General features: G+C 41.6%; 3 protein-coding genes and 2 pseudogenes across 8 annotated transcripts; 2 read left to right on the top strand and 3 right to left on the bottom strand.

Moving 5' to 3' along the window:
- Window positions 1-28545: 28545 nt before the first annotated feature.
- Rassf6 (Ras association domain family member 6) lies at window positions 28546-69019 on the top strand. Of its 6 annotated transcripts, none has more exons than XM_021226055.2 (11): window positions 28546-28666; window positions 36637-36735; window positions 52182-52260; window positions 54016-54158; window positions 59862-59959; window positions 60865-61046; window positions 62699-62800; window positions 63077-63128; window positions 64918-65036; window positions 65120-65217; window positions 65310-69019. In XM_021226055.2, the coding sequence occupies exons 2-11, from the start codon at window positions 36677-36679 to the stop codon at window positions 65383-65385; spliced, it is 1008 nt and encodes a 335-aa protein (XP_021081714.1). In that variant the 5' UTR covers window positions 28546-28666; window positions 36637-36676; the 3' UTR covers window positions 65386-69019. The 6 variants fall into 6 exon arrangements, with proteins under 6 accessions (XP_021081714.1, XP_021081713.1, XP_012967500.1 ...); XM_021226054.2 differs by having other exon boundaries at window positions 28546-28678; XM_013112046.3 differs by having other exon boundaries at window positions 28560-28807.
- LOC110340550 lies at window positions 42969-44013 on the top strand (annotated as a pseudogene).
- Window positions 69020-71185: 2166 nt separating the features above from the next.
- LOC101836689 (alpha-fetoprotein) lies at window positions 71186-112579 on the bottom strand. The gene is made up of 14 exons (XM_005068090.4): window positions 112495-112579; window positions 109962-110013; window positions 109690-109831; window positions 107458-107669; window positions 104239-104380; window positions 101414-101511; window positions 99974-100103; window positions 93177-93391; window positions 91507-91639; window positions 88990-89087; window positions 86347-86485; window positions 84514-84740; window positions 78401-78533; window positions 71186-71861 (listed from the first exon to the last, which is right to left on the bottom strand). Exons 1-14 carry the CDS (start codon window positions 112577-112579, stop codon window positions 71793-71795), a joined length of 1875 nt encoding a protein of 624 aa, XP_005068147.1. The 3' UTR covers window positions 71186-71792.
- LOC121141051 lies at window positions 99857-99989 on the bottom strand (annotated as a pseudogene).
- Window positions 112580-119803: 7224 nt separating the features above from the next.
- On the bottom strand, window positions 119804-139028 carry Afm (afamin). The gene is made up of 14 exons (XM_040746602.1): window positions 138941-139028; window positions 136749-136797; window positions 136410-136542; window positions 135419-135630; window positions 134404-134536; window positions 133513-133610; window positions 132816-132945; window positions 128556-128770; window positions 127249-127381; window positions 124766-124863; window positions 123873-124005; window positions 122061-122284; window positions 120980-121112; window positions 119804-119861 (listed from the first exon to the last, which is right to left on the bottom strand). Exons 1-14 carry the CDS (start codon window positions 139026-139028, stop codon window positions 119814-119816), a joined length of 1827 nt encoding a protein of 608 aa, XP_040602536.1. The 3' UTR covers window positions 119804-119813.
- Window positions 139029-144179: the final 5151 nt, after the last annotated feature.

Here is a 144179-nt window from a genome sequence, read left to right as displayed (position 1 = left end):
CCTTTCAGAAAAGATGACAGAAGCTCTCAAGACTGAGAACGACTGGAAGGACACCAGGCAACTGGTCTAGCCAGGTCTGTCTTCATGGCAGAGCTTCAGAGAGCTGCCCCTGTCAAGAGAGTGCAAAGTCAGACCACTCTTGGTTCAGCTGCGTGCATTCTGTCCACTGGCTCGCAGAGTCTCAGCTACATGTGAATACAGTAAACCCTACAGAAAATGTCTTTTGTGCAGTGACTGATGGTGACAGGTAAAGAGTCACAGGCTTCTACAATCCAGAAATCACATTCTAGAGTTCATTATCCACAGCCAATCTCAATTTCTATTCATTCCAAATATTCTTGAAATACCTTTTATTTTTGAGAAACTTCTAGAATTACATATTGTTTCATATTTTCCAAACTGAGATGAGCTGTCCATAATCAGCCCATGTAAGTCAGCCAAACAAGATCTAGTGGCTGACATCCACTCCCCATGCTGTGACGAGGGCATAGCCTCACTGAGGTCTTAGGCAGGATGGACTGACCCCTGCATGACTGATGTCACTATCCTAGAATATTGACCCTGGTTTGCAAACAACCTTAGGACAAAGAAAAGGCTGTGTGCTATGAGAACATGTGACTTCCTATGCCTACTTAGGATATGCCAGGGAATGAATCAATGAGCTGATACATAGTACCTTCACTGTGTGTGTATATATGGCACATATATATTTATGTGTGTGCATATATATGAAACATATATATGTATGTAGGTGTGTATATATACATATATACATATATATATATATTTGGTACAGAAATAAGAAAATTAAGACAAAGACAGGAACTTTACCATATTGTCAACTAACTTGGAGAAAAACTGTATGTTTGGACATTACTTTTAGCACAGCATTTACTGAACATAAAGTATGAACAAGAATCATATTAGCTTCTTAGAGTGCACACTAAGTCACAGTCATGAATGAAAGGCTGGTAACACAGCACCAACTGAAGCAACAAACATCCATGACATCTTAATTCAAGTGGAACAAATCTACTTTTCTCTCTGAGGGAAAATCTGTTCTGAAGGTAACTTAGAAGCTTGTTTATAAATAAACAGGGGCATTACTTTTCTTGGTTATTAAAAAGAACCTCTAGAAAGTTCTTAATGGTGAACAAAGCAAACAAAATCTCCATGACACAAGCTAAAGACATTCTCGTAAGTAATCAGTGTGCAGGCAAATGCTCCCAGTGCTCCACCATGGCCGTTATCACTGTCTAATTCAGAGACAATGTGAGCTGGGAATAATTAGGACACTGGTGTATTGCCATTCCAGTAGCCCACCATTTGCTATTCTTGGAGGATCCCGATTTGATTACGAATCCTCAGAGTAAAAGAATAGATTCTAAACCCTAGGAATAAATTAGGGCTGACCTTCATCCATATAACAATTCATTCCTACTGAGTGACTAGGGATGAACTACAAATCTTCCCCAGCCTGTTAGATAACATGGGTATTTACTGTGGTGTACCTGGGAAAGCTTTCTTCTCTGATAATAAAACAGTTTATGATAAAGATGTGTTCTGCTTACCATGAAGGCATGGTACTTGGAGTCAACTTACCATCTCAGAACCATGATAAATGACATTGTCTGGGCCAGCAAATGGTGGCAAAGGCCACTAAAACCGTTGGCTTGAGTCTGGGAGCCACACCTGGGAAGGAAAGAACCAGTTGTCAGAAGTTGTCTTCTGACCATACACATGGCACAGAAAGGCCTCTACATACATATATGCAGTAAATAAAAAATATCTGAGAAGGAAGGAGTTAAATGGCATTGTCAATGTGACAGGCTTAAACAAGGCTTGACAACATGATCAAGTGCCTGAGGAACTTTTGCAATCAACCATCTCAGGGTTTCCTGGTAAGTGAGACTATAACAAGTGATTGCTTATGCAAATAAGAAAACTACCTTGTCCAAAATTCGAAGAGAATAAAGAGCAGGGGCAGGAATTTCAACCCCAGGTGTATCAGATGATAAAGCCACTGACTGAGTCCTTTGTGCTAGGATTAAAGAATTTAAAAACTAAGATGGTAAAGAACGGATATTCCGCACACTGGCTACCTTCTTTGAAGGGTATCCTGGCACACCATGACAGCGATTATCTTAGCTGTGTATGCTGGTGAGTCCCACACGGCCCCAAGTTTGTTCAGAAAGTTCTGCTTCCATGCCCCAAGTCCAGTCACCAAACAGCAGCCAGGCACGTACTGAACAGTAGAGTTCAGCACAGTTGGGTTCAAGACACCTTAGGGATTCAACTCTAAATAGCAGAGATATTAAGAGTTCTTGCTATCTGAGTGAATATTGCTTATTTTTGTTGTATAAAATCATTGTCTTTAGGACTTTTCCAGGTCAGTATAAGGAAGATGACTCAGTGAGGAGAGAGCACTTGATGCACAGCACGAAGACCTGGGTTCGGATTCCCAGTGACCACACACACACACACATACACTTTTTATAAAAGTAAAATATATCTTTCCCTGTGAGTCACATTTCTGCTGGCAGGAGAGTAATACATTTCTTAGACAAGTCTAAACCTATAAATCAGAGATGGGAATGTGACCACGTGATAGAGTACTTCCTTGGCCAACATGAAGCCATTGGTTGAAATCTAGCATGGGGGCGGGGAACATCTGAAACTAGAGGGGCAACGTTCTCTAATCATGAATTAAGATGATTGTGGTTCAAGAAGGAATGCAGCTGTTGGATGGGGGAAGGGTCTTTTACCAAGGTTTGGTTTGCTGATTTCAGGTCTTGGGTTTAGGTGTTTTTACACAACTGGGTGGTGGTAGAGAAAGAAAGAAGGCCATTGATTATAGTCCAGCTGAAATCCTGGCTCACTCAACCAGAATCTTGGAGATTTAAAACTGGAAGTGCGAGGTGTCAGGCGCCAGCCCGGAGTGGCAGGGTGAAGACTGCAAGACTGGCGACAGCAGGTGACTTCTGCCCACTGAGGTTTGAGAAGTGTGATTGGGGCGACCGTTGTCTGCCGTGGCCGCACTTGAGATTCTCTGCAGAGCTTGACAACGCCCCAACATGCGGCTCCAACCCAGACATTCTGGCTATTTAGGTGCAGCCAGAGCACTGAGGTTCTTGCAAATCATTAGAGTTTTTGGCCAAGGCTGAGTACTGCAGGCTTAGTGGTTGGCACTTCCGGCTTATTTGTGTCCCTTCATTGCCCTGGGAAGCATGTGGAGTCCTGTAGAGACTTGAAGCCAGGAGGCTCTGTAATGAGAATTCTTTTTGACAGGTATGGGACACTTGATGGTATGATGAGAAAGGAGTGTTTTGCATCCTGTAATGGGCATTTCCTTACAAACGCATGTATAAAACACTTTTATATTGTGCCTTAGAATTTACTCTGTACTGAGCAAGACAATCATATCCATTATATATAAAAACCCCACAAACTCTATTAAGAGGGTGTTTTACTCCTCTTCACAGATTTGGAAATTGAGGCTATGAAACATTAAAGTCATCTTTCCAAGGTAGCAATCTGATGGGCAGACAGTATTGCCGGGATTTAAGGACAGATTTCTTGTCTTCAAAACCAAAATGTCTTCCCTTGCTCTAACTACTTTAATATAGAGATAAGTTATATTTCACATTTGCCTAGTTTATTGTTTCAGTAAATATGTGAGAGCAGTTCTCTCATTAGGTAGAGACACTGACTTGGTGAAGTCACCCATTAATTACTGACTTTACACATTAGAGTTTATTCAATTTTTCTTGAAAATATAGCCCTTGTGTGGCTGAATTTTAAGGCAAACAACCTGAGTCTCTTTATTTCCCAATTGTCCTGGCCACTTCTCACACTGAAATCATTTACAAAGTGGAATTCAATTAAAGTGAGAGGGATGTGTTCACGGCCCAAATAAAAATCTTCTGATTATTGCCTTCCGAGTGTGCAGTTCTCTAATTTCCTGAGCTAAAATAAATAACAAGAAATAATCAAAACATTACTCTTCTGTATGAACTTACTGGACCTAGCATGGTAATCCCTCCCAGGAAGAATTCCTAGTAACAAGCTGTGTGGTCCCGGCCTTCAACCCCTTGAGAATGGTTGGCATCTGTCTTTGCCTGTGGTGGGCTTCCTTTTGATCACTTACCACATGGTGTGCCACAGTGTATACTGCTGGTACTGTAGTGTGGTACTTCTGCAATTTCAGACTACCACACAGTGCCCAGGCCGCAGAGATGAGTGTGCCGAAAATGAATTCAGCTGCTAGTAAAAACCATGAGAAAGGATGAGAAAATCAGCCTCAGAATACAATGCCCAAGCAGCTAAAACACAGATGCCCAAGCAGCTAAAAGACATTCCTTGAAGGATCTGGTAGGTGGCAGTTTCACACACAAGTGTTTTGTCTCAAGACCAAGATCATTCATTGGACCCTCATGGTACCTCTACAAGGAAGGACCATTCTACTGATTTCTGCATTTGCTGCTTGTGTCATTGGACAGTTAGTAACTGGCGAACTGGACTCAGCCAAGTCTAGCTCAACACTGCCGCCTACAGGGTATGATGAAATATCACTGTTTACAGGGATACCATTCAAATGGAAAGTCCTACACAGACCTGACCAGAATCTTGGTTTCCCTCCACAAGACAACATTGATTTTCATTTAAGGAAATAGCTGTTCCTTGTAACCATGAAGTCAAAGGGTTCTGACATGTTCATGCTTTGGGAGGTCAGTCAGTCAGTACAGCCTTATACCTTTTCCAGTAATGTTCAACCTGAGTTCAGATATGCAAATACCATTGGGAATTATAAGAAAGAAGGTTTTCTACCCTGAAAATGTGCAAGGGAGTATGTGACACAAATTGCTGCAAGGGAGACATCTTGGTGACTTTGATGCCATAGCCAGAATAAGGATGAGGCCAGACGGAACCAAGGTCTTGACCAAATTTGCCTGATGTTGGGGCTTCCTTCGGTTTTCAGTTTTAAGTGCCCCCAAATCTACCTTATTATTTAGTTCCTATTGATATTTATGTAACCAAAGTCTCTTTCCAATTATGTCTGTTTCATTGTTCTTTAAATCATTTTAGCTGATGTATTTCTTTTTACATGCAAGTGGAGATTGTGGCGAGTTCATGAAGAGGAAGAGTTGGCTTTGCTCTAGGCCAGCAGAGTGTTCAGACAACTCTTCCACAGATCATCCAGATGTCATCATTTGAAATTCATCAGAAGCGGGTAGAATGAGTAAAGATGTTTATGCTGAGTCAATCACAGCTCCCTTCACCCATTTGCGCAATTGCATGAAATCCAATTTATGTCAAACTCAAGGAAAACAAGCTTCATTTCCTGCATATTTGGTGGAAACGCAGTCACGGGTAGCTACTGAGAACATAAAGTTATATTGAGAAATAAAACATGACCAAACTGATTGTTGTCACTTGGTAAGAAACCTTTCCCCCCCATGTAATTTTTCACAAGAATTCAGGAAATTAAGCAGGCATGGTGGTACATGCCTACGATAATCTGTACTCAGGAGGATCTGAATTTGACAGCAGTCTAGGTTGAATAGGAAACTGTGTCTTTGTAAAGATGAGATATAAAGTATAAAATGGTTCAGGAAATCGTGTGTAGTGTGACTTGGTCTTCACACTGGCTTCACTTACCAAGCAAGAGTGGCAGATGTTGGCTCCTGAAGTGGGACTGACACTTCCCCCAGAACCTATCGTAAGGACCCCTCTCCAAACCAAGCACATTTCCCTTTATGTCTGTTGATCTCTCTGCTAACTCCCAGATGCTGGGCTCAACTCTACTCAAGTCAGTAGGAAGCCTCCAAGTATCATATGCCCTTACATGGGCTAGAAAGATGATTCCATGGGTGAATACTGTGCCCCTCAAACGTGAGGGCTGGAGTGTGGGTGCATATCTTCATCACCAAAGTAAATGTAGGATCAGTGTGGCAAGATTCCTGTAATCCCAAGAGGCACAGACATGTGATTGCCCAGCTAGACAGACAAGCAAAATTTCTCTGCTCTGGGTTTAGAGAGAAACCCTGTCCCAGTAAATAAGATGGATAGGAAGACATCTGGTCAACCTCTGGCTTCTGCATGCTTGTGAACATACTACATGTGTGTTCACACACCTGCAAACATATGCTTTTAGTACATAACACACACAGATAAGCCCACAAGCCACATGTACATGTCCAAAAATTGCCCTTACAAGAAAATGTGGGCCAATAAGATGACTCAGAAGGTAAGGGTGGCTGCCACCAAGCCTTGACAACTTCTGTTGTAGCTCTGACACCCATGTGATGAAAAGAGAGAACTGGCCTTTGCAAGCTGTCCTTGAACCTCCCAGGGTACAGCATGACACATATGTACACCCCTAAACAAGCACACAAAAAAAATTTCAAAAAGAAAATACAAGTATATTCTAGAAAACTAGAAACTGAATATCATATCTTTCATAAAGTTTTATTATACCAGTTAACATGAGAACTAATTTAATTTATATATTTAAATATGCATATAGTTGTATATTACAATGTATTTAGGGAAGATGAAGGTTATCAAGTACTTATGAAAATTTTTGTTCCCCTGTTTACTGTCTAAAGCAAACTGGAAATTGAGAAAAGATAGTGTTTAATTTAGTAATGCTAACCTGGAAGGATAGATTTTGATAAGTCAAAGTAGAATTTTCCCTTGGTGTTTATTTAAGGAAAAAAAAGCTGTTTTGTTTTCTAGTTAATTTAGCTGTATTTAGTTGAGAGAAATAGTAGACAACTGGACAAGACTCTCTGGAAGGATCAGACCTGCGACTGGATACATTGTGCAGGAGTCATTGCAAAGGACACCACTGTGTGGTAAGGGGGGAGAGGTCCGTAAGAACGAGGACGAAGGACAAAAGGACTTGAGGGAAGCTTAGAGAGCAGGGTCGCTCTAGATGGGATGTTGTCAGGATGGTGTAGTTGTATTAATGGATCTCTTACATCTTATCTGAAAGGAAGATGGACGTTTGGGGGAAACTGTTTTCAGCGTAGAGGAAGAGCAACGCTCTACTCCATCAGGAGGAAGGCGGGCTCATCTTTGTACACCACATCTGAGCTCTGTGGGTTCAGGCACGTCTGTGGGTTCTTGCTTCATCATGATCCATCGTGGTTCCATCTGATAGGAGCATTTCACAAAACTGTTTCAGAGAAGAACAGGGCTGCCAGGCCAGCTCGTAGATGCCACAAGCAGCCATTTCTCTCAAAATCACTTCTCGACGTGTCTAAACTTGCAAAGCAAATTTATTCACCAGGCAAAGAAAAAGGCTCCAAAGCCTAAAAATGTATTTAGAGATAAATGAGTAGGTAGGGAATTGTTTTTACCAAATTAACAATAGTTTTCCACGTGAATGTTGACAAAGTTTCTCATTCATTCAAATTTAGATACATTTTTAGATGTTTCTCAACAGAGGCTTTCAAGGTAAGATAACCAATATTTTTCTGCTTTATAAAAAGTTTAAAATTATCACTTAGGCATAGTAGTAGATATCTGTGATCCCAGCACCCAGGAAGCAGAAGCTAAAAGGGTTCCTGTAAGTTCAAAGCCAGCCAGGGCTACATAAGGGGAATCTGTTTCAAAAAACAAACTATACATTTGCTAAAATTTTTCAAGTTCACAGACTGGATTAAAAATGCTCACATGCCGGGGTGCATGTTGCATGTATTCTGAATTACGCCACAGCAGATCTGCATGGCCCTTTCCAAATGCAGGCACAGACACTGGGCAGTACCTCACCACACACGTGAGAAATGGAGGTGACTCAAAGTCATCCTTGGTCACACAGGCAAAATGGGGAGCTTGAGGCCAGTCTGAGATGCATGAGACTCCCCTGTCTCGGAACAAGGCAAAGCATGAGGTTTGAATGAACCGTTGCTCAGGTGATAGCTCGCAGGCCTGGAATGAAGGCCAGAGGTTGGTACTGCTGAAGTAGCTGTGCATTGTGGGGGAACCTACTGCACTGCTGTCCACCCATGTCCTGTCCCTGCTGGGGTCTACCTCACGTTCATACCGGGAGTGGCTCTCCTGTGGGTCTAGGACTCCTTCTCCCCAGAGGAAACTTAGGACAGAGAATCAACAAGATTAAAGACCCACTACCACAGCAGCTCATGGAAGGACAATTAGTGTCTCTCTCCTTTGTTGGCCATTGTAGTCCCCTCTCTTCAGCTGGTGCCCCCAATTCCCTAAGAGGCTTTCAGATATTTTGGACAAGAAGCCTGCCCTAAAGCTTTGATGGTTGAGCCTTTCCAGGCCATAATTGCTGCACTTGTCTAATTACCCAAACCAGGCAAGAAAGAGCTGAGAGGCACCAAAATGCATTGTCTGAGTTGGGTCTTCTGGAATGGGATCCCAAATAACGTCATGTCCAGTCCAAAGACACACAGATCATGAGGGAACCTGCTCAGGATGGTGAGGCCTGCTCAGGAGTCACCAGCCTGATAGAGTGTTAGAAAAACCAACGGCCACTTAGCGTAATACCCAGGATGTGGTTCTGTCACCAGGTGCATAGGAGCCGTGACACACAGCACAGGCCTTCATGTAAGGCAGTGTCCACATCTGGATGAGCACACGAGCTAAGCAGACAAAGGGTGATGCAGATGTGGGCCTGCTTGAAGCCGGCCATAATGACGCATGTGGAAGCTGTGCTTTCTCTCCTTCCAACTCCGCACTCTTCAAAGTTGGAAACCGGTTCTCCAACAAAGAGGACATGGCACTGTCAGATGAAATAAGTTAAAAATCCATCGATTGATAAGCTATAGCTCCTAACAGTGCTTCAGTCTCCATCTGTCCGTGGCCCAGCCAGCAAGAACAAGTCACTATCATGGAAAAGTGACCCAGACCATCAGAAGAAAGATAAGGGGAAGCAGACACAGGGTGTATAGGAAGAATTTTGTTGGCACTGCCGAGTCAAGGCCTACACCATCGTAGAGTTTTATTTCCACCCTGTGAAGCACGTGTGTCCGAATGAAGCTCTGCCATGCCAGACGATCATTGCTCGTGTGACTTAGAGTGAGGTCATTGACATGTGTGGTCAATGTGTTAATCATGGAGATGAGTTCAGATTGTATTACAGCAGAAAGCAGAAGAGCCTCATGGAAAATTTATGAATGTATATAATTGCTCGATCCCCTGGAGAGAAATTTCTTCCTCAATGAGACTAGAAAGGAGCACCCTTGCCAATCGGTGGCTCCATGGTAAGTGCCATGGGCTGGATTGTCACCTAGCTGAATTTTTGAAAATAGCCATCCACCGGTCACATCTGGTTTCTTCAGGAGCCAGGCTGTGAAATATGAGTGCCACCATCCCTGTGTCCTCTAGATCTCTAAGACTTGTGCTGCTTTTCCCATGTCTATCCTTCAGGACACTGTGTGCTTCTGGGTCTTATTTGGGCCAAGGTAGGTGGCTGGTGAGGATGGTTTCTGTGTGTCTTTTGATTGTCCATACTAACACAGGAAGGATGGCTTGGGTGTGCCCACTGATCGCCCCCACTAACACGGCTGTTAAGTGATGCCGAGAATGTTATTTGTGACAGTTCTCAAGCACACATATCCCAGTTACATATTTGGAAACAGAGAAATGACTTGGAGGTGGGTCAGTTCAAGGGTTCACAAACCATGGGACCCCCTTGATTCAGTCACTTCCCACAAGGCCACTCAGTTGGGACTGGGTCATTATTAACCACATGGATGCCAAAGAACCCCAGAAAGAAAGCAGCACATTTAACAAATTAACAAAGCCATGTGATAAATTACAAGATGAAATAACCTTGTATGTGTGTTCTTAAAATAGTGTTACTTCTCATACACAACCATGGGAATTCAATCTCATCACTCAGCATTCCTACTTTCCTGACTCCCTACATTAAAGTCGGTGAAGCTGAATGTTAATTTACAAATGGCAAAATCCTAGTACTGTTTGACAGTTTTTGACCAATGTCCCTGCTGTCTAGTCACTAGAAATACAGAAAGTGCCATTCATCCCCAAGGTTCTCTCATGCTCTGATCCGTCAGTTCCTCCCACCATTCTCAGCTTCTGATAGGCATTTTCTGTATCCTATCACTACAGATTTTTGATTGTACAAATCCTTTATAATTGAAACCATATACCATCAATGATCCCCTTGCTGGCTTCCCCAGCACAGAATGACGTTTTGAAATTCACTCATGTTGACGCCTGAATGAGTCGTCTCCTAGTGCTCAGCGATGTTCCACCATGGCTTACTCAACTCTTCAGAAATGTCTGTGTGTTTGAATTGTTTCCATCTGGCCATGTGAATAAAGCTGCTATGAGCATTTCCCGCAGAGTGCGTAAACGAGTTTGCGTTTCCCTTTTCACGAGAAGAAGAAAAGTCAGCAGATTAGAATCTGAAATCCCCCTAGTTTGGGCCACCCCTTGGGCCCTTAAGGCCAAAGCACTATTATGTCTGAGCCCTCTGAAAAGGTCACAGATGGGTGACTAGGTGTGCAGTTTGTTCTGGAATGTTCTTATGTATCTATGAGATAGCATAGTCATTGCTAACTTCCTTTTCAGTGTCAACAGTGGCCTGTGTGGAGGGCGAACCATTGGGGATTTTATAACTGCATAAACGTTTGTAAGAGCTTCTTCTGGGTGTCTGTAGGTGGAGAAATCCAGAGCTCATGTGTTATTTCTGCTTCCCAGAACAAGCTCTCCTCTACCATCTTCTTCTCAGTCTTCCTTCCTGCGGTGGTCATGGGGCCCAGCCTTCTTGGTCCCTAAGTCTTGGGTGTCTTGCCAAGCCTGGACTCTCCATGTCTAGAAGTTCTTTGTGCCTAAAACTGCCTTGCTGCCACTCCAGGGCTGTCAGGGGAGGGACAAAGGAGCACAAGAAATAGGAGCCAAAGAAAGGGAAATATTCGGGGAACTAATTATCTCAATAAGTTACACCCTTAACTTCACATCTGGGAGACTACTTATCAGGGCTGTTCAGAACAGCCACCCCATGAAGACTAGAAGGAAGGGAGTGAGAGAGAGAAGAGGTTGACAAAGCAAACTTATTTTGGGAAGAAGGAATGGTGGATAGTTATGTGAATTCTCTGGTGAAGACACAATAAAAAGGATCCTCCAAACTTTCCTAAAATCTCTCCAAGACCAATAGGTTCAAATCAAACTTACCTGACTATACCTTTGACTTCTGACTGACTTATCCCAATTTCTTAAAATAGTAACGGTGTCTCTGATCATAAAGGAGCCATAGTGGCAAGATGTTGCCATCTCCGAGAATAGTGAGTTTTCTGTTTCTACTAAACGCTGTATGTCCTAAGATTCTTTGTAACATTTTACTTTTCTGTATTGTTCTTTATACCCCTGCATCTGCTACCCCAGTATTCTGCCTACAGGCTGAGGGATCCAGCCAATCACTACTCCTTCTTTATTTGTCCCAAAATGAAAGTGTACGTGAGACCTTTCTAGGGATCAGCCACACTGGTTTTCACAGTGGCTGTACCAGTTTGCACTCCTGCCAGCAATGGATGAGGTTTCCCATTTCCCTACATCCTCACCAGCATACACGATCGTTTACTGGTCTTGACCAATCTGACTGAGATAAGACGAAATTTCAAAGTAGTTTTAGTTTGTATTTCCCTGATCATTAAGGATGTTGACATTTCTTGGACATTTGTGCTTCACCTTTTGAGAACTCTCTGCTTAGTTCTGCACCCCATTTTTAGAGGGGTCATTTGTTTTCTTGGTGTTCCAGGCTTTGTCAGTTCTTTGTATATTCTAGTACTAATCCTCTACCAGACCCAAGGATCTTCTCCTGTTCTGTCAGCTGCTGTTTTGTTTGAATGATGGTATCCTTTGCTATATAGCAGCTTTTCAGCCTCATGAGGTCCTATTTGTTAATTGTTGGTCTTAGCACTACCAATGTCCTGTTCAGAAAGTCCTTTCCATGCCCATGAACTCAACCTATTTCCTATTTCCTGATACAAAACACTGGAGACCTTTTTTGCCTTCTGGTGTCTTCCATCTCTTTCTGCAATGTCTGACAGTTGTTGTTATAAAGCCTCTTACCACCAGCAATGTAAACATCACTATAACAGTATTAATTGTGTCATCACAACCTCACGTATGTCTCTTACCCCAGGACCTCAACTGTGCTATAGGACAATCCGCTGGACTGGGTTCCTTTCCCTTCCAATAGGGGACTGTTCTCAATCAGTCGAAGAAAATGCTTATGTAGGCTGCAAAAGCAAAGGACAAGGTTCCATGAGATGCTGAGAAGAGAAAGTAGCAAGGAGGGCCCAAGCAGGGATGCCTGAATCTCACGGTGAAGTGGGAGAAGAATGGACATTGCCAGTGGACAGGGCAGGGAAGGCCTGGAAAGGGGGATGGGGATCAGAACAGGAGGGGTCAGGTGGGGGTCAGGGGAGAGTACTGGGAGAGACAACTGGAGTCTGCGGCATCTCGTAATGAGCTAGAAACCTAGAGCAATGGAAACTCCCAGGAATCTATGAGGGTGACCGTAGCTGACACTCCTAGGAATGGGGGATACGGAGCCTGAACCTGCCATCTCCTGTAACCAGGCAAGACTTCCAGTAGAGGGACAGGGACAGCAACCGAGTCTCACACTCTTTGACCTACAATTTGTCCTGCCTGTAAGATGTGTTGGGGTAAAGGGGAAGCAGGAATTGTGGGAGTGGCCAACCAATGGCTGACCCAGCTGGAGACCCACACCCCGAGAGGGAGCTCACCATGAGGGCTGGGACCCAAAGGCAGGAAATTCCAAAGACCTAGGATAGAACCAAACACCACTGGCAAGAAGAAAGTCAGTGAAATGATTCCTAACGAGATCCCGCTTATACTCATAGATTGGTGCCTAACCCGACGCTAGGCAGAGCTCAGGGAATCCTGCTGAAGAAAGGGAAGGAGGATTCTAAGAGCCAGAGAGGTCAAGGACATCACAAGAAAACCCACAGAACCAACTAACCTGGGCTCTTGGGAGCTCACAGAGACTGAACCGGCAACCAGGGAGCCGGCATGCGTCTGACGTAGGCCTTCTGCGTATTTGTTACAGTTGTGTATAACGTGCTCTTCTTGTGAAACTCCTAACTGTGGTAGCAGGGCCTGTCTCTAACTCTGATGCCTGCTTTAGGGACCCTTTCCTTCTACTGGATTGTCTCATCCAGTTTTAATAGAAGAGGATGAGCCCAGTCTCCCTGCAACTTGATACGCCATGGCTGGCGGATATCCATGGAAGACTCACCCATATCTGAAGAAAAACAGTGGAGGAGTGGATGGGGGCGTAGAGGGGAGGTGGAGGGGAGGACTTGGGAAGAGGGGAAGGAAAAATTTGCTTGGGTTATAAAAACAAAAAAAGTAAATATCCCCACCCCAAAAAAGAAAACAAAGGAATCAATTTTGTCACTAGAGGGCGCTACAGACTAAACGCTAAAATGAGGCTGCCTTCAGCGGCCATGAAAACACTTGTATATTCCTACATAGGTTTTGCTGTGTTGACCAATGGATTGTATTGTGCTAGTTTGTATCATATGATATGAATTTATATGGTACATGGTTGGATTTCCTCAGAAAAATATCTGTAATTTACTATTCTGTTTTTAACTGGTGTCTATAATTTACAGACACCAATTAAATAATCAATAGATACCATAAGACATCAATAAAAGAAACAGCACATGCTCTGAGATGACAGGAACTGAAACTGAAGCAAACAAAGCCTAATTCACCTCAAGAGGACTCCTGGCTCATTTTCTGAGAGACAGCGTGTCAAGGGTAAAAGGTCATGGAGGTCAGTCCCTCTTGTCCTTAAGGCCTAGAATGTTGCTAGCACATTGTATAGTCACTCAGGAAAATACATGAAAGGATAAGACACGATTCTATTGCACACGTGCTTTTAGCTGGTTGAACAAGCAAATTCATCCAATGTCCCTAGTGTTAAACACCAGGAACAGACTACCCATAGCCAAACTACGTGTTTCTTAAGTGATCAAGACTTAAAATTCAGAACTCCTGTGGTGCAACGATAGGAACTGCACTTTCAACTTTTTAAATTTATTCACTTTTAGTTATGTGTAAATGTATGTGAGCCACCGTGCTGCAGCTTAGAATTGAACCTGAGTCCTGTGGGATCAGTCCCCATTCCAAAGTCTAATCCTAGATCAGTGGCATCACCTGGGACAGTGTCGGCAACACGAGCTCTCAGTTTCTGTGTCAGAAACCGAGACCCGAAGCCCAGGTGTCTCTGGTTTGGGACGTCACTGGCACACTATGCTCTCTGCGTTGGAGAGGCAGTCTTGTTGTGCGCAGGGCCCCAGGCCAGCCGAACCAGGAGAACTTGAAATTCCGGGCCCTAATATCCTCTGAGGGTTACTGGGTGTGCAGTCAGGGGAAAGGTAACCGTCTCTTTCTCAAATCAAACAGGATCTTTAGCAAAAAGTCCCTCTTGGGAAACCCAGAGGCCAGTAAACAGTCATTTAAATGCCTTCTTCACTGCTTAGACAAGGTTCTTTCATGCTAAGGAAAAAATTCTAAGGCTCTACAAGTTACACATTCAAACTCTCCTAGGGCAGAAGATGGACTATTTAATCTCCTAAATGAGTGGCCTTCAAGGGACAGGGCTGTGCATTGTGACAGTGAGAGCATAATGGATCATGCACGGGAGCAAGTGGGGGGAGGGGCAGGTACAGAAGCCACCTATTACAGGAAGGGTGGAGACTCTTCTGTCTATGCTGTGTGTTTTCCCCTTGTGGCTACTGGGGCCCTCCACTCCACCTGTACAGGAAAAACTATGAGTGGTCTCCACCTGTAAAACTCCACTCTGTTAGTAACCAAGAAGGACAGAATGTAGAATCTGTGTTTTTTCACTGCATGAAAATGAGCTGCGTTGTAAAACATTGAGTACATGCTAACTCCAAAGTCAGTTGGCAACTTTCTATGTAAGGCAAAGATAAACTTCAAATATCCAATAAAAGATTCTCTTTTTCAGTAGAATTCAAGCTTAGGTGTTTCGGTTTTTTGTTTGTTTGTTTTGTTTCATTTTGTTTTGTTTTGCTTTGTTTTAACATTTTAAAAAATTCATTCTTTGTGTCTTTCCCATCATGCATCTCAGTCCCATCCCTTGGTATCCATCCTCTGCCCTTGGAATTCCCCCCAAAAAATAAAAATAAAGAAATTTTAAGAGAAAAAAAGGAAAACGAATCTCGTCGTGGAAGCTGTAGTGTGACATGAGTCACACAGTAAACCCTTTATCCATGTATCTTTACAGGCCAGCATTACCATCCATGTGTCTTTATAGGCAAGCATTACCATCCATGTATCTTTACAGGCAAGCATTACCATCCATGTGTCTTTATAGGCAAGCATTACCATCCATGTGTCTTTACAGGCAAGCATTACCATCCATGTGTCTTTATAGGCAAGCATTACCACCCATGTATCTTTACAGGCAAGCATTACCAGGACTCTGGTCTCGCTAGAGGCCTCTTGTTTGTGCTACACTATGGATGCTGAGCTCTCACTGGAACTCCTGTTGGTTATCCTGCTGTTTCCCTGTGTCATGGAGATCCTACAGCTTTCAGTCTGTGTGTCAGGTCCCTTCTTGTGCTCCAGCAGATCATAGATGGGGTGGATGTTGAGACGGGCCAATTTATAGCCCTGGTTCTGGGCCTGGGTAGTTACTTGCAGGGTTGGTAGGCCCACGGGTGTTCCCCGGTCTTCACCACCAGGGGGAGCTCTCCAGCATTGCCCTGTCTCCTAGCAGCCATGAGAAAGGGGCAAGAACAGTTCTCCTGCTTTCAAGTCCTCAGGGTTGACTCTCCCACATCTACACCTTCAGGGCCAATTCTACTGTGTTGTCCAGGCTAGGTGCAGGGGACACTCCTGAGTGTTATAGCTGGTGACAGGGACAGCTCTCCCACTTTTATGACCTCAGACAGCAGGAAGCTGGGGAGGGGGCATGTCTCCCACACCCACACCCACCATGTGGCAGATGAGGGGAAGGGCAAAGTCTCCCATGCTCACACATGCTCACACATTCTCTGGGCAGTTCACACACACACACACACACACACACACACACACACACACACACACACACCATCAACAGGGTCAGCTCTACTGTGCTGCCCAGGAGAGGAACAGTGCCTGTTCTCCCAAGTGCTGCAGCTGGTGAGGGGGTGGGTCAGGTCCCCAGACTGCTGCAGGTGTCTGGAGGTGAGGGGAGGAGGCCATCTTTCCCTCACCCATGCTACCTCGGGGCAGACTAGAGGGGCACAAATCTCAAGCCCTCAGGACCAGCTCGCCCATGCTTCTGCGAGCAGGGTCAGCTCTACTGGGCTACCCAGATGAGGTGTAGGACCCTCTCTCCTGAGTGCTGTAGCCAGTGACAAACAGGACCGGTTTTCCCTAGTGTTGCAGCCAGAGAGGGGCAGACCCAACTCTGTACAGCCATAGCCTCTCAGCCTTAGGTGGTATCAGGAGTCTTGGATATAAGCAGACTGCATCTGGGCCATGAACCCAGACTTAGGTCCCAGCAGCACCCCAGACCCATAGGAAATAAGCCATTCTCTCTCTCTCCCTCTCCCACCCCCCCCAGTACCACACCATACATTTCCTCATCTTAATAGTGTCTGTCTGCCCAGTACCATAAGGTTCCAGGCAGGCCTGTTTTCTCCTTGAAGCCTGGGGCAGTCCTCCAGGGCCTGCATGTGGATCTCTTTGCCTTACTCAGTCTGTCATAGCTCTGGGTAGGAACATCTCAAGCTTAGGTTTGTACAAAAATAAGTATATGAAAGTATATAAAAATTTTATATTTCTAAAATGCAAAATACCAAATACACAGTCCCCCTTGATGGTTCTGTCAGAAAACAGCAATTTGAAATGATGAAAAACAGTTATAAAAGTAAATACCACACTGACACTGTTCCTGCCACACAATTTAAAATGCAACCCATAGCAAAATAAAAAAAAAAAAATACAAACACCACACTGACCCCATGGAACTTAAGAGGACTCCATGGACTTACCCAACCTCCCGACAAAGGCATCCCCTGTACGAGATGCATATGGGAGAAAAGTATCATTTAAATCAGTTTAATTCTTTTCAGTCACATAATCTCAAAAGTACTGGGAACATTTTTACTATATCTTTAAAATAACAGATATGCACTGCTTCATACAATGAGCAAAGTTCTATTTTGCAGAAAATGTTTATCATTCATACAGCAAAACAGAGGGAATTTATATGAAATAAAAAAATATTTTTCTTTAGAGAAATCTCAAATACTTCAAGAAAGCAAGTCTTGGGAAATGTGGTTTTCCATATCAGACTTGAAAGATGCTGCTCTTAAACAGAAACGAACACAAATCTTATTACTTGGTACCAGATTCTCTAAAATTAAATAACTGATAAATCACATAATGGTCTTACATAATACTTCAAACATTAACATTGGCTTTTATTAAGTGAAACTGTTCGATCCAATGAGTGGACCCCAAAATCTACAAGCACATGAACATTCACCTCAAAACAAAACAGAAAGATCAACCTTCTGTGTTGTATAAATGACAATGTTAAGATAGCTGGAAAAAAAAAGTCAAGTGGCGCTTCCCAGGGATGAAGGAAGGCAGGTATCATGGCCGTTTGAGTATCATGGCCTCTTGCGTGTAAAAATTATTCTAGATAACCTGGGCTTACTCTGTGCTGGCTAATATAATGTCAACTTATCACAGCTAGACTCATTTGGGAGAAGAGACTCTCAATTAAGAAAATACCTTCAAAACCCTGTAGCACATTTTCTTAATTAGTGATTGATGGGAAAGGGCCCAGCTCACTGTGGCAGTTCCACACATAGGCTGTGGCCCTGGGTTCTATAAGAAAGCAGGCTGAGCAAGCCATGAGGAACAAGGCAATAAGAAGCCCCCTCCATGGCCTCTGCACCAGCTTCTGTCTCAAGATTCCTGCTCTGTTTGAGGAATCCCTCAGTGATGAATTTGTGCTAAGGAACCTGCTTTTGGTCGTGGTGTTTCATCACTGCAATAGAAACCCTAAGACACTCTGAGAGTCAAAGTTCCACAGCGTCATCTGTACTCATTCAGTCCGCACACAGTCTTCAGTAGAGATTGCTATTGTCAGCATTATCCTGCTCCTCAGGTTGGGAATTGAAGACCCCAGGAAGTCAGGCTGGAGATGGAATTTCTGTTGAGGCCATGTGTGCTATGATCCCTGGGCCACTGGATGTTCCCTGGAGTCCATTTAAAAGGCACCAGACCAACAAGTCTATCTGGCTGTGTCACTCAATTCGAGTCCACTGATGCTGCTGATATTCCTGTACAGTAGCTTCCTTGTTGAGTCCTCTGCTTGCAGCAACGTGCCAGGAAGTGAGAACTTCTGCCTGCAGGATACAAATGAAAGATAGGAGGAAGGAATGCCCTGTTTCCAGACACCATGTCTCCAGAAGACTTGGAACATCCAGGTTCCTCATCATCTTCTCCACCTGTCCCACACACTTTTACTCCAATAACAAGCTTCCATGTAACCAAGAGCAACGGAAAACCCACCCCCTTCCCCACTAAACTACAGACCTGCTGCTGCTCAGTGGAGGCACTGGCAATCCTCGTTCTTGAAGAGGTAGTGTACTCAGAATATAAAGAGAATGTAGAGCTGACATCATACATTAAACTACATGATGTAGCAATTGCCTAATGCCAAGCGTAGTCACCATTTAACAAGCAGTCACTGCTGCTGGGTCTGGCTGGATCATGTCTCTTACTGACCCCAAGTATATTATGTTCTACACACAAGCAAATAGAGGCTTTTCCATTCTTCCTCTGCTGTCCTCACTCTAGCCACACAGGCTTGATCAAGTCTTTGACTTCTCTGTGCCTTCCTGTCACGATTGTTTGCATATTCTGCTCCATGCAATGATAGTGGTTCCCCTCCCAAGACACACACTATTGCACATTGACTGGAATCGTTTTCAAATAACATCTGTCTCCCAATTGACACTCTTGAGTTTCATAAGAGAAAGGGCTATAAATGTCTTTTGCTGACTCCTGTATCATGAGGAGCTAGTGCAATGCTAGGGACAAGAAATCAATAATTTAGATTCCTCATATTGGCAGAGCTAAGGGCCAAAGTCAATTCTATTAAGCCCAAAGCCTAATCTCTCTCTCTGCTGTGCCTTGTTGCCTCCAACAGCCATATTAATTTAGGAAAGGAAATCTTAAAACACTATAAAACAATACAAAAATATGAAGTATGGCAGGTGACAGCACCACTATAATCGAAAACACTGAGCTGGACGTCATTGCGAGATCCTTGGCATTTTGGACTTGTCGAGGGGCCAGCTCTCTCTGCATGTCGACCGAGACATGTGCGCCATTAGCTTTCACCACTCAATTCTTAACCCTCTCTCATGTATTACAGTTTTCCTCCTCAGTTCACATTTGAGAGAGGTGACAGAGAGAGAATTATCTTTTGGAAGGGTTATAGCATTTGAGTAACAATGGAAGAACAAACACATGTAGATCCTGAATTCTTTCTGAACCATGCTTTCTTTTCCTTGATCACGGTCTACTTTTATTTCTTGTTTAGTGGTTCCCCTCAAAAATAACTACTTAGCCAGCTATGGACGCATAGGTCTTAGAAACATACCTTTCCTGCTTTCCAGACCTTTGCCCTCTTCTCAGAGCCCAGTGAAATGGAGGAACAGCTGCAACTCTTCACTTCACTTACTTCTCTGTATACTGTGACCCACCTGCAGTCTTCACCAGCATCTTCCTTCTCTGCAGCGTTCCAATTTTAGTATATGTGCTGCCGAAGTGAGCACACATCTCCTTCTACAGACAAGGAAACAGAGGCTGTAAGAGACAAACTACTGTAGCCTGTCCTGATGAAATGGGCGTGGAATTCAAATGACATTGCATGTCCTATCTGTCTGTCTGTCTGTCTGTCTATCTATTTCTCTATCTAGTGTTCTTTCTGGAAAAAAAAGTATCTATAACTTCCGAACTTGAAAAGTTTGCCTCTCCAGCACAGGGATTGTTGAACTGTGTGACTACAGTAAGGACAGATGTCAAACTATTTACTTTACTCATTGCCAGCATGAAACCGACGACCACAAAGAACATTTGCTCATGGCGATTACAGCCATTAGTGTTTACCATGTTGGAAACTTAAAACTTGCAAATTTCTAAGATTTACATATAGTTTCAAAATTATTAAAATCAACACATGTTAATTTTATAGTTTATTTTATTTAAAATAGTCTATTTTCTAAAATATATACTGAAGAGAGTCCATTTACTTATGGATTACTAATCTCTTTAATGCCTAGATTAATGAAAATGATCTGAACTTTGCATCTCTGCCTTATATCCCTTATAATACTGAGATTGGAAACTTTACACACACATAGAGTTGAGAGGGGATGGTTTAACGGTTCCTTCTTTTTACAAGTTTTAGATAATTTGGAGACATTCGATTCTGATATTCTACCAAAATTCATTGGATGGTAGTTTCTTAGTGATCAATTACCATGTGGAATCTGAGACATTATCAGGAAACTTTATATTCTGTCACTAGTCTGACCTATAGATTTGTTTTAAACATTGAACAGATCTTTCATTCACATAAGGTCTTTTGACTTTATGTATTGATCAATTGAAAATGGAGGTTTACTGACTTAACTCTTTCAAATGTCTACATGCTTTTTACGTAATATAAAAATATATTTGCTAAAATTACCATTTATGTCATCAGGAGTAAAGAAGATAGGCTCTTTCAAATTCTATCTTTCATTTGAAGCCTCAATTTTTGTAGAACCTATAATCTCCGTTGTTTTCTCAGAGATCACAGGGTCACTTCTGAGGAAATCTCACCCTATTGGTCATCGTTTATGTGTTTGTGTTCTTTCATTTAAAAATACCCTTCCATGAAAACTGACTCGCACAGGTAGCATTTTGAACAATTACACAACTGCTTGTCTCGAGATAATCATTATATATTAGTACATAACATGTTTTATGCAATAAAAACAATACATTTAAAAAACAGTCTGGTCTGGGAATCTCAGTTGATAATTAGCTTGTCTCGCAAGTACGGAGCCCTGGGTTCCACCCCAGAACCATGGAACCCAGTGAAGTGGAAACCCATAGTGAAGTTCAGTGTTTTCCCCTGCCACATAGACAGTTCCAGGCCAGCCCAGCATACATGGCACACTGTCTCAAAACAGCAACAAAAAAAGCTAGGAAAAGATGTTCACTATCAGTAGTCTTCAAAGAAATGCAAATTAAAATCACCAGGAGGTCACTCACACTTGCTAGTATGACTACTTTAAAAAGACCCAGAGACAACAAATGCTGGCAATCTTATGAAGAAAATGCTAGTACACTGTTCATGGCTAGTACATTGTTGTAGATATTATAGAAACAGTATAGACATTCCTAAAGAAAACAGTAATAGAACTGCCATCGACCCAATAATCCATTGTGTGGGTGTATTGCCAAGTAAGATGAAATCACCATCTTACTGTAGGAATGTCTGCACAACCTTGCTCACCACAGCATTGTTTACAGCAGTCAAGACATTGAAACAACCTAAGTGCCCACAGCTGGATGAATGAGCAAAGGAAATGTAACGCAAACACACAAAAATCATTCAGCCTTGGGCATGAAAGGATTCGGACAGTATGCTAAATGAAAGAAAGCTGGGTCCAAAAACAAAAATATTACACCTTCTTGCCGGTATATGACTCGGAAAACAAAAATAAACAAAAAAAAGTCTCAGTAAAGGAACGGAAGACAAAGCAGCGATGGCCAAGGAGGAAGCCGTGGGTATAGGCTAAGCACACGGAATCCCAGCTGAAGCCAGACGAAGTCTAAGGAGAGCTCAGGTCTAATATACGACACAGGGCTATAGCTATGAATGTCGTTTGGGGCTTTCTGTTAAGTAATTATTACAGCTGTTCTTGCCATTAGAAAAAGTAATTAAGATAATAGATGTATTTATTTGCTTCATATAGCATCCATTTTACTAACCATATGTATTTTGTAATCCTTTGGAAGACTCAAATATAAATAAAATTTTTTAAGAAAATACAGAAATAAAGATAAGATACTCAATAGTTTTTTTAAAAGAAAACTTAGCTGAATGCATATTTAGAAGAACAACCATTATGTTACAGTCCGTTGAATTTCCGTGTGTTTTCATATAACCATTTTTAAGGAGAGTCACTTTGGGGATGGGACAAAGATTATCGCCCCTTTCATTTGTTTGAAAAATGATTCTCCTCCCCTTTCAAACAATACGTATGATTAAAACAAAGGTATGGCTCTTCTATTATAAATTATGGAAGCTCTGTGATTGACATCTTGTGTTTCCTGCTGTTAGTAAAAATTGGAAGGAACCTATGCTGAGAAATCTCTTTTCAGACAGACAAAATGAGCAGGGCTTCCCTTTGTAGCCGAACACTGAGCTCCTCCATGCAGTCTAGCTTTCTTCTTTGTCGGGTATTACCAGGTCTTCAGCAGCCCGGCACAGATTAATTTTTCAGTTAACGTCTAGGCCGCTTACTGCCTGGCAAGCACAACGTTGGAAAGCAGTCTATTGTAAAAATAGAAGCTATGTGTGGCTTTCAAATGGAAATCACTGTATTACTCCTCAGTTAATACATAGGTTTTCGGCTGTTTAAGCTGCAGAATCAGCCGTAGCATTGACTCTGCAAGCAAACCATTTAGCCCCGCAGTGTAACCGCAACAGAACAAAGATGCTAAAATGCCCAGCTGGCTACAAGTTCGCAACAACCTGTGCGCACGCGCGTCAATAAATGTATTCAATTAAAGCTGAGGGGGGATTCTAGAAGGAAATTTCTCCTCCTTTCTGTTTTTTCTCCACAAAGAATTAATAAAGGCTCTAAAATCTGTTACCACAGAAGAGCAAGTTCAGGTTCCTCAACAGAAATGGGAAGTGATGTTTATTCTTCAAGTGCTGCAAAAAAATGTTTGGAGTTTTCCCACGGGGACTAATCTGTTTTACTATAATAGGACGGCAAAAAATTCCAATTATAAAATATATTTCTTTCCAACTTTTCACACTGGAAAAATAATGTCTGCAGGCTCATTGTTAAGGCAGTCTCCTCCTAAACAAGGTTGTTTCCAGCTGGGTTTTTATGGGAGTCCCCTCCTTATCAAGGGCAATCCTGCTTCTGTTTGAGCTTCCCTTGGCCCCAGCTGAGTGAAGCAGCAGGTGGGAAACAAAAGCAGAAGGCTTTGAGCTCAACCCTTGCTCTCCACACTTAAAATGGACAACTGATGGTTTTCTAGAGTCTTCTTCAAGCTATAGAGACCTCTTAGTATTTTTCAGAGGCGACTGCGTGGCTTGTGGAAATTACTCCGCCTAATGGTAAGCCAAGTCTCCTTTTTCTCTTTCTTTTCTGTTTCCTTTCTGTATGCACTCACAATGTATTGTAACCCGAGTATTTTTCTTACTTTCTAGTTAAGACTATATTGATGGGTATGTAAATGTGTATATGGAAAAAATTTGCCATATTTTGTGGATTAAAATAACAGTATTAGTGTGGCTCAAAGTTGTGATTGATTGAGAATGCATACTGCTTTCAACTGGGCAGTTTTCCTTGTATCTGCAGCCATTTGTGGGTTTTTAATCAGCTCTGGTTACTGTAAGCTGTGAGCTGGGGTAACCTGGCAACTGGACCAAGGGTCCCTATCATTCTAAATGTCAACACAGGCTCATTAACATCATCATTGGGAGTTTGAAGAGCAGGAAGTCCCAGTGGAGGAGGGGGAAAATGAAGTCATTCAAGCCTTGTTTGGGACCGATCCATAGACCAAAGCAAGTATCATGGTCAAGCCCAGAACTGGTGCAAGGAAATCCATCCAAAAGAAACATGGTGGAAGTAGGGCTGTGGATAAACAAATCAAAACCATTACTATAATCATCCCAACACTCATGTCAATAACCTAATAATAAAAAATGACAAAAAAAAGCTCAACAACCACAGAAACATTCTACTTTAGGAGACTTTCTTCAACATGAGATTACCAGTTGCTAATATGCTAATAGATACATACACACTAGACCTAGAAGATTTTGACAGTGCTTTATGGTGAATAAAGTAAGTATCCACCTTACTCTTAATAGTCTATAGGGAGCCGGGCGGTGGTGGCGCATGCCTTTAATCCCAGCACTCAGGAGGCAGAGGCAGGCGGATCCCTGTGAGTTCAAGGCCAGGCTGGACCGACAGCCTCCAAAACAATACAGAGAAACCCTGTCTCGTAAAAGCCCAAAAAAAAAAAGTCTATAGGGAGCTATCACTTGTGGTATTCAAGGCAAAAATAGATAAGGAATTTTTAGAAGTGATGGTCAGGTTGAGTTGTTCTATAGAGCTCATGGTATGTCACTGGTGACACTATAGATATATGAGCCATAAAGGAGAGTATAAATTCTAGTTCCAATGTATATTTATTCATGAATAAAATGTCATCTCAAATGAGGAAACATTATGATATACATTTGTTTGCTCAATACCTATTTGCCATCATCATTATGATGAGTCAATGCAAGGTTTCTTGAGCTGCTGATACGGGCCTGGCATTAGTTTGGACACCAAAGAGGGGGCCACCTGTATTCATCACTTTTCTGCTTCCATGATACAGAACCATGGCAAAGGCAACTTAGAGAAGGAAGGGTTACTTTGAGCTTATGATTCCAGAGGGGTGCGCGTCTATCATGTTTGGCAGTCATGACAACAAGAGCAGGCATGGCAGCAGAAGCAGGATGCTGTGAACTCACATCCTTGACTGACGGCACAAAACAGAGGGAGCAAACGGTAAGTGGAGGGGGGAGTTTAGTACCAAGGCTCACACACTCCTCTATTAAGGCTATACCACCTACACTTCCTTAAATGGCACCACCCACTGGGGACCAGAGACTGTCGGGGACATTTCATGCAAGTCACCATGGTATCAAACCATGGCTCTTGGAGATGTAAGATAAAGAAACAGCCTGAAATGTGAATTGCATTTAGGCAATGATATCTGCCATGAGCACAACGAAACTGGGTGCTGTAACAGAGAGGGTATTCCTCAAAATACAGCATCACTGAGGAGATAGTATTTGAGGAAAACCAGAATAATGAGAAGATGCTGTGACCAGAGTAGAGATTTCTTTGCAGACACACTACCAAGTACAAAAGCTGTGAAGGAGGAACAAGCTTGGTCTGAGTTTCAGAACCAAAACTAACTGTGGACAAGTATACAGGCAGCATAGAATCGTGGTGCAGCCAGAAAAGGACAAGCAAGGTCTTTTTTGTTTGTTTGTTTGTTTGTTTGGTTGATTTCCCTGTATAAGAGCCCTGACTGTCCTGAAACTTACTCTGTAAGCAAGGCAAACCTTGACTATCAGAGATCCACCTGCCTCTGCCTCCCGAGTGCTAGGATTAAAGGCATGCGCCACCACCTCCAGGTAGAGAGAGATCTTTTATGTCTTGGTAAGGAGCTCAGATTTAGATTTCATCTCACATGTATGGGACAACCACTATAAAGACTCCTAACAAAGGAAGTCCTCATGATGTCATCTGAACACTTCATAAAGGGACCTGTTGTCTGAGCTACAGTAGGACAGAGAAACGAATCAGGAGATCATTGTAGTATTGAACCCAGGGCAGTGCTGGACTGATGTAAAGGGAGAGTGGTGGAGATTTGACATCAGGACTTGCCAATTTGCTGGACATAGGAGGAGGAAGAGAAAGGACCCCAGGGCTGACCAATAGTGTGCTTACCTAGCCCTTAGTAGGCCTAGGGGATGACATAGAGATATAGGTAGGATCCTCACCTTCATATGGAATCAATACTTTATATTATTTGATAAATATGGCTTATTGAATAGTTGAGAAGCTTAGAAAATGAGGTTAAGAATGAAAATTCATGGCTTTTAATGTAAGAAATTCAGATGCACAGAATTTAATGAATAAATAGTATCTAGGGAAAACCTGGAAGAAAATAGATACATGTATGGATGTAAAAGCTTTTATTAAACTCAGTTACAAAATAACAAAGAAAATTAATAGATTCAGCCATTTAAAATTGGAATCTTCGATATGTCAAAAGTACCACAAACAAGACTAAAATGTAAGCAAATAGCCCAGGAAATAAAGCTACAGCATATAAGATGAAGAGCTGATATGCCTCATATGCAAAGACACATTTTAAGTCACTAAGAGGAAGATGCACAAAGAGTATATTTTTTAAAGTGAAAATTCAAGGTAAATGTGAAGAAAGACTTCAGTTTTACTAGTAACTACTCTGCACATATTTATAAATGATATCAGCTGAGGATAGTGATATATCCCTGGATTCCCAGCACTCAGGGAATGAAGCAAAGAGCTAAGAGTTGGAGTTCAGCACAGAATACCAAGTGAGACCCTCTCTCAATAAATAAATAAATAACATGAATGTTAAACTTTAAAACTGATAGATGATTGAAAGAAATATAATAACTCATGGCAGCATATTGCCCTATGGCTGTAAAAATGATAATTCATTCTCTGGATTTATTTTTGTAGGGTCTAGAGAGGTGGTTCAGCAGTTAAGAGCACTTGATTGCTCTTATGGAGGACCTAGGTTCTGTTCTCAGCACCCACATGGTGACTAAGTACTGTCTGTAACTCCAGTTTCAGGGATCCAACGCTCCCTTCTAGCTTCAGCACGCACTGAAGGCAGATGTTGTATACACACAGAGACAAAACACCCATACACATAGAATAAAAGTAAAATAAACTTTAAAATGATTTAAAGTATACACTTCTTTTCATCTTGCAACTTCACTCTGAAGGTTATAACCACAGTTAGGTGCAATTATACATAAACATTCACAGTATTGTTTTTTAGTAGTAAAATTTTCTCACAGTGAGGAACTGGTTAAATAAATAATGGTCTATGCATATGATATATTACAGTGTTGCTAGTTAAAACACATTGTAAGAAAAAAAATAGCCCACTTGACTTGACATATGGTAAGTTGCTCACAATATCTTTTGTGGGATAAGAGCCGGTCATAAAATAACAAACTATGCAGCCACGTTTTGATATGTTCACAGAGCAAACATGTCAGTCAAACATTCAGCCCATTGCTTACAATAATTTTATTTCAGAGATAAATTTAGAAAGTTTTCCTTCTCATTTCTGTGTTTTCCAAATTTTTCACATTGTACATGGTATATGATTTCACAGTGCAAAGAAAAGCTGTACATCTACACAAGGATAGAGAACTCAAGGGACAAAGGGGTCCAATTGGAAGGCTGCAGACAAACGCAGAAACGCAATGGTGCCCAAACACTGAAAATAAACAGGCGATCCCTTGGCTCTCAAGTGATTGGACGGAGCCAGGATCTGAGGAGACATTCTAGAAGCAGGGGCTGTAAACACCGCAGGTCCTGTTCCTTGTCATCCAAAGGTCAGTCCACACTAGCAACCACACACCAGGGGATCGTGGGCTACCACAGGCAACCTAGTGTAAGCAATGCAGGGCCCAGCCTTACACAGGACTTCTCAAACACGTGAACCGGGTCCAGTGCCCCTTGTGACCAAGGCCTGAGAAATCTCAAAGCCCCTGGTCTTTTTCGCTTGCCAAAGGCTACTTCCACTGTCTGACCCTTTTTGCTCGAGAAGAATCCTGTGGAAGATTCCATATAGACACATCAAACAAGCCTTGTGACTCTGACATCATTCTGTTCATCCAGCACTCCAGGAGAGGACACCACGTGTCAACTCTGTCTCTTATCTTCTCTTGAAAAACTTATTAAATCCCATTTTGTAAGTTCAAAAACTTAACACCTGAAAAACAATCGATTTTCTTTCAAAATTACCAATAATACAAAAGGAAAGTGCAAGCAATAGTGTGTGTGTGCGCGCATGCCTGTGAATAAAAACAATATTTCCACAACGTCTATCATCTGTTAGTCTTTTGGGTTCCCTTTGAAATGGGAAGTACTGAAAAACAGTAAACTTGCCACACCCAATTCAGTAGATGAAATGCTGGCTACCAGATGCTTCTGAAGGGCTTAATAATATAATAATAATAATAATACAAATGTGCCCACCCAAAACTCATTAAGTCAGGTGGTCAGGCCAGGCAGATACCCTGATGTTGCAAGCTGTGGGGGAGGTTTAGGCGCACCCTAAGGGTGTGAGAAATAAAAAATGCCTTGGGTGCAAAGGTGCTGCCTAGGAATGGAGGAAGCCAAGACTAAGGAAAAGAAAATGAAGAAATCTCAAACTGAAAGACGAATCAACGTTTCAAAAACAAAGCGCAGAGTCCTGGCTGCTGTCATTTATCTACAACACAGGCGAAAATCACTCAACCTGACTTTGCGAACCTAGGTTCCCAAAGTCGTCCACTTCTGCGTAATGGTGACACAGAGCAGTCAGTGTACCTGCTGGCGGCTGGGAAGAAAGAGTAAACACTCCCAACATGCACTGAGGCGCTGGGCGTGGCTCAGGTTGCTCACACCCCACCGCGATGGGCAACCTAGTAATAATTAACTGCTGCCAGGCCTCGCCAACTGCGCTGGGAGCAGCACCGTGGGGCCAGCCTTGCGCCCTCCGCCCGGCGCGCTTCAGCCGGGAGCAGGTGAGTGAGCAGGTGAGTGACAAGGACGCCGGGACACCCGCAGGCAGCTCCGCCTCCCCACTGCAGCCAGAGACTCTCACCACCTCCGGGTCCGCGCAGCTAGATCACAAGAGCCTCCTCTGCCCGGCGTGACAACAACAGGTGAACTTGGAGGTGGAGGGGAAGAGCCCCCCTCACTCCACTCCCTCCTCTGGGGTTGCGCGAGGTGGGGTGGGGGAGAGGTGAGAGCGGACCCTCAGAAAGTGGAATCCATAGTCAGGGAGGGTGCGTGCATTAGCGCAACCCCAACCCTGGTGTGAGTTGGCCTTAAATCAAAATTTTCTCAGAATACTCTTTTCCTGGACAAGGTAAGCTTGTGAAGAGGGTGGGGAAGAGTACAGGGAAAGGTTTGGAGGAGCGAGTCCACCCTGCCCTCCCCCTTTCCCAAAGAACCAACTCACTGACTTTACCTGAGCTGCAGGAATCCCCTGTCCTAACAAATTACTAGACCCCCGTCTCTGCATTTAAAGTGTGTGTTAAACGACTACATCGTTAGGAGAAAATCCTTTGACTTGAGGGTTCGGTTAAATATTCGTTTCCTCAAGACAAATCACAATGAAAACAATTTGGGATAGAATGAAGACCTCACCAAACAGTGGTTAGAATAACTGTAATTATACAGATGTCCCTGTGTTAGCACCAAGATTCTGAAGCTAGGGAGTCATGGGATCGAGTCTTGTGTCTATTACTTACCAGTGTGTCACTTTAAAAGTTATTTCCCATGTCTAAGCCTCAAAACTCTGTCATGTATAAAGCAAGCATGATGCTGTCTATCACGTGGGGGGGGGTTAGTGAGGATTAAAGAGATAGCATTCCACAAATGGCACTTTTTATCACCACCCACAAACCCACAGCTTTGTAAAATGGGTGATTGATGTAGGGAGGGCAAGCTGACCTGAGCTAGGCAGACAACACCAGACCCTGGGGACCTGGAAGAGAGCAAAGCATCTAAGACCGAGCTGGTAACGATGGGAAAGCGTCAGCTCTCTGAGCAGAGGTTGAAACTGCCTGGCTTCTCAACACATTCAAGTATTTAGCGTACCCACGGCCATCTTAAACATATATACTATTCACTTTTATTTCGTGAAACGTGTTTATTTTGAGGGAAATAAAACATCTGTAGTGAGCCGGGCGGTGGTGGCACACGACTTTAATCCCAGCACTCGGAGGCAGAGGCAGGCGGATCTCTGTGAGTTCGAGGCTGGGCTGGACCGATAGCCTCTGAAACAATACAGAGAAACCCTGTCTCGTAAAAACCAAAAAAAAAAAAAAAAAAAAAAAAAAAAAAAACATCCGTAGTGGAAAAATTACTGTCTGTCTCCTATGGTAGAGCCCTGGCCTCTAAGTTTCACAAAGAAAGACTGCTTTTGAATGATTTTCATTGACTTAGACCATCTGGGCCATGCGCTTCTGTTGAAACACATATTGAATGGTTTACAATCACATGATAGTGACTTTCATTTATATTCTAACAGTGCCCTGCATTGTCAGTGTCTAACCCTTCAACTTAAATGACAAGGAAATGGCTTTATTTTACAAACTGTCGTGTAAAGGATACTTTTTGTGGCTCTTACTGTTAGTTTTATGAATGTTGCTAAATGGTTTGCCCTGAATCTTGACAGGAAACCATCATTGTCTTAAGTATTCTTTGTTCCCTATTGAATCTCAGTCTCCCAATGCACTTTTAATTAGATATTGACTGAAGAATTATGGGTGGAATTCTAAAGCCAAACTAACTGAGGTTCATTGTGCTGGTGTCTTCTAGTGCCTAGAAGTGACTAGTGCAGTTTAGTCTATAAAATAATCAAACTTATTTAGACCAAGTTAGAGCATTAACTAAACATTTTTCTTGAACATAAATTGTTGAATGCAATTTAAAATATTTGATTTTCTATTTCCTAAGGATATATTGATAAATTAATATACAGAACAGTGGGCCAATTACGGTAAATCTATTTAACTATATTTAATATTTTAATATTGACATTAATCTCTTTAACCATGAAAAACACTGTAAGTCTTCCTAGTTAAGCTTTCTTGGCATACATGTAACTTTATCTGTTGTTCCTAAGGTGTATAACACTTTATACAAATTATAGAGTGCTTTAATCAGTTAGAGAGAAAAAATAACCAGGGTGTTTAAAAAATAATGAATTTTTCTAATTATATTCAAAATAACATGCCATTAAATGTTTTATACTCAGGTCTTATTTTAGTTTCCTAAAATGAGTACCATAGCTGAACTAGATGTCTAATGCTAGTAGTCCATTTCCTTGTATCAATTCCTTGATTACAATGTAGATGAAGGATTCTGGGACAAGCGGGGGCATGTAGTGGTTTCACTTTCAGCTCTTTGCGAGTTCCCCACATTGAATTGCACAGTGGCTGCGTCAGTCTGACTCCATCCAACAGTGAACACGTGCTCCCCTTCTCCCACATCCTCACTACATCTGCGGTCAGCTGTTTTCCTGATCTTAGCCATTTGATAGGAATAAGATGAGATCGCGAAGAAATTTAAATTTTCATCTCCCTAATTGCTAAGGATGTTGACTACTTTTAAAGGTGTAGTTTAGCCATTTTCTTTGCTTCCTTTGAGAGCTCTCTGTGGAGGACAGTTGCTTTTCATCAGCTTCTCACAAACACCTAGACCTATATGGAAAAAGAGAATATCAGTTGAGGAATTGCCTCTACCAGACTGGGGGGCATGTCAAAAAACATGAAGGAAAAATAGGTTTTAGCAAAATAAAAATGAAACATTCAAGTATTGGAAGCACAGCTTCTGAAAAAGGAGTTCTCAATACTACCCTTGTATTATGGTAGAGAACTAGCCCTTTGCAAACGTTTATCTGTGTCTTTCAGAACTGTCAATTATAGCGCTTTCATAGCAGTGGGTACCACTGATTCAGCAGTTGATGACAGGGATGCCTCCTATTGAAAGAAGTCGGGACTACGTCGAAGGAAATGTTCATTATTACTCAGGGTCCAGTCAATGGCGGTTCAAAAGAGAAAGTGTTGATTATTTTACAGCCAGTAAGTGAAGAGGAAAAGTGAGTCATGATCTTTGGGACAACTTTTAGAATTTCCTTTTGAAACCACAGATGGAGCAGAGAATCCTTGAGCCCCATGACGGCAGCAGTGGCCAACTGAGAGGAACAAGAAGCCTGAGGTCCCTAATTGAGGACCAGGAGACCAGTTTGCCTTTCCTTCTAATGCCACTTTCCTCATCTCCACAGGGCACCCCAAGAATAGAGTTTGTTGATTAAGTGCATAGAAATATGCAATAGATTTTAGAGATTTGGCATTTCCAATGACATTTCATACAATCTGAGAGCAATAGCATGCTCATTTGGAAGTCTGAACGTTTGATCCTTACCCTGTTTAATATTGCCTTAAATTCAAGGGTTGAAATAAAAAATTTAAAACCAGGTGTCCTTCCACACACCTATAATCTCGGCACTTAGGAGGTGGAGGAAGGAAGATAGGAGAAATTCACAGCCACCCTTGAATTCCAAGGCAACTGTCAATCATCTCTACAAACAAGGCTCTGTAGCAAAGAAAAATATGGAGCCAAGCATTTCCTGGAATTCATTTCTTTTCCTTCTTTCAAAAACTGGGTAATGGATAGAGTTACAGATGGTTTCTAGCTACATCTCATTTCCCCTAAGTGGAAGTTGCATGCAGATTGCTCTCCCTTTCTCCAGGTTTTGAGAAAACACCTTTATTTTATAGTGAAATACATTTTTCTACATTCTTATTGCTTCTCCATGCTAGAACAATTTTCTCTGAAAAATATACCATGTTTATAGTTCTTAAAATAATCTTACCTCATAATTAAATCACACACTTGTGATATTTCTGGGGTTACTTTTGTTTCTTAGTTACTTCTATTGAGGCCACATGTGTAATGTAAGATAATTTTTCTACATATATTTTTAAAATATACATATGTAATCAAAAGAAAAATCACTCATCCTCTTAAAGCACTTAATTTTAGTTATTAATACTTTTGTATAGGTTGTTGAGTGCATCTAACATTTTATTAATTTTTATGTATATACTTCATATACTCTAAATGATGAATAATATAGTAGTAATAATCCTATTGTGAAGAATCTAGTAGTCAATTTAAGGAAAAAATAAGGAAAGAGAGCAGTTAAGTGATTAGAAAACTGGATAATTTATTATAAAAGTTTAGACGCCAGAGAAGTGCTGAGGAGTTAGTCACCTTGCTTTGTTTTGGTTTTCCGTTTGGCTTTTTTAAAGAACCTGGCCCACTGGTTCTACACTCAGACCTAGGCTACATTTCTATGCCTTGTAGGGTAGCAGGCCCAGGGAAGATCCTCAAGAAATGCTTGGTTGGCTATTCAACAGAGTGATCAAAATTTTCCACTTTTAAACAAGTAACCATTGCAGTCACCCATGATTGGGCACTGGAAGGTATTTTAAATAATTAGTCTATTTGTGTTCTTGGGACTTGAATTCCCTTCCTCCTCTCCCCACCTTCCTCATTCTGGTAACTGGCAGATCCAGGCATGCCCACATCTAAGCAGGAATACAGAGCTGGGGGAAGTGAACCCCAAAGGCCTCTTCTTTCTTTTCTCTGGTCCCAGAGCAGCCCACACACTGGTGCAAGTCTGTCACCATCTCTAAAGGCTCCAGACCATCTGCCAGTTAAGAATGATTGTGTTTCCCTGGGTTCTTCCATACAGGCTCCCCTTAATTAAACCTGCCTGTTGTCTCCAGGGCTTCCTAAGACTTGATTGCCCTGTCAAATCATCTTTCTCTCGAAATCCATCCTATGGGGCAAGATGGAAAAGTAAATAACCAAACTTATTATGCCAGTGCTCTTATTTTACACATGACCTAAATCAATCAAATTTTGCCCTGGGGCCTGGTAGGGATTATGATTCACTGCCCAAGCAAAGGGTGTGTTTGTAGCAGCATCTTCCTTCTCAAGCCATTGTGCCTTGTGTTCCACCAAAGAACTGAATGTCCAGGGTATGACCTCAGAAAGTTCTGGACTTCCAGTCCTTCCTGTTTTCCTCCATCCTTCTTATCTCTGCCGCTTCTGACTGACTCTATTGCTTTCTTCCTGAGCTTTTGTGATAACTGATTCAGACCTTAAACCCATCAAGTATTACTAATTTAGATTTTCCTCAGAACTCCGTAGGGTTTGATTGGCTTAGTCATGGTGAACAGAACTAGGAAAAGGGAAAGGAGAAACTATCTGAATTTGTAGATCCACACTTTGCTCTGAGTAAACTAAACCTCTGAGCTTTTTATCAAATTGTTCTTGTACTTTTTAGTTATTGGAATTCTCTGAATGTTTTAGGAAGTTTTTGGATCATATGTGTTCAATATAATTTTTGTTCAGTTATTGTACACTACCTACGAACACAGTTTTTGAATTCTTGTCCATTGAATTCTATTCAGCTGCCTTCTTTCCTATGATTATATTTTCCAGAGTCTTAGGAGCTTACCTACGATGTACTAGCACAGATCACAGTCTGACTGTATACTTGAATGGTGTTTGCCCTCTAAAATAATGACAATTTAGATTTTTTATGCCTACAGAGAGATGGAAATGATAGGAAAGCTACTGCAGCAATCCTTCTACCCATCACTTCTCATTCCCACGCTGCTATCACACAGCCCTTCCATGATATTCTTCACTTCCAAAGCTCCTCAGCATTGGATGAGAAGTTGCCATCTGACTTATAGATGGTGACTCTGGGTCCTCTCGTTGTAAGACTGGGCAAGACAGCTCTCTAGGTCCTGAATTCAGGTTGTGTATTGGAAGTGCAGTCCAAGAGTACTTATCTGTGAATTCAAGTCTGCTTGTGATGGAGGGTGAGGAATAGGACTGAGACTGAGTTTGATGCCAGATTGGACATGTAGGAAAGAATTGTGGGGAAGGAAATACTGGAATGGAGAGAAGTTGATGCTGCTCTTAACCATGTTGCTTGTAAGATGGTTAGACATCCTAGTAGAAACGAGGTGGTAACAGGAGTTTGGAACCAAGCTGGAGCCGAGCAGATTAACAGATTTATTTGCTTAGAAATAGAACGAGAGAAGTGAAGATGGAAATAGACTCTCCAACCAACTAGTATTTAAGGAGACATAAAGCAGTGAACAGAACAGGCTTAAGACACTGAGAGCTGTGAGGTGGCAAGAAAATAGGGCAAAGTCATTGTTGCTCTGCCTCAAAAGCCTGAGAAGAAATGGTATTACACAGGGAAAGAGAAAACTCAGTCTTGTCTAATGCTTCTTCCAGGCAGACAAAATGGACAATTTGGCAAAGTATTGATTTAATGTGGGAGGAGAGGCACAGGATAGAGCAAATTAAATAGATGGTAGATAGTCCATAAATTGATCCAGGAAAAGGTGGTATTTAGGCCAATTCATCATCACGGGAGGATCTTGGTGTGGGAGACCTGCAATGTATTTTTGTAGGTTCTAAGAATGAGAAAATATAAAAGCAAAACCCAGGGTTTAGATGCTAGAGCAAGGTCTGTGTAACCAGACATCCAGATCCATCAGTCTTGGGAATGGGTGATTGCAGTTTGTTAGGATCAAGGGCAGACTATGTCTTTCTTATAAGGTAGCCTAGCATGGAAAGGATTGTTGCTAGGATTTTGTCCCTTCTGGCATGAGTCATCCATGACACAGACCTTGGGCAAGGATGCACTATCAAAGAGACATTGTCATGATTTGAACTAGGGCAGTAGAAAGGGAAATAAGACATAAATCAGTAATGACAACATAGGAAGCAGAAATACATAACCAGAGTGGTACTGAAGCAGCATGGGGAGACTGGAAAGGGGCCTATAGGAGTGGGACACATCTGAACCAGTGGTGGAGGTCCCCTTGTGATCAAGCTGAATAGATACGGGGGACTTGATGGTGTAAAATTTATTACAAAAGGTCTGTCATTGAAGAAATGCTTCAGTGTTGAGTGTGTAAAGGTGGGTTTGAGAACAAGTAAAGGAAATGTAAAGGTTAGGAGACTTAGGCTGTGTGTGCTAAGAATGAAATTCAGGAAGGCTGGCACCAAGAAAGAATTGTAATGGTCACAATGGTAGAAGCATTAAAAAGAAAACCACAGTAAAATACTGAGCTCAGAGTCAGATACAAGATGTCTGTTGAGACAGCAAATTCTTCAAAGGAAAAGGATGTAGCAGGATTTTATGAGACTAGTAGAATAATTATTTAACTATTCCTTCTTCCTCCTCCTCCTCCTCCTCCTCTTCCTTCTTCTTTGTCTCCTCCTCCTTTCCTTCTCTTTCTTCCTCCTTCCTTCTTCTCCTTCTTCTCATTCCTTCTTCTTTCTTCTTCTTCTCCTTCTCCTCCTTTCTTCTTCTTTCCCTCCTGGTATCCCAGGAAATTAGTATATGTAATTTCTTCCACTCTTCTTGCCATACCCAAACAACCTGCTATGAAAGTAAAAAGAATCCCTTACAGGTCCTTTTTATTAAGGAATTGAACTTTTCTTTCCAGCCCGCCTTTTGATTCTGATTATAGTACCTGTGATTTTTCCAGGCTCAAAACAATGGTGATTTTGTGTGTGTTTATGCAAAATGGACCAAGCAGAAAATACGCTTAGTATTTGTGATCACACCCTGATGCCACTGATGTGAAATCGTAATAGAGGTGATCTTTGGTATCTGATCTCAGACTCCAAGACCAGCAGGATAGTTGGAGGATATTACATCATCCTTAGTCAACTCTCAAGCCAGGACTTGACTTCAGTGCCTGGAATCTTGTCCTGGTTCGGGGTCCAGGTGACTGCAGGAGAAGTACTGTGATCCCTCACATATACTTAAAAGCTTCTCATATACATTAGAGACAAAAGCAAATACTCAATTTAAATAAGAAAGTCACTTGGGGATATCTCCCAGCAACAACACATTCATACTTTTCTAATGTTTTAGGGCATCCTCAGATCATCTTGGAAAGGGAGGAAGGATAACAATGATGGATCACCAGTACCCTTCTTGGATCTTTGTCAATGAGAGGACATTCATAACCAGGTAATCATACATCTATATATTATGTTAGTCTGTTCCAGTCACTGATAGAATATGCCATTCAGACTTTTCTAGGCAAGACCTATGACAAACAAGATCACTGCCATGAATCACTAGGTAAGATACTAGATAAGAAAATAAAGAATATTCCTAAAGACTGCTAAACCTTACCCTGTCATAGAATAGCCACTCATATTTCATTAACAGTTGTCTGATTTCATTTAAAATTATCCTTCAGTTTTAATAACTGAAACATTTATGAAGACTAAGTTAAGGAGATAAAGCTCATGGATGATATTAATACAGTCAGAATTTTCGCTGAGGCCAGTAAACATGTATTCAGTCCTTAGCTCTCTCTTTCTGCCTTTCCGTTTCTGAAACATTCCATTTTTCTTTTGACATGCGATTACATGAGATATGACCACTATCCTTACCTAATTTCCTACCCGCAATAAATAGCTTCTTCTATTGCTTAGTTTAAGAACTAGAAAGCTGAGAGCTGAACCTGTCTGAGCCAGGGCAGATCCTGACAAAGAGAAAGTGGTAATGCAGACTCAAATGGTTCCAAACCATGCACCGAGTCACACAGATGCCCAGAGGAGAGTGGAAGCCACATGGGAAATGCCAGAGTTGTAGGACAGTGACACAAAGCAAAGGGGCACAGAAGTGGTCAGAAGTCACCCCTAGAGGATAAAGATGAAACAGAAGAGTGGAAAGAGGACATGCAAAGCCATTTTAAAGGGAGAAGTCTCCTCGTGTGTTGCTCGGACAGTTGCTGGCTATTCACTGTGGAAGGAAGGACTGTATTGTGCACTGAGCATTCGGCTTGTCATTCCCTAATTTCTGTCTTCAAGATGGCGATAGTTTTGTTTTGATGTGTAAGGCTGGTTGACAGAAACAGCCCTGGAGCCATGTGTATAAATAAGGTAAGGTTACTTCTTCAAATTAGCTCTCTAAAAACATCTGCTTTTGCCAGCAGCTGAAGGTCTCGTGGCCTCTCTTCCTTATTTCTTCTAGGAGCACCTTGCTAGCCTAGGTAAAATGTAAATCACTTGAGGGTAAGAACTACCCGTCTTTTGTAATGCTTCACAAAGTTGGACAGGTGGATGAGCTTAGTATATGAAATAACTTTTAAGTGAAACATAGATGCTCGTCTTATTTTAACACTTATGGAAAGTATTAAGGAAATACAAGTATACACAACCCTTGGTTTCACAAATATTAAAAAATAGCAAAGGAAAGCAAAGTCAATTAGAAAATTGTTGACAATTTAGTAATACTTCAAGTTATCCTAAATTATTAAAACAGCCATGCATAATTAGTTCTACAGTGCTGCCATAGTCCTCAGCCAGACACATTAGGCTTTATTCTCTCTCTCTCTCTCTCTCTCTCTCTCTCTCTCTCTCTCTCTCTCTCTCTCTCTCTCTCTCTCTCTCTCTCTCTCTCTTTCCCTCTCTCTCTCTGGGAGGGGAAGGAATAGTTTATTTAGGTCACCTGTACATTCATCTTTCATATACATTAGACTTAACCCCTAATATGTAAAATTAATATTTCATCTCTGAAAATATTTTGACAAGCATTTTCTAACATACCCAGCTATAATACAGAAGGAAAAAAAGGAATGCATTTTGAAAACCTGTGTACATTCCCATTCCCACATTATTATTTCTCTGCAGTTAAATATATCACAATGAAACCACACATTGTTGGGGATGGTCCCAAAGAAGGCTCAGATTGCTGTGACCTTTATTTTTTGTCTTTGACATAGTCAGCTGAGGAACTTAGAGTTTGTCTTCCATAGTCTAGGGTGTCTTTTAGGCCATGGCTCTCTACATGCTTATTCGAGTCCCATATGGATGAGTGTCATCAGGATGCAGCTTAACTCCACAGACACTATCCATCAAGATAGAACTCTTGAACACGTGCATGGTCTGTGGAACAATTGATTGTGAATCGTCATCTCACCAACAGTACAGCCTCTGGGCTCTATCCCAGAATGGTCAGGTGACTCTCAGTCTCACTAACAGTACAGATGTTAGGGCTCTGTCCCAGAATGGTCAGGTGACTCTCAGCATCTCACCAACAGTACAGATGTTAGGCTCTATCCCAGAATGGTCAGGTGACTCTCAGAATCTCACCAACAGTACAGATGTTAGGCTCTGTCCCAGAATGGTCAGGTGACTCTCAGTCTCACCAACAGTACAGATGTTGGGCTCTGTCCCAGAGCTGGTCAGGTGACTCTGCTGCCTACTGAACTCAGTGTTCCTCAGAGGAGGAAGGATGAAGTTCTGTCAACTTGTAACTTTCCATCATAAAATTCCAGAAGCCATAAGAAATCTCTGCAAAACTGTCATCAAAGGTGATAGCAATGCTAATTATGGTATCCCGTATGTACACATCTGGCAAACAGTCTCCACCGTTTACTTGACTTCAGTAGTTTTTCAGCTCTCCCTGTCTGCTTTAGGCATCATAGGGAACAAAACAGAAATTGTCAGCTTATTAAGGTATTTTCATTTGCCTACAGAAATGCAGCGAAGTGTTGGAAATTGTTATTAAAATAGATCTGAAAATATGAAAAAGTGGTATTTACCTAATTGAAAATTTGGTTCTAGCACATATAATTAGAATTAACACATGAGCAATAAAACAAGAGATCTTGGGGTCATGGCTCCACCCACAGCCTGAAAAGCACTGTATCTTAGGACTGGGTGACAGTTTGTTTTCCAGCCTTGCTGGCTCATGGTTGGCATCAGTTCCTTTCAAGGTCCAGTGACTCGGGTTCCAGTTGCGGTTTCACTGCCTGGAGTCACCGCAGTGCCAGGTGCCCATGCAAATATTCCAAGTCAAATGTGGTTCCAATAACTTCCTTTTACCTTGTAAATCAGAACACTCTAGAAGTGAGTGAACACCAGCCCTGTATTTAAAGCAAACAAACAAAAGGTTCAGTCCAGTTTTAAATGCAGGTCAGATTTCACAACCCGGTAGGCTTGGTGCTTCTCAGAACCTGATATCAACCCTCAGAGGCCAGAAGGTGCATGTGCACTCCTGCCCTTAGTAAATAAGTTTAATTAGCATGGCGTCATCAGTTTATGCAGAAAGAACATTGTCCTTCCAGCTTCTTTTTCCAGGCTTGTTGGCCAGTGCTGAGACAAAAGAACCAGCCACCTACATTGCTAAGCACAAATTATTCTCAAAGGGACAGTGTTCCTAAGTCTGCCTCCTACCATGCTCAGAGAGCAGGAGGGCTTTGTGATAGATGGTGGGAGTTCAGAGTCTCCTCATCTAAGCAGTGAACACCCACCAAGTCTGGTCTATAAGGAGATGCATTGCTCTCAGGAAGGCAGGGTTTAATAGGACACTCAAAGCCTCTCTAAAGCTTTCTATAGAGTCGAGAATTTAACTTGAGTCAGAGACAAGGGGTTTGAAACATGTGCTTAGAATCCTCTCCTTTAAAACATGGACATTTTTCTGCATAGGAATTGTTTTACAGTTTTCACAGTATTACTATCTGATTATCAGGTGAAAATAAAAGATTAACATAGTAGGAATTGAATGATACCTATGGATTGTGTCACAGATAGTACAGTAATGTCCCCAGATATGTGTGAAGAGGGTACTTGCTAAAAGGTCTTCATAGTCAATATTCCCCAAAGGCCTATGTAGTCAGTAGCCATTGAGTGTGTCCATGACAGTCCCCTGCTGCTACCAGTATAGTTCATCTGCTACATTACCCATCCTATCACTTCAGCAGGTTCAAAACACAAGATCTTCCAAGATACACAGAGACTTTCCAGAATCAGAAGCCAAATTTCAAGCACTCCCCCCACATTTATTACCTGGTTAGAGTTTGCTTGAATTTCTGATAGCACAGTTGTATTGTGTCACAACTGTGTTGTGTCATCTGTGTGTGTGCACCCCCTTTCCCAGAGTAGTCTGGGAATCAATTTCCACATTTTATTCCCTAAACAAATGGTGTTTGAGGGTGTGCCTTGAGTCAGAAGCTGTTGCTAGAGAGCTAAGGTGTATGGATAAAGCAGTACCTTTCTAGAAGGAGCTTGCTGTCTGATACTGCAGTTCTCCACTTGATTGCCCAGAGGCCAGGCCCTTCCTGGGAGTTTCTGGGTCTTCACTGGAGATGAGGTAGGTATCTTCATGTCCAAGGTCCCAGCTGGTTCGGCTGCTGTGCTCTTTGGGAAGGGCAGGTCTAAGGAGGCCAAACAAAGTAAGAGGACCTTCCCTGTCTGAGATCCAGGAGAGACTGTTTATTCTGAGGTCTGATTAGAGGGAGAGCTGAAGAGAGTTAGGGAATAAGGATCAAGAGGTATCTGATTCAGGAAGCCTCAGAATCCAGGGGCCAGTGAGTTAGAAGAAGCAAATTGTTTCAACAGTTCCAGGCTGGCTGAGGTACTGTACTCAGGAGAGAGAAGGGGGGGGGGGAGGGAGAGACAGAGAGACAGAGACAGAGAGAGACACACACAGAGACACAAAGAAAGAGAGACACAGAGAAAGAGAGACACAGAGACAGACAGACAGACACAGAGAGAGACAGAAAGAGAGAGAGGGAGGGAGAGAGACAGAGAGACACAGAGAAAGAGAGACACAGAGAAAGAGAGACACAGAGACAGACACAGAGAGAGAGAGACAGAGAGAGAGACACAGACACAGAGACAGACAGACACACAGACACACAGAGAGAGACAGAAAGAGAGAGAGAGAGGGGGAGGGAGAGAGAGACAGAGAGACACAGAGACACAGAGAAAGAGAGACACAGAGACAGACACACAGAGAGAGAGAGACAGAAAGAGAGAGAGAGACACAGACACAGAGACAGAGAGACAGAGAGAGAGAGAGTATGGGTGTCCTGTCTATATGTATGTCAGGACACAGTGTGCAAGCCTGGTGCCTGCAGAGGCCAGGAGAAGGCATCAGATTCTCTGGGAATGGAGTTGTGAGCAGCTGTGGAGTGCTGGGTATCAAACCTGGGTCCTCTGGAAGGCATCCAGTGCTCTAACCTCTTACCTGGAAGGAAACTGAGAAGGAAAGTGGGAGAGGGCCGGCACAGAACCGTGTGCTGTGATAAGGGTTGGAGAGTTTTCTCAAAGAGCTACAGACGGACATTTAAAGACATTAAGCAAAGCAGATGATATGATTAGACATGTTCAGTGGACATCATGCGAGTGACAGGTGGGCGTTATTCAGAATAGCCGGGCAGTTGCTTAGTGCATTTATTTGGAATCAAGAAGGGTCAGCTGTCAGCCCTGAGAGCAAAGCCGGTTACAGTGGCTGTAAGGCTGTGTGAGGAGAAAGCTCCAGCCTGGTGCTCCCGCTTGCTCACATCGGTGGCCCTGAGGACGATCGGTCACCTTCTAGGAGCACACTCACAGGCCTGGCGAGGCGGAATGGCCTACAGGTAACAAGTGGAGGACTTCATTCAGTAGACCAGTTGGACCGCTTTCCCCTCCAAAAGGAGCAGGCATCAGAGTGTGAGGTCACTGTTGGTCCTCCATCTTAGCAGGCACAAAGTTCCCCACCTTTCACACATAAAGGACATTGTTCCACAGCACTCTTGTGCCTCTCCAGAAACACGACCAGTGATGTGTGCCACATCATGTTTACTTTTCAAATGATTCCCCCCCCCCCAAATTTTTCCCTTAAGCCCTGTTTTAGAAAAAGTTGAGAAACTGAAATGTAAGCATACACTGGGGTGGATGAGAAGCGTCATCCGGAACCATTCTCTGCTCTCTACCCAGCCAGTCACCTCTAGTTCCCAAGCCCCATCAGCCTTGCACAGTTGGAGCTCATTGATCACCAACCTGGACAACTACAACAGCCTCCTGCCTCCTGCTGGGGCTTCCACTCAGAGGCCCATTCTCTTTGAGCTACCAGAGGCTTCCCTCTTCTGTAAGCCCCATTATCTTGCCAAAATCCTCCAAGGTTTTCTTGTGCTCAGAGCAAAATGCCCACCCCCTAGTCTAGCTTCAGAGGCTAGCAGGCACTCTACAGCCTCTTTGGAATCACAGCCCTCCCTCCCCTCCCTTTCCCTTCCCTCCCATTCCCTTCTCTCCCCTCCCCTCCCCTCCCTTTCCCTTCTCTCCTCTCCTCTCCCCTCCCCTCCCCTTCCCTTCTCTCCCCTCCCATCCTCTCCCCTCCCCTCCCTTCCCCTTCTCTCCCCTCCCCTCCCCTCCCCTCCCCTTCAGGAGTGCCATACTTAGTCCTACTCGCAGATCACTTGTACATCTACCTGGAATCTCTCCATCACTCTTCCTCCGGCTGTGTGCTCCCCTTACTGAGGCCTCAGTTTACCATCTCAGACCTCCATAACTGCCTCTCTCATGTCTTCTTCCCAAGCACTGTACCACAGAATCATGTTTTCTTCTCAGAAATCTTACTCTCCTTCAAATGATGGCTTTCTTCCCTTGGCCTCTGCTAGAAAGTCCTTCTCATCTGTAGACACCCCTGTGCTTTGTTCAAGGCTGTCCCCTGCTTCTCAATGTCTGTTACACTTTAGTCCCACTGGATAGAAATGAGTGAGCGACCACCTTACCCAAGACATTACTATGACTTCACGTGTATCATCCCCAGATGACCCACGTGATGCATCTCTCTTTTTTAATGTACACACAAGTTTAGAGTCATTAGAAGTAATCAGTGTGCCCTTTCCTGTTTGACTCGTGCTGTGGAGGCGGTGATCTTGGATGCCGGGTCTCTTGTGTTTTCATCGAGTAGACATCTCCACTGCAAACATGGTCAACATACCTAAAACCCGAAGGACTTTCTGTAAGAAATGTGGCAAACATCAGCCTTACAAAGTGACCCAGTATAAGAAGGGCAAGGATTCCCTGTATGCCCAAGGAAAGCAGCGCTAGGATAGGAAGCAGAGTGGTTATCGTGGGCAGACAAAGCCAGTTTTCCGAAAGAAGGCCAAAACCACAAAGAGGATTTGCTCCAGGCTTGAGTGTGTGGAGCCCAACTGCAGATGGATGGAAGAGGACGCTGGCCTTTAAGAGCTGCAAGCATTTGGAACTGGGAGGAGGCAAGAAGAGAAAGGACCAAGTGATCCACTTCTAAAACTTGTGTCTTCTGAGAGAAAAATGCTATAGCAGTAGGAAAATGACCTGCTAGAAAATAAAGTTACTGTTCCTGATACCTAAAAAAAAGTAATCAATGCAGTTCAAGTCAGAGTGACAGCATATCTGAAATGTCACTCTCCCTATAGAAAGCCTCCCCCTCTTTTAAAAAGCTAATATTACCTGAATCCTGAGTGCTGTAGATGTAAAAGATTGGAACCAAAAGTGGGAGCCCTCAGCTGCACAGGAATCACCAAGGACCCCATAGGAATGTAGATCCCCAGGGCCCGCCCCAGACATCCTCCATTAAAAGCTTGGTAGGCTCAGTTCAGCAGTCTTGTCTCCACAAGCTCCGTGGACCCTACTGTTGCCTATTCAAAGTTGAGAAACTTGTATTTAACGTCTGGATCAGTGGATTTCATGGCATTTGTACACTGAGCAGTCTAAAATGCTTCCACGTCTGTGGAGTTTTCAAACAGGATTTTCTTCACCATTGAGTGCTTCTCAACTCCGTTCCCTCCCAAAACAGCACCAACAAGAAACAAAGTCATGTTGGTCAAAAGTGTCAAGTCTTCCCTTTGGATTGGCATCAAATCATGAGCGGTGGCACTCATGTGTAAACAGCATTGACGTTGTGACCCAGCCCCTGCTGCTGGGTGTCTCAGGCTAGAGGAGAAGATGGTGAGGCAGAGCCCTCCTTCACTCTGGCCTCTGCTCACTGGCAGCAGAAGCTGCCACAAGTACTTAGCTGCTTGCGCTAGCAGAAAATGAGATCTGATGTTCAGCCTCCCATTGCAGAGGCCAGCTGGACAGCAGGTTATGTTTTCATTTTTAATCTTAAACTTTAAAAACCAAACATGAAAGGAAGTGGGTAAGTTCTCCCCCTCTTTGATGGATAGAAAACAAACCCTTCAGGGTGCAAGTTTTCAAGTACTGATATTTGCTCTTCTGAAAGGAGTCTGTTTGAAATGGTCAAACCCAAGTCTATAAAAGCCGGAAACTGAGGAGGCAACAGCAGAGGTTCCCGAGTTCTAGGCCAACCTGGGCTACAGAAAAGTGTTCCATTTGTCTATCCTGTCCACACCTTGTATGGCTTAGTAGCACGCTTCCGAGTAGAAAGACCTCTCTCAGAAGGTGGAGTGTAGCTAGTTAAAACATCTGGAGCCTTTCTTTCCTCTACCATCTAGTTCCCCACCCCCTGCCTCTGACCAGGGGACCTTCCTGATGCTCTAGCATGGAGTTTCTGGGGCAGCCAGGAATCGTTCCTCTGAAAAGAATAGAAGGAGCTTTGACACATGTGCCCCTGCACTGGACTCTGACATCAAGAGATGGAAATGTGCTTCAATCAAGATGGTCGTCTTCTCCACCTGACCCCAACCTCCTGGCTTTCAGACTTTGGAACCCAATCCCTTCATTTGCAATGGAAATGTGACTAACCTGCTTTGCTAAGCTGAGGAAGGTCTGTATGCCAGGTGGTGAGATAGGCATTCTTTCTTCAAAGTCCCTGCCAGAAAAAGAGGCCCAAGGCAAGGAGACCTGGCACCCACGCTTTCTTCCGGGGGAGGCCTTGCTAAAGTTCACAATGCAATTCCAGGTTTCAAGTGGATCGTGAGGAAGGATGGTGGGCTCTGAGTAGTTTGCCAGTGCTTACAGACATCAGCACTTTAGAGTGATGGCAGTGATAGCTGATATCATAGGATTTATTTTCTGTTATCCTCAGATTTCCTGATCTTGCCTTTCCAGAGGCAGGCAACCATGTATACTATAAATTGTGGGTGTCAGTTAAGAAAAATCATGAATGCATTAAACGCACAGAATAATAATCCCAGCAACAGCCAATCCATTATGCCTACATGTTTAATTCCTAGTTGTTTTTCATATTTATTCTATTTGTGTATGTGTCTGTCTGTGTGTGTATATATGTGTGTGTGTGTGTGTGTGTATGTGTGTGTGTGCATGTGCCCATGTGTGTGAGGAGTATGGGTGTGTGTGGGGGGCGGATGTGTGCACACGTGCCTGTGCACATAACAAGGGTCTGTGAGGACCTGAGACTTCAGAGCCCCTGAAATTGCAGTTACAGACAACTGTGAGCCATCTGATATGGGTGCTGGGAACCAAACTTTGTTCCTCTGTTAGGGCTCTTAACCTTTTAACTATCTCTCCAGCCCTTAATTTCTAACTGTTTTATAGAGGCATATAGAACGTTTTCAGTTAAGCTTTTTGTTAAATAATCTTGTTGCTAAAATCTAACTTTATGAACAGAGTCAATGGAGAAAAGAAAACTAAATATGCAAAAAGGGGGTAGTAGGTGTTTTTATTCTGCCCTGTGTGTTGAAGTGTCTCAAGTAAACCAATCCTGCTCTGAAACATGGAACGATCCAGAAAGAATGTCACCTAGTGCCAACATCAGGCTGCAGTTCAGTGACTGACTTGAACCATCAACATTTTTCAGAAGTCTCCCAGAGAGTGACATGGACATAGGAATCACAGCCAAGATTGGCCATGGCCATTACCTGGTACATGGTAGTCTCTTAAGGTCATGTTGCATTATGGCATGAGACAACGTCTGTACTTTGTTCATATTGGGCACGAGTTATAAGGATCAAGAATGGGACAGGGAGCATGCTTTCCAGGGAAAGTGTAGAAGAGCCATATTGTGATGCTGTGAACAATTGGAAAAGCAAGAGGGGAATTTATTATATTACAACTCAAACTTGATACCCATGCATCTCTGGATAGGAAGCAAAATTCCCTTCCACCCATCATCCTATCTCATGGCTAAGTTTATTACATTTTACAAAATCAAATAAATGTTTCTTCTAGACAGCTGAATAGTATGATAAGGAAGAGGAACTCATTTCTTGCTAAGTCTGTTATCGATGACACATCATAATGTGGGTAGCTCCCATCTGCTGAACAGCTACAGTTCTGGCCACAAGGTACAAAGTACACCTTAATGTTTTACTGTTCATTTGCATATACCAAGTACACCTTAACATTTTACAGTTCGTTTGCATGTACAAAGAACACCTTAACATTTTTAGTTCATTTGCATATACCAAGTACTTTAACATTTTGCAGTCATTTGCATATGCTGTAACCCACTAAAGCCAAGCTGGACCTTGCAAGGACAGGTGCCCTTAGAATCCTTCCCACCCTTGTCAGTTCCTTTCTGGCTTGCTCTTTCCAAAACCAATGCTAGAGAATTCTGGGCATGCATCAGCATCTCCCAGTATGCCTGGCTTGCAATGCCAGTGTTGGAATGCTAGTTTCTCTGGTGGATGCTGATGGCCTCATGAATTTCTGCAGTTAGAAGTTCAGTCTGTATAGAAATTTGGCATTTCTCAGATTAGCAAAGCACCTTCCCCTTAATATAATGTGTGACAGTGTCTTTAAAAACCCATGCTATATACTGTGATGTAATATTTTGTGTTCCAAAAATCCCACAAGTTTTTCCCAGGAAGTCAAGATTTAATGATTCACTCAAATGGTTTTAATCTTATTTCTGTTTCTTTGCTGTCTCTGTGTCTTCTAGACATCCCAAGTTCATGAAAAAGGACCAGATGGGTAGCTCCTTTCTGAGCTACCGTTTTAGAACTTTATTGGAGGATTTGAATGACCTGTTCTAACCAACTGGTCTGTGTTGGGTGAGGACTTATTTGGGAACTGAGGGAGGGAGAGGCACAATTTGTTTTATTATTATTATTATTATTCATTAAGAATGGGTCTCGTAAAGAGAAGCCTTTTCCTTGAGAGAAGCCTTCCCGCCAGCCTGGATCCAAAGCCGCATCAGTCCCAAATAAACACACAGGAGGCTGTATTAATTATGAAGCTGTTGGCCTTGCTTGTTTCTTACTGGCTAGCTCTGACTTAAGTAATTACCCCATAATTGTTAATCTAAGTATTTCTCTTACCAGAGAATAGTTCTGGGCTTCCTACCCCATGGCGTTACATCTTGAATCTCTGTGTTTTCTCCTTCCCAGAGTCCTCCTGGATTCCTAGTCCCACCTATCTAGATTCCTATTGGCACAACAGTGCTTTATTGACAAATAACAGGACTTCCCCAACAGGGTCTACTTAAGTGGGCTCTTAAGATTCTGCTAAAATTACCACTGACAAGTCATATTATATATTTAATCAATATCCCTTTTAATGACAAAACAAACAGAAAACCACAATAACATTTTCCATCTAGCCATAAGTGCCTATATTGCAGTTATTTTAGACTCCATCTAGATTATTCCATATACATGGGACATTCAATTGTCTTCCCAGAGGACACCAGCCTCGTTCTTGAACCTCTGGCTCCGTGATATGGTGGCCTCAACCTCCTTTTCTGCCTCCTGGTTGTCTTGTGCCTTCAGCTCTCTACCCACTGGCTTCGGTGTTGATCTGTTTTCCTCTTGCCTAGAACTTTACTAGCTTCCCATTTCCCAAGAGATGAACTTGTTTCTTCTTGAAGCGCTCATGCTTGTGAATCCCCGGTTAGTGCTCAGCTCTGAGCTGATCTCACAGCATGCAGAAATGGTAAACAGTTCTTATTACTGCTTCACTGACCTGGCAAGCTCTTCCAGTTCACCGCGTGGACCATGTTGTGCTCACTTTCTATGTGAGGAAGGTTTCCTGACTGTGCTCACATAGTGATTCTGGCGTGCATGAATGAATGGCCACTAGTTCAGTCCTTCTGTTAGCATGCTTAATTTGAATTAGCAGACACAGGGAACCAATGGATGGCAACTCTTTATTTCCTCATGTCCCTCATTTCAGCTAATCAGCCCATTATATCACAGGCTCACCTTTCCTCCCAGTGTTACATACACCCATTTCTTCACCGAGTCTATAACCTGATCATCTTTTACAGTCCCCTCTCTGGTAAGATGCACAGAGTTAAAAGGCCCTTGTAGAAAGCATTCACAATAACTGGTTTGTCATACAACTTCTAAATTTTGTGATTCCTCATTTTACCTTTTATGGCTAACTTTGCTAAATTGATTTAAATGCTTTAGTTTACAGAGCTAAGTCTTTGTCTATGCCCCCAATCCTTCGAGGTTTTCTTAACACTCACTGGCATGTGGTGAGGCGAATGGGATCACTTTGGTGGTCCCTTGCTGCCCCACGTTGCACAGCGGAGGATGGGTCTGCGGGGTCCTCCGCAAAGAACCAGGCTACAAACATTTTTAGGGGGTGTGAATCATATGGTTGTTGTCAGAGACATTCCACTCTGCAGTTATAGCTCAGAAGCATCCACAACCAATAAGCAAGTACGTTAGTGCAGCTAGGTGCCACTAAATATTCATTTACAGAAACAAGCATGCCGGGATTAGGGGTTGTCAACTCCCCAAGTCGGTTTTTTGGAGATTTGTTTTGGTTTGAGAGGATTTGGTCAGACTCTGTTCTTGGACTGTTTCCATCGCACAATCCCGAGTGATGCTTCAAAGGCTTGTGTCATGCCACGCCCTGGGCTTTTGCCATAATCAGAAGCTGAGGGGGTGAGATTGTATAAAGCTTCGTGTGCCTCCATAATGACGCTCTTTGTTCAGCATATCAGGACTGGCATCCCTAGTGACCCGGAAACTTCTTGGTACTGCTCTGGCATAAAGAGTGAGAGCTTATAAGAGCTATTGGGATCTTGAGTGGGAGTACATTGTTAGGTAGTATCTCACAGTAATGATCCCCCAGTGACAGAGTCAGTGTAACCAGTGAAATTTAGAGCAGAAATACTCTCAGTATTAAAATTTTTGAATAAGGCATTTGGGAAATGGAACATTAGCCTGGAGGCCTTCACTGAGATTTCTTTCTGTGGTCATTGTATGGAATGTATGAACCCCTGGAAAGGTGTACGTTGGAAATTGAAAGTGAGGAAAAGTTAGTACAAAAAGCATGTTTATATGACTCCAACATGTAAAAACAATATGCACAAAGCCTGTTGTTCAGTATTTAGTGATTGTTTGCTGCATAACAGCTTAGGATGAACAAGTATTCTAACCATCAGGAAAATTCAGTGAGCAAAACCAAACTAACTGCTCTCATAGAGCCTGCACTCTTAAGTGAATTTGCATCTGGGGATCTAGGAGATATGGACAATGAAACGCTTGGAACTTTTTAATAAATAAGTTTATTTTAAACACACTTTTTCCTCCTTTATCTTGTTATTACTGGTTTTCTTAGGAAGATCATATTCTGATAATTTTCCTGAACCAAAATTGAGTGCTTACTGTGTACCAATACTACCAACATGCACTGGCTGGTTTTGTGTGTCAACTTGACACAAGCTAGAGCCATCAGAGAGGAAGGGGCCTCAGCTGAGGAAATGCCTCCATGAGATCCAGCTGTAAGGCATTTTCTCAATTATTGATTGAAGGGGAAGGCCCAGCCTATTGTGGGTGGGACCATCCCTGGGCTGGTAGTTCTCGATTCTATAAGAAAGCAGGCTAATCGAGCCTTAGGAAGTGAGTAGTACCCCTCTATGGCCTCTGCATCAGCTCCTGCCTCCAGGATCCTGCCCTGCTTGAGTTCTTGTCCTGACTTCCTTCCAGAGATGAACAGCAATGTTGAAGTATAAGCCAAATAAACCCTTTATTCCCCAACTTGCTATTTGTTCATGGTTTTTTGTCACAGCAATAGAAACTGACTAAGACACAGGGATACATAAAATCTAAACAAAACTTCTAAACATCCCCTCCCTCAAGGAGCTTCATTCTGTTAGGAAAGACAGAACACACAATTGAGTCAAATTTATAGCAGGACATTATGGCTCATGCCCTTAGTCCCAGTACTCTAGAGACAGAAGCAGGTAAGCTTCTGGCCTACAAAGTGAACTATAAGCCATCCTTACATAGTGAGACCTTGTTTCAAAAAAAAAACAAAACAAAGACAAAAACAACCAACCAAAAGAAAGGACAGAAGGGAGGGAGGAAGAGTGGGAGTGTGTCAGGAAGTCAAATTTATAGAGCATTAGGGGGCACCTCGGAGGCAGAAGTTAAGGAAGAACCTGAGATACGAAACGTTGGGAGAAGTAAAGATTTAGAATGGGAGGTCAAGAAAAACTCCTTACATAGATGCATTTTATTTTTATTTTATGTGTATGGGTGTTTTGCTTGTATGTATGTCTGTGCACTGTGTGCATGAATTATCTGTGGAGACCCTAGAAGAGGCCTGTGGATTTGGTGTGATGAACAGTTGTGAGCCATCATGTGTGTGCTGAGAAAGAACCCAGGTCCTCTGGAAGAGCAGCCAGTGCTCTTTAACCACTGACCCGTCTCTCCAGCCCTACGGGTGGCCTTGACTAAATGTTTAACGAAAATGAATGAATGGGCTAGCAGTGTGATGGCAGAGGAGGAAGTCGTTCCAGTTGAGCAGTCAGCAAGCTCAAAGTCTCAAGACCTGTAGTGTTCAAGAGACATCAAGAAAGCCGAGTGTAGCCGGGCGGTGGTGGCACACGCCTTTAATCCCAGCACACCGGAGGCAGAGGCAGGCGGATCTCTGTGAGTTCGAGACCAAGCCTGGTTTACAGAGCAAGTTCCAGGACAGCCTCCAAAACAATACAGAGAAACCCTGCCTCGGAAAAAAAACCAAATAAATAGATAAATAAATAAATACATAAATAAGCCGAGTGTGGTAGGCGAGGGAAAGAGTAATCAGGAATGAGATAGGTGCTCTGACAGAAGACTGAATCAAGCCTGGTCTCTCAAGTTGCCATGACAATGGGATATTGAATCCCATTCTGAGAAGACATTGAGGAGTTTTGAGCAAAGGAGAAAAATGGCCAAGTTCACTTTACAGTCATTCCTGTTGTCAAGAACACACAACAGATACAGGAGGCCTTGTAGGAGGCCATTTCTGTAATCTAGGTGAGGTGTCAAACCTCTCCAGATTGATGAGTCAGAGGGAAGGCAGGCACTTGGCAGGAACCAGTGCCCCACAGGGACTACCTGTCCCCGGATTGAGATTCCTCTGGAGCAGGGAACATTAATTTAGCCATTGATTGACCATTGTTGTCACATCAAAGAGAACCATGGTGTCAGATGCACAGTAGAAGTTTAGTGTTGGGTGGTTAACTATTGTGAAACCAAACAAAGCAAAAAATGTGAACAGTATTTGCTGCATAGCTGTCTCCTTTGACCAAACTGTCGTGTCAATGTTGTATACAGTCATCCCCTGCCACATTTTATTTATGAATTAGCATATTTGTAACATTTTAATATTCTAAGAATGCTTCTGATTCCCATGGTGTTCCTTAAATTAAAATGGCAGAATAATAATGATTCCGCTGAACGCTTTTCATCTCATACTTTTATGAAGTAAAAGTATTATTACTATGTTTTACTATTCTAAGGCTTAAGATTGATTATAACTGGAAAATGTTCATTTTTTATTTTTTAGGGAACAACTTAATTCTTTACTGGAGGCTTATAATGTTTTCTATGAAAACCAGAAAAATCTACATATTTTGTATGGACAGGTAAGCCCACAAAAGAAATACAACGACTTAATTCACAGGAAACAGATTCTATAAGCATGTGGCTGTATCAGGGTCAGCTGGAGTCTAGAACCTAGGGACTTGTGTGGTCTATAAGCAGGTAAATGTCTAACTCATTCTGATTTTCATGTTTAGACTAATTCACAAAATAATAGGCCTAGAATGCCTGCAAGTTCTAAGCATTTTTGGAATAGGAAAGCATATAAAAATAATGTTAAGGACACATTTGCTTCCTGTTTTAAAATGGAATATTTCTCAAATAGTGAACAATGCTATGAACTTATTAATCCACGACCATTTTCTTACATTCACAGCAGTGTGTATGGAGAGGTGTGCACCGTGACTCCATTTGCAATGAGAGAATGAGATGGTACCTTGTATCCACCAGTGTGGTACTATTATAACAAGTCATGCTGGGTCTGTAAGGTCGAGTTTGATTTGTTCATTAAAATGAATAAGTTGAGTTCCAGTGAATGTAGGCTATCTCTTAATGTCAACAGTTTTAAAATGTTACAGAAATAGCTCAGTAATTTCAATTACCTAAAAATTGGCTTTTCATGATAACCAATGATTTTATAATATAACCTTCTAGTTTCTATTCTCAGAGTTTCTCTAACAATACATTACTTTAATAAAAAGATACATAATGTATAAGAAGGAGATAGGTTTGAAAATAAATTGTATGAGAATTGTTTTGCTCTTAACATTTCTTTATATATTTGCAAAATACATATATATCCCTGTTTGCTAATTTTTCTTCACTTACACATTTACTCCTTTTGTTATATTTTTTCTATTCTGAAGGAGTGCTTCGAAAACTCTTATTATTTGTCACAAACATGTTCTTAACTTTGTGTACCCATGCACCGGTATACAAGCATACATGCCATGTTCACCTGTGAGGAAGCCAAAGCGTGCTGTCTCTAGTTATCACTCCTCTCTTCCTTGCTTTGAACCAGGGGCTCTCGCTGAATTACAAGCTTGCTGCATTGGGAGAAGCCATTCAGAGAGCTCTTGCACTCTGACTGTCTTTGGCCCGCGATGCTGGGGTTATGAACATAAACAGTCATGCCAGCTTTTTAAACAGGTGCTGGAAATTTGAACTCAGGTTTCCTCTGTTCTGTTTAGTATCTTATAGTATGTTTTTATATGTATCCTTTTTCTTTTACTGAGATGGAATCTCAGTGTATAGCCTTGGCTAGCCTGTAGTTATATACCACCTGGTATCCAGAGATCTCATACCTGCCTCTGCCTCTTCGCTGATTTTAAAGGTGTGTGACACCATCATCCCTTAATAAGTAGTCTTTCTACATAATTTTGTGTGTTAAATTATTCCTGTTTATTCAAACAACTAAGACTCTCAGTAACTATTTATCTTGATTCCTCATTCAGTGTAGTTTTTAAATCTGCCATACTTTTAAATTAAATGGAGCTAAGCAATATAATGCCACTTAATCCAAGAGCCAGAGCTCAAAAAGCATTTAGTGTGCTGTGACCATTAGTGTATGCCAAGAACACTGTGGCTTAGTTTGCCAGGAATACTGTTTTAAAAATAAAAGGCTGTTTAAAAATTAGAATTGTTTTACTGATAGGCCGAGAAGCCAAATAATCCGTCCCGGGAGATGTTTAACCTAGAAATGTCTCCTACAGACTTACTTTCTACATCTTCAGTTAAAGCATTTAACTTTCTATAAATGATGCAAAAGCAGTTACTGTGGGTAATGGCTTCTTCCTTAGACTGAAGATGGACAACTGATTGTTGAAGGGATGCTGGACATTTTCTGGGGAGTAAAACGACCCATACAGCTAAAAATACAGGATGAGAAGCAAATCTCTTCTTTTGATCTGTTGAAGTCAACAGAAACATTTTCCAGCAAAAGGTAAGCCATCCTCCCTAAGCCATCCTCCCTAAGCCATCCTCCCTTGTAATTCCTTAGATGGCCTCGCTGTCTCCCTTCACTGTATGTGCTCCTGGTACAGGTTTGCTTATAACTGTGCATGAGTGTTTATAGACAATCTCATACCATTACCATTCATTGGGAATCTGGAAACTGTGTCTCTGAGGTCAGGAGAATGTGTGCATGATAGCTAGTTAACCACCTGGCAGCACCAAAGGGACCTCTGTCCCACGGGCTCAGAGCCTAGGCTTGTGGGTCCTTCTCCTCCATTGCGTCTCCCAGAGGGCTGCATTTGCTCATTGGAAGAGACAAGACGGAAAGGTAAGATTTGAAGAGTCACAACCTGACCTTCAAAAACTGGGAAGAACTTAAATTTGTCCACTCCTAGGAACACAGGACTCTTGTTTTCTGGAGAGGAGACTGAATTGTGCTTATGCTCAGAGCAAGCGGGCTGTTTAGCTGAGCAGAGCAGAGTCCATTTGAAGCTCATTATGCAGAGCCGTTCCCTGGGTGGGAAGATGCAACTGTACCTTGGATGTCTGACTTTGGTGGCGTTTTGTCATGACTCTTCATAGTGTTCGTAAAATTAATAATTATTGTAAATTATATCCGTAAATTGGCTCACTTCTTCCTTCTCCATCTTCATCCCCACCTCGCCTGCCTTCTGACACACCTGGACCACTTTTCACAGTTCTTTTTACAACTGCCATCCATACTGGAAGAGTTAGGGTTCTACTGGGCAGAAACGGAAAGCCAGCTACCAGGGTGACACATTTGAGTGATCTGATCCTTGACCACATTTAAGGAAAGTTAGGTACCACCCTGGAGAATATGCCCATGTCCCACCATGATTTTTACCTTTCCAATGCTTGTCAAACCTCTTTCTTGAACAAGGCTGAGTATTTTGTAATTCCTTAAACACGTCATGCAATTTCTCAGTTTCCTCACTTTGCCTAGAAGCCAGCCTATCAATGTCAGGTCATCTGACTCGCCTCTAACAAATTATCCTGAATGCCCTCCACGGTCCCCCCAGTCCATACTGAGTGCACTGACAACTTTCCTTTATCACCTCCAGGCCATCCAGTTTGTTGGACTTTTACACATCCTATCATGCATCTCCAGTGAGAGTTTGTAGGAACACATTTCGAAGTGTGTTTACATCCCAGTGCCCAGCACCAAGAGGAAGGAAGGAGGGAAGGAAAGAGAGAGGAGAGAGAGGGGGAGAGAGGGATGAAGAAAGAGAGAGATGTAAAATATGATAGATGGAGAAGGAAAGCCTGAGTGAGATCCCCAGAAACCTATAACTAAATTACATTTGCTTTGTGTGACAGCCACCTCACCCCGCCTGCTGCTCCTCCCGAGTCTCCCACCCATGCTTAAGGTCTGCTGGTGGGCACAGGGCATGGTGCCTGTGAGCACAAATGGGACCACTGCCTCAGGCAGCCCATGGCGCCCAGCATCCCAGGTACAAGATGACTGACAAGGCTGTTCACTCTGCAAGCAGCATTTAAAAGGAATTGAACCCTGTTTAAAAAAAAAAAAAAAAACGAGATATGAATTCACAAAATTAGTGATTTTATATAACGTCTTTTTAAGAACTCATGACAAAGTTCTTTGGGAAGTCAATCCCTCTTGCTATATTTTAATTCCCTTAGGTTCATTAAAATTTTGTTAAGTATGAGGCCACGGAGGTAGACGGCACTTATACTGGTATGTTATTTTAATAGCTATTCAAAAATATGTTTTAATTTCTCAAATTCAAAATACTAGTTTTGAATTAAAAATACTGAAATTGTGGGTGAGTTTTAGGAGCCAGGGGTGGGGCTAAGGTGATACTGATGCTCTTTCATGTGCCGTAGCAGATTATAAACTGTCATCCTCACACTGCACGGTCTGCAGAGCCCATTTTCACCGAGAACCTTGCTGGTAGACTAGGGACCCTTCTCCTCTCCATGGTCAAACACAACAGAAGCAATGCGAAGGAGGGGAGGGTTACTTGGGTTTACAGTTTCTGATGGACAGACCATCGTGGGAGGGAAGGCATGGCAGCCAAAGGGACTCCATCCATAGCAACGGGAGCTTGAGCCATAGCGTGTCAATAGCTCAGCAAATCAGAAAGCGGGGAGCACTGATCAAGGTGTCTTCAAGGTCTGTCCCCCGGTGAGCCACTTCTGCAAGCTAAGTCACGGTCTCAATGACTCCACAACCTCCATAACACTGCCAGCTGGGGTACACATGAGCCTATGGAGTGCACTTCACATTCAAGCCTTAACAACCTGGAAGCAAGATAGAAGTTATTCCTCATTTAAAAGTAAGAAAGTACAACAAGACAACTGCAGAAGACTGTGACCATGGTAACCAGACATGACTAGAACACTGGGGTTATTGCCCTGTCTTTTACCACAGCAACAAGACTTTCCAGAACAATGTAACAATGTTTGTGCTGTGACCCATATCTTTCTAGTGAGTGAGAATTAGCAGGAAGAGACACCACCCCTTGTGCATACAATGCAGACTATCTCTGTCTCTCTGTCTGTCTGTCTGTCTCTCTCTCTCTCTCTCTCACGCACACACACACATGATCATGATAGCATGGTTTGGTTGTGGTTGGTTAGTCAAGAGTGTCTTGTGCAATCAGCTGAGCATTCAGGCAGGAAGACTCGAAGCAGATGGAATGACCTTTCCTGGCCTCTGTCCTGATGGTACAGTCACCCTCAGCACTGTTCCCTGGCTGCAGCTCATCTCAGGTACCCTCGCTTGATCACCCCCTTTCGGGTGACTCTAAATTTGAATTCTGTGCCTCAACTAAATTGTGTAAAGAATTTGACCGTTCCCTTATTGCAAGCCTTCTCTCACTCTCCTTCTCCCACACTGTTATATTTATGGACAGAACTTAACACTACTGCTCAGATCTGCTGCCCCCATGGGTTAGTGTACAGTGAAGGACATGGACAGTGTGTATTCAGCTGCAAGAACTCCAGCTGAGTGCCTGTCCATTCATCCCGTGAGAAAAATAATGAGTCACACTGAGGCAGTACCAGCCAAATGGGAAGGGTAGAGGTTTAAAAATACAAGGGTTTGTTTGAGCTCTGACCACTTGTGTGCATGGAAATGACTCTGTTGGAGGACTTTGGTCTCTCATATCTCAGTCAAAGGTTTTATTACAGAAATTGGGTATTTAAAATGAAGCAGAAAAGAAGTATCTTACTGGGGTTACTTTTGCTTTTGCTGGTTTTCATTTCTATTTTAATATCTTTTGAAAGTGGGTGTTGGCATATTTTAGACAAGCATGGCTTGTCTAAAATATGAAATAAAGAAGTGAACAGGTGCATAGTTGATTTGCATCAATAATGGGTTTTTTTCCTTATGTTATAGATAGGGAAGCGACTGCATTTTATTTGTCTATCAAATTTCTATCTCCATTTTAATTTTCAAACATTATAACCCCTCTCCAGTATTTAAATTTGTCCCTGTTAAACTTTCTGGTGTTTGGTCAGAGCAACACAAACTGTTCAATGTTTGGACATGTTCAACTGTTTGATGTTTAACCAATTCTTGCTTGAAAAGTATGGACAACTGCTCTTAAGCTTAGTCATATCCACAGTATATAGAATGGTTCTTGAATTACACAATCCCAAGCTATGAAGTAGTTATTTTGACTTCAGCAATGAGTGGTATGAAGGAAAGAGGCAAAAATGAAATGATTATATTGAGCTGTTTTTCAACCTGTAAGGAAACTGAGGGAGTGGCTGTCACATTTGTCAGAGTCACTGACCAGCTATGAGGATCACAAGTGGTCACTATTTGTAGAATTTCTTTTCCCCCCCGTTGGAAACAGCACCTAGTTGCTTTGTCTTTTAGTTTTAACTTCTCATTGGTATCCAGGTCCCATTGCCACCCCTCTTTCAATAGTGATTAAACATGACTACTTTGGATTGCTAATACGCTGTCCATTGGAGAAAATGTTTAATTTTATGTGCCATATTAATAGGATGTGAGTAGACACCTGAACTGCTAATACAAATAGCTCCTCTATTTCATGACATGTGTTTTGTCTGACAATATTGCCACATAGTAGAATTTACTCAAAATTGTATTAACAAATATATTATGATCATATTATCTACTTTTATGGATGTTGTAAATCAAATAAAAGAAGAGTTATATAAAAGACTTCAAGAGAATTTCAAGATCAAGAGAAAAACAATAGCTTTGCTTTGCCAGTGCCTTCCATTACTGTTTATAAGATGTTTCTCATCAGTATGTTGATTATTTTTCTGTTCTTATGATAAAGTGTCATGACCAAAAGCAACTTAAGGAAGGAAAAGTTTATTTGGGCTTTTGATTCTGGAGGGACAGAGTCCATGGTGAGGAAGGCATAGCATGACTATAGGAAGAAGGAGCTGGCTGATCCCATTGCCATGCACACATAGGTAGCAGAGAGAGAGAGAGAGAGAGAGAGAGAGAGAGAGAGAGAGAGAGAGAGAGAGAGAGAGAGAGAACAGCATACAACTTTCAAAGCCCACTCAATGGTATTCTTCCCCCAGCAAGACTCAACTTCTAAACTTGTGGTAACTTTCCCAAACCAATAAAGGACCAAGTCTTTAAATACATGAATCTTTGGGAACATGATCATTCAAACTATCAATCAGGGACATTTGTGTAGAACTAAGGTCACAGACACCCCAGGTGTAAAGGATGTTATGGAAGAGACTCAAAGTAGGACAAAAAACTTACCATAAATAATAGTGTTCACTTGCCTAGAGAGGTCCAGAAATACGCTAGACCCATCATGAAATGGATTCAGATGCTGGTGGTTATGATGAAGATGATGACGGTGGTGGTAGTGATGATGATGATGATGATTATGATGGTCATGATGATGGTGATGGTGGTGATGAAGCCATTGAATATGAGATCATCCTAATAACATTTTAGATATATATTGAGTGTTTAACAATATTTAGGATATTATTTCAAGATTATTACATAAATTAACACATTAAATCCTACCAACAACTCTATCCTACCTCATACTATGATTATTCTCATTTCATAAATGAGGACACTGAGGCCAAGAAAGGGCATGTAACTAACTTGTTTAAGGCCAGATAAATAAAATCAAAATGAATGTTATTCTGTTGTAAAATAAACAGTTGTCATGTTTCATGTATTTTCTGGACACTAGAATTTTTGAAACTTGCTAATATTCTTACATGAGATAATAATTTTCTAGTGAAGAATTTTTTCGTGTATTTCCTTTTTGTAAATTATATTTTTCAAAGCAGTCCAGGCCTTAAAGGTAAGTACCATATCTTTCTATAATTATTTTGATACTCATGAGTGTAAATGACAATTTTATATCTAAACTCCCCTAAAACCTTAGAAGACATTTGTGTTTCAGTGGTTCACATTGGGTTCTACCAATCCATTTTGAGTCTACATTTTATAGAATCTATCTAGTTTTGCATTTCATTATATCATTGAATTATTTTGCTCCAAAATATACATGTATAAAACATTCTTACCACTGTAGTATGAATGTAATCTTTGTAACATGGTAGACTTGTTTTAAATTTGGATAACACATCTACCTACAGAGGCCCACAACTACAGTGTCAACATTGTAAATCTGAGACTCATCACATGGAATTAGCCTCAGTGACAGGATTTGTTACTTTTCAGGGGCATGACTCGCTGGGGAGAGTTTGATGACCTTTATCGTATCAGTGAGCTGGACAGGAGACAAGTTTTACTGTCTGAAGGAAGGCAGGCTTCGGAAGGTCAGTATGAGAGTGTTATTATCAACATGGTGCTTTTTTTAAAACAACATAAAGAATAATTCCTAAATGTTTGCCTCTTACACAGTACTGCTTGATTAATTCATAGATGTGCGTTTCTCAAGCATCCCCAAGGGCCTCGTGGTTCATGGCTGGCAGCCACTAGCCCTTAGGAACAAATTCTCTTAAGTCTCTCTACTCCATGAGAATGCTTTCTCAATAATGCTTCAGTAGTTTCAGAGGGGAACTAAGACCCAAAATCTGTCTTCTTAGGAAAGGCCTGATAGCTTGGTGTCGGTACAAAACAGAGATGCAGGCCTGGTCCCTCACCTGGAAGTACTATGTTCATACAAAAGCTACTCAACTCACCATGCTTTTATTTATTTATTTATTTATTTTTGGTTTTTCGAGACAGGGCTTCTCTGTGGCTTTGGAGGCTGTCCTGGAACTCGCTTTGTAGACCAGGCTGGCCTCGAATTCACAGAGATCCGCCTGCCTCTGCCTCCCGAGTGCTGGGATTAAAGGTGTGCACCACCAACGCCCGGCCCCTCACCATGCTTTTAATCTTACCTGTCTAACTCCAGACTGACAGAAAAACAGGTTTTTCCAGTTCATCCATGCTAAAATTTTATATAATTTATACCCCCAATAAAGTGAGATTAAAGGAATAGAAACACTAATCATGTGACTACATAAGTCCTATGAGACATAACTCACTTGCAGCATTTGCGGCCTGACCAGTCCCATGCAGCACCTAATAAGTCAGTATAAGCCAAGGAGTGAACTACAGTGATTTGAAATAGCCAGGAAATAGCAGTCACCTTGTTAATAAAAGCATACCAGTGTCCCTACGGTGCAAGAAGATAGGCAGCTAAATGATACGGGCTTGTGGTCTTTATTCTTCCCAGACTATTTATCTTATCACAGCACTCTGAAGCCATATGCAGATGAAGAGCCAGCATCCCCACTGCTCTATAGGACCATGAGTGAGGCAGCTTTGGTGAGAAAAAGGATGAAGACTCCAGTGATGTACAGAAAAGACAGGCAGGACCATAGAGCCTCTATCAACGGACACTTCTATAACCATGAGGTAAATTACAGTAACTTTAATGTGGAATGATGTTGTCCATTATGCTGATAATACTATTTATTTCAACTTAGCATTTAAACCAGTAATAATAACAATGTTAGCAGATGCCTAGCATTCATCATTCTGTCCCTGTGTTAACTCACCGACTAAGTTTAAATACGATCTTGTTCACTTCTTTCTTGGTTTGGATGTTTTGAAGCACAGATTTAAATTAGATAGCATGCATAGTACCTGCTCAGGTTCAAGCCAGCTGGGGTCCCTGCACTGACAGTGGACAGTACATAGGGTCCCGTGCCTACACAATAAGCTATGTGCAATTGATACCTGTTGGCAAAGGAAAATAAATTTCTCCAATGGCGTGTCATCCTGTGTATCAACACGTTCCAAGGCAGGCCCCGTGCCCAGGGAGTAGTTGGCCAACACAAAATGAACTCCGTTTTTTCTTAATGTTCATTAGTGTTTTGCCTACATGTCTGTCTGTCTGTCTGTCTGTATGTATGTATGTATGTATGTATGTATGAGGTGCAAGATCCCCTGGAACTTGAGTTACAGACAGTTGTAAGCTACAATGTGGGTGCTTGGAATTGAACCTGGGTCAGCCCCCCACGGGGGTGGGGAGCTTTTAACTTCATTTTATTTTGTTTGGGCATTTTTTTGTCTTATTAAGGTTTTTTTTTGGTTTATTTGTTTTGACTTCTGTTTTGTTTTTTAAGTTTTGTTTTGTTTTGTTTTTATCTGTTATTTGAGAGAGAATAAGAAAGGAACAGAACATAAAGTTGGATGACTAGGAACATGAGGAGGTCTGGGACAAATTGGGAGAGTGGGAAACATAATCAAAATATATTTTATGAAAATTTTTAAATAAAAAATAAATGAAAGTCGGGCGGTGGTGGCGCACGCCTTTAATCCCAGCACTCAGGAGGCAGAGGCAGGCGGATCTCTGTGAGTTTGAGGCCCGGCTGGACCGATAGCCTCTGAAACAATACAGAGAAACCCTGTCTCCTAAAAACCAAATAAATAAATAAATAAATAAATAAATAAATAAATAAATAAAGTAGTCCCAGCTTGCCGGATACTTGCTATAGAGCCCAAGCTGGCCTCAAACTTAAACTCCTCTTGCCTGAGCCTCCCAAGTGTTAAGATTATAGACATATACACCTAATTTTGAACACATTTCAAATAAATTATCTCACTTATCCTGAAGGCCAGTATCATTATTTTTTTCTTCTTTACATATAATCAAAGTTCACAGAAATAAAGCAATTTCTCTTGAGTCACACTGCTTTTTACAAGAACTCTGAACTTGAACACATAGTTGTCTCCCTCCAAAACTCAAATTATTAACCAGTGTGATGGATGGATGAGTCCCCACCTAGGTGCTGGGTGCCGAAGTGACTGTTTGGAATACATAGATGAGCTTCTTGAGGGGCAAGTACAAAGCTTAAACCAACACACCGACAACAGCATCCAAATCACATAAATAAGGCTCCCACAGAGACTGGCTTAAAGGCATTCAAAGTGTTTATTTCACCTGATCAAGCATCACATTTCCCATCCTGCCCGCCCCGCCCCTTAGGTCTTGTATTCAGGATATCTACCACTGCTGTTTTAGAGTCTTAATGATTGATATGACTTTGTTATTGTTCTTTTAGACATCTGTTTTCACTCCAACCTTTGGATCAGAAACTAAGGTCAGAACAAATAGCAACATGAGAACTGAAGAAGTAATAAAGCAACTTCTCCAAAAATTTAAGGTAATCTTTGTCACTAACCTGAGCTATACTCTGCATGTGAGTAAGCTAATGGAGACACGTAAATGCACTCTCTGAAAACAACAACAACAACAAAAAACTATGGACTAGAACCAATGTTGTATGGTCTGCTCTGGTGGATATTTTCCTCAGTGCAACGAAAGCCTGGAAATTCACATTATCCCCCCACAGACATGTCTGAAAGTGCAGGGGAAAGTGACTACTTTGGGTCTAACATCATCTGAAACAATCCCATTTATTTATTTTTTCCATTGACAGATTGAGAATAGCCCACAGGATTTTGCTCTCTACATTATTTTTGGAACAGGAGGTAAGAAAATCTGGTCTCTTTTTGTACCTGGCTCCAGCAAGTTAGTTTTCAGTTCATAAAGAAGACATAAGAGTGCTTGGTTCTATCAAAAAAAACGGGGCATGGGGGAGACACAGAACACAGAAGAAAGGAGAGGCAGGAAGACAGGAAAGGGTTCATCATAAATTTTGTTATTTACATAGTTTTGGTGCAAACTAAACAGACATCAGAAACACTGAGCTACACTGGGTCTGACACATTGTAAGAAGATGAGCTCTCCCTCAGTAGAGAACATGAGAACTCTGTGTGTGTGTGTGTGGGGGGGTAATATGTTGTCAGCAATCGTTCCAAATGGTTGTGAAGCAAGAAGCTTGCTTGGAAATGTAAAATATGGAAGCAACTGAGGGCGTGAAACCAAGTTGGCATTAGACAAAGGTCAAGAGAGGACTCTGCTGTGCCGAGGAGAGGAGCAAAACCATGCGGGCTTCCTGTTGCTTCAGAAGTGACAGTGAAGTCAGCACACACTGCATTGGAATGGACATGGGAATATATTGAATCCAGAGATGAGAAACAGATTTGACCTTTCTGAGGAAGGAAGTGAGAAACGGGGAGCTGGGAAAAGAAGATGAACTAAAGGACATGGGGGCTTGTCTCAGCGTTTCCTTTTATTAAAGTAATAAAAGGATGGGAGCCTACTGTGACAGAATGCCAGTGCTTTAATCTTTTAAATTTGAAATTCTGAGAATATGCCAATATTTTTGTCTCATTTTCATTGCTGAATGGATGAAACTCATAGATAATGAAAAGGACTAATCGTACTAATTCTGGATTTATAGTTTTAGTTCTTGGAATGCCCAAGAATTGAATGTAAGGTAGAAACAAAAGGAAGAATTAAGATCAGCTATAAAACTGGATTTATATTAATCAAACTTGGTAGTAAATATCTGTTGTGTAAATGGATGAAGGAAGCAAGGGAATTTTTGAAGGGATTGAGCCCTGTTGCTCCTTGGGTAGGACTAGAGCTTTGGCTAGAAGATTTAACTAAAAGGTAGAATTGTTTGAGTTACTAAGTTAGACCATATATCGAGTGGAAGAAGTTCACTTGTAGTTGTTGGAAAGGTTTCCATATTTAGTTTTAATTGTGCTCTAACCATGTCTGCAATTTCACTGTGTATGGTTACAGTTAGCCATGCTCAAGCATAGTCCAAGAATATTGAATGGACTTTTCCAGGAAGAACAATTGATAGGCTGTAAGTAGTCTACCATCAGAACAGTGATAAATTCTTGTGCTGTCCTTTACTCCCCCTCCCTGGGGTGAACATCCACGTGTCCATTGTATCCACACTGTAGACACAACCTCCCCACTTGTCACTTAGTGTCAGCCTAGTTATCAGATCAAGTGTTGAGGCACCATGCTGTTAGTCTTCAAATCATGCTTCTTTCTTTCCTTTTGGTAATGGCCTCAAACTACAAAGGCAGTAACGCTGACCGCTTTACTAGAATATTCTGTGGTTGCTCTATTTGTTACTAGTGATGCTACCCTCTTACTATGGCTGATTTATAAATCAAGCTTTATCATAGATATGTATAAATGTATGTGTATAGAACAAACAGATATACGGGATTACATACCGTCTACAATGTCACATGTGTCCCTTATGGTCTGGGAACATATCCAGCATGGATAATGGGGCATGACTCCCCTAGGGTTTTTTGTTTGTCTGTTTGGCTGGTTGGTTGGTTTTTGTTTGTTTGTTTGTTTGTTTTCTAGGGTTAACTCTTACTGTGGTTTGCTCCTTTTCATTTGCAGAGCAGAGGAAGCTAAAGAAGACTGATGTCCCGCTGCTGCAGAGACTTCTACAAGGACCATCCAACAGCAATGCTCGGATCTTCCTCATGGATAAAGATACAGAAGAGATTAGCAGTGATGTATGGACACCGATAGCCGCCATGTGCCCTCGCGTCTCCCTCTGACTCAGCATTTCTTTCATGCCTTCTCTTTCCCTTCTCAGGTGGCGCAGTACATTAATTTTCAGTTTTCCTTCTTGGAATCCATTCTTCAAAGATTAGATGAAGAAGAGAAAAGAGAGACTGAAAGAATAATGGCGAAGTAAGTCGAGAGCGCGCGCCTGGCACGCTATTTCATCCTTTCATAGTGCGCGCCCGGCACCCAATTTTTCACGTTCTCCTTCTCCTTTGCAGATTCAATACCGAAAGGGCCTTTATCCTGAAGTGTCTTCAGAGTAAACAGGCAGCAAAAACAGAGACCACAGTCTAGAGGCACCGCACCTACGCTAGCCTGCGCACCTCAGCAGAGCTGGGGAGGGCACATCCGGGTGACAGTCTGCCTCTGCGCTCTGATACGCATGACCTTGAAGCTGTGGAATGCCAAAGAGCCTGCTTCCTCTTTGAAATGATGAGGTTGGCTATAGCTCAGAGTTGGATGAAGGCAAGAGTGGACTTCAGTAGCTGAAGGAAGCCTGGATACTGTGTATTCCAAATGTCATTTGTAGCAAATTCTTTAGTGAACTCAAAGTGGCCTCTGCTAATATCATGTGGTTTAAACTTGTTTTATCTTGCACTCTTAAAAGAACTGAGACATTTGCTGACTCATAAATGTTTGGAAATCAACACTTCCAGTTCTTGATGTCAAGGAGACACACATTCTCAAGCCATCAAGGACCTGAATTGGCTGTGAACAATGGTGCATCTGTATAAAACCTAGAAGTTTCTTTACAAGGGTTGATGATATTTAACCCTGCAGTATCAGCGCTCTCTGTCCTTTGGGAATAAGATGATTTTGGACTCTAAAGAAACTGAGACTCAGGGCTGCAGAAATGGCTAAGCCGATAGGGGCACTGACTACTCTTTCAGAAGACCTCGGCTCGATTCCCCAGCACCCATGCGGTGGCTCACAGCCATCTACAAGCCCAGTCCTAGAGGATCTGACACCCACCTCTGTGGGCACTGCACACACATGTCCAAATATCCATACACGTAGAAATAAAAAAAATTAAAAAATGGAAAACTAAACTCTGATTTTCTCAACCTGGACCCTTCATTTGTGTGGTAACACCCCCTACCCCCCCACACACACTTCTACTGATAACTTCCAAGCTGATTTTAAGTGTTTTAAAAGTTGGTCGTATTCATTTTCTTTATCTTTGCAAACAAATGTATCACAGACTACATAGAACAAGATTTGACCACAAATACTGAGTTGTTGCTGGTGATTGCTGTACCTGAGCCAGGAGAGGCCTCACAGAACTCTTGCTGCTGTGTAAGACACGTTCGAGGTACTCACAGATCTGCTAATCCCACTTGGAAAAAAAATATGATGGGTTTTATTTGTGAACTCTTTATTAGCGTGAGTTTTAATCAATATTTTCCTATCCCCAAACTACTTCCATTTGAACTCTTTATCTGAAACTGTTCAATCATGTTACCTGTACTAAGGTAAGGTTGTATCATCAGCTTTAAATTGTGCAACAGTTGTAATGATAAGCTATCCATTCTCCATCCCCAGAACCTGAACAGGGTGACAGTGTAGTGGTATGTCTGTCCCAGGAAGTCTCCCTCACCGGTTGAAACAAAGTCTTGTATTTCTAAAGCTTTGCCTATCAATCAAGAAAGGCACAATTTCATCTCACTAAAAATGGACCAAAAGAGCAAAGTATGTTGAAAACCCATCCAGGTATGGTGGTATATCCTTCTAATCTCACCACTCAGCAGCCAGGGAAAGAAGATTACTACAAATCCAGGCCAGCTTGGACTATGTAGTAAATTCCAGGCCAACCTGTGCCCCAGAATAAAGCCCCCTCTCAAAACTCGTGTGTGTGTGTGTGTGTGTGTGTGTGTGTGTGTGTGTGTGTGTGTGTGTGTGTGTGTGGTGTCTACGAAGTGCATACAAAACTCAGCAAGACTTACACAGAAAAAGAAAGATGCTATGAAAACTCACAGAAGAGAAATTGCATACAACTACTAAGTGTATGCAAAGTATCGCGTCTTCGTTCATCAATTCAGGTCAGTAGAGAGAAACTGGTAATATAGGCAAAGTTTAGCCTGAAGAATTATTAAGTTATGATAGGACAGCAACATTAAAAACAGGATGAGACCTCTAATGGGTACCTGGCACATGAGCGTTTGTGGAGGTGAAGAGAAAATGTAGACACAGTGACTTTGACTAAGGATCCAGTCTGCACTTGTCTGAGTCAAAAGCTGGGGAAGAAGGTCAGGTGAACAAACAGGGAGAGAAAGCTGCACGACTCTGGCAGCTAGCTTTGGAGAAACCCCTGGAGGCAGAGTGTTGAAGAGCCAGGAGGCAGCGAAGACGGCAATGCTTTTCTAGCGCCCTCTGCTGGTAATAGGTGATATTGTACAAGCTGGGAAGGAAGCCTTACAGGGGCCTACCCTCCTCACACACAGGGCTATCACGGGGCTGTGAAAATAAAAACTGGCATGTCAGCAAAACTGGCACATTAGCAAAGACTAAACTGCTTGACATGTAGTGGAGATGTGTGCTTCAGCAAATGGATTTTGTTTTTCTTTGAACACAAGTTAGTTGTAAAATTTAACCTTATAATTCTACTTGTAAAATACGATGTGGACATCAGAAACAAAAAGCTTTTTTTCAAAATTGTTTATTACCCTGATGTTTATACTGACCAAAGGTAGTAAAAAGTCTAAATGTATAAAAACAGGAAAAAATTATGTAAAAGGAAAGAAATATTTGCTCAGACTGCTATAGTCGTTAAAATTATATTTTAATAATAGAGCTAAAGTCTCCTTATTAATATAAAAATATATTGTAAAAATACCCATCCATTAGATTTGTGGATGAGTATTTACTTGTGTGTCTACATACTAATATTGTATATCCACTCACAAACCAAAAACAAGTCATGTGTATCCCTAATTTTTATATTTATTAAATATTATACAGTGATGTATTAATTTTTCAATCAAAAAAGAGAAAAATGTGTCACATGAAAGTTATCCACAAAGAGTGGATAGATTCCACTAGATTCCTGCTTACATCCATGCAGGAATAGATTCCTACTAGATGTAAAATATTTTGTAATTACTAAAATAAGGCATTGACTTTACCTTTGTGTGGTTTAAAACATCTTTCCTGTCTGTCCTCCTTAATCTTTCTGCAAGTCAGCTGGACAAATGGCTGCCTTTTATTTTTAATGGAAAAGCAAGTATAGCCATATGGCACCTGGCGTGATGTTGTAGGCTAGGATGTGAAATGATTGAACTGGAAAAGTCAATCACATCTCATGCTTATTATCATGCCTCCAAGACAACAACTTTTAAACATCCACTCTTTCGGCATCTGGAAATTCCGAGGAACATAGCAAAGCAGAGGGGAGAGCGTGTGACTCCTGAGATTTGATCACCGAGTTGCTGAGGCTTCTTCAAAGTTACTCTGGGGCACTTCCTTATGTCTATGATGGTCTGGGCGGCCATGGGAAAAGCCTGTTAGATCCAGCACTGAGCCTTTCTACCGGGAGCCTCTCCTCCCAATAGCGGCTATTCCTTGCTCCACGCCCGTCTCGGAAGTGAATTCCTAGGCCTCAGACAAGTCTTCAAAAGCCAGTACTCAACCTAATAGCTTGAATGCAACTTCTGAGAGACCCTGAGCCAGAAAACCCATTAGAATCTGTCCTGGATTCCTGGTCCTCAGAAACTTTGTGAAGTAAATGTTCGCTGTGTTGTGTGGCTAAATGCTAAGACTGTTACATAACCCTATATTACTAACGTACAGTTTCTAAGGCCAAATCTATTTCAGCTATTTTTGCATAATGCCTGACCATAAACTTTGTCAAAGGAGTTTTTCCTTGCTTGGGGTGATCCAGATATTTCGTTGTCAGTTACATATTAATTAAAATAAAATCCTGGATATCCCACTATGGTTATCAGTCATAGAGTCTATTGCATTTATCTTTCTACTTTTTGTACTTCATGCCATGCCTTGTTGTACATAGAATGTGCTCAATTCAAGAATTAGTTAATTATCTAAAATATTCTTATGAACTCTACTGTGCACATGGAAACTTTGCTAAACTCAACATCAACTGCCCCCCCACAAAAAACACCTCCAAAATATATTTTATTATCTCAGGACTCTGAAGTATTTAGTTAGCCAGCATTACTGTGGAATCTAGGTGCAGGCTACACATTGGTCTGAGAAAAGGGAGGGCACTCCACTTGCAGCCGACGAAGGAGAGACAAGAGGGGTAACTAATAGTTGGAGCATGTGTATGGGAAACGTGATAGGGTGTAATTAGTAAGGCAAAAATCTTTACTGACATCCAATTTTACACTCAGCAGCATCTAATGCCAGTGAGGTTGAGCCACTGACATCAATCAGTATTTGATTAGCAAAGCCTGGTAGCATTTGCCTTTTCCCTTGCAACTATTCTTTGAATTCCATTGCACATATGAGGAAAGTAAGCCTTGCAGAGGCTAGGAAATAGGCTAAGATCTTACTCAGAAGAAATAGCAAGAAGTTGAACGATGGCCATTAGGAGTGAATTCTAGGAGACTGGTTCCGGGACCCTGCCCAGACATCGCCATCTAAAGATGCTAAAATACATCCTATGAAAAGGACAATTAGCATGTAATTTACAGCCTCCCCGATACTTTAGCCCATCTCTGGCTGACCTATAACTACAGATTGTTTACTAGGACAATGTAATGTAATCATAAGGACAATGTAAATGATAAGTAAATAGCTGTTATATTGTTTAGGGGCTGATGATAAGGAAAGACACCCGCACCTGTTTGATATAGTAGTGTGAAGTTTCTTCACTCCACAGTCAGGGAAAATCATAGGACCAGACTCTACAAAGGCAGGAGAGCAATGTGAAGACCATGTGCAAATGTTGGTGCTTTGCATGTAAGAGGTATTGGGGGAAAGTATCCATTACATTTAAGTTAGCATGTATCATGGACAGCCCATTGCAGCCCTACCTTCCATTAGGCCTGACTGTTCACACCTGCTTTACTTTTGTCTTACAGCCAATCAAACTGGGCTGAGGAGGTGGCTCAGTGGGTAAAATGCTTGTTCTGAAAGCCTGAAGACCTGAGTTCAGATCCCCAGAATGCATGCATAGCCAGATGTCATGATGGACATCTGGAATCCCAGGGCAAGATGTAAGTGAGACAGGAGAGTCCTGGGAATCTCATGGGCAAGCTAGTCTGGTGTACACAGTGGCAAACAAGGCAGAAGGTGGCAGCCAACAGCTGAGTTTGTCTTCTTACTGCCACACATGTGCCATGGCCTGCATGTGCCCGCACACAAACGCAAATACACACACACACACACACACACACACACTCGAGACTGAAAACACGATACAAAAGCCACAGCTAAATGGATCTCTCACATTACACACACACACACACACACACACACACACACACACACTCAAGACTGAAAACAAGATACAAAAGCCACAGCTAAATGGATCTCTCACATTCTCTGAAGTGTCTTCACTACTTGTCCAGCTGTTGAAGCCATTCTTGTTGTCTAGTTCTAAGTAAGACTCTGTCCTTCGGTGACCTTTCGTGGTCTCTGTGACAGTGGGTGGTCTCAAACTCCTGTGCACTGTGATCATTTGCTCCACTTTTGAAACACTGAACATGTGACCCATGCCTTTATCTCAATGCTTTGAATCGATTGTCTTATACCAACTCATTAGTAGCTTTGTGTTATAAGTATGTGTGTGTGTGTGTGTGTGTGTGTGTGTGTGTGTGCCATGCAGGTGCACAGGCACATATGTGAGAACATTCCCCATAGAGGCCAGAAAAAGATATCCTCCAAACTCCAGTCACAGCAACGATGAGCTAGCTGCTAGATGTGGGTGCGGGAAACCAAACTTGGGTCCTCTAAGAGAGTTGTTTGTCCTCTTAGCAGCTGGACCATCTCTCCAGTCGCCACCACAGTAGTTTACAAAGTGCATTGAATGCATAGGATGTTCAACAAATGTGAATGTTACTAACATGTATAAATACTGATAACTCTGGAACAGGAAAAAAAACAATGTACAATTAAATAAAGAGAATCATAATTAGAATTTAAAGTTTTCTATTTCCCCATTCAAAATACTCCACTTATTTAATAAGCACTAAACTAATACTGTTTTAATTATATAAAACAATCATAGAAAAAGTTTTAAAGACCCAATTATAAGTCCTTTGCATCATTTTCATTAGAATTTCCAGAGAAAGCAGTAGTCACCCAATAATGCTCAAATTAATACAAATATATTAGGAGCCATGGCTGGCAATGTCAACATCACAAACACACAGGAGAGTAGGAGTCAGAACCCATCATGGAGGTAATTTTGTTAGCATCGTTCCCTCAGTTCATCAACAGTCAGTCATTCTCAGAAGTGGTACAGACCGCTCCATGTTGACCTTGAAGTCTTCACTGTGGGGGCCCAGCAGCCGGTTCCCAGCAGACGTGCCTACACATTAAATGGGCTGGAGACCTTGAATATTGTTTGGGTTCATGCCTCTGCCACTGCTCTTGAGAGGCAGAACTTGTGTGGGAGAGCCTGGAGGGGCTGATCTGGGAAAGGAAAGATGGTGTGGACCAGCCGGTGTTCTTCTCCAACACTGAGCCGATGAGAAGACACTCTGTTATCTTCCATACTGCCAATCTCAGTGATTATCCTACATGGGCACTCTTTGCGATGACTCAGTCTCTAAGAGGAGCTGGCACCTCCTGATCAGTTGGAGTCCCTAGGGAAAAATGAATAAGTAAACCTGTGATTGGGAAAGAGAAGTCAAAACTACCATGGTCCTGGTCCCTAAACAGAAATGTCTTCAACCTTCCATGTTGGATGCCTGAGGGAGCTTCATTATGCCCCTTCCTCTGGGTGTGAGATTTCCCAACATGCCCAGTTTCTTAACTTAAAGACCCAGTTAACTACAAGTCCTTTATTACTTTCAGGACATTAGATCTGAAAAACTGTCATCTCTTCTCAAGAGGGTCAGGCTCTTTTGCTGCAGGATAATGCACATGTACATGTACAGACACACTCATATACACACACATCCACATGCACAAATACACATGGCACACGCTAAGCAAACACTCCATCAGGAAGCTACATAGCTATGTCCTGAGCCCAGAAAGGCTGTCAAACAGTGAAGAAGTCCCTGCAATGAGAACCACATGGCCTGAGGCAAAGCGAGAGAGAGAGAGAGAGAGAGAGAGAGAGAGAGAGAGAGAGAGAGAGAGAGAGAGAGAGAGAGAGAGAGGGAGGGAGGGAGGGAGGGAGGGAGGGAGGGAGGGAGAGAGAGGAAGAAGAAGAAGAAGAAGAAGAAGAAGAAGAAGAAGAAGAAGAAGAAGAAGAAGAAGAAGAAGAAGAAGAAGAAGAAAGTGCAGTTTCACCAGGGCTTTCAACCCCAGACAGTTAAGACAAAAGGATCAGTGTGACTCCAGGTTGGCCTTGTTCCAAGGCAGCCTGAGCTGTGGGATGACACCCTTTCTAAAGAAAAAAAGGAAAAAAAAGCAAGCTCCTATGATGGAATGGAGGACACAGAAAACAGGAGGGAAAGAGGTCCCTTCCTCACACTGTCAAGGTTTCCCCTCCTCAGCCTCTCTGAAGCTAGCCTGCTGCAGACGGCTAAGCATACCAACACCAGCATTTGGGATGAGCACTAATTACCCATCTCCCGCCTCATACCCCTTGTGACATGGTTATCAATCCTTCATTCTGTACATTCCCTGAACATAACAGTTTGCAGACTCCCTTTTAAGAAATGTTTAGAGTTGAAAAGATCGTTTAGCAGGTAAGGGGACTTGCATGAGGTCCTGGGTATGGACTCCCACCCCAGGTAAAAGCAGAGAGTGGTTGTGCAAGCCTGTCACAGCCCCAACGCATGAGTGCAGAAACAACAGGCAAGCAGAAATGGGCAAGCAGAGACAGGAGAATCCCTAGGCCTGGGTGGCCAGCTGACCTCACCCAAACAATGAGCTCAAAGGAACAAGGCAGAGTGTAATAGAACAGAACACACAATATCCTCCTGTGGCCTCTGCGTGTGTGAGCACGCACATAGCACACCCCAAAGCAAAAATAAAACAGGAATAAACATGGTTTCCATCTCTTCTGATATCCCAATACAGGACTACAGAAAAATAAAATCCCATCAATTATTTAAGAAATAAAATAGCACAGACAACATTAACACCTGGTCATCAGTCTGAGTTAAACATAAGGCAACTGTGACTAACACTAGCCTGAATGTGACCGTGGACCTAGGAGCTTGAACGGCAATGGGAAAGAATGTGGCATCAGCAAAAGACCCGAGTCACTGAGCCGAGCCGCTCTGTGCTGGCGTGGGGCTGCACCCAGCAGCTTAACCTGCCCACCCCACTTTCCATTTCTCAGATGGGGCAGCCCTGCCCCTGCGGCTGAGGCTGGTTTGGACCTGGATGTTCTTGATTCAGCCTCTCAAGAACTGGAGTTTACTAGCATTAACCACATGACTTCCCAGAGTCTCACAGCTCCGAATGCCCTCTCAATAAGTTTGTTTTCATTGAGTTAGCCGGAACTTAGCCCTATCACTTACAAAGAATCTCTACTGGCAGAGCAGCAAAAGTACTGTGCAAATATGTGGAGAAAATAATCTTTGAAAAATGCTACTGTCAGCTGTGGTGACCCAAGCCGGCAAGGCCAGCCGTCAGGAACCTAAGGCAGGAGGATTACAAGTTGAAGACCTATTTGAACGACTTAGTGACACCCTGTAGAAAACATTTTAAAAAGTAAAACAGAAGTTGGAAACATCAATGAGTGGTAGAGAACTTACCTACTATGTGTGGGGCCATAAGTGAGGCCCTAAGCTCGTGTGCATGCGTGCGTGTGTGCGTGCGTGCGTGCGTGCGTGCGTGTGTGTGTGTGTGTGTGTGTGTGTGTGTGTGTGTGTGAATGTGGGTGACAGAAGTGGCTTGGGAAGTCTGTGGGGTCACTGGTAGTGGGACCAGAGTTTATTCCTAGCAGTTGAACTTGCTTTTGGAGCCCATTCTCTATGGAGGGATGCCTTGCTCAGCCTAGATATAGTGGGGGAGGACCTTGGTCCTGCCTCAAAGTAAGGTGCCAGACTTTGTTAACTTCTCATGGGAGGCCTTACCCTCTCTTAGGAGTGGATGAGGGGTGGGATAGAGGGAAGAAGGAGGTAGGAGGAGGAGGGGAGGAAGCAGGAACTGGGATTGGTAAAATGAGAAAAGATTGTTTTTAAAATAAAAAATGATTTTAAAAAGTAGTTGCTTTATGCTTTGCGAGCACGGGAAAAGGGTAATTGAATACTCTCAGAAAGGATGGAAGTATCAGGAAACTATAATTCAAAATTGTAAAACCAAACAGATGTGGCGTGATTTTATGTTGTCAATGATAGACTATAAGAGACATGACTTCACTGTAATGTCTCTTTTGAGAGATAATGGGAGAAATTGGTGACTCTCAGCAGCCTGGCCTGCTACTGCGAATAATATTTTCAGGAAATCTGCCATCAAATAGACTACTTTAGTCTCAGCCTGTTAACCAAGAGCATACAGGTTTTGGTTACAAAGCAAGTTCTTTTGTTGTTGTTGTTATTGTTGCTTGTTTGTTTTTCGAGACAGAGTTCCTCTTTGGAGCCTGTCCTGGGACTCACTCTGTAGACCAGGCTGGCCTTGAACCTACAGAGATCCTACCGCCTCTGCCTCCCGAATACTGGGACTAAAGGCGTGCACCACCCCCTCCCGGCCTACAAAGCAGGTTCTTTAACCCAGGCAATGTGAACAGAATGGTTTCCTTCCTTTCTCACCTTTAAGACTTCCCACCATTACAAGATGGGAGGGTTGTGTGGAAACCAAGGATGCTTAGACATGCTAATTAAGTTTAGGAGAATCATTAGGTGCTGGGTAAAGCTGAAAGACCAAAAACTTGAAAATAACCAATTAGTGAACTAATAAAACTTTAACTGAAAGAAAGGACACAGACAGAGATAGAGATGGACTACAGGTGTAAGCAAAGTGAGTGTAAGTATACTATGTTAATTAAGTGATGATAATATTTCTTGAAATTATTCCAACATTGTAATCACAAGAGGATGGAAAGACTTAAAATGATTTGTCTCTGAGAAATGGGGCATTTGCCCTGCTCCTCTTTAATTGTTATGAACCACAGCATGTGTTACTTAATTTTCAAACTTATGTAATTGATCAAAAGAAACTGGGGCCAGTAACTCAGTGTGGCCCGATCAATATGTATTTAGCTAATAATCCTGCTTAATCAGATCATCGTTTTTTCTTCATAATTATATCTTACAATTGCAGTAGCTTTGACAGTAGATTCATTAAGCTGGGGAGACTAATCACGTAGTGAGTCTAGACCTCTAAAATCCTTGCTTCTTTCTGCATTAACTTGTGTTAAGTCGCATCTCAGGGCAAAAAGTAACCTTTCTTATTCATTCCATGTTGAGTAGCAACCACAGATCACCACACTGAACTTCTGCTAACTCACTCAAACTTTGATCGATTCTCACATTTGGTGAGGTGATAAACATCATAGAAGACTGCATGTGATCAGACTAAAGAATCTCTGCAAAGAGAATGTTCTCCATGTGCCTGCTAACGCCTGGACTCCCCTTGTTTCCTGAACTCTGAAGTCTTCCTTGGGCTATCTAGATTCGGCATGGGGTACAGGCAGATGGGGGAGGCTCTACACACTCGGCTGTTTCATCTTCATCACACAAAACAGACCTGCTCCCCAACTGTCTCGCCTCCGTGTTTTCTTCTCTTGCCAGCATTCTGACACTGACTTTGGCTCATCTCCTCTTTCTTAGAATTTTTCTTTGGTTATGGGGTTACATCTTACAGTCTATCTTCTATCCTTTCTAAAAAAAGCTTTCTTCTCTCACTGGCCTTAGGGTGAATGGCAGGTTTCAAGCTTACCCACTTTCTCTTTTAACAGGCCGAGCAGGTTTACCTAACTGACAGTCTCAGGAAACAAAGGAAATGCCTTCCAGGTGCTGGCCACAATTAGCCTTACTGCTCTTACAGCCTCCACAGATGGCCAGCAGGCTGAGCCCTTTCCTGGAATCTCAGCTCCAGAAGACTGTTGGGACATTCCAACATCCTGTTCCTTGTTGCTAGTCAAACCCAGAATCAGTCCACCAATACAGAAGCCGGAAGTATAAACTTTTAAAGAAAAGATTCCAAAATATTTTCATTGTTGATTCCTACCTTTTTGGCTAACTAAGCCTCTTTATGCATTACAAGGTTTGTTTTAAAACATACTCTAGTCTTAAACACTTGTATTTAATATTTCCCAAAGTCTCTCATTTTCTTTTGTTGTTTTCCAGAGGCTTCTTTATTTCTACTGCTGCCCTTTGTTCTGACTTCTCAGTCGAAGTCAGACCTATGGAATTATTGGGAGGGGTAGAGGGAAAGGGGGTTCCTGAAGTGTGGTCCTCAACATACCACAGCAGCAGCAGCAGCACCTGGGAACTTGTTAGAAACATTGAGTCGCTGGACTTCATACAGACCTACTGGGTCAACAGCCCTGTGGACAGAGCACACTCACTCTGTTTCAGTATCCTTCCAGATTACACGTATTAAACCCTGAGAAGCGTCGCCTGGAATGATCACTCGAAAGTGCACACCAAACAAGAGAGAGTGATGCATTACCACATATAGTTAGCATTTATCTGAAAGTCCTAGCAACTTTCAGGTAGCATAACACAGCATTCCGCTAACTTCTGTGACCCTCTTGAATGTGGAGGAATCTCAGACAGAATAAGAGAAGGGAAAAAAGGGAATTATATTTGACCTTTATAATTGGTAAGTAAAAACCTGCTACAGTTGGTCTATCCTTGCATAGACTGTCTAGATGCCCCTACTTTATGATGGTTCAGCTTACTTTTTTTTCTTTATGTAAAAGCCATACATATTTGTATTTGAATTTGAATTTTTATCTTTCCCCAAGCTTGTAATGAGTATGCTATGCCGTCAAGGTACTGGGCAGTGGCAGTGAGCCAGAGTTCCCTCTCAGCCACCCAAGGAGGACACAGAACTTGACTGTGCATGGTCCTGCTAACCCTGCTGTGCTGCGTTTTGTGTTAGATGAATGTTTAACTTACTGTTAATTCCAACTTATAGTGGATCTATCAGGACAGAACCTCATTGTGGAGAGGGATCTGACTTTTACTGTAAATGTAAAGTTCAGAGGAATTAGGAGAAAAGAGCCACTAAGAGTAATCAAAGCCATAATGAAGGTTATTATCTTTGAAAATATTTCAGAGAGCGTTGCTAAATGTAGCTCCGGTCCTGACCAGTCCCAGCCTGTCTTGCTAAATGTAGAGGGACCTGTTTTTTGTTTTTTATAACGACATAGTCACATGCCCCCACACAGACCCTATTACCTAGAGTGTCTATCTTCCAGCCCAGACCTCAGACAAGCTGTCCCTCCGGCTCTCCTGCAGGGAGATTCCATCTCCCTGAGACTTCCCACAAGTGTGCTGAGTCACATGCTATGGCCTCCTAAGCAATTTAACTTGCACAACTTTACAGTCCTGTGAAAACTCACATACTTGACTTAAAACAGCACATACATGACCACTATAATGACATTAATTATAGAAAAGTGGCCTCCTGGTGATGGGTTTAGCATGCACGCGCATATGTGTATGTGTGTGAGAGAGAGTTTAGTATGTGTGTGTGTGAGAGAGAGAGAGAGAGTTTAGAATGTCTGTGTGAGTTTAGCATGTGTGTGTGTGTGCACACATCCGCATACACTGACCATGTCTGTCCTCTGTGTTCCCCAGCCCCTGTTCATGAAGTTCCATACCCTGAGGAAATAAAATCTTTTTTACCTGACCCCCAGCTTATGCTGTCAAACAACAGTAAGGGATGCTTCCTGGTTGTGTCCCCAGAAATTCCTAGGGGAAAATACTCAGAATTTTCTCTAGCAGATGTTTAAAGTGTCAATTATTTCTAATTTCTAATTTTTAAGTGACTCTGTTTCTCTACCACTAGAATGGGCTTTCAATTCATCCTCCGGCTCTTGCTTGCAGGCATCTCCTCCCATGCTGCGCCATAGTTATTATGTCTAATTCTTCTAATGTCTCCAAACATACATAAATATTAAGATACCCAGAGCCCAGGCATAGTATGGTCAGCCACTCCCAGAAGTCTGCTCTGCAAGCTTCCTTCTAATCTCTCGGTTGCAATGGGAAAGCGTTTTCCCACTCAACACGCCTCCCTGTGTTTACTTGAGAGACACCCGACACGATACCTCTTCTTGAAAACACATCTCCCTCGTTTCTGCATGGCAGCACATCTCCACCAGCTGCATAAAACCCTCACCAATGGACAGGAATGCCTCTTCTGCTGCCTGTGGTTTCTGCTTCACGAGGTTACTGAGGAGCCTAAAGCAGAAATAAGAGGGGGGATAGCAGTTAGCACCTGGGCTGGCAAGGTCAGCTGCAGGCTGTGTTACTGACAGACCCGCAGACCATCCTGGTCTTCCCCTCACTCCCACTCGCTTCAGGTGAGAGATTTTGAAAAGTGACATCATGGCCTCATAGTGTACTCCATGTTCATCTCTAGCTTCGTTTTTTATAAGCATTTTTCTGCAATTCTACTTTTTGTTTGTTTTTACAAGACAGAATTTCTTTTTAGCTTTGGAGTCTATCCTGGAACTCACTCTTGTAGTCCAGGCTGACCCTGGAACTCACAGAGATCTGCTTGCCTCTGCCTCCCGAGTGCTGGGATTAAAAGCGTGCACCATACCACCGCCTGGCCTGCAGTTCTACCTTCTTCTTCTTACTTATTTATTTATTTGGTTTTTTGAGATAGGGTTTCTCTGTATTGTTTTGGAGTCTGTCCTGGAACTTGCTCTGTAGACCAGGCTGGCGTCAAACTCACAGAGATCTGCCTGCCTCTGCCTCCCGAGTGCTGGGATTAAAGGCGTGCACCACCAATGCCCGGCCCCAATTCTACCTTCTTAACATAAACATCACATCACTTTAGTGATCATTTTGTAATTCTTGCTAAGGTAAGCTCAGAGTTTCCCATCTCCCAATATTAGTACCTCTATAATACCCTCATTTTTGTCTTTGAGTCAGAAAGCCTGAAGCTTTACTGTCTGAACCCAGGTGCAGACTGTCAGAGAAGGAGCAACTTAGAACTTTGAAGAATTTGCCTTTATACCCATTTATGGCTGTGATAGTTTTCATCAAATAGATACAAAGACAGCTGAGGACACGCTACGGTCTATTTCTCTGTCCCCAGACACTCAGGTCTAAGCATGGCTCTCCTCCCTGCTGTCCCAATATGGGGAGCTCGCCTGAACCAAGCAGGTCACGGGGACTTTTGTTTGCAAGACTGGAATGCTTCCTGCTCTTTGTTGTCTCTTAGTCACTAGCACACATGTCCCAAACATGGGTGACACAGAACAGGTCGTGGGCAGCAGTGGGTGTGGTCACCAGCAGAGCAGATTGGGCTCTAGAAGTAAGAGGGAAGCAAGGTAATGAGAACGTAGCCCTCTTGGCTCCCCAACTCCAACTCAAATGGTGCCCGAGGGTCCTGCAAACCCTGGGGAGGGGTGGCCTGCACGCCCAGCACGGAGCAGTAAAAGCAAACTTTCAGTTTGGCGCTGCTCCCATCTGGCACACTTCCTTCAAATTCCTGCTTCTGTCAGGCATGATGCTGCATACTGTGAATCCCAGCGTTTGGGAGGCAGAACCAAGAGGATCTATGAGTTCAACGCCAGCACGACCTACGTAGCAAGTTCCAGATCAGCTAGAGTCACATAGTGAGACACTGTCTCAGAACACAGAAATTCCCACATTCCCCACCAACTAACACCCTTCCCCCACCTGAGGACACACAGGGCTAAGACAGTTAAGGGCTGTCAGCAGCACAGTCCACACAGTCTTCAGAATTTTCCAGAAGACATGATTGGCTTTTGAAACACAGCATTGCCTACTTGTGCTTGAATGACACACTTTTCTTCTGTTTGTCTGTGTATAAATGATTATGTATATAATGATCACAGTTACATTTATCCTAAAAACAAATCAATATTTAATAGAGAAATCAGAACATACAGTGTTTCTAGCCAACTGTTCTATCCATATCCAGTCCTCATTCTTAACTAGACCTAACCCAAAATGCTCTTGAACGGAAACACTCTGTGTTTGAGTGTATAATCGAGTCAGTTTATGCCGCCTTTGAATACTAATTACCAGACTGTAACAAACTGATTATTTAGACTGAGAAACATTCTTTCCCACTGCAGTTTGGTGGGTTTTGTCTCAAAATACAGTTTCCTACTAACACAGAATCACTTGTGGCACTGAAATGAACCTGCAAAGAGACTTTACCTCAAGTCTCAGGGCACAGAAGCCATCACGGGTGCCTTGGAGAAGATCGAATCACGAACCTTGGCAGCCTACACCACCAGGCTCCCCTGTTTCTAGATATCTGTTTGCAGCCCCTCTATCTGGCCTAGGGCATTAAGCGTCCCAACGCAATTTAAGGAGACGGGCTTTCTATTAGCTAAGGCAAACTCTGTAAGGTCATAAACTATGGTGTGGGTTAGTTCCTCCACTGACTGGTCCACCCTGCATGTATACGAGGAACATTTGTGTACGTGTGCTGCAAGGGTTTTGTGAGAGCCAAGGTACAGATGGTGTATTAAAAGACTGAGTATAGAGCCTACCGTTGCACCTGGCACATTGAAGATACTCAACAAATGAGTCTCAAAAGAAATACAATCTGTGACAGTGATGGTGGTGGCGTAGGACCACTTCACCCATTTTAAAATATGTTTCTTTGACCCAAAGTCTCCTTTCTCTCCCTCCCTCCCTCCCTCCCTCCCTCCCTCCCTCTCTCTCTCTCTCTCTCTCTCTCTCTCTCTCTCTCTCTCTCTCTCTCTCTCTCTCTCTCTCTTACACACACACAGAGAGAGAGAGAGAGACAGAGAGAGACAGAGAGAGAGAGAATCTCACTCATCACAGCTCTCCTACACTAGCAAATAATCAGGGAGTGTCTTGACTATTCTAATGAAGTCTTCCGTTATAATGATGCCCCTCATATGCACTTCCCTCTATCTTCTGACTCACAACTGCGAGCTCCCAAATGAGCTGACACCTCCTGGAAATGCCTTTCATTTCCCTCCCCCAAAGCAATGGGCATTCTTTCCCTCCTGCCACTAAGCGAGTTTCTGGGTGCAGTTCTCAGAATGGCCAGTAGAGGGAGGAAGAGCACACGTGCTGAGTTTGGATGTTCGCCATGTCACAAGGAGAAATGACCCTGGTGCATGTGGCTGATAAGAATGGATCTCCAACCACCAGGGTTCAGGATGAATGGAAATGAGATTCAGGACGGGAACATCGGGGAGCAGTGTTACTCTGGCCACTCCGAACACAAAAGCTGCCGTTCCTACAAAGCGGATGCTGGTGGGAGGGCTGTGCTGCCTCAAGGCAGGCTCACCCCACACAGGCACACGGGGAGTCCCTCTGGGGTTGCCTTACCTCTCCTGTCCCCTGCTGCTCCCCAGCCCCAATCTAGACTTGGCAGCCTCTAGTCCTCTCGTATTTTCCCTACTTCAGTTTCTAGTTTACCTTTTAGATTTTTATGTCCTATTTAACCTTTATTGCTTCCAGTGTGTTTCCAGGGTTTTGTTTCTACAGTATTCAGAGTTTGTTAAATTATTTATCATTTCATTTAAAACAAATGCTTCTGTTTATATACTTTTTAAAATTAACTATCAAATTATGTTTTGTAATTGCTTTTAAATTTTTTCTTTGAACTTCTATTACCTATTTTCTTTTATTCAGTACTGGAGATCAAAGACAAAGCCTTACCTAGGATGAGTATATACTCAGCTATATAATCATTGTATACACTGAGCTATGTCCCCAGACCTCTTTTTTAATCGTATTTTTAAAATTTAAATTAGAAACAAGCTTGTTTCACATGTCAATCCCAGCTCCCTCCCCTCCCCTCCTTCCCTTCCCCTCCTTCCCTTCCCCTGCAGTCCCCCCAACCCCCAGCCCAATCCTGACTTCACTCCCCAGGGAGGGTGAAGCCCTTCATGGGGGATCTCCAGAGTCTCATTTCATCAGGACAGGGCCTAGACCCTCCCCCATGTGTCCATTCTTATGCCAGGGATAAATACTAATCTACTACCTGAGGCCCCACAGATTGCCAAGGCCTCCTCACTGACAACCAAATTTAGGGGATCTCCCAGACCTCTTTTATTTCTTATTTTTATAATTTTTTTCAGATTTGAGACAGTCTCACTACATAGCCCAGGTTTGCCTAGAACTCACTGTATAGCCCAGGCTTGCCTAGAACTCACTGAATCCTTCTGAATAGCTAGGACTCAGGGTTTGTTCCAGCAAGCCTGGTTACTATTGGTTACTATTTCCTTTTATCTCTTACTTCTCAGTTTTCTATGACCTCAATGTCTGCTTCCTGTCCCTGTTGTGTGGTCTCAGAGTAAGCCTTTACTTTTTCATTCCTAGTTTCTTCTAAAATGATACACTGATGTTGCCTACCTCAGGAATTTACAGTGAGGATTTAATGAAGTAATAACTTAAATTGGTACCAAGATATGTCCAGGGCACATCTTCAAAGAGCAGCAACTCTAGTTTCTAAAGGGGAAATTAACTTCTTTCTTATAGTCTCACATCAAGCCTAGGCTAATTGTCACTAACTTACAGAAGCCTTTACTGGAAAGATCCAATATTTAGTGTATAGTGTTTAGCTTAAATACTACAGGCTTATATACATTTCCATGGCCTAATATTAATTTGTAAGGCATTGTTCATCCTTGTTCTCATCTTTCCCTTGAGGTCCAACTACAGATTAAGAATATAATAACTATCGCATTTTCACTTAGCCATCAGGTAATAAGAATGAGTTCATTCTTATTGGAGGGAGGAAAATGATGTAATTATATTATAATCACAACATATACATTATGGAAAGAATGTGTTCTTAACACAGAGTGCCTGTGAAGAATTTTTCACTGAAGTTTCAGAGGTAGAATTGTGATGGGAAGTGATGAGAAAACAGACTTCTAATCAACAAAAGGATGGGTTTCTTATAATTAAACATTTCTAATGATGCAATAAGCAGCAGTAACTGTGAATATTTATAAAGAGACTCAATTAGGTGTTGGGAGGACTTAAAAATCTCCCTATTTCATGCTGCTTTGACTTCATAGAAAATGCTTATATACTATAGTTACTGTAGTGTGAGCATCTAGGGACATCTTGTCTTATAGTAAGTCACTGTAAAGCTTTATTTGGTGCCAGGAATTGCATTTCAAGAGGAAAAGGAAGGGTAGGGAATGTAGCTAATGGGTCAGTGCTTTCTTAGCAAGCACAAAGTTCAGAGTTGATCACATAAATCTAGTGTATGCCTATAATCTCAGCACTCCAGAGGTAGAGAAAGATCAGTAGTTCAAGGTCATCCTTGACTGCATAGTGAGTTGAGGACAGCCTGGACTACAACAAGACCATGCCTCAAAACCGGAAAGAAATCAAGGATTTGAAGACTTGTATTCATTGGTACTGCACTGCTACCAACTGTCACTTCCTACTACCATCCAAAAACCTGCTCTTCCTAACAGCTGCTCCCAATGGCAGCTGAAAATGAATATAAGGGCATGCTATGAGGTAATATTCCCCACTCGGATGGAACAGTTCAAAGGACTTCCTCAACATACAAGTCCTGTAAAATGCTAGTAAGTTCTGCTATCTAAATGATTCCTTTTAGACTTATAATTAATTAATTAGTGTGAGTGTGTGTGTCTATGTGTGCATGCATGAGCACATCAGGCCCCTTGTAGCTTTAAATACAGGTGGCTATGACTGACACCCCCTGGCAAGGATTGCTGGGAACAAAACCCAGGTCTTCTGCAAGTACAGTGTGCCCTCTTAACCACTGAGTAATCTTTCCAGCTCCCTAACCAAACAGATCGCTTTATTGCAGGGCTCCTCTGACTTCCATTTCTAGGGTGTAGTGCTTCTTTCCTAGGAGAAAAAGAAAATGAACCACTTCCAAACTTCTTTAACAGAAGGTTTTCTGCATAGAACACCCTACCACACTAATGCCTGGACTTCGACATTTTGGAGAAATTATATTCATGTATCCTCTGCCAATATTTTCTTAAAAATTTGCTTCATTCTCATTAACTGATCAAGCAGGGATTGCAACACAGTAGCTATACTGGCTAATTTGTCTAATACATTTAATTCCATCTGATTTCCAACAGAACACCTAGTTGCTGTTTTCATTATGTAAAAGTCGTATCAGTATCAGTAGCTGGCTTAAATTTCTCCACATCATCCCCCTTGTTGGTAGCAAAAACCAAAGTGAAAGCAGACTTACTTTTGCTTTTCAATTTGGAGCGCCTCCTCCTGGGCGCGGCACAACTCCTCTTCAAGGCTGATGACTTGGTCACAAGATAAAGATGGAGGAACGTAAGTTTCATCGACTTGCAGGTCATCAAAGCACGGCTTCCTGAAGGCATAGGAGTTGTCGCAGCAGTGGCCCACTCCGGCATTGACAGGCTTGGTATCATGTCTTCTGCACAGAGCTCCAAGTACCAGCTTTGCCTTTTCCAAACGAGAGTCAAAGTGAGAGCGGTGAGTTCGTGTTTGTTATCCTTTTATCCATAGACAATTAGATTGTATCTGTGCATCCCCAAGCTGGACTGTGTTCTAACACCACCTAGGTTTCACTTTGGGGGAAACAGAAGGTTATCAGTGTGGACTGAGGCCCAGCTTATGCTCCCTCTTCATGTCGCTGTCAGGTTGAGGTGCACTTGAGTCAGCTCGAGGTTCCTTCTTCTATCATCTGATAGACCTGCTTTAGCATGAGATTAGTGTCTTAGACGTGCCCAATACCACCAAATGCAGCATCAAGCCCGCCACACGGCCAGTGTGACTTGGATGTGCAGGCTGGTGAGACTTCTCTGTAAACTCCATTTCAGTGTCTTCTAACTGAGTAACAGACATCTGCAACCAACAGCAGAACTGACACACAGTAGGTGCTCCAGGGGTGTTTAAATGCATGATCAGGGAGCCTGGTCCTGTTTCCGTTATCTCCCTTGTTTTCTCGACCCCTTCTAGAACTGTCTCCTTATCTTGCTCCCACTCCAGTGCTCACAATACAAATACTCACCCAAGTGTCTGCTTGTGTGATTCTCTGAGTACACTGGCCACCCAAATACCCTGTCGCTCATGTATGCGAGGATGAAGTTATTCTAACCATTCAACACAAACACTGAATTATGAGTTCATCCATTTTAAAAGTAACCAAGACAACTTCCCCAAAGCAAGGCTCTAGGAACAGATGAATCTAATCAGATGAATTCCCCAAGGAAGGCACGATTCCATAACAACAACGAAAAATTAAGTTAAAATGAAGGTAGGGCTAGATAATAACTGCAGATCTTTAATTAAATAACTGCTTTATTAGAAGTAAGGCTTAGCAAGTTAACATAAAGGATACAGTCTAGCGTGAACATAGGACAAACAAAAGTATCACTAAACAAGAATTTAGAAATGTTGAGGCCATGTGTCTTGAGAGACCTAGAAGCTAAATCTCAGAGGTCTGAGCACCCTGCAGTTCAGGGACAGTCTCCATGGTGAAGAAGGAATGGTTATAACTGTGATTCTTGTCCAGAGATCCTGGAGGAAATGTACTCAAGGCCATCCCTGCCCTTCCTTTCAACTCATGTGAACTAATGCTTCCATTTTATTTCAATCTCTCTAATACTTTGGTCGAGGAAAAGAGTGGCTGTTACTACAACCAATGATCTCTGGCTCTGGGAAGATGTTGCTCCTTGGGAGTGAGCATACTTCGGCATTAACACATTAAACATCATGAGTTCCAAGGGCATTCATCAGATATCTGCAGCATCTTTCAAACTCCTAACAAAGTCAGTTTTGTCAACTTTAAAACCCAAGCAGTAGACTCCTGTAAGTGACCCAGGAGAAAGTTTTCTGAATCTAATGACACAGGTTTGAGAGGGGACAATCCTCCCCTGCTGCTAATTAGAAACATTTGGCATGAGCTGCCTGGAAAGCGTCTCCCCTGAGGACTGACTATTAATCCCCCTTGGTAGGTCATAGATATGTTCACAGAAATGAGGTTTATTCCTGGGAACAGGAGAGCAGAACTTCAGACAGATGGTAGATGCCTTACAAGTGGACTTACCGCATCCTCGACACAGGTGGATTGCAGCTCATCACTTAGTGGGCAGCATCTACTGGCAGCCGCTGCCATCTTCCTCGTGAATGTCACCAACTCCTGCGAAGACAGCTGTGGGGCTTTCTTAGTATAAAGGACTGTGAGCCTAAAACAATAAGTTCTTCTTACTCATGGTAATATACACACATGCAAATACCCGTCTACACCAGCAGTTCTCAATCCGTGGGTCCCGACCCTGTTGGGGGTCAAACTTTCACAAGGGTTGTTTCCTGGATACCCTGAATATCAGAATTCACATTTTGATTCATAACAGTAGCAAAATTACAGTTATGAAGTAGCAACGAAATAATTTTATGGTTGGGGGTCACTACAACATGAAGAACTGTATTAAAAGGTTGCAGCATTAGGAAGGTTGAGAACCACTGATTGACAATTTCCCACGATATGCGACATTATCTCTGATGTAGGAGGAACGAGGCTTTAGACTAGGCTTAATGACCTCTTCCGCCCTGTTCCGTGGGTAATTAGACACAATTGCCATTGTCCTCACACTCATACCCGCCTCCATCCTAACCCATCTTTATTGGACCAATCAAGGATACCTTCAGAGCTAAAAATTAGACCTAGAGTTAAGCAGTTTCTGGGAGGAGCCGTGATGAAACCCCCAGCGGCTTGTGTGGAGCAGCTCGCATTCTCCAGGGACTCCCACCCCAGATGGCAGGGGAAGACAAGCACAGTGTGGGCGGTGCAGAGAGCTATGGTGCTGTGAGCTAAGTCCGAACTTTAAAAAGGCTCAAGTCTCTGGCCCAAAACGAGGGAAGGACTTGCCTCCCCTCCCCCTTTCTTAGTGCATTCACTTAAGAAAACCTTGAATGGATTTCTCCCTCATTGAAGCGCATACAATACGCATTTTAAACCATTTCCATCAACTCTATAAGGCAGCAATGTCTTCTTTGGGGACCCAGGATCTAGGGACATAGCAGCTCCCCTTTCTCCCAGCTTTTTGGTGTGGGGAGAGATTGGCCTCGGGAAGAACCCTTCTGCAAGTTATAAAGTTCCTCATTGCTTGAAGACATAAGAAGGGTTTTGGGGGCCGGGGCGGGGGACGGGCCTGTCGATTTCTAGAGACTTGGTTCATGCGAATTAGGACCATTAGCAGGTAAAGCTAGGGTGAGTTTTGACAAGTGGGACTGTCAAATCATCTTCAGAATGAGCTCACCAAATATTGTGCGGAATAGGTTGTTTCTGCTTAGCTGTGTTTGGGGAATGTGACTTCTGTCTGTTTCTACAAGCTGTTAGTGGACACACATCACATTTGGGATGCACATCTCATTCTGGTTTAATGTTTACTCAATTAAGAAGAAACTAGTGTATTTCAATACTACCTTGAAAGGTTTTGTTCCTAATGATAGCTCCCAGACAGTGCATAAAAGACAACCTATTTCCCTTTTCAGGGGGCCAGGCAGGGCATCCAGAAGAAAGGTCTTCAGAACTGAGAAACGACAACGTCTCTGGAAGAGCCAGGTGACAGGCATAGGATAGGAGGACTTGGAAAGTCATTAACTGTGTTTTTTTGGGGGGGTGTTTTTTGGAGGTTTGGGGGGGATTAGATATGAAATCAGTTTCAACATGTCTTAAGGTAATGACTTCTTTGAGAAGAATTCACTGAGGATTCCCAACGTCACAGCAGGGAATCGAGCTATTTTAAGTCTGGCTCTGGCAACCCAAGAAAAAGAAAATGACCTGAGTTTGGATAGTTGGGTTGATAACAGAAAGACATGAAGTGGTTTTAAAGAGAAAGACTACAGAACCGTGTTCAAGGCCACAAACAATTAAATTAATTGATGCATTGCTAGTAGAAAATGCACATGGAAGAAAGACAGTTTCTACAGCAGCCAGGGAGAGTCTGAGGCCTGGGTTCTAATGTCTTCTGAAAAGCTTTGTTGTGTTCTGAAGTGGGCATTAGGAACTGAACACAACATAATAGAAAAGCACTGAGCCAAAAGCCCTGTCTTAAAGAACCAGGACACGTTCTGTGATCCATTATTTTGGACATTTAATTCAAGCTCGATATTATGAGATACTACATCAAACTGAACTTTTCTTTAATACTGTGCTTCTAAATAGACCATTCTAGTAAGACCTCAGAGATTCCCAGCATGGGCTTTACTTTTAGATTACTTAATCCTTGATAAATAGAATTCCCCAGGCTCTCAATACCCAAGGTGTTCACATTCTCTTTGACAAATAACTAAGGGATCCATGTAGCTCTACACTTGATGGTCAACATTCTAGCCTTGCCTGACAAACCTGACTTGAAAGTGACACGGAATCCTGGATTCCAATCTCTGTTGCCAATCTCTATTGCAGCTTTGACTCTAAGTCACAGTCACAGCCCCAAGGTAAATGGTCAGGTATGAGAGTTCATGGTGGCCCTGAGAGGCCAGTTTACCTGCCTTATCTCAGGGGCATCTGGGGAACTGGCCTTGGAAGCAAGATGGGGGCTACCAAAGTTACACAAATATCTGTTGAATCAGCACAGAGGGCTGGTTAATGCTCAACTCAAGAGTGGGTGCAAACTCTGAACAGCTCTTAGCATGGGGATTAACCAACAGTCAAGGATGAATCTGGGCCATCTTAGGAACATACCTGTCCTGGAAGGCAGGGCCCCCTAACTTCTGGTATAAGTCACAGTGAGTTTTAACACGGTCACGGTTTTCACAGACCACTCTTTGGAACATCTCTTTCTGAAAAATAGACATTGTTAGTGTTTTTCCAGGGTCACAACAATGTGCCTTTAGTTAGGATAACAAATACATTTTCCTGAATAGTTTAATAACAACATTTACTTAGCCACCCATTTTTTTCAGTTAGTGAATTTGAAAAACTTAAATCATGTTTTTTTTCTGAAAAAGAAAGCATCACAAGTTTTGTGGGAAACAAGTGGAACAGCAAGACTGAGAATTCATCTTACCGTGATGGAAACTCATTTGCGGACCTAAATGACAAATTCTATAACCACAAGGCAAATCATTCATCAAGCCAGAATGAAAGAGGGAGAGGTAGTATATAGATCTATCTGACTGGTCAGTGTGTGTGTGTGTGTGTCCATTGGTTCATTTAATAATTAGGATTTTTATAATTGAAGCATACATATATACACACACACATAAAAGCTTAAAATATATAGGTATGGAGATAGATGTGTGCTAAGAAGTCATGGTCTAATATAAACATTAGAAGTCACAACTATTAAACATGTCACAAATATACACCAAAAGGAACCAAATGGGATTTTCAGAGCTAAAGATAAGCCAAAGTTTTCTTGAACCATGAAATAGACCCCAGTGAGAAGGCATTAGTAACTTGCAGACTCAGCTCTTGGACAGGAGCATATCCCTTCAGTAAGCCAACACAGTCTACTTTATACTAACAAGCAGTGTTTGGCATAGGGATAATTCCTCAGATATGTAAGCTGATGGCCTGGGTTTTATTCTTATCCATGTTTTTACTCCCGATGTAAATTAGGCAAATCGCCTAACCCTCTGAACTTTAATCTTATCTACAGAATGCACTCAGAAACTGCAGCACGGCCTGTTTTCCCAGGCTACTGAGAGATTCAGGTGAGTGCTATGGTAAGGCTGCCTACCCTCTGCCATGCATGATGCCACAGTTGTAGATTAAGCTGTCTTATTTAGGGTTGCTGTTAATAGGATAAAGCACCATGACTAAAGTAACTTGGGCAGGGAAGGGTTTATTTAGATTGTGTTTCCACTATTCATCGTCAGGCAAGTCAGGACAAGAAGGCAGGAACTGACACAGAGGCCATGGAGGAGTGCTGCTTACTGGCTTCCTCCCCATGGCTTGCTCAACCAGCTTTCTTGTAGAACCCAGGACCACCAACCCAGGGGTGGCCCCACACACAATGGGCCTGCCTATCCACATCAATCATTAACTAAGAAAATGGTCTACTAGCTTGCCTGCAGACTGATCTTTTTTTAAATATTATATTTATTTATTTATTGTATATACAGTCTTCTGCCTGCATGCCAGCAGAGGGCACCAGATCTCATTCAAGGTGGTTGCGAACCACCATGTGGTTGCCGGGAATTGAACTCAGGACCTCTGGAAGAACAGCCATCTCTCCAGCCCCAGACTGATCTTATGAGGGAATTTCTCAGTTGAGGCTCTCTCCTCTCTGATGACTGTAGTTTGTGTTGACATAAAACTGTCCAGCACAGAAGTCTGTGACTTTGAGAGGGCACATTGTCCTATTTACTTCTCTAGAAACAGAAATACTGGCTATGTCTGCTTAAGCCCAGAAACAAAAAGACACACCTTTGCTCTTTGTGTCCCCTCCCCTTTATTTATTTATTTATTTATTTATTTGCTTACTTATTTCAGTTTTTTGAGACAGGGTTTCTCTCTGTAGCTCCTGGACCTCCCTCTATAGACCAGGATGGCCTTGAACTCAGAAAGATCCACCTGCTTCTGCCTTCCAAGTGCTAGGACTACAGACTTAGGCCAGTACTTCCCAGATAGTCCCTGTTTTGTATAACCCATCGGTTAGAAAACAAAAGTCAGAACTACCTAGGCCCTGGGAATCCATGGTGGCCGACCATCAAAGCTGCAGCTTATGAGAATTCTAGCATCTCCATGGAAACCGCATAGCAAGAGCTGTGGTCAGGCAGATTGCTAGCTTGCAAGGGAAGCCTTTTCCAAGACATGGGACCCAAACAGGTTGTACTGCCCTGCTACTGTGCCAAGCTGGTGTCTGCATGCACTTCAAAGAGGACACGTGGCAATGTGGGGGTTGGTGGTATCTCATGAAGCACTCCATGAGACAGGCAAGTCACTATGGCATGTGTGTGATGGTCTGGCCTTGGTTTTCGGAGAAACCCTGCTTCTTGCCCAGTAATTGTAATTAACCAAAATACGCAAATGTATGCTACAAAAGGGTGCGCTAACAGAACTGAGATTTTCACTGTTTGTAACCACTAGTGAGAAACATGTTCAAAAATATAAATAAATAACGGAGACAGGAAGATTTCTGTGAGTTTGAGACCAGCCTAGTCTACAAGAGCTAGTTTTAGGACTGTCTCCAAAGCCACAGAGAAACCCTGCTTGAAAAACCCAAATGAGTAAATAAATAAATAAATAAATTACCCCATGGCTATGACATTCCAAAGGATTTTCTAACTTGCAACATTTCTCCAGTAAATGTTTATATGTGGTGTACACTCTTAAAATCACTGGAACTGCCAACTCCAGGTGTCTCCTTGAATATTCATAAAGAAACCTGTATTGTATAAGACACATGAGAAGACAAAAATTAAAACCCAGAGGCCATGGATTTTTTTATTGTTTTTGTTTTTATCTTAAGCCATGATGACCATGGAATTGAACTGACTTGAAGGCATTTAGAAACCTTGGGAGGCTCTTAGAAGGGCTTTATTGCTATGCTTTGAGATAAGAAAACCAAATCAATAAAATAACATGATTTTCCAAAATCACATGGTAGTGAATGGCAGATTCACTACTTGAACCTGAAACACTAGCGGATTCTGGCTCAGTGTCTAGATCCTTCTATGTGAGATCAAGTGTTTGTATGGGAAAACATATTTTCCAACAATTACCTTTGGGAATTTTTTAAAGGACCTTTCAGGAATCATATCCCCTCTCCTCCCTTTAAAAAAAAAAGCAGTAAGTGTGACTAGTCCTGTTATAATCTACACATTTATCTGAGTCATTAGAAAGAAATAAAAAGGGGACTGGAGAGATGGCTCAGTGGTTAAGCACATACACTGCTCTTGTAGAGAACCAGAGTTCAGTTCCCAGCACCTACAGGAGCTCACAACTGCCTGTAACTCCTGATCCAGGGAATCTGACATTGCTAGCCTCACTATGCACAGAACACACATGTACACCGATGATAATAATAGTAATAATATCTTTAAAAGGAAAACAAAACTGATTCTAGAATATTTTCAAAAAACAGGATTAAAATGAGGCCATTGGTGTGTTCTCATCAACTGCCTCAGTTTACCATTGGAACACATTGCCTGGGAGTTCAAGCTGCCACACAGCTTATGAATATCAAAACTAAGTTGGAACTCAGGTTCCCTGAACCCAGTTTAATGGGCCTTTTACTACTGGGTCTAGTTAGAACAGGTCCATTGACTTTTCAGTACCAAATGCAAGTTTAGGAATTTATATGAGTGCATTCAGATAGTGGTATTCAACTTTATTGGCTAACATGTAAAATACAAGTTAGGTCATTTGGCGTTGAGGAGAACTTAGTTCTCATGATTGCATAAGTGACTCTGGAGGCACTTCAATCACACAGTGTCGTAATACTATATATTGAAATCACTCTGTGTTAATGCAAAAATTATCATCTACTTCGGAATAGCCACCAATGATGTTAATATCCCAACTCCTTAATGATTAAATGCTATGTGCATTTGATAGTGTATGTTAAATTAATTGTAATAGAAATGCTAGGAATACCAATCTGATCCTCTTATTTATCCCTGAGTCCCTCATTCATTCCAATGCTTGTGACATTTGACTATCACTATGCTCTTTTTAGAAGCCCTGACACTAGCTGTCAGCATTTGAGAATAAAGGAGCTTCTAGTTTCTCTTTCATGTGTTGTTCCCAACCACCCAACCCCACATTCCTACACAGCATCGTGAGTGGAGCTGAATAACTAATGACAGCTTCAGATTCCAAAAGCATCTCTCGGCCATAGAATCCATCCCTGGCCCCATTTTCATTCATGTTTGCAACATCCCTCAACTTAATTCATAGGCACCCAGGGAAAGCAGCATTACTCTTGAAGAAAGTCGTCCTGCTTGTTATTGAATTGCTCACAGGCAGACTGGTCTTCTGTAAACCTTCTGAGTGACAGGGGTGAAAGGTTGGGCTTGTCGTCACTTCCTGAGTTGATAATACATTCGCCTCGGAATGGTTCTGGCTGTTCACAGCACTGAGCAAACTTGCTGGATAAGATGGCCTGGTTAGAGCAGGTATAGTTCATAAGCTGGTGCTAGGAGACATGAGCAGAATAGTTATTATTTGATTGCTTTGCTCTCAACTTACCTTTGAAATTAGGGTATCAGAGGGAAACTTGATACTAAACACTGCTTTACCCCAGGCAAACCAAAAGGCCCAAGGAGACATTCATCATAACTCATTTTTGGAAAGAAATACTTATCTAGTATTTTATCTTATCTACCTATTAAAAAGAGAGGAGAAGACAGATTATTTTAATTTTTTCACTTTTAGTCCAGAAACCACAGTCCTATTGTTGTTCTTATTGTAGGATCCCAGTCTGGGAAGCATTTGTCACAGGATCACATCATCCTGTCCTGGTGTAGTCCATGTTGCTATTATACTTATATATAGGCTTAAATACAGAGAGAATTGGCTATTTGTGTGAATTAGGAACTTATGACCTACTCAAAGAGTCAAATAACTAAACAAAACAACCACAAAATGTTAATAATAGGAGATCAATACGATTCTTCAGAAGAAATCAATGAAATTGACAGTCTAGATAGGATGGAGGTCACGGTGATCGTCTTGAATGACTTGAGTCACGAAGGATAATTAGAAGTTAATTTGAAACAAGTGAAGACAAAGACATCCTAGAATTATTTATTCTTATATGTATATAAAATCTTAGCAGTAAGAAAGCATGATGCAGTTGGGATAGGGTCATTTGAAAGTCTTTGAGGGAATTACTTGCGGCTTGGTTCAACTCGGGGCTACTAAAAAGACGCTTTGACAAAAGGGAGTGAAGGGAATGAGGAGACAGGACCCAGGATTAGCTGGGACAGTGGGAAGTATAATTCACTAAGACGCATGTTTAGGGACAAGAACCGATGAGGAAAACGGCTGAAGAGTGAGACCAAAGAATTTCCTGGGGGTGTTCGGAGTACAGAACGACTTCAAGGCATTTACAGGGAGACTTGCCCTAAGCAGCAGTGGGTATCACAAAAGCTAGGAAAGGATGACATGGAAACCTAAGTCTAAAAGTCATACAGAAGACAAATCATGGGGTCAGTTTGAGTCTCCGAAGGATGTGTGAGCTGTGTGTGAGCTGGTTAACTGGGGAGCCAGCATGCTCTTGGTGGCTCAGCACTGTTACAGAGGAAAGGTGATTCCTCCGAGCAGCAGTTCCAGGAAGGAGGATCAGCTTTTTTAATGTCTACCTGTGGCTCCTGGTGTTGCCTCTAGCACTAGACATTACTGGGATGAGAGTGTGATGGGAGAGAAGGGGCCAGAGACAGAAACATCAGGATTAACAAGAACCAAACCAGTGTTCAAAGAAAGACAGACAGGGAGCCCTTCTTCATCTAATGAACAGAGCATACTGAGAAAAAGCTCATGGCATACAGTTGAGGTATGGTTCTGTAGAAATGTCCTGGCAAAGATCAAGATGCTTGGGGTGGGGTGGGAGGGTGGAGTGGGAGATAGGGATGGAGGGCGCTTTCTCCCTTAGGTCACTAGTTCACTCCTATTCTCAGGAGTTCCTTCTCTTTTGCAACAAATGATCTCTATTCCCATTTCTAACCATGTGTCCCTGTTACACACAGGAATCTATAGGTACTTCAACAAGTGCCCCAGGCCACCATGGCCTTTGCTATAACAGGAGTGAGTGTACTGTAGAATGGAACCTAGGAGACAGCTGTATGCTGGACCTCAAATGACCGCAATAACTTTTAACTAGGACTCAAGCAAGTGGCCCCACCTAGTTTTCAGACAGGCAGGAAATACAATTCATGCCCAGAAAACAGTCTAGACAGGAAGAGAAGAGAGAGCCCTTGCTGGGTGAGCTCCAGCGTTGCCAGGGTACATGCAGAAAGAAAGAATGTGAACAGAGCTGCCTGGAATACTGAATTTCAAAGGATAATAAGAAAAGGAGAGAGAAATGCTGGTGGAAAAACCTGTAAGGACAGAGATATTCCAAAGTGAAACATTTTCCCTCCATCTGCTGCAGTGGAGAAATAAATTAATGTTGTGGTTGACAGCTAAGTGCTGTCCTTGAATTGTTACTTCCTGACTGTGAATTAGGGAAACTTTCTCACCACCTTGTACCTCAACTTCCTAGTCTGCAAAATCGGTAATAAAAATACTTGATAAGACTGTGGAAAGTAAATGAAGTATTTTTCAGGACTAGATAAAAGTGAAAGGGTTAGACTTGGTACTGGGCACTAGCATTTTAAAAATGAGTGTTGTAGCAATTACACACAGTCTTAAATGGTTGTTCCTACAGGGCTTCAGGGTCAGAGGGAAGCTGAGAGAACCTTCCTGAGTTTTAATAATTTACATGAGAATATTGCATTAGAACAATATCGAAGATTAATGTTGGGACTAAGCATACTCCTTTTGGTCAGGGTAGAGCTGTGAATCAATATGGAGAAATATAACAAGTGCTGGAAACAGTAGACAAGGCTTGTAGACATCCAGCTCTACTGTGTGCAATATAAAGATATTCCTCAGAGCAATAGGAGAAATGATCTAGTCAAGAGAGAAATCTATTAATACAACGCGAATAGTGGGAGACGGTACATAAAGGAAATTACTGGTTTGGAAGTGTAATTCAGTAGTGTAGCACTAGCTTAGGGGGTACAAGGCCCTATGGTCAATCCCTAACACCAGAAAGGGAAAAATATTGTTCAAAATAAATAGTTAACACTATGCATTTAAAAGAATGAGAATACCACCAAGCAGCCAATCAAAACATCTGTGATAGAAGCAACAGACAAAACTAAGAGGAAAATCAATATAATTAAAAGCATAAACCCAGCAAGTGAGTCCAAGAATTTGTTTTGGAGAAGGCCAATAAATTAAACTGTCACTTTTCAGAGCCAATTAATTAAAAAGAAGCCCAAATACACAAGAAAAAGGGCATGCGATTACATAATTAATGGTGTTTTCATTTCAAATGGTAGCATCCTCTAGAGTTCTCTATCCATAAATGAGAAGATGACAATAAGTGAGATGTTTTGAAGAAGAATTCCATTAAATGCATGACAAAGTAAACAGTTGTGTCTCTGTCTAAACACTGAATTGGTATGTACTGAATCAATGCCACTCCCGAAAAAATACAGGACTCCCATGAGGCCCTGGCCTCACCACTAACTAATTAACTAACCAATGGAGACATAGCCTTGCTTAGTGCATGCCTCAGCCAGGTGCCTTACTTAATGTGAGCTGCTGTTTCCTCAACATTGAAATCATAGTCAATTGCACAACAACATAAGCATGGAGGAAACTCATCTAGTATGCACATTTTTTTCCTAGCAGACACATCATCTTGTAGTTAAGACAGCATTTCATTGCTGTGTTTGATCAACCTTGAGCATCGGAATTACCAACAAAGCTATCGCCATTAAGCATACTGCAGAACAGGGACGTTTGTTTACACTGTGAGAGCTGAAGTGAATACAGAACAGCGCCTTGTTCAGCCTCACAAAGGTGTAGTATGTGTGCATTGGGCGGATCAAATTTTTGGCTGCTCTGAGCATGTGTTCGCCTGGGAACAGCCATGGAAGTGCTGTGAGTACTGATTTTACATCTGGGGAAGCAGATTAGTTCAGAATTACGGACTCCACGAGCAATGAGGATTTGCTGGAAAAGCACCAAGACTGATGTACAGCAGAAGACACGGAAAAGCGTCCATTAGTTTCTATATGTACCTCATCCTCAGGTTCAGTGAACAAATTCAAATCCTTCCAAAACACACAACCTCAGTCCTATCTGGAAAATGTTAAAGGGCTACATGGCTCAGTGGTTAAGACACTGGATTCTCCCTCGAGAACCAGGGTTCAATTCCTAGCACCCACTCAGCAGCTTGCAACCGGCTAAAATTTCAATCCCAGTGAGTCTGATCTTCTTCTAGCCCTCTTGGGAGTTGCACATGCATAGTACACAGACATATAAGAGGAAGATCACACAAGTACACATAAAATGAAAATAAATCTTTTTAAAGGAAGAAAATAAAATTCATTTTCAGAAATGAGCATAAACGAATACCCCAACTTTATAAAGTATATGGAAACAGTAATAGCTTGAATGAGAAAATTCTAACATAAACATATAAACATGGCAAGTCCAAAAATACAGCAAAATGAGATCTGTAAAAGTGGTTAAGAGGTAAGGAATATGTTTTCACTATGTCTTTCTGGCGGGTGTTTGTGTGTACATACTTGAGTGTATGAATGTGAGAGTGTATGGGTGTGAGTATATGAGTGTGAGTGTGTGAGTGTGTGAGTGTGAGTGTGTGAGTGTGTGAGTGTCAGTGTATGGGGTGTCAGTGTATGAGTGTCAGTGTGGGTGCAGGTGCATGAGCTCTATGGCACATGAATGGGGTCAGAGGACAACCTTGAGTGTCAGCTCTAGTCCTTCCATCTTGTCTGAAGCAGGGTCTCTTGTTATTCACTGCTGCATTAGCAGGGCTAACTGACATGAGACCTTCTGGGAATTCTCCCGCCTCCAGCTCCCTTCTCATTGTGGGCACACTAGGATTACAGATGTATACCACTACAGATGTCCAACTTGACACGAGTTCTTAGTCCTCACACTTGTATGACAAGTACTTTCATTTATAAAATCCATTTGTGAATAAGTCAAAAGATAGAAAAATAACCATACAAGGATGAGAAAATAGTACCTACATACTGATGTTCAGAACTGTGGGGATATTTTGTTTATGATATAACAAATAAAACTTGCCTGAAGATTAGGGTACAAAGTTCAAAGTTAGCCGCACTAGTCAGCCATAGAGGCCAGGCAGTGTGGTACACACCTTTAATCCCAGCACTCAGGAGATGGGGGCAGATGGATCTCTGTTAGTTCAAGGCTACCCTGGGCTACACGAAATTGACTCAATCTAAAAAAGAAACAGAACTCACAAAAAGGTGATCCCAGCACTTGGAGTGACACTCCTTTAATCCCAGCACTAAGGAAGTAGAGACAGGAAAGGATGTGGCTAGACAGAGAGAATTTAAGATGGGAGGAGACAGGAGCTCAGTGCAGTCTGAGGAGCAGTGCAATCTGAGGAGAGGATCGTCCCTTTGGTCTGAGCATTGATAAAGGTGAGAACTCTCTAGTGGATGGCCGCTCTGCTTCTCTGATCTCCAGTTTTAACCCCAATATCTGACTCTGAGTTTTTATTATTAAGAACAATTAGAATTCATGCAACACAGAACCCATTCACAGTAAAAACAAATGAACAAAACCTCCCTAAAGAATAATGAAAACTCTTTGGACACATAAGCACTATCTTTGGCAAGCCATTAACCCCAGGGCTATTTCCGTTACAATCAGGACCAGGACAGGATTGCCAGAACAATTTGCAGTTACTTGAGCTTGTTTGTGAATAGGAACATTAAAATCAGGGAAGTGCAGATTGTTCCGGCTTGCCTGCTGCAGACCATCCTGCAAGAGCACTAATTCTGAGGTCACTGGCTGGGTAAAGGTATCGTCTATGTGTTAAGGAAGGGCTTTCTCAGATTTTTGTCTGAACTGGGTTCTATCAGGACCACATGTCCCTTTACTTTTTGGTCACATGACTCTACTCTTCAGTCAGAGAGGATCGGTGAGTCCTCCCTATGAGGTGAAGCTCTGTAGTGGAGCACTTGACTGGCAGATGCAAGACCCTGGGCTCAATACAAAACGCCAGCACCCCAAAGCATGAAAAATAGCATTGGTCGTGATTCTGTCCATTACCCAGTGTTCTAGGAATTGGGGGTGGCAGCTGCCGCTGTCCATGAGTGGCAGAGTCGAATGTAGCACTATCAGTCGCAAAAAGGTGTTGCTTGAGCCTACACTCTGTCCCAGTGGAGGTGAAGTTTGAAGATTTGCAATCTCAGGGATCTTCCTGTTTGCCCATTTTATTGTTATTTCAATTTGTATCTTCTAAATTGTGTGGGATGGGAACTAAAATGGTTGGGGGCAGAGAGCTTTGCCCACAGGTTTCTGAGTTTTCTCATGAAATGATGCTTCAGCTCGTCTTGGTCTTGGTCTCTCTGTCTGTTTGTGGTGAGAACCAGTCACCCTTCAGACTTGCAGAAATCCCTAAGAACATGACTTGGGACTTGCTAGAGCCTTAGGATGCATGGGCAGCCTCAGTTTGTTCCTTTCTTGGGACCTGGGGACTTTATATTGGATAAGACACAGGTCTTTGTCCATGTGCCAATGTCCTGTGTGTCCCACACCACATTGATAGGTTTCCTTTCCTGCTGGCTGGCATCAGATGCAATTCTAGGTCTTATGCAAGAATCTACAGCAAGAATGGAATACAGCTGTGATTTGGAAGAGAGTTGTGGTCATTTCTAAAAGTCTAACAAGTAAAGGAGTGAGAGAAATAAGAAAAGGGAAGGAGGAAAATTATTGCACGAGTTGGGGACAGAAAGAACAAAGATGGTATTCTACTGGTAAAAAGAAGAGATCATTACTTTTCTAGCTTTATTATTTTTTTTCTTTTTCTTTTTGTTTTTTTTTTCAGGGGAGAGCGCGAACGCAGTCCCCCACTACCACAAATTATGCAGTCGAGATTGTCAAAGAATAAATTTAATTAATAAAAATATTTTTAGTTATAAAGAAAGAAGAGATGTCTTACCCTGCCCAGAACACATGCCATTGTATTTCCTTCACAACAGGTCTCATGCAGATTTTTAATATCTGTGGTCAATTTGGCAATTTCAGAAAAATTAGCTTTAGGTTGCTTTTTAGTGAGCAGAATCAATTCTCTGTAAAGAAAATTAAATATATTTAAACTGCATTTTTTAGAAAAAGAATAATAGTCTGTTTTTAGTAATTATTCCTTTTTGAGATTATAATATAATTATATCATTTCCTCCTTCCTTTTCCTTAATATTTCGAATTTCTACTTCAAGTAACCCAAAGTGTCTAAATCTAGCAACTATTAAGAGGTGTTTTCTACTTTGGTTATTATACATAGACCCACACAAAGATCAAATCTCAATAATGTCAACTACAATAATTTTTATCACTTAAGGATCTGCTAAATACACTGAGTTGCTAAGATATTGAAACATACAACTTGATAACCTTAGAAATATGGGCAATTATCTCTGCAACATCAACCTCATTGCAAAGACAAGTATATGAAGCACAGGACTCCTTTGTGACCATTGGGATGTCTCTGGAGTTTCTCTGGCAATAAAATACCCCTGCCTTCCAGGAGGCCTAGTGCTGTCACTCATTGGGAAAGAAGGTGATAAGGAAAAATACATAAGTCCAAGGTGGAGAGGATGAGTTAAAACATCCTCCATCTCTAGGTTTCAAGATTAAAGAAGCATAGTTTTGTCTCTAGCCTTTACTATAGAGGATGATTCAATTAGTATCTGTATATATCTATCTTTCTGTTTATCTCTCTCTATATATATATATATATATATTACTATATACTCAGCTGGCCTTGTACACACAGTGTAGCCCAGGATAACCTTGAACTCATGATCCTTCTGCATCTGCCTCTCAAATGATGGAATTATAGGCAATATGCCACCATGTCCAGCCAAATTCTTGCATTTTTTTTAAAAGTTTTGCTTCTATTTGCAATGATATGTATAGATGTGTCAATGTGTGAGAATGTTCACATGTGAGTGCAACTACCCAAGGAATCCAGAAGAGGGTAGCAGGTCCCCCAGAGCTGAGTTACAGGCCAGTGGGAGTCATTCACTATGGCTACTAGGAACCCCAATTGGGTCCTCTGCAAGAGCAGTATGTATTTTGTCTCTCCAGCCCTAAGTCTCTGCATCTTAATGATCCAAATCCATCATGCACTGAGGGATTTGAGCAGATGAGAGTCACTGATGAAGGAGATTATGGAAGCAGTTGAGGACTATGTGATTTCACCTCGGCTCCTGTGCCATTGTGCCATTTTTAAACAGAGAAGCCGTGTAAGTATAGAAAAAGATTCCAGGCTTACATGGACAAACATTGCTACATAATGGGTAAACGACTTTTCAAAGCAGTTTAGCCAAAACAGCTGGCCTAGCAGCGACAAAGCCCACAGATCGCATAGGAAACTTACACTGCTCTTGCTATATTGTCATTGAATTTAATCCCAATTTCACATAAATGATGATGTCTTGCAGATATTTCTCTAATATATTTTCTGATGGGTTCTAGCTGCAAACAGAAAACAACTCATCAAGGAAATGTGATAGTAACATAAAATGTTAATGGCATCATTAGGAAAAGATAGAAAATTAAACCTCAATCGCCTCAACATTAGAAAGTCTTCAACGGACTGACTGAAAAGGAGCTAAGTGCAAAGAAATAACAGGGCAAAGCTTTCACAAAAAATAACATCTCACTTCCCCAGTTACTGCTTAACTCAAAATGTCCTAAACAAACTAATATCTAGAAAGCTACCAAGATAGACTCAAAAACTGCCTTACAGATGTACTTTCTTTTAGCCAAGTCATTAACCATTTTTTCTTGGAAGTGTTACAAACTGCTTAGCTGAAAGAGATGCTTCAAATCTGCAATACAATTCTTTACCTCCAAATGCTTGTTTTCTGTAACCCCAGATTTCTACTTTTTAAACTATCACAAGCAAATTTTTCTAGGTAAATAAAAGCCCAATTATGGTAAAAGAATCATATTCATGTTTTTTATGATGACAAACTTTAAAGGAAATAAGACGGTACAAGAGTAGATTAACTGTTAAGTAACAGCATATTGTTTTGAGAACATTTATATTTGTAATGAAAATAGATGTATTTAATTAAATGTCTAATCAAAATTTTCTCGGAAGGAACACAACAATGTACGAAATTAAAATCTCAAAAGAAAAACCAGTAGGAGGAAATACATAAAATTAACATATTTGTCTGGTAAAAATGTAAGAAAAATCTTTAAGTTTCAGGATAGCTATATCTCCAATTAAGACAAATTGGGACTGAAGAGATGGCTCAGTGACTAAGAGCACTTGTTACTCTTGCTAAGTGTCTGGGTTCTCCATTCTCAGGGGATCTGAAGCCTTCTTTTAGTTTCTTCAGGCACAGCATGCAAGTAATGCTAGACAAACATGCAGTCAAAACACCTACACACATAGAATAAATAAATGAATAAAGAAAACAAAAGCATTAATTGACTGCATATTGCTTGTTTATTATAATGATATTTTCAAGAAAAATCAGAGAATGTATATAAGCATGATCTTCAAGTAAAAACCCTAGTATAATCAGAATAATTTGTTCACTAAGTGATGCTCAATGCTAATTAATAATAGGTTATAGTTAACTGTGAATTCCTTTGGTTATTATCCCTTCTGTTGCATCACATTCATTGAAAATGGAATACAAGTCAGTTTGCCTGTTTTCATGAGGGTCACTGAGGCTTCATTGTGCTCTGATCACAGACAAAATTAATATGCAATATGACTGATTGCATGATTTTCTCCCAGGACAGAACAAGAGCCATTTAAAACACTGTGAACATCACAGTGGGAAACCTCTTAGCTAACTTACTGCATCTGCTTATATTTAACACCATAGGGGCATATTGCACATTTATGAAGATTTCTTAGTGAAGAAACTGAATGTGAAGAAAACATCGTGACTTAAAAGGATGGTGTACATGCAAGTTATTCACAGCAAACATTTTGGTGGGGAATTATAGACAATGAGACAAACATGAGAGCATAACCATTGGCTTTCAGGCTGTAATTAAAATGAAAACAATGGGGAATGGAAGTGTCTGCCTTTTCTCAGGATAACTGAGAATCGGCTTCTGAAGGAACCAGAATCCTCCAGAATAAGAATTAAACAAATAGCTTTAATGAAGATAGTTGCAATCATGAGTTCTTAACCTATGGCAGAGTTTCTTCAAATATACTATTTTAATATACATGGAAAGGCCAGGTCTGAGAAAGAGATGAAATTCTATTACTTTTAGAGAAAATTAGATGATTTCTTATGAAGACATCAAGAGAAAACTGCCAAAGTTAGCCTTAAGTTATTCATCATAATGATTATCAAAATATTGTTAGTTTTCAGCATGGCACATAGAAAATCTGCCTGATGCCCTCTATAATGTGAGTCTGTTCATGTTCAGAACTTTCTAATGTTTAGAACTTTTATTGAGCACACAAAAAACCACTTTTATCCTAGAACCAATCACTGGTATACATCTACCCAATGATAGTCAGAAGGCTAAAACATCTCCTGTCCCATGCTTTTCTAACAAGAGACTGATCACCATTATCCCACCAAGAAGTAAAGTCTATGTACAGTTCTTTTCCAGCTGATGAGGGCTTATGGTGTTTCAAGCAGGAGAACATGACAGAAATAACTTCTGAGGCTAGATTACAAATGGCTGCACAGCCTCCTCCTTGTATACTAGAAGAATCCTTTCTTAAGCCTTTGGCTACACATAAGCAATCCTATTGCCCCCTGGTCATCAATGCTATGGAAGAGTCCAAACTAGCCCAGGTAAGAACACTAAATGCACACACTCGAGATTGTACATGAAGAGAAGAGATAATGCAGCACTGCCCAGGGGCTCCAGCTCCTCCTGAATCCTAGGTTCAGATGTTTTTTGCAATTACCTGAAAGTTCATGAGCCAGAAACTCTCAGACGATCTACTTTCTAGGTTCCTGATTCATAGTCACTAATGGTAATAAAATAATGATTATGATTTTACATCTCCAAAATCTGGGTTGTTCTGCTTAGATATTTATATTCAAGTTTGTCATGCTTCTGCGTTTCAGAACCCATGCCTTCCTTTTTTAAATGAATTCTATTTACTAGGTCTGGAGAAGAGGTGTGAGGTGACATTATACTGCTGGTCGACAACCCACAGTTTCCATAACAAAGTCCTAGATGACAACTAAGCTATATATACAATACCTTTGCCTGCAGGCACTCTGTTTTATCTGTTTTATTTTCCTCTTGACAACACAACCGAACAGCTGTTTCATAGCAAGCAGACATGGTCAAGATAGTGGGTCCATATAAGAATGGGTGCCTTCTAGAAATTTCATACCTGTACCTGAAATTTACAATTGCAAGATGTATGGTTTAGAATTCAGGCACATACACCAATGACATTTCTCATAAACAGTATTTATTCATTTTTAATCTATCTGAAACTTCTGGAAATTCTGGTAATTGAGATTTGGTAGCACTTTGCCCAAAATTATCAAATGTTCACTATGAACAGATCAGCAGGGTCATTTCCTGGATGCCCACAAAGTGACTTCAACAGGTGGATTAAGCATAATCAGAAATGAAATCACCACACTTTCTTCAAGAGACAGAGAGGCAGAAAGTTGAGCAGACTAAGCAGCACTGTAATGTAGGATTGTTTGGTTCAGGGATTGACGATGGTCAGAAGTCTCTCAATGTCATCCAGAAGTTCTTTCTAGACTAACAAAATCAATATTATTGTCCTCTAAGACTTGTCATTTAGTATTTTTATTTGTCACTAAATTCCCTGGAATTATTTCTCACACTGGGCTGTGGAACTTGTTCAAGAACAGACTCATGCATATATGAATATGCACTCAGCACAACTCAACACTACAGACCAAACCAGCATGTTCCCACAAATCCATTTTCTTTTTCTGTGTACTTAGGAAGACTACTTTCCCTGCCTCTGTAGTGAAGCTGGCAGCTATGATCAATTAGATATTGATGGACATGCTGCACCTCACTTCTTAGGCTTGGCCATTTATTTCTTTGCTAAACTCGGAATCCTCTTTCTTTTATAAACACATGTTCCTGATGGTGTAGCCCAATGTAGAGGCATGTGAGATTCAGGTACTCATTAGACAAGAATTGTCAGGATTTGAACTGATCTGGGAAAAACTGAACTGGCAGATGTCAAAATAGACAAGTAGGACTGCAAGCCAAGATGAAAGTCACAATTACACCATAGGTAACTATTTACTAGGATCATAAAGGGGTGAGCTAAAGGAAGAATGCTGAATTTCCTGTTCTATTGTCTCCCCCAATGATCTGGCCAGTTGAAGACCATAGGAATGAACCTAGGGTTCAGCAGGATTGCTCAGTGAGTAAAGGTGGTTTCCATGCTACTTAGTGACCAGAGTTTGATACCTGGAACATATGTGAAGGGAGAAGAGAAATGGTCCCATAAAGTTATTCTTTTACACCCGCCCCACAAAAATGCACATGTTTGTGCATGGTAACTTTTTACTCAGTAAGGAATGACCACAGATAGTGAATCTGCCCATTCCTGAGGAACCCTCGGGAAAAGCTCCTGCAGTTTCACGGATATGGAGCAAAGATTAAGAAGAGCTAATGGGACTAGAGCAGGAAGGGCCTGTGCTAGAAATCCTGGTAAGCAGGTCTCTAAGAACAGGCACTTCAGCAAGAACTACAGCTCTGTTTGGGAGCACGGTGTCCCGGGGACCTAAGTCCCTGACAATGTCCTTCAGTATACTGGTTGTGCTCCTCAATTGCTATGGGGATGTTTGGGGGTTGCCTGAAGCTTGTAGTAAGTGACAACATGTGTAACATTTGATACATGAATAGCCACATTCATATTTCATCCTTAATGCCAGGCATATTGGAACTTGCCTGACACATGATCCTTTAGTGTTTTCTAACTAAGAGTATGAGGGCACATAATTCCTCCACAAAGCTTTAGAAATCTCTGAGGGTAGGTTTGCTCCTGTAAGGATGGATTAATGAAGTTTGGGTTCCTCTATTTTGTCTAGTCTCCTTGTTTATCCCTGACCTAGACTAACATGAGTAAAATCTATTATCAATCCACCACCAAGTTCCCAAACTCTAGGTCCAGCAGTCATCTCTTGTCAGTGACTGACTCAAGTAATACAGACACAGCCATGCTCTGTGAGAGTCACAGTCTTGTGTTCTCCTTGTCTTGTTAACACCTGACTCGCATGAGCTGCAACTCCATGCTAATTAGCATTCCAGACTTGAACTTGGTAATGCTCCAGTGCTATCCCTTGCCCCAGGATTACACGGTCCATTTTCAGTGGAAAATTCACCTCTGCTTGTTTCTAGGCTCAAATGACAGACCCTATCTCACACCTGTCAGATGCTCTGCCCGCTATCTACTGGTGCTTCTCCCAAGGACTGTGCACTGTTGCTGGCCTGTCTCCAGGGCTCTCTGCTTGTTATGGTTTTCCTAGGTGATTGCCTAGTCATCTGGTCACTTGGTTGCACATGGAGAGATAGATACGGTGCCTTGTGAATCCCCTCCTATTCCAAGCACTGAAGCAGTCTTTATTCGTATGTTTCCAAAAAAGGATTCACACAGTGGCACTGGCAAGAATCTGGCAGCCAAGGTCGCATCTGCAGGTAAGGGAGAAGAAGCCCAGGCGTGTCTCCACAGAAGAAGGTGGCCCAAGCCAAGCTGTACAGGCAAAGGACACACCTGGAATCTGAACTTACTTCTTAGTCTACCATTTCTCCTCCCTTCCACCATCTCTGGGGTGTCCTGCGATGGTCCCTTCCTGGACCAGGTAGTGGCCTGCTTAGAGGCCACACTCACCTCCAGTGTAATCTGTGACAATCTGATGCTTTACATGGGAAACTATCCACTTTGCTCAAATGTTCCCTAGGGGAAAGGACAAGCTGCCTTCCTTTCTGGAATTCCTCACAGGGAGCAGGTGGGCCTTGTGGGAGCCAGCTGGAACCTGCCTGGAGTGGCTTTACCACCTTCTCAGAGCCTTGTCCCTCCTCTTATCTAGCCAGGTTGGCTGCTTGGTGCACAGTCACAGACCCTCTTATTTGCCTTCCTCGGTGTTACAAGCTGTTTTAGCCCCAGCATTTGCTTAGTGCTAGCATTGTTTCTCCCCTCAGTACGTGGAATATCTGCTGGTCTTCCTAAACAGGGAGGTGAGCAATGTACAAGGCCTAGTCATTTCTAATCTTCCACAGCAAACCTTCCCAGGTCCTATTGGCCCAATAGGATGCTAATTGCCATTCTCTTTAGAAGAAAAAAAAGTATCATAGGTCATTTCCATTTTAATTCTTTGTAATAAAACATAAGTTTTCAGACAATTTTATGTGCAAAAAGGGTCTTAAAAATTGGAAAATATTCTTCTTAAAAGACCATGTCAAAATGAAGTGACTTACCTTGCCTTCAGCAACATGTGACTTCCTGCATCCATCTCACAGGTCAGCTCAGGTCCTGGAATCAGGGGTGTATCAATGTCATCTTCATGATCTTTCTTATAGGACAGGAAGCACTTGAGTCTTGTTGTGTTTTCCATCTTACAACAGTTAGTGGACACATCACTGCCCACCAGCCCTTGGTTGTTGCAAATATGTGTGAGGAAGGTAGCCATCTACAGGAGGAAGGGTGACATGCAGTGGAAGATAGGAGACCAACACTCCCCACCATGGGAAAGTTAACCAGGACACAAGATGCAGAGCCTTGAGTCCAATAATCACTGGACACAGAGATTTCAATTTTATTTCCCTATTTGTTCTGTGTGTACATGTGTATTCATACACATGTAAGTATGTACATGTGTGTGTACACAAGCATATGGACAGGCAAAGTCCAATGCTGGCTCATCACTCTCCATCTTAATTCTAAGACAAGGTCTTTCATTGAACCCACAGCTATACTGACCCATCAGCCATCTCTGGGGATGTGCCTGTCTCTGGTCCCCACTACTGGTACTGTGGTAACACACAGCTGTGCCTCGCTTAACATGGCTACTAGGATAAGCACCTAGATCTTCATATGTATACAAGTATTTTACCAACTGAACTATCATGCCAGCCCCCAGGCATACTTTATAAGTAAAATCTTCTAGGTAGTTTTTACACTCATTCATCTATTATATATGGTGAGGGTTATGAGCCTTGGATCAGGTATGGAGGTCAAAGGGCCAACTGAGAGGGCTGATTTTCTCCCCCCATCTTATGGGTTCTCGGTATCAGACTCAGGTTGTCCGGACTGGCGGCTAGTACTTTTACTAAGCCACCTGTCCAGCTCCTTTTAGGTTTTTAAATCTGAATCCACACATGATGCTTGTTGACCAGAGAGAATTTCCCCTTCCCTATGACGTTGCTTCATTCTCAAGCAATTGACAGGTTTTTGAAAAATAATTAGATATCCTTCAGAATTTCCAGAGCAAGATATTCTTAATGAGAACTCTCTGTTCCCACCCCCCCAAAAGCTACTAATTTGCTTATTTTCTACTCGTTTTGTTACTTTTGTTTCCATGGGAACACATTTTAAGACTTGAACTTTGAGTCAATGCTTGTTCGTTGTCAACTATCCAACTGAAAATGTAATCATTTCAATGTTTTCAAATGTTTTTATGTAGCAGTAAATGTGTGGAGTTTGGTAAGCCTCAACTGGCATGTGTGTTCCTATTTGAGGAATAAGTCCAGAAAAAGTCATTTTTGAAGCAGAAATAAAAAGGGATTGCTCTAAAATGAGTATAGCCACTGGCAAAATCTTCATTTAAAATGTGGATTGTTGACATTCCTTCATATTCAGAGTCTAAAACACTGTTCACAGGCATTAGCTCCAAGAGATAAATCAGGGAACTCAACAAATAAAGAAGAAAAGTTAAAGTTACTTCTCATTTATATGTTGCATTATTTAGCCCGAAAAATAACTATTCCTGAAACTCTTTATTCTAACAGAATGTTAGTATTAATTAAGAATTCCTCTGGGGGGCTATGATGGTTCATGGCTGAAGGTACTTGTTGCCAGGTCTCATGACCTGAGTTCAATCCCTGGGACCCACACAGTCAAAGGAGAGAAATAACTCCCAGAAGTTGTCTTCTGACCTCTGTGTATGTCACACACACACAAATACATATAATTATATATATATATAATTTAAAAACTAAAAAAAATGTCCCCAGGAAATTCCTATTTTATTGAAATTGCTGGTCACAAGACAAATAGAGTTTTTAAATGAGACAATAATAATGTCCCTTATTTTCTGCTAACTGAGAAAAGGATCTGTAAAAATATTGTTTTTCTCATATTCTTAAAGAAATCTTTTTTAATGAATTTTCATTTTAATTCAGTTTCCCCAGAGTTCTTTATGTGAAGACGTCAGACAGCAGCATTCTGGTGACTCAGGCAGAGCAGCCCACATCCTCAGGAATGTGACTCATTCCCTTGAGTGTTTGGCCCTCAGAACCTGTGCTCCCAGAGAGAAACTGGTTAAATGTAGGCTTAGAAGTCCACAAAGATTATATCTGGCATGTGAGTCATACACATACTCTTGCTGTGCCATGTCCTACATCATTATTCAAGCAGTCCTGTTTATAGCGACATCTTCTGTTTATCATCTGGCTAAGGCAGGAGAATAAATAGACACGTGAGCCACCTACCAGTTGGTGAACACACTCTGCAGGTAACTCATGTGATCTGAGAACCTTACAGTTTTCAGCAAGATCCAGCAGCTCTTCAGCTACGGTTTGGACTTCTTCATAAGCTGCATCCTGAAGAAACTGAGCAACCATAATGCTGGCACTGAAACACAAGATCTGTGTGTGGAATACCCAAGGACTTGGTCCCTTCTTTCTTTATTGTATCTCCCTATTCTCCCCAAAGTGATTCCCATACCAATTTCAGACAAAAGGATGTTGATAACCAAACTCACGCATCTCTTAGGTTCTCCTCCATATAATCCCGACGGGTACTATGCTGCCTGGCTGGAAAAAAAAAACAGTCTTGCTTGGTGCTGTGATGTGGGTGCATTGACACCCCTGACTTTCATGTGTTGAAATCCAAACCTAAGGTAAGAACTTGTAATTGTCATAAGGGTGGAACTCTCATCCATGGAGTCAGTGTCCTTATAATAGAGGCCCATGAGAGCTCATTCGTCCCTCCTACCATACGCAAGCAAAGCAAGAAGACATCACACATGGGCAAGAAAGAAGGTGTGTACAAGGCACCAAATATGAGAAACTTCACCAGATACTGAATCTGCTAGCACTTGATCCTGGACTTTCCAGCCTCGGGCAGGTACTGTGTGAACTCTGATGTATATTAACGATCACCCCCCTGCCCGCACCTTGTGGTATTTTGAACTAAGACATTCGAGAAGCAGGAAATTTCCCAGATTGAAAACCCCCTTTAAATTCTACAATCTATGTTATTCACTCACAAATTTATAGGTTTATTTTCAATAGTTGTAGTGATAAGAACAACATGACAGTATATACCTTCCTTTGAATTTAAACTGTCTTCTGTCAATGGTTTTTAAAAAAATATACAAATGTAGCCCAACTCTATCATTGATTACATGCAAATTACATGTAGTTCAATTCAAAGTTCTGAATTAGGGCCTGGGGAAATGGCTCTGCTGGTAAAATTCTTGCCTTTTAAGTACAAAACCTGAATTCAATCCTCAAAACCCACTTTTAAAAAAAGAGCTAGTAATGGTGGTGCAGGCTGGTAATTCCAGCTCTGATGAGGCAGAGACAACTGGGTTCCTGGAGCTCGCAAGCTAGAGGCCAATTCTACCTGGCAAACTCTGAGCCAGTCAAAAACCAAATGAAACAAAATGACACCCGTAGACATTTTAACATGAGAGGGGGGTAAGCCCATGAGGTCATAACCCTAGATAAAGGAATGCTGAGAACAAGAGAAATAGTCTTCCTCAGTGAAGCACACACCAATTGGTTATCCAATACCGTATGGTCAGCCCTGAAGACATACACATTATACTGACTGAGCAGTATATTTACACACACACACACACACACACACACACACACACACACACACAGTCTTAGAGAAAAAGAGGTCATGAATTTGAAGGAAAGTGAGTGGAATCACACGGGGGGGGCGGTTGGAATGAAGAAATGGAATGAGGGAATGATATAGTTGTATTATAATCTCAAAAAATTAAAAGTCAAGATGGGCGGAGTCTGAGGCACACACACGAGATAGTCCTCTGCTCTGCACACACACACAGACACACAATGTTCTGAGTTCTTTAAACTTAATGATATGGTTGAACTCTTCTATTAATACTTCCATTAACAGCTATTAGCACATTCAAAAGTAAATGTAAGCCCTTGGGATCCCAAACATTAACAATGTGTGGGTCTTAATTTGGCAAAGAAAGCGTCTCCCACACTTTGACTTGCTCATCACCGCCGTTTTCATCACCCACCCAGTGTACACATTACAATGGAGCTGTCTTCCCCCTTACACTAAGGCTCTCTAAGGAACTAAGCGGCTTTCTGCTAAGTAAACAATCATTAGCAATTACTATTGCTGCACAAAATAAAGGTTTTAGAGACCGCTCTTCAGATTTCAACTTCTATTTATAAAAAGTAGAAAGTATCTATGTACATACATGCATTTATGTATGAAATAAGTTTTAGTGCTTTGGTTGGATACGAAGATTAAGTGAGGAACTGGGAAAACGACTCAGCCAGGAGAGTGCTTGCTGTATAACCATAAGGATGTGAGTTCAGGTCCCAACAATCTACTTAAAAAGTCCAGCACAGTAGCATGCAGGTGTTATCCCATTGCTGGGGGTGGTAGTGCAGGAGGATCCCTGGAGCTCATTGGTCAGACAGTCTAACCAGTTAGTGAGCTCCAAGTTCAGGGAGAGATCCTGTCTCAAAAAAAAAAAAAAGGCTGAGGAGCAACTGAGGAGAACACCTGATGTCAACCTCCAGCCTCTACATCCATATGCATGTATGTACACAAATACATATGCATAAGAACACACTACATTACTCAACACACACACACACACACACACACACACACACACACACACCATAAATGAAGATTTGTAAAGTCCTGAACATATTGGCTGGTGATAATAGGTACCAAATATTGTAGCTTCTATTATTATTTCTGCAGTCATTCACATTTTTGCTCTATTCAAATTCACTTAGCCAATTTCAAACATTGGTTAAATGTAGCATTCTCTCATCTAGAATGGAAGCAAAGAAGGAAAGCTAAAGTGAGATATTCCCAGATGAGTAGCCTCAATGTAGTAGTGCTTTCTGTAGTCATTCCACACACTAGTGTCTATCAAGTTTCAACAACTCTTTTACAGTGATGACCACTGAGAAAGATGAGCCTTTCCACACACATGTTAGTAATTGTCACGGTTACTCCTCACATCCTTGCTTGTAGGCTACACAGAATGTACATGGATTCCCTACCTGCATGTAGTAAACTTGTTTGAAGAGGCTCACATTTTACGTAGCTGAAGAAAACAATAAGAGATAGAGTTTTAATAATCCCCATTGTTTCAGATGAAGTTCCACCATTTGAGAGAAATGAAGACTTTATGTTCTTTTCAAGCAGTTATAATTAACCATTAACTTTTCGAGTGAATATTCTTTTTCGTAATTCTTCCATGGATTCTCAGAAAGTTGGAGAAATTCGGGACAATGAAGAAATATTGGTGTTCATTAATGAGTACAGGATTCTAAAGCAGATAATGTCGACCTACTATTTGTTCACGATTACAACACACAGGCCTTGTAATAAAAATTGATCAGCGTGTTTGGTAAATGCTAGTCTACAGTATCCCATTTCATAGAAATGCGTGTTTACATGTGCAAAGTTCCAAAGAGGCAACGAGAAAGCAAACATGCATACCCCTGGTCAGGCAAGTGGTCAGAACTCAGGTGTCAATGTTGGGCACAGTTCCAGGATCCTGGAGAGAGGAGCAGAGGGCACAGGCACTGTCAGCAGACACAAAGGCATGGCACCTGTCACTGAGTGCTGACCGTCAGTCTGGACTACCACTCACACAACATTATCATTGCCTGAATGGGAAGTGAAGACTGATTCTTACCATGTGCTCATGGACTCACAGATAACATTTCAGAGCTATCTACCTTTAGAGCCTGCACACCCAAGAGATGCACTGTCTGCTGTCTTTCCAGCACTGCCTGTTTTGCTGTTCATCCAGTTCTTAGGTTGACAGCAAAAGAATGGGTAGCGGATACGTAAAGAGAACGTCTGGGAACATGTGAACTCCAGAATGCCGGAAAGAGGAGATTGCTGGTTGCTACTGCAGATTTTCCTACCTTCTGTTTTCTCATTTACAAAATGTAAACCACTTGCGGATAAAAATTCAGTTTTCTCCAAGGGAGTCTCCATGGGGGAAACAAACTGCTCTTTGTTTGCCCAGCAGTCGACAGTCAACAGGCATGAACTCAATGACATCTTGGGCTGGGGGTGGGGTATGATCCTTGTCTCATAATGCTGTATTATAAGTTTTTAAACATTTTATCCTTTTACTTTTTAATTTTATTTGTATATATTTTCTCTCTCTTTGCCCTTTATGTCCTTTGAGTATATGCCATGGCTTCCAGTTTAGTGTTTTTATGGAATTCCTAGATGTGTGAACTAGTGAGTCTCTATTTCTTGAGCATTTTCTTGAACTCTTTTTCTTCTGTTTATTTGTTTTATCCTATTCTGATGTGTTAGTTTTTGTTTTATCTTACTATTCTTTAAAAGCCTGCTTTTTTCTAATGAGAGATGGAAAGGGAGATGGGGAGAAATTTGGAGGAGTAAAGGGAAGCCATAATCAGAACATATTCTGAAAGAGGGGAAAATGTATATGCTCAATGAAAGAAAAAGAAAAAGAGAAAATCAAAGGTTTATAGTCCATCAGTTGATTCTGCTGCCCACACGTTCCCTTTTCTGGCTTCCTGAAGAGGAACCTGTCCATGTGCATGTACACACACTTGTCACAAAGGATACAGATATTTGCCTGAAAAAGAAAGCCAAAATGGTTATCATTTAGACTTGGATTATACCAGATTAAGAATACGAATGACTCTGAGAAATAGAAAGCCATGGTCAATTTTGGGGTTAGGGAGAAACCTGGTGCCATGGAAACTTCCAGGAATCCACCAGGATGACCCCAGCTAAGACTCCTAACAATAGTGGAGAGAGTGCCTCAACTAGCCATCTACTGTAATCAGATTGGTGACTGCCCTAAATGTTGTCAGAGAGCATTCATCCAGTAACTGATGAAAGCAGGTGCAGAGATCCATGGCCAAGCACTGAGCCAAGTTCTGAGAGTCCTGTTGAAGAGAGAGTGGAAGGACTATAGGAACCAGGGAGGCCAAGGTCATAACAAGGGAACCCACACAGACAACTGACCTGAGTTCCTGGTAGCTTAGTAACTCAGAACCCACAACTAGGGAGCCTGTATGGGACTGAAGTAGGTCTTCTGCATGTGTATGGCAATTGTGTAGCTTGGTCTGTTTGTGGGGCTCCTAGCACTGGGACCAGGACCTGTCCCTGGCACTTGAGCTGGCTTTTGGGAACCCAATCCCCAAGCTGGGTTACCTCACCCACCCTTGATGCAGAGGGAAGAGTTTGATCCTGCCTCTGGGTGATGTGCTATGTTTTGTTGACAACCATGGGAGGCTTGCCCCTTTCTGAGTGGAGATGAAAGAGGAGTGACTGGAAGGGGAGGGGGGGAGCATAGAAGAGACATGAGGGGGGAGGGGACTGGAGGAGAAGAGGAAGAGGAAACTGGTCGGTATGCAAAATAAATGGAAAAAAAGGAAACCATGGTTAACAACGGAAAGCTACTCCTGAGCAGTTGTCACTGCTCTTTTGTGCACCTTCTGAATATTCTTAATGTTCATTCTCCCCTTTTATTTATTTGATTGACTGGTTGGCTTCAGTTTTGGTTTTTGAAACAGTTTTTTGCTAAGTATCCCAGACTGTCCTCAGAAATGTGATCTTCCACCCCAGCCTCACAAGTACTGGGATTATAGGTCTGCAACACTACTCCAAGTTAACTAGCAGCTATCCTTCCATGCATCCTCTGCAGTGTTCCCTTGAGATCCTATTTTGAGCCTCCTGGGTTGATCAGAAAGGGACCTGATAGATGACTGCCAATGCCTTGAATGAAGATACCAGATGCCACCCCATGCAGACATCACTAAGTAATCCTGTGCTCCACCCCAAACCCAGCCTTAGAATTACTCATGGTGCAGCCACATCAACAGATTACTCAGCCACATCAATAGAGCCGAGTTAACACTGGTGGAAGGAGAGAGCAGTACTAAAGTAATCTGCCTTTAAAAAATATCCAAATTTAAGTGGGAGTTCTCCTCTCAGAGATATTTGAATATTGGCAAGAGACTCTTGAAAATATAAAAAGATGCTGTCATCTTCTATCAGTGACTAATGTATTATTCAGACCATAGGAAGTACAAGCAGTGAGGATTATTTAAACAGCAGTAAAGGGATAGGTTTATGATATAATTAATTCTGGATAATTTTCCAGAAAAAACAATTTAAAAAACTTTTTCATGCTGGCCTTTGAGAATAAGAAAAAGGAAGATATCCAAATCAAAAAATTATGATTTCAGGTTTTGTTTGCTTGCTTGCTGGAGACAGGGTCTTGCTATCTACCTGTCTGGAGACTCAACTTTCTTGCCTCAGACTCCTGAGTGAGAGCTGGGCTTATAGGCATCTCTACCATACTCACCACTGAAGACTGTTTAATAAATAGCACCTTCACAGAAAACTGAATAATCAAACCTTGCCCACACTGTAGAAACAGAGTTCAAAAAGACAAAGACCAGGTGCCAAAACCACCACAGCAAACAACGCCCCTTGCTAGTGAGCATGAGTGCCCACAAGGCTCACTGTCCTGACAAGCACCTCTATAATGCTGTAGAACTCTTCCTGCATCGAGTGCAAGTGTGTTCTACTCAGCACACAAGTCCTGTGTCGGTACTCAGAGTAAGTTTGAAGTTCCCTCACTCCAAATCCTCTCTTCTCCAAGAAAAGGGAAACTACATCTCAAAAGTGGACCACTCTGCATCCTACTACTTCCCTGAGCTTTTAGTGTGTTCTCTGACATAGCAGCACTCTCCACTGGTGTGACAACATCCTCTGTGACAGAAGTCTGCATGGTGGCAGCACTTTCCAGAACTCAAGTTTTACATCTGCTGCCTGCAGCAGAGTCTTGATCCCCATATTAGGCATAGAGTCGAACTACCAATTGTGTCTGCTTCACTCCTGTTTATAAGCTGTTACCTATTGTTTAAATTAAACTTCCTCATTATGCTCATTGATAAATAAAGAACAGAAAAGTTTTATAAATTACTTATAAATTCAGTGCTATCATCTGGTGGCCAATGTACTTGGTAATTTAATATAGTAATGGAGTTCATTTCTTCCTAATATGGTAGCATACCACACACACACACACACGCACACACACACACACACACACACACACACACACACACACACACACCCCAATAAGTCTACAAAGTTACAGAATCTAAAGCCTTATGTCAAGTTCACAGCAATAGGAATTTGAAACTCCTCCATCACACACACATCTTCAACCATCACAGTGCTCTGGCAAATGGGGAGGGCCTTTTCTCACCCATCCATCTTTTACAGCCTCAGTGCCTGCTTGTCTTTTATCTTCTTCTACCCAGAAAGATGCAAGAGCTGCCTCTGTCTGGCTCACACTCACATCCACTGTGTCTGGCACACAGCAAGGATCTAATGGTTATTTTTGGATAAATGAGTGAGATTCTGAAAGTCTATGTTTGAAACGCTATGCCAGAATACCTCAAGGAACGCCGTCACGGGTTACTTGTCAAAGGATCATCTCCTCTGAGGGCAGACATGGGGCACTAGCTTTGAAGTCAGAGGAGTCAGAACTGTGAAACTCAGAACACTCAGGCATTTCTGCTAAACATTTACAGCTCTGGCAGACTAGGACTTTTGGTGTGGAACACAGAGAAAACCCTCTCACCACTTCTGACATTGTAAACATTCCTCGGGCTCTCTGCATATAAGATTACAAAAACATTTCTTAATGTATACTTTATTGCATGTGTTTACATATGTGTATGGGGACATGTGTATGGGGGTCAAGGAACAACTTGTGGGAGTTTATTCTCTTCCTCCATCATCTGTGTCCCAGGGATTGAACTCAGGTCATTAGGCTTTTACCCATGGAGTCATCGTGCCATCCCAAATAAAAGATTCCTAATACACACCACATGGCTGAACTCATGAAGTGATATTCACAGTGTTGTTCAGAAGACACAAGCTTTGGTTCTTTTTTTCACTGACTAGTTGTATATCATTGAGCAAATTAGTTACTCTCCCCAAACCTCAGGCCTCTGCAAAATGGGAATGAAAATATGTACTCTGAGAACTATTCGAACTAAATGGGATAATTAACATAAAGCACTTGGAGCAGTGTTTGGTACATCTCATAGAGGCTGGCTGTGAGTGGTACCCAGAGTGTGCTCTCATGGGTTCATGCCCTCAGCTCCCCAGTTCCTACTCTCAGTAGCAACAGCAGGACCCAGAAATACCCTTCCCATACAGGGAAGAGTTCTGACTTCCACAGAGTAAGAAAAGTTCAGTGTAAAGTTCAAAGTAAAGTTCAGTGCAAAAAAAGGATGCCGAAAAGATAACTGAATCATGACTACTTAGTCGTGTGTGTGTGTGTGTGTGTGTGTGTGTGTGTGTGTGTGTAAGCACATATATTTGAAGACACGAGTGTATCTATGTACTCGATCATGTGGAGACTAGAAGTCAACCTCAGGTACCATTCCTTAGGAACTGTCCACATTGTTCTTTAAGACAGGTATATAACATGAGTTCTAATAGGTCTTAATAATAAAAGCCTGGAGTCAGATATTAGGAGGTGAAAGCTAAGATCACAGAAGCACAGCAGTCAGTCACTAAAGCTCTAACCTCTACCAAATTCTCAGTTCAAAAAGAGAGGGAGCTCCTGTCTCCTCCCACCTATATTCCTCTCTCCACCCAGCCATCTCACTTCCTGTCTATCTGTACAGACCTCCAGACCTCTATGGTTAGCTAGTGGCTAGCTCTACCCTCCTCTAATCTTCAGGCAAGCTTTATTTGTTAGATATAAACAAGATATCACTACATAGGTTGTCTAGCCAGGGAGCTTAAGGGATCCGCCTGTCTCTGTCCCCTCCCCCAGGGTTTCCATTAAAAGTTCATCCTAACATGCCTGACTTCTTACGTGGGCACTGGGGATCAAATTCAGGTCCCTGTGATTGTACAGTGTAGTGGCTAGTCTCAGTTGTCAACTTGACACACCTGAGAAGAGGAACTCTACATTGAGAGATTGTCCCCACCAGATTGGCCTCTGGACATGTATATTAGGTGCTTCCGGAATTGGTAGCTGATGTAGAAGGACCCAGTACATTGTGGGTGGTATGATCCTTGGACAAGTGGACCTGAGTCCTATGAGAAAAGCAAGTAAATGCAAGCCTGAAAGCAAGACTGTTCCTCCATGATCTCTTCTTCACTTCCAGCCTCCAGGTTCCTTTCTTTAGTTCCTGCCTCAACTTCCCTGGATGACGGACCTTTAAGGTAAGATAAAATAAGCCTTTTCTCTCCCAAATTGCTTTCGGTCATGGTGTCTGTTACAGCAACAGAAACCAAACTAGGACACGAAACAATCACTGTGCTGACTGCAACACAAACAATCAATTCTTTAGTGATCAGTCTGATAGATGACATTAGTCTGCGAGGCAAAGTTATACTTTCATTTTATTGATTTTTGTAGTAACATGATTCAAGTAAGGGTTCTAGAATCTTCTGTCCCATTCTTCTTAGGAGCTGAACCTCACTACAGGGTGGAGAGGGAGGGCTGGCTGAAAAGAAAGAAAGATTATGCAGTGAAAGTATCTGAACTCAAGTAATAGACATGCATTTAATAAGCCTCTACTCATGTGACCTGTGAGCTATATAGAGAGTAACAAACCAATCCCTCTCTTCTGACACTGGGTATCATTACTGTTGTCATGAGTCATATGTAAACTGCAGGGAAAGGAGTAGCTTTTATGAATATTCTTTGAAAACATGTTCATTGCAAACATATGTTCGTTTATGCAAGCATTCTCTTTTATATGTTGACTATGCCTCACCACAGTGATTTTCAGTGAGACCCTCAAAAGAGACTTTCAGAAGTTTGCTGAGGTAGTCTGCCTGTCTAGTCCTCCCTGAGAATGTAACACTTTACTCCACCTCCCCTACCTTAGTTCTTTGAGGTACTGTCTCACTCTATAGCCCTGGCTAGTCTGGAACTCACTATGTAGTGAAGGCCAGCCTAGAACCTGCATCCATCGCATTGGCCCAGCATTCCAAATACTGTGATTACAGAAATGTGCTACCTCACCAGCTTTACCTTTCCAGAGACCCCACTGTCTCTCTTTTCTGTTCAGACAAAAGAATGAGAAAAGCAGAAACGTGGGTGCCTTGGGGTTATTCAGAAACTGAACAGACCTGGCATGATTCAGCACTCCTGCCCTGCATGGAATGACTGACATCCAGAGAAACATATAGGACCTGAACTGGGCACTGTGAGCTCCTAGGTGTGGGCCAAATCAGAAACAGACACCTGACACACAGGAAGGAGTAAGACATGGAAACTGAGCATCACATCAAGTTTGGATATTTGACTGAGATGGAAATGTTTACCTCCGGTGTTTTATCTTTTTTTATTAGCAGCTTCACTTTCATTACCAATATTTGAACCCTGGGAGATAAAAAAAGAAATAAAATCATAGGAAGAAAAGTTTGAGGTCGTCATGTTTAAATGTAAGGAAACATGCTCACCTGAATTCTGAATTAAGATATAGATTGCACGCATATACACACAGAGAGAGGAGAGGAGAGAGAGAGAATAACCTTCAGGTAAGCTTGGGAAAAGACACACAAGTCTTTTTATGTCCTAAAAATAAATTCATCTCTCTTTTTATACAGTCCTTAAGGGCACACTTGAGCAAAAGCTATATGGAAGTTAATATCCTCTAATTAAAGTAAATATATTTTAGCAAACTAATAATTTTATCATTGTATTTCCAAAGACTGTCACTCAGTAAAATAGAGGACTCTCAAGCAGGATGAAATATGTGTATAATGAGTGTGCCTGCAAGTGTGCATGAGTGTACAAGAGTATGCATGAACTGGGAAGGAGCTGGGAAGTATACCATGAGCTGCTGGGAAAGAAATAATGAGGAAGGAAGTTGGAGACTTCATCACACTTTCCAGAGTCATCCAATGGGTATGACACTCACAGGACCAGGGTCACACCACAGCAGGATGCCACAGATGACACAGCCACAGGAGTAAGAGGAGCAGAGCCAGCTCCCTGCTCTCTCCCACTCCCTTCCCCTCAACTGCCCCATATACTGTCAACTGAGTGACCTCCGGAAGACCCAGAAAGATCAAACAGCCACCTTAAAAGCCTTCCTTTCCTAGTGTCCTTCCTGCCCTTCTCCCTTCCCAGCTGAGGATGACTTCCTTGGCGAGTCGTCTTGACCCCATTGTTCTAAGATGGCAAGAGAGTTGGAGTTGAGGAGTTAGTAGTAATGCTGTAATTCTAGCATAGTTCTTACCACCTTCTTTACAGACAATGGATGTAATTTTGTCTAAATTACACAGAAAAGACAGCAAGGTTTGGGACCACGTTTGCCCAACAGTTTTTCTTACACTGGAGCTTCTATCATGGACATCTAAACTTTAGTTTGGTGATGATTGTGCTCTCAAACATAGGACTCTTGAACTTGACAGAGAAGAGGAAGGCCCCATAGGGTTGTGTTCATCTTTCCTGAAATGTCAGTAGAACTTCAGTGGAAAACAACAAATAACTACCTCTGGACGGAAACAGGTTTCAGGCTCCTGTACTTCTTCACACTTCTCCCCAACAGCAGTGAACTTTGTGAACAAACACAGACGCTCCTTAGCCGTGATCTCTGGCATCCACTTCACTAAGTTGACCATAAACCTGTGTTCACAGACACCCAACAGAGTTAGTGAGTGATCCTCTCTTCTTTAAAGTGTTTGTTACAGAAACACACATGGCCTAGGTTTCAAATTCATGAGTGTAAAAAGTTTAAGTATTCTGTTTCTGCAAGGGTCTTATGAAACTTTCTTAGAATGGACTCTTTGAGGATCATATACTCACAGATGAAAAAAAAATAGACCTGATTTAACATAGTAGATCTTTTAGAAAATTCGTCTAAATCAATTCCCTTCCCTCAGCTAATGTTGTTTCTATTACACTCAGAACAGACAAGTGTCTAAATCCAAAATCATGGGTTGTTATTCCTGGAACTTAAACATTAACTGAGAGAATACAGAAGTAAAATTCCTGCCCCTTTGCATCTCTCCTGTTTTAAAACACTGAAACTCTCAAGATAAAAATCTGTATCATCGGAGACGGCAAAGAAACTCAGTGGGTAAGGTGCCTGCCACCATGCCTGACAAGCTGAGTCCCATCCCAGAACACACATGATGGAAAGAGAAAGCCAACAGCCACAAGCTGTGTTTTGACCCCTCAACTCTTGTACATGATGCATTCAGTCACATGTGTGCATGTATGTGTACACACACATACACACAAATTAGTAAATAAATGTAACAACATTTTAAAATACCCTAAAAGAAAAAAAATTCACCTCATTTGCAACTGTCTGATAATCCTCTATCTAACTTTGTCACCCTTCTTTCCAAATCATAGCCTGATAGATAGATGCTCCAAATTTCCAATAAAAAGGAAAGCTAGATGCTCATTTATAAACAATAGCAATAAATACACAATGTATTTTTGTGACTAGAAGATCAAACAATTTGTTGAACAACACAAGGTGTATCAGCTGAAGCATCTAGACACTAATTTTCTGTATCAGACGTGCCTTTGGGCTATAGAAAGGGGTTGGGAGGGAGTTCGTACCTGTGTTTCTTATTCTGAAGGTCCTCGTTGTGATTCTGACACCAATCTGAACGCAAAGCAGATATAAGTGCAGAGACTGATGAGAGCGCGTAGGTTGTGTCAGCCTCCAGATGCTCAAAGCAGTGTCTTCTGAAGGCAAAGTCTGCTCTGCAGCAGTGGTCCACAGCAGGATTGATGGTTCGATTTTCATTTACTCCACATAAATCTCCAAGAACTAAATCTGCCTGTGCCGATGAAAAGTGAAATGTGGAGGTGATTTTAAAATTCCAAGGATGCTCTAAAAAAACACATATGATTAGGTGAATAGATAGTTCTGAAATCACCTGCAACCTTGCTTAGGAAAACACAGGTACTCGTGAGACTCTATTCTTTTAAGACTTTACTGTTGTACTGTGTAGCAAGAACACTAAAGGCTAAATGGCACTATTACAGCAATTCAACCAATAGCACTTAAATACATTTACACAATGGAGTACTACTCAGCTATTAAACATAAGGACATCAGGAAATTTGAAGGCAAATGGATTGACCCACAACTAAGCACTGGGCTGAGCTCCTGGAGTTCAGTTGAAGAGAGGGAGGAGGGGTTATATGAACAAGGGGGTCAAGAGTATGATGGGGAAACCCACAGAGACAGCTGACCCAAACTAGTGGGAGCTCTCAGCTGCAGACTGAGGATGGAACTGAACTAAGCCCTCTGAATATAGGTGACAGTTATGTGACTTGATTTGTTGGGACTGGCAGTGGCACCAGGACCTATCCCAGGTGCATAAATTGACTATTTGGAGCCTATTCCCTGTGGTGGGATACCTTGCTCAGCTTTGATATGGTGATGGGGAGGAGGCTTAGTCCTGCCTCAACTTGGTATGCCAGACTTTGTTGACTTTCTAAGAGAGGCCTTCTGAGGAGTGGATGGGGGATGAGAGAGGGGAGGGAGGGGGAGCTGGGGCTGGCATGTAAAATGAGAAATAAATTTTTTAAAATAAAAACTGTAACACTATTTAAAATGGTAGAGTTTCTGGTCTGGGATGTAGAACAGGGGTAGCCTGCCTAGCATGTGTAAGAACTACAAAATAAGCAAGTAAGGTTTTCTATGCCATTCTGGAGCAATACTGTGCTTCCTAAATCATTTGCCATAGCCAATCACCTCTGACATAATTTAAAATGAAGAAAGATAACTTGAAAAATTCTTGAAAATGACTTAGGACAGTGTCCTCTAATTTTCAGGGATTCACATGGTGAACCAAAAGAGAAAACAATATTTCTTGCTTGGACTAAGTGGAAAACAACAGAAAGAAGTAGAGAATTCGTATAAATCAACAATGGAAGGATCCAGAAAGAAAAGCCAAGTACCAGGTCTGCAATCCCAGCAACCAAACTTGGGAGCAGACTGGTCTACAGAGTAAATTCTAGGCCAGCTAAGACTGTGCAAGGACATCACAGGAACAATAGCTGGTAGACAGAACACCCATAGATGTGTTAATGAAGAGTGGGGAGATATCACTGGGCCCCACCTCTAGAGCTACAGGCAATTGAGAACTGCTGAGAAAGAATTAGTCTTCCCCAGGCATGGGTCCCTAATTAGTTATCCAATAACTAATGATCAAGCCTAAAAGTGTCACATACATGTAACACAGCACTCTCACCAGATTTTATTTATACATTTATCTGTGTGTGTGTGAGAGTGTGTGTGTGTGTAACAATAATAATTAAAGAAAAAGAGGTCATGAATCTGAAAGGGAGTGAGGGGTAATGATATAATTACACTTTAAGAACTGCAAACTAATAAAAGAATAGGCAGGTATTGCTCACCAAGTCATCAACGCAAGCAAACTCTTCGCTTAGGGTGCAGCAGGTTGTCAAAGCCTCTGTCATTCCCTTACTAAGGTAGATTAGTTCTTCCAGGGACAGCTGGGGGGCTGCCTTGGTGAACTTGACAAGGTAACTGAAAGAAAACAAATGTATTTGGCTCTGGATGAGGGCAGATACCAACCATGAAAAACCAAACCCATGAAAAAAAAAAAAAAAGAACAGTTAACAGCAAAATATGATAAAACATCCTGGACAGAATCAACTTTGGCCAGTAAATAAAGTCTTTGAAATATTTTATGTTAATGGTAAGTAGTCTAAAAGGAGCATTTGACAAATGTGTTAGGAATATGGTAAAGAAAGCTAAGATCCTTAAATGGACTGAGGTGGACATTGCAGATGACAGCAATGTTGCAGGAATAATGACATCACCTTTGAATTGAAGATGTTGAGCTTTAATGAACCCAGCACTAGCATGATGTTTGTTTTCAAATCTAAATTAACTACATACTATTCTTGAATTCTCCTAAAAGCACCAAAAGGATTAATACTACAATGTTAAGCAAATCCACTGTAATCAACACTGGTTGAATCCCTGAACTAACCATTGGTTTCCTAGGAAACAGTAGCCACCTGAAATTTTCTCCACTCTCCACTCACACAAGACAGAACTCAGGAATCCTGGTTTGGGGGTGAGAAACCCAGGTTCACAGACACTAAAGCGTTACAGGCACACTCTGTCTAGAATCTCCTAATCCTTTAATTTGTGACCTCATTTCTGGTCAAGGATTCATGTACAGGCTCAGTGTGGATTTGTGACTTCTGTGTTCTTGCTCCTAATATTCTCTATTTGAAAGATCATTTGATCCTGGTAACAGTGTGAGCAGACAACATACTGGAGTAGCAGGGCATCCTTCTCCAGCCCCTGGAAGAGCTTGCATTCCTGTTGAACCATTGCCAAGCTCTTCTCAGTTGTCTTGTTGAATTTATCCTCCTGAAAATTAAAAGCAATCATGATTTTATCTAAAACTGAATGAGGAGGCCACATGTCAGTTTGTCGAGTACCTTTTTTGTTTTCGTTTGTTTGTTTACAGATTATATCCAAACTCTAATTGCCAAATATTTTTCACCAAATAGAGCAAGAATTTGAACTATTCAATTGTAGACAGTTTAAATATTTCATCTTTTTTTTTAGAGCTTTAGGAGTTACATGGTAAAATTTTATCTTGGCAATGTCTGTACTTAACCCTCATCAGAAAGCAGCCAGAGAAGTTGTTTTCTGCTTCATTAGAAAAGGGATGTGTCTTTGTGAACTTAAGCAACTTTCCGGTTGTGACCAAGCTAATAAGCACTGCTGTAGAACAATTTGTGTCTTTCCCCAGCATTTCTGTTTAAAGCTTCAAACCTCCCATAGTCATCTTCAATCATTCGATGAACTTTTATTTTGTCACAGCATAAATTGTACATTTCCATGGGACTATAAGAGAAAACCACACTGCAACAGATGGGTATGGTGTGACAAGCATGCCTCCCATGAAAAGAGAGTTTTCTAGTACCATGGTTTATACAAAGATAAAGAGCAGAGTAGCTTGTTGAGGACAATGACAGAGCATAAATGAAAATAAAAAAGCAGTTTTCTTATTGCATTGCCTAAATTTTAATGATTATGAGCTTTTATTTTATTTTATTTTATTTTTATTATTTGGTTTTTAAGAGACAGGGTTTCTCTGTATTGTTTTGGAGGCTGTCGGTCCAGCCCGGCCTCGAACTCACAGAGATCCGCCTGCCTCTGCCTCCCGAATGTTGATATTAAAGGCATGGGCCACCACCGCCCGGTGATTATAAGCTTTTGTAATAGGTGAAAGAAAAATATAAAATAAAGCAAAAGTAGTATATAACAAAAGAATTGTGAAAAATTGTCAAATGCTCTTACGATATATGAAGTCATATTTTATAAATATATGAAGAGATCTGGAAAGTTATTCATTTCAATATGAAAACAAGAAACAGAAATGAACAAATTTTTATATAAATATTAAAATAATATATCAAAACTTACATGAGTTTTTAGTTGAAAATTTCATACAACTTTTGATCATATCCATCCTATTGTATAGGAAAATTTTAGTATGATTTTAGAAATAAAACAAATACTTAAAACATAACCACTTTTTACACACAAGCCAATGAAGCCTATTTTGTACATGAAATGTTGGCAAAGGCGACGTTGAAACCAACATGCTCTAACACTGCTCTGGAACTCAACTCTGGCAAAAAAAAAATCTTCTAGAAGTTGACAGCAGTCCGTGTCAAATGTTTTTCAGTCTGTGTATTTTGACCCTGTTATCCCCTCAACTGATGATCTATCCTGAGAGAAACCTATAAATGCTAAAGAAAATGTGTAGAACGAGGTTCTCATCTATGAACCACTTACAGAACTGTAAACACATAACTAACATGCCCAGTGTCCACGCCGTTGGTATCCAGGCACTGTGCTAACCCTACCCCCTGACAGCAGGCAGGGTATGCACCCGGCATCCAGGCAGATACTTGGACAGCTGGAAGGGCCCTGGGTTGCATGGCTATGCTACGGCTACACCATGCGTTAGGTGGCCACGTAAGGACTCTGTTCGCATGTGTAAGCTTTCCCTTTCATGCAGCACCTCCTGCCTGTTCTCCCTCTACCCCTTCTCCCTCTACCTTCCCCCTTCTTCTCCTTCTTCTCTCTCTTCCATCTCTGTTCCTGGTTAGCTAACACTTACCCCTCTCTTGGTTCCCTTTCTCCAATAAACTCCACGTGCGTTATGTTGAGTTTTGTGGTTCATGTTTCATCACCTACAGCTACAGCTGGAGCAAAATAACGATACACACACCATAGGAGAGCAGGAGAGTAAGTGACTTCACATCGCTGCGATAGAACGCCAAGCTTAGGAAGGGAAAACTTTTCTACTTTAGAAGCTGGAAGCCACACGCTCCCTGGAGCCTATGGAGGGAACGCAGCCGTTTTACCGCTTTGAGTTGAACCCGGTATTGCTTGCTTATTTCCTACACTGATGCTCTGGGGAGAAGAAATGTCTGTTCTTGTAAGTCGTTAGCTGTGTGGCCACAATAGGAAACAAATATAGCACCATTTAATACAAAAGGAAAAGTTTCCCATTATAATAAATAATGAAGGTCCAAACATTTTCTAAGAAATGGACTTTTTAATCTTATTTTAAGACATATGCAAATATAGGGAAAGAAATATGAAAGAAAATTTAATATAATAATATAATGTAATTGTATAGTACATATAGCATATAATTATACTGTAATCAGAAAGCTTTAATAAAAATTGGTCATCGATTTGGTTTTCTGAATCCACATCCATGGCACCTACCGCATGTTGGTAACATCCTGCTGGGTTTTCTCTGCTACAGCAATCTTCAAGGAGATCCTTATACACTTTAGTGATTCTTAGGAGCTCTGGCGTGGAAAGGTAATTATGTCTCCTGGAGTATTCATAAGTAAACCTGAGATGCGCAAAACATTTATTACATTAGAAGTCAGGAAGAACACAAGAGCCAACTCTGCTTTCAATGAATCTAGTAAGATCTAATACTGTGTCTGCTGTCAAAGCTAAATCTGGAATTTAGTCTGTTCGTTAGAACACTTCACACTAAGTTTTTTCTGTATTATGTTTCAGACTAACATCCTGTCCTCATCGAAGAGGACGGAATTGTTGGAACTATTTAATAACAACTCTTAGAATAATTTAATACATGATACTGTGCACCAAAGCTATGTCTTATCTGAAGGACTCCAAGTTAACTGGCCACAGAGACACATCCACACCCATGTTTTGTCTCCCTGCTACTTGCAATAGGTACGAGCTGGAACCACGAGCAAATGAGCAAAGAGAATGTGGTACATACACAATGGCATTCCTTCATTCGTAAGAGAGAAATGCAATCATGAAATCTGCAGGAAAATAGATGGGACTGGGAACATCATATTAGAAAAGAAGCCTGACTCGGAACGACAAATACTGCATGTTTCTGTCAAACACAGAATCTAGATTTAAACGTGTTTGTGTGGGATGAATAAGAACAAATTATAATGACATATAAATATGAAAATTCCAGAATGAAACGCACCACTTTGCACTGACTTTAAAAACCAATAATAACAGAAAGGAATGCAGAGTTTTTGACCCAGTGACAAACAAGATTCAGATTTAGTCCTGCAGCTTACGTTAATCTTCCTCTTCAGAACTGTGGGGTGACAATCCTGAATGGTCAAAACTGTGACTTGCTAAGACCAGACTCCCTGTACTGTTTTTACCTGTGAATCTTGAACAAGCCACTTAATTCCTTCATTTCTCAGTTTGTTCGTTCAAAATAACAAGGGAGATGGCACTTAACTCTACATTTGGTTTTAGAACCAAAAATGAATAATTTGAATTATTTAGGTATTTAGCGTATTGCCTGGCACATATAAAGCATTCAGTATATCCTAGCCATCACTGTAACACCATCATTGTTTTTACTTAGAAGTATGTGGAATAACTAATTGCAAGCCATGATCTTTATAAATTGCATGAAGCCACTGAATTAAATGGTGCCTTCTCCTTTCATCCAGATTAGCCAGCATAAAAATGCCCTAGCTTTGTATGTCTTCTAAACTTTCAATAGAGAGTTATAGTACTCATTTAAGAGGCCGTCCTGGTTAGAATCTCGTTCTTGACACACATTTTTGCTGTCGGTAAATTTAGGTTCTCTGGGAGATAAGTCTTCTGGTTTGTCTTCTTTATTTGTGTTAATTATACAGTCTTCACACTCTGGCATTTTCTTTTCACAGCACTCTTTGATTTTACTCGAGATGAAATCTTGTTTTGAACAAATATGGTTCATAATCTGGCTCTGCATCGAATAAGGACAAGAGAAATTTTGACTCTCAGATTTTCTTCAAGACAGGCTTTTCCTTCATAAAAAAATGGCTGCCCACAAAGCCAATCCTGAACATAACATTAGCATCCCCGCCTTCAACAGAGCCAGTCATGAGTGTAACAGGAGCATCTACCCCTTCAACAGAGCCAATCCTGAACATAACATTAGCATCCCCCCCTTCAACAGAGCCAGTCATGAGTGTAACAGGAGCATCTACCCCTTCAACAGAGCCAGTCATGAGTGTAACAGGAGCATCTACCCCTTCAACAGAGCCAATCCTGAACATAACATTAGCATCCCCCCCTTCAACAGAGCCAGTCATGAGTGTAACAGGAGCATCTACCCCTTCAACAGAGCCAATCCTGAACATAACATTAGCATCCCCCCCTTCAACAGAGCCAGTCATGAGTGTAACAGGAGCATCTACCCCTTCAACAGAGCCAATCCTGAACATAACATTAGCAGGCACCCCATCAACAGAGCCAATTATGAATGTAACATGAGCATCCCCCCCTTCAACAGAGCCAAGCCTGAGCATAACATTAGCATCTACCCCATCAACTAATTAGATAAATATTATCCACTTAAATTTCACACTGACTTAATATTAATGAAGTTTCACATTAGTGCAACTGTTTTCTTCCCTTAAGATTTTAGGTCATTGAACAAGGGGGAGCTCATGGACCCCAGACTGATAGTTGGGAAACCAGCATAGGACCAACCCAAACCCCCTTGAACATGGTGCAGTTAGGAGGCCTGGACAATCTATGGGGCCTCTGGCAATGGATCAGTATTTATCCCTAGTACACGAATGGAATTTGAGAGCTCACTCCACATGGAGGGATACTCTCTTAGCCTAGACATGTGGGAGAAGGCCTAGACCCTGCTCCAAATGATATGACAGACTTGAAGATTCCCCCCTGGAAGACCTCACCCTTCCTGGGGAGCAAAAAAGGGATGGGATAGGGGATTGGTGGGGAGCAGGGGAGGAGGGGAGAGAAAGGGAACTGGGATATACATATAAAACAAGCTTGTTTGTAATTTAAATTAAAAAAAGAGGGGAAAAAAGATTTTAGGTCACATAATTGTTTTAAAAAAGGAGGGGGATCTCTTATAAACTTATATTCATTGTTAAATATTAGTGTTTTAAGTATCTTCTCCCTACTTCTCTGACACAATGAAACCTTCGTTTAAAAAATACTGTATTTATGTACTTAGTTTTAGAGAAGTGGGCGCTGGTGCCTGCCACAGCACACGTGTAAAGGTCAGAGGACAAATTGTGGAAGTTGGTTCTTTCCACCATAAGGGGATCAAACTCAGGTCCTCAGTCCTGAAAGTAAGTTTCTTTACCCACTGAGCCGTCCCATTGGTCTCACTGTCGCCTTATCTTCTAATGTTGTTGTACCCCACGGGAGTTGTCTGTGCTTTCCACAGTGGCCACTGAAGGAATAGCAATGCATCTCATCTAATCTACTTCTTTTGTGGGCTGAAACTATCTTTCCACGGATGTAGCAAAAACCACAAATATTTGATAAATGAATGAAGTATTGGTTAAGGGACTAGAGGGATGGCTTAGAGGTTAAGGACACTGACTGGCTTGGTTTGTTTTGTTCATTTTGGTTAAAGTACATAAAGTTGAATGGGTAGGGAGGTAGGTGGGGAAGACTGGGTTGCGGGAGGGGAAAGAATGTGATCAAACTATGCTATATGAAAAAAAGCCAAGAAACAAAACAAACAAACAAAGAAAAAAGATTGCCGGGTGGTGGTGGCACATGCCTCTAATCCCAGAACTTGGGAGGCAGAAGCTAGTGGATCTCTGTGAGTTCAAGACCAGCCTGGTCTACCGAGTTAGTTCTAAGACAGCCTCCAAAGCCACAGAGAAACCCTGTCTCGAACCCCCCCCCACAAAAAACAAACAAAAAACAAAGATTGATAAGGAAGTTAACCATTATAGAAACTACCAAGTGAAGATGTCCCAGATAGAAGATGCTTTCTTATTTGTGTAATAATTTCCATATGTCCACTATAAATGTGAGACTGTTCAAATAAGCAAATGCATATAATGGATAGGAGAGAAACCCTGTCATCTCCTTTCATCAATGCTCTTACCTCTACATAAAGCTTAGGGACAAGGGAAAGAGGAAGGTTGTCTTATTCACACAGGACCAATTTTAGAAGCCAACTTGGCTCTCGGTCTCCTTTCCAGACTCTCCTGTACCTTCACCCCACCCTATCCCACACTCTCCGGGTACTTCAGGTCTCCCTGACATGACTCAATATATTCCCACTGTCTGGAATCTTCTGGTAGCTACTGAGGGTAAGGAACAGCATGAAGCCCAAGGCAAAGGTGAGAGTGGAGTGGGAATTTGCAGCATATTTCCAGCATTCGTATCTCATCTGAAGCCAGTATTGCTCTAGGCAAAGCATGTTTTAATTTTTTAAGAATTCATTTCTATTTTCAGTTAATGACAATTGAATTTCTTCCATTTCTCCATAAAGACACTAAAGAGGAGGAAATTTGAAATACAATATGATCCCTTAATTACAGCTACAAGGCAAAGAAAATTTAAATTATTATGCTAATTTAGCATATTAGATTTAACATTATTAAACCCACATTTTCATAAACAACCAAATACTATGAAAATTATGAGTGGCATCCCTTTAACTGGGTTACATTTGAGAATAAAATAATTCGGGAGAACATCTTCTGTCCATTGCTTAATTTAAAACAGATATTTCTCAATCCCCTAAAATTGAACTTATTTAAGTAATATACTCTCTTTACTGCAAGTAAAACAACTAAACAAACTTAAATCCATCACAACAAAGCTTAATTTTTAACTAAAAAGAAATCTTTAGTTTTTTTAGTTTTTAAAATTTTATCCAACTTAATATTTTTATTGATTATTTGAGAATTTCATACAACACACACCTATTACACCCTGCCACCCTTGTGCCCCACCTCAAAAAAAGCTGGAAGAAAGAAAAAAATAGTTCAAGTCCAATTTGTGCTGACTGTATACCCACTAGAGCATGGTCAAACTCCCAGTGGCCAACCCCTTAAAGATAACAGTCCTTCCCCACCTCCCCCATGAAATCATCAACTGTGAAAAGCTACACTACAGCAAGAGGGCTGGAAAGATGGTTCAGTGATCAAGTGTTCTCCTTCTAAGTATGAGAACATGTGTGTAAGCCCCAGAACCGAAACTTTAAATCTGTGGATTTTTAATGAAATTGCATTGCCTTTAAAGTCTGCAAACTATTTCAGCTCAGCAACAATGTTTACTGGTATATTTCTTTTTAAAAAAAAATACACTTTAAGGGTTACCAAATGCAGGGGTAGGTTCAAGAATTGGGGAGATGTTGGTCAAAGACCAAATTTCAGATCTATAGGAGAATTTCAGGAATTCTGTTGTAGACTGTGGTAACCATAGTTAATAAGGGTGTGTCAAATAACTTAAAAATTGCTAGGTAAGTTGGAAGTGCTCTCACCTCAAAAACATGTATAGAAATATATACAGTATTTATTTGTCAATTAGAAAGAAAGAGGAAGGAAGGGAAGGAGGAAAGGAAGATGGGAGAGAAGAAAGAAGATCATTTGAAATTATTTGAAAAGACCTTAGGAAGTCAAACAAAACAACTTTAAAAAAATCAACAATAATGGCATTTCTGAGGTTTACTGCGTGCTTGTGATGTAAGAGAAAATAGTTACTAGTGGGCAGGAGGAGATAGAGATGACTGGCAACAGGACTTCTAGCCTAGTTAGAGTCCTGCTCACAGTTACCTAGCACATGGTTTATGAAGAACTAGAAGAGAGGAGTCTTGAAGTCTCTAAACATAAAGAAAGGACAGACTGACAATGCCTAGGCTGATCAGTATACATTGCACACATAGATGTAACACAGTGTTTCAGGGAATATAATAACTATGAGCAATTTTATGGGATAGCTGGATTATAAAGTTAAAAAATAACTATTAAAAATCAGGGCTTAAATTCCTTTTAAAGAAAATTTACCTGGCTTCGGATGCACTGCACCACATCCCCTTCACAGCACACGTCGTACATAGTAGAAACATCTTCTAAGAGGGAAGTAAGGTTCTGAAATCCAATCTTGGGGAACTTTTTACTGAATACAGCAGTGTTTCTGGAAAGATCATTGATAGGCCACTAAGATCATTTGAATAGCCCATAGATGAAGACAGGCCTTTCTTATACAACACAAATTACACAAGTATCAAGGACAATTGATGCCATGATTTTTGCACAGATGTTCTTATTAAATAGCTGATGGTGTTGTTATATGGTTTATATGGTCAGTTGGCAAATCAAATGCTGGGGATTTTGCCAACACCACTCCCAGTTCTCAATTCCAGCTACAAATGGCCTGAGAGAGTCTCTGTGTTCCATAATTACTACATTCAAACATGCCATGTGACCCAATTGTGGTTATAGAAAAAACATCCCACACACATCTCTCCACAATGCATCTCAGGACAGCCTCCTTTCCTTTGGCATCCTCTCATTCCCATGTCTTTTCCATCTTGCCCTAATGACCTCGTTTCAAGCTGTCCATGTAGACTCACTACCCCCAAACCCTTAAGAACCAGAAAGACTACAGATAAGAAATCATCAACTATTTAAAAGAAACAAAAATAACCAAAAAAAGTGTGCCACAAGCAAGAAAAAACAAGAAATGCAGTACAAAACTCACATAGAGTTTAAGACTTTGGGTCCAAATTTCATAAGGGCTCCACAAACAGTTCCTTGGTAAGAAGATGATGCTTTTAAATATTGTGTGATAGGAACCACCTGGAAGATAAAGGAAATTCTGTTTAAATGAGACCCAAATCTCACTGTTTTCTTAGTTTTTAAATACATGTAAATCAATTACTTCAGAAAATTTCCAGCTACAAAAAACACCTGGAATTTATTTTATCTTAGTAAATTTCCATGTTAAGAGAAATGTGTATCTTAAAATGTGATTTCAATGGCACATTAAAAAGGTAGGGCTAGCCAGGCAGTGGTGGTGCACACCTTTAATCCCAGCACTCGGGAGGCAGAGGCAGGCGGACCTCTGTGAGTTCGAGGCCGGGCTGGACCGATAGCCTCCAAAACAATACAGAGAAACCCTGTCTAGTAAAAACAAAAACAAAAAGAAAAACAAAACAAAAAGGTAGGGCTAGTATTCCTGATGATAGCATTGCACTTGGTAAGAGAAGACTTGATACAGTATATCCCCTGAACATGGCTGCCACTACTGGCATGATGTCATCCTGTGATCAAAGCCGAAGGAACGTTTGTCATAGACAGAAGGCATCATGTCAGCATTTACCCTGGACACTGTTGCACTTAGGCTTTCTTCCAATTTGTAAGAAACACAAAACCTAAAGTGGGACACTGGCAATTGGTGAGTGTCTTTCATAGGTTTCAGGTAAACAGTGCATTTCTTTCAGCGGCTGACCAATGAACTTACGTCAGGGAGTGTGGTAAGATAACATGGAATCTGGCAGACACACTTTCTGTGATGTTTAATTTTAATCGAAGATCTGGAGCTATGGCATTGACATTTCCATCCCCTTGATAAAACAAGTGTGGTACCCACCTTGGCCTGAAAGCAAGTGGCTTTCTCTTGCTGCTCACAACATGTGGTTGCCGCCTCCTCAAACCGAGCAGCCACAGTTAGAAGAACAGGGGAGAAGACAAAGGGGTTCCTCCTGGCAACCTCATACATATAGCTGTAAAACATTAATGTTTTTAAAACAGAGAAGGTAAAAGGAGATAGAGAAGAATGGTTTACAAAGGAAAGAAAGGGTAGGGAGAAGAAGGCAAGGAAAGCAAGTCATAAAAATGAAGGGAAGGTTAAGAAAGGGCAACCATTGCAGGAAAAGCATTGTGATCCAGACACCAGAACCAGCCATTGCCAGCACTTAGCATTGGAGTTGCTAACTCCAAGTTAATGACGACTTTGGCAGTTCTCATCCTGAGCACTGAGCTATGTGTGTTCTCCTTCCCTCTCTTTCTGTAACACTGGAAGCCTGTCTCCCTACCACATTAAAGAAAGACAGCCATGTAAATACATCACAGCCGAGATTCAAGGATCTCGTATACCTTAAGTTCAAACAAACTTGTGGTTGTTTTGAAGCACAATAGCTTTCCAGAAAACAAACAAACAAACAAAAAACTTTCCTCCTGAAATCAATAAGCTATGTCAAAGACATTTGAGGCTACATGTTCAATAATTTAGGTTTTCCCAAGGTAGAACATCCAGCTGCTCTTGGGAAGAAAATACTTCCATCCCCATGTGTCCTAGTCTATTGAACGTTGTTGCACATATCTCTACCCTGTGGGTTATCACATTAGAAGATACAGGCACTAATGTAAGAGTCTTAAAAGCAGGGTCTATGGATGCAGCCTCACTGAGCACAGATCCCAACACAATAAACACTGAGTGACTTTATGATTCAGTTCATTCGACAATGAATCCAGACATGAAAAGATAAGAGAAAAGCAGAAGTTGCTGGGAAAATAAAACTTTAAAACTAAAAAAACAAACAAACAAGAAGACTAGATCATAAGAACTATACTTCAAAACCTTTTGATACCAAAATGAAGCTTACAGGTTTAGGAAAGATCCATTGTTGTTTTTATAAGCTTGGCATTTCTCTTCTGGATCCAGAGTAGGGAAAGGGGGCAGAAAGCCTGTCTTAGCTTTCTTGTTGTAGAAGAAACAGAGTCTTCTGGCAAAGTCGGTTTTACTGCAACAGTGAGAAACGTTATGCTTCTGCGGCAGCCCCTCCGTAGCACAGATCATGTCCTGTATGACCTTGTTCTGAACAACAGAGAGGAAGACAATGTCCTGTCAAGGCAAAGTGCTTCTACCTCCTGAGGAGGCTCAGTGGACACAAAGGACAGTGATATTCTTTGGGGAAAGGTTATGGTTTCCAACAGTTATTTACAGAATGGTTTCACCTAAGGCCTTTGGCCATCATCCTACTCTTTAAGATCCTACAGAAAGCCTCTTTCTCTTGCTCCTATTTAATCCTACATTTCAGTTCTCGGATAAACATTATGTCGGTAAATTGTCATGTGCTCCTCAAGCTTGTTGAAAGTGGACTCTGAGCATGAGGAGGTTCTCCCTTACCTCAGACTCAAGCAAGTTTATTTCAAGTGTCCTCTAAAATTCCCTATCTGGGACAGGCTGGCCACTTAATTCTGTGACAGGGAGAAAGAGACCAGTAAATACCTAAGAGTATTAACATCACTGTACTCTTTCTAATAGAGATTATTATTGTTCATCCCATGATATAAAAATGCCTGCAGTGGGATGAGAAGTCAGATGTTCATCCATGGAGAGAAAGCTCCCATGTCCTGAAAAACTCCAATTGGAAACTCCAGCAAGGCATTTCAGAAGGGCTTCCCCAGTCATTTCTATTGAGCACTTTAAGTATCGGATTTGATAATGTTACTTGTGTTTGTTCTCTTCATTTGGATTGTTCCAGTCATTTCTGCTAGATGTTGTAAGCTTACAACATTAAATGTGAAATTCTGTGTGTCTGGCGCACCATTCTTAGATCTTGTTTGGATAAGAATCCCAAGCAGTTTACTTACAGCTATTTTTGAACACTCTGGAAGTGTCCGATTAGCCAAGCACCTATCCCTGTAATCCATCATGACTTTCACCAGCATTTCCACCTCGTCAAAGGATACTTCCTGAACATACTGAGCAACTGCAATGATGGTCCTGCAACAATCCACGGAGGGGACACAGTGATCGTCTATGGAATTTCTAGTTAAGTCTAAAAATGACTCATAGATATGACTAATGTATTTACTGTTAATACAGCTGCTATTTAACTAAATTATCTTTGAGGAGCATTTGCCTTCCTAGAATGGAGTGGATAACAATACAGCAACCACCATAATGAAAGGGAATTCATAACAACTCACAGGTATGCAGTATTCTCCTCTATGAATTTATGGGTATCAAGGAAGGGATCTGAAAAGCAGGAATATTTTGGTTATTACATTTGGTTATTACATTTTCCAGATAAATAACCTTACATGTTATTCAAGCGTGAAACTATAAAAGGTGGAAATATTTCAGCATGTTTCATAAGGAATGTAAAAGTCACACATACACGCAAAACAAATATGAGACCTAATCACAGCTGAGTGTGTATTCAGGAAATATAAATTGAAGTTATTTCAATTAAACTAAAACTGAGCAGGTTTAGATTTCCCAGTGATGGTTTACCATTTCCATCCCACATATCTACCATTTATATACCACTTACAAGAGAAGCCACATGATTAGCTCATTAGCAATGCCATCAAAGCAAGGTATGACAATAGACACCATGGCTGGTGGCAGTCAGTGCAGTTTTTAGCACTAGTCATGTGATCTCTAGGCTTGCCTAAAATAGAACATTCTTTCTCAGATAATAGAAGATTTATGTTTGTCCCCATAGACTACATTTTCAGAGTATTTATTTTTATATAAGATTTCATTCTGGGCATTATGAAACCTTGTTTTTCTGAGCACACACACGATTGTCATCCAATTTAGAATATAGCTAATATTCATCAAGAATGCTTTGTAATCCCTAAGTAAAAGACCAGAAAAGATTTCAGAGGAGTGTCCTGTGAATTAAGACTGAAAAAGTATTTTAAAAATTAGCAGGAGTGTAAGGATGCCCAGTCTTAAGTGTAGAGAAAATATGTAAGCAAAAGCACAATGACAAGAAACCTTGAGACATATTTGGAGAAACACAATCCGTTTCGTAAGAAGAACAAGGTCTCCTTTAGAGTTTGGATTATGAGGATCTGGTATATAAAATCAAGAAATGTTGGCTTCAGTTGGAAGCCATTGAGAACTTCTGTTGGGCTAGTAATATGACTATGTTCACATGGTAAGGAAGACCAGGCAATGAAGCATCATGTGTGCTGGGCCCTCCCTTGGTGCCTAACAAATGGAAAGTGATAGGAACTATTTATCAAGGAGGAAAAAGGAAGAATAATTGGATGAGATACAATTGAAAGACCGTTAGGGGCCTGTAGCAATTGTTCTATTGCAAAAACAGCAGGACCTGAATTTTGCTGGGAGTAATAAAAAGGAAAGAAGGCACAGACACAAAACACATTAAATAGACAAAAGCAGCAGGGTCTGAAATGGGTTGTTAGGTGGGGAAAGCAGTGGAAGACCTGAAAAACTGGCATCTCATCAAGCCTGTGACTGCCCTCACTACCAGCTACCTCATGGGTTGTCTGGTAGACTATGACACAGGCCAGGACCACTGCCATATGCTCGATGCTTTATGCAAATTACATTCATTTTTTAAATTTGATTTTTAAGATTATAATATTGTCACATCTTTCCCCCATCCCAACACTTCCATTTACCCTTCCTTGCTCTCTTTCAAACTTATGACCTCTTTTTCCACGAATCATTGTTACATACATTATATATGCATATAAATATATGTTCTTCAATACATGAATACTACCTGCTCAATCTATATAGTGTCACTTATATGTATGTTTTGGGGGCGGACAAAAAATACATTTATGTACAGAAGATGTGACTTTCTGGCCAGAAGGATTTAAAAAGACCATCCTTTGGATAAACATAAAATTGCCCTTTCCTCCAGACTGACATCCCCTTGCACAGCCTATTGCTGTGTATGTGTGGCAGAGAGCTTAAGGAGGAAGCAGGTCTCATACACCCTGAAGGTACGTACTTACCATCTAATTGGGAGACACGGTGGACAACCGAAAATATTTTCTAAAGATTGTGTGTAAATTTTTATACTGTGTATATGTATATATTGTTCTTCTGTTAAAATAAATATACCTGGAAACAGAAATTACTAATATTTTGAAGTCCAAATTACATATCAAGAAAACACTTTCTATCTGATATAGATTGCTGGCAATTTCTGAGTTCAAACACCCTGTAGAATGGGTAATATGAAATGAAAATGAAAATCTGTATGTTGTTTGAAATTACTGACCAGTATACATAAATGAAGAAAAGAGAATAAAAAATAAAATCACAAAAGTAATTAAAATTTTTAAACGCTAAAGAAAAGTAATTCCCCTAATTTAGTCATTCCCTGGTGATATACAAGATAATTCCTTACCTATATCCTGAGGCTTTGTGGGTAGGGCTAGGGATTCAGTCAAAGAGAACAAGAAAAAAATAAAGCCTATAAATTTTATGTGTTTCATGTTTAAGTAAAAAAGAGGCCACATAAGGAGATAATGTGACTATGGCAAAATCAAGTCTTTTATAGTATTCTTTGACCCTACATTTGTTAAAAAGTAACCTAGTTAATCTATTTCTGAAATGCAGAGGCTTTTTGTCATGGTGCAAACTTCTTGATAATTATTAACTAGGAAAATTATGCTATGTTTAACTGGGGGGAAAACGTCTCTTGAGTTGCCAAAAAAAAGGATGTCCACAGGTTAAAGGGGAAAATACTAGCTAACACATTAAAATGGAAATGATCTATAAGAGCATTAAGTTTCTAGGGCCTGGAAGGTAGCCCAGTCCATAAAGCACTCACCTGGAAATAAGACCTGAGTTTAGTCTCCAAAACTTGTGTAAACCCAGAAATTCTTGTGCACACTTCTAATCCCAGTTAATGTGGCAGGTACAGTCAGCCAGTCTACACCATTTGATGATGTTCAGACAACTGAGAGACTCTAACACACACACACACACATGTACAGACATACACATACACACACACACACACACACACAGTGGACAGCTGAGAAACAGAACCAGAAGTTGTCCTCTATCTTCTGCAGGAATACACAAAAGTGCAGGTTCACAGACACACAGGCTCACAGACAGGTGCACCTGTGTAAAATCACAAAAACAAACAAAACACAGTTTCACTTGTAACCAAAGAAAATTAAAGAGTTTTCTAAGTCTTTAGGACTAGAACCAAGACAACAGTGAAAACATTGAATTCTGGAATTCTATAGAGAAAGAAGTGCTCATATAACCAAAGTGTTCAGAAAACAAGTTTTAGTAAGGGTTGATCATCTTGAAATATTCATGTCATTTGAGCCAATCACTAGAGCCCTGGAAATATATTGACAACATGATTCTGCAGCTAGAAATCTTTTTCATTTCATAGTCTCATCTGTGGTCTTGCCATGTATGGCCTTTCCACAGATAATTCAGTCACGAATGGATGCTTAAACCTAACAAAGCTATAGCCTACATTTCTTGGGATGATCACAGGGGTTTTGTTCTTTATTTTGTAATATAATGTGTCATCTTTATTATTGTGTTATTATTGTGCATTCTTTGTCTCTAAAGAAAACTCTATTTGACCAAAGTGAGTGATCATTTGGAGGTGCTGTTGAAATCTTTCTCAGAAAAGTTGCTGGGAATTTTTTTCTCATTTGAATATTAGCCTGTAATTGTATTTTCCTTCAATGTCCTTCAGTGGTTTTGGTACCAGGTTAATGTGGGTCATATAAAAGATAAAAATAAGTAGCCAGGCATGGGGACACCTTTAATCCCAGGACTTTGGAGGCAGAAGCAGGAAGATATCTCTGAGTTCAAGGCCAGCCTGGTCTATGGAGGAAGCTCCAGGGCAGTCAGACCTATATAGTGAGACCCTATCTCAACAAAGTAAAAGTCTTTGTAAGTGTTCACACACATTAAATGAATAGATAGATAGATAAATGACAGACAGGTATACAAAGGATGGATATATAGACAGACAGACAGACAGATAACATAGCTCACATCTCAAAGGGAATCTGGATCTAAATATGAGTGGCAATGACCTGCAGACATACATCTGGGTTACCCCAAATACCACACTCCAATGCAGTAACGGCTTTATGAAGTTTTCACAGTAACGGAACAAAGAAAGTTATAAATAAAGATATTTTTGAATTTTATGGTGGGAACATCAAGCAGGAATGCTACAATAAAGTGGGGAGCCTCTGTGATGGGCCTCAGATGTGTTCCAATGAAATATGTAGCTTCAGAGTTGGTAGAGGTGAAGGGTCTGTTTGTCCATTCCTAAAAGGATTTGAGCTGACAATCCCAATAGTGTTAGGTCAAACACAGAGGTGGATGATAAATGGGTGTTATGGCAACCAAAGATAGCCCAGGGTAATTTTGCTGTGGCCCCTTAGCTTCCCAGCTCTCTGTGATCATGGTTCTCATCAGTCAGCCCAGCTTATAGCATCCTTAACACAGGTGATGGTTGATTTTCTTTTTTTTTCCTGGAAATTTCCCTTTACAGATGTTTTCACTCTGCTTTGATTTTTAGAAGTTTGAGGATGATTGGAACTAGTTTGTGGTAGAACCCATCTGTACAGACATGCAACAGAATGTGTGTCCTATTGCTGTTGAATAGAATGTTCTGTGTGTGCCTCTTAAGTCTGTTTAATCTGAAGTGTAATACGAATCTAAAATTTCCACAATTTTTGTGCCTGGAGGATCTTTGTGTGACCAAAGGTGGGAAACTGAAGTCTCCTTCCAGTCTTCCCTTGAGCCCATCTCTCTTCTCAGGCCTATTGGTTTGCTATTATATAAGTATAATTTGCATAGCTTCCTGTTGTATGTAATATGCCCTGGCATCTAGGGTACTTGATAATCAAAGAGTCATTTTGGAGTACAGATTAACTTGGTCAGGAAGTCATGGCAATGAAATAAGAGAGTAGAAAGATAGCTAGACCTATGATAATGACAGTTAGTGGAACCATCAATCAATACTCCCTAACAGCGGGAGATGGGGAGGACCACAGGAACCTCACCGGTGCTCTGGCCCTCTCTCCACTGCTTCCTCCCAGTTGCGTGTGAGCTCTGAAAGTGCTCCACTGTGAAGGAAGTAGGACTCTGTGATGCAGCTTCCATGGGTCATCACCCAAAACAGAGCGCCTGTGGTGATGCAGCTGTTTGGGGTCTGCCATTTCCGGTAAGTAATATTTCACCCATGCTTTTCACTAAACAGGAAACCGATTGGTTTCCCCGAGGTCTGATGGAACCCTGCTTTGGTTTGTCAGTGGTTCCCTTTCCAGGGTGAAATGTTCGTTCATATCCCCCCAGAATGTAGGTCACTAGCGAATAGCTCATGAGTATTGTAGCTTGACCATCTTTCTAAGCTCCTAATTCTGGTTTCTGGTCAACCCCATGTAACAAGTAGCCACTATATGCTCCTGCTCCATAGAGAGAACTCTTGGCCAAGCTTCCCTTGCCATAATAGACTGTGAGTCCTGGTACTGTGATCCAAAATAAACCCTCCCAGTTGCTTCTTCAGATATTTTGCCAAGAGATGTAATTCCTGTGCCTTGCCAAGCAAGATGACTGTTTGCACTCTGCTCTTCAGGAAGGTTGAAGTCTGTCTTCTATGTCAGGCAGAGTTGCTGATTAAAATAAACAAGAACAGAAACGGTTGTATTGTAGCTCATTACCATGACTTTGGGTGGCCCCTGAAGCTGGGCTGAATTGGTGTTTGTATTTCTAGATGGGGCATGCTAATGTCCCATGTTCTGGAGAAATTCAAACAAAGAACACAAGGTGTGTTCTGGAGCTGGGTGATGGCGCTGACTCAACTAAGTTGAGTCTCTCTCTTGGGAATATAATGTTCAGTCTATAAGAGATAATAAAAATTCAATTTAAACTAACACTTTAAGTGAACTTAGTAAATCAGCATCATTAAAGTATAATTGATACGTAAACTGCAAATATTTAAAGTGGTAATTTTTTATATAAAGCCTTCAGCACAATCAAGATGGTGAACATACAGCCATCACTTTCACTTTCAAAATGACCTCAGGTCCTTTGGTAATCCCTTCCTCCAACCTCTTAGTATCCCTTTCTTTCCTCAAACAAATCACAATCTGTATCCTATCATATAGTGATTTGTGTTCTCTATATTTCTATATGAATGGAATAATAAAATGTGTACTCTATTATCTTACTTTTCATTAATGGTATTTCTGAGTTGTAGTTGGCTGTTTGATATGTCAATCATCCTTTTTTTTCCGTAAGCAGTGTTTCATTCTACAAATGAGACTATTCCGTGCTTGGTTCACTGGCCCACCTACTATACAATATTGTTGCTTTCATTTTTAAGTCATTTCAGATAAAACTGGAACATTTGTGCTCATTTCTTTGTATGAACATAAACATCTTTGGGGTAGATATGCAGAAGCAGAAAGTGTGTATCATAATGCATGTTTAAATTTATAAGAAAATTGTTTCACACACAGCTGAACCATTTGGCACTCCCATAAACAATGTGTGAGTCCTAAGCCTTTGAAAACCTTCAGACAATTGATATAGTCAGTATTTTAATTACAACCATTCTAATGGGTATGTGATCGTTTTATTTTTAAGTAATGATTATGTTTAGCATGTCTTCATGTTTTGTTCATTTGGGGTTTTTGTTTGTTTGGTCGGTTGGCTGACTGGTTGGTTTTGCCACCACGCCCACTTGACAGCATGGGTAAAGGCATCAGTTAGTTCCCTTTCCTTTTTTATTGTGTTGTGTTGCTTACTTGCTCATTATTTAGGCTTTTATCATTTTTTTAATTTTAAATACAATCTTCTTATTTTATATACCAAACACAGTTCCCATTCCCTCCCCTCTTCCTGCTCCTTCTCCCAGCCCCACCCCCATCCACTCCTCAGAGAGGGTAAGGCTTCCCACCGGGAATCAACAAAGTCTGGCACTTTACTTTGAGGTAGGACCAAAGGCTCCCCCCACAAATCTAGGCTGAGCAAAGTGTCCCTCCAAAGCCCACCACCAGTGACCTCACAGACTGTCCAAGTCACACAACTGTCACCCACATTCAGAGGGCCTAGTTTGGTCCTATGCAAGGTCCCCTGCTGTCAGTCCAGAGTCAGTGAGCTCACACTAGCTCGGATCAGCTGTTTCTGTGGGTACCCCAAAATGGTGTTGACATCTTTGCTCAGGTTACCATTCTTTAGTTTTGAGGGTTGGTTAATGTCATCTGGATACAAGTAAACTCTTTGTCGCATATGATTTGCTTGTCTATGCCTTGTCAAAGCTTTTTCCCCAATCTTGGATTCATCTTTTTATTCTGTTAATGATGCTTTCTAGAGTTAAACAATACTTATTTCTTTATGGATTATACACTTGGTGTTGTATTTAAGAAGGATGTGTCTACCTCTTAAACCAAAATATTTTCTCTCCAAGTTTTGTAATTTTGCATTTTACATTATGACCCATTTTAGTTCATTGTGTGTGGTATAAAGTAGAGCTCCCGGTTCTCCAAGAATGTAGTGCAGGTTTCCAATTGTTCAGAACCATGCGTTGGAAAATCTTTTCCCTAGCCTGTGACTTGGCTTGTCACACTGCTCAATTATCCTTATTTGCA

This window comes from Mesocricetus auratus, unplaced genomic scaffold, assembly GCF_017639785.1.
Source record: "Mesocricetus auratus isolate SY011 unplaced genomic scaffold, BCM_Maur_2.0 Super-Scaffold_100006, whole genome shotgun sequence".
NCBI lineage: Eukaryota > Metazoa > Chordata > Mammalia > Rodentia > Cricetidae > Mesocricetus > Mesocricetus auratus.
Note: the sequence above shows the minus strand (reverse complement) of the source record. Positions and strands in the feature narration are given on the sequence as shown.

Bases quoted from the DNA above. Each gene is read 5' to 3' on its own strand.
- Rassf6 (XM_021226055.2), top strand. From the start codon at position 36,677: ATGATGGATCACCAGTACCCTTCTTGGATCTTTGTCAATGAGAGGACA. The intron at 61,047-62,698 runs GTAAATTACAGT...TTGTTCTTTTAG, and splicing joins GACACTTCTATAACCATGAG to ACATCTGTTTTCACTCCAAC. The intron at 63,129-64,917 runs GTAAGAAAATCT...TTTCATTTGCAG, and splicing joins CATTATTTTTGGAACAGGAG to AGCAGAGGAAGCTAAAGAAG.
- LOC101836689 (XM_005068090.4), bottom strand. From the start codon at position 112,579: ATGGGGATTATTAAAACTCTATCTCTTATTGTTTTCTTCAGCTACGTA. The intron at 109,832-109,961 runs GTGAGTTTGGTT...CTTGTGTTTCAG, and splicing joins GAGGAGAACCTAAGAGATGC to TGCCAGCATTATGGTTGCTC. The intron at 84,741-86,346 runs GTAAGTCCACTT...CGTTTGGAAAAG, and splicing joins CCACCTGTGTCGAGGATGCG to GCAAAGCTGGTACTTGGAGC.
- Afm (XM_040746602.1), bottom strand. From the start codon at position 139,028: ATGAAACACATAAAATTTATAGGCTTTATTTTTTTCTTGTTCTCTTTG. The intron at 136,798-138,940 runs GTAAGGAATTAT...CCTGCTTTTCAG, and splicing joins CACAAAGCCTCAGGATATAG to ATCCCTTCCTTGATACCCAT. The intron at 135,631-136,409 runs GTAAGTAAACTG...TCTGTTGTTCAG, and splicing joins CAGAGTGTTCAAAAATAGCT to AACAAGGTCATACAGGACAT.